Source organism: Odocoileus virginianus, chromosome 10, assembly GCF_023699985.2.
Source record: "Odocoileus virginianus isolate 20LAN1187 ecotype Illinois chromosome 10, Ovbor_1.2, whole genome shotgun sequence".
Lineage (NCBI taxonomy): Eukaryota > Metazoa > Chordata > Mammalia > Artiodactyla > Cervidae > Odocoileus > Odocoileus virginianus.
Window position 1 is genome coordinate 3,340,078 of NC_069683.1, and position 121,896 is coordinate 3,461,973.

Here is a 121,896-nt window from a genome sequence, read left to right on the forward strand (position 1 = left end):
CCTAGTCTAACACTATTTCTGTAACTGCCATGTATATAGATTAAAAGAAAAAAAACTATAATTAGTTTAAAAGACTTTTATATGTGCTTATTTTTTTAAAAAATGCCATGTATTTTTTGTTTCTTATATAGGTTACAAATGACCAATGGAAAATAAGAATCAGACAGCAGTGACTGAATTTCTTTTCTTGGGCCTCACAGGTCATCTCTATCAGCAGATTGCCCTATTTGTCATTCTTCTTTTGGTCTATCTTGTCACACTAGGGAGTAACCTGGGGATGATCACTCTCATAGGGATTGATCCCAGACTCCACACTCCTATGTACTTTTTTCTTAGTCACTTGTCCTTTGTAGACCTGTGTTCCTCGTCTTCTGTTGCCCCCAAGATGCTGTGTGATATCTTCGTGGAGAGAAAGGGCATCTCTTTCGTGGGTTGTGCTGCACAGATGTGGTTCCTTGGTTTTTTTGTGGCCACTGAATGTTTCCTGCTGGCTTCCATGGCCTATGATCGGTACACGGCCATCTGCAAGCCCTTGTTGTACACACTCATTATGTCCCAGAGGGTCTGTGTGCAGCTGGGTATAGGCCCTTACGCTGTGGCTCTTGTAAGCTCTATGACCCACACCACACTGACGTTTCGCTTACCCTTCTGTGGTCCAAATGTTATCAATCACTTTTTCTGTGACATTTCACCACTGCTTTCCCTAGCGTGCACAGACACCTCAGTGATTAAATGTATACTTTTCACCTTGGCTGGAGCGATAGGTGTACTCAGTGGCCTGATCATCATGATCTCCTATGTTTGCATTCTGGTGGCCATCCTGAGGATCCAGACTGCCGATGGGAGGAGGAAAGCTTTCTCTACTTGTTCTTCTCACCTGGCAGTTGTCTCCATCCTCTATGGGACTCTTTTCTTTGTTTATGTTCGACCTAGCTCAAGTTCCTCCCTAGGTATCAGTAAAGTGATTTCCCTCTTTTACACGGTGTTAACTCCCATGTTGAACCCTCTTATCTACAGCTTGAGGAACAAAGAGGTGAAGAATTCGTTCAGCAGGAGGTTTGAAAGGAAAACTATTTTTAAAGGTGATAAAATAGAATTCTAATTGTGCTGCACCAAAGACGTTGATTTGATTATGTGTGGTAAAAAGAATACTTGACTGAGAAATAGACTGTTTTTAATCCCTAGGTCTGACAGTTGTATATACTGAAACTACTGCTTATATTCTTTTTTCTTCAGTCTTCTCCTTTGTAAAATAATAGGGAATATATATATATATATATATATATATATATATATAAATAAATATATATGGTATAAATGTAACATAATCCAGAAGAACATTTATGCATTCTTATATGTGGGAAAAGAATCTAATCTTCCCCAGAAAATCAAATTGTATAAGGGAAAGTTCACCAGAGTTCATTAATAAAGGTTTCATGGACCTTGGTAAAAGCTGAGCAATGGAAAGCAAGTGAACAATTGTAGAACACGTGACAATGCAAATATGAACTTTGAATGGGATACAAAATATTATCTTAAATTTATCCAGATATAAAACTACCATCACTAATTGTCAGTCTTGTAAAAATTTTCAACATCATTTTACTAACCCTGGAAATTATCATAGTAAGTGTAGTCAGTCAAAGAGAGAAAGACAAATACCATAGGATATCACTTATATGCACAATGTAAAAAAAATGATACAAATAAACTTAATTACAAAATAAAAACATACTCACATTCTTAGAAAACAAACTTACGGTTACCAAAGAGGAAAGGTAGGTGGGGCAAGGAATAACTGGGGGTTTGGAATTGACCTATACACACTACTACATTTAAAATATAGTTTAAAAGGATTACCAGCAAAGACCTCTGTATAGCAGAGGGAACTCTGCTCAATATTCTGTAATAGCCTAAATGGGAAAAGAATTTGAAAAGGAATAGATATACATATGTGTATAACTGAATCACTTTGTAGTACACCTGAAATTAACAGAACACTGTTAATCAAACATACTCCAATATAAAACAAATATTAAAAAAAAGAATTGCTAAAACTTGGACTTAGGTGTGACAAGGGGAAACATACGTTCTTCCTGGTTTTATCAAGGAAGATCAACAGCTTCTTTTCCATCAAATTTTGCCTTAAATCCATCTGTTCTGTGTCTTTGTTATATAGCATATCACAAATCACATTACTTTTTGAGATTTCCATTTCCTAATATGACACCTGAAGTATTTCCTGTCTGTTTAATTTTTCTTAAATATTTATGATACAACATCTTTTGAAAGGGGATTGAGAGAAGAACAATAGGAAACAAATGATAATTATAAATTTTCTCAATGCCTCTGTGTTCCTTCCCCAAGTATATGCAAATATATTCAAAACCAACTGTCTTCTCTAGCTCTAGCTGTTGCTGTCCTGAAATCCTAATGTATTTTCTGTCTAGAATACTTTTTGTACCATATTTACATGGATAACTACTTTTTAAAAATACTGGCTAATGTGACTTTCATTCCGAGAATAACCCTAACTCTACAATCTCATTTGAGCCATTCTGTATTTTTCCCTTACAGCATCATATTCTTTCCCTTTAGACTTTATACATGTAACATGTTTCTTGTTAAGATCATTTTTATTTTGCTTTGCTTTTATTAGTGGGAAATGTTTGTAGCTGATTCTTCACATTAGGAAGTGACAGAAATTCAGTTGGAGCTGCATTTTTGTTCACACTATAAGTCTGTAAGTGGTTCTCCTTATTTTGTAAAAAAAAAAAAAAAGAGAGAGAGTGTGAGTCTCAACATCAGTAGCAGGGAAATTATATGTCAATTATGGCATCCACACACTGAAATCACCTGATTGGCAATGCTGATACCTGGGAGGAGGTGATTAATTTTCATAAGATATAGTTTCTCAGAAGAACTCTGATGTAATCCCTATATTTGTTTCTTTGTAGGTGATATTTTTTGCCCCTGGCTTCTTTCCAGATTTTTTCTTTACTATTGATTTTCATAGTTTGAAAATTTTAAGTATAGTTATTATTCATTTTTGCATTTATCCCACTTCGTGTTCTCTGAGTTCCCTGGATCTGTGGTTTGGTGTCTAACATTAGTGGGGAAATTCCTAGTCATTTTGTTTGAAATACTTCTCTCGATATTACCATTGTGCATATGTTACACCTTTTGAGTTATTCCACAGTCCTTAGACATTCTTTTTTTTTTCAGTCCTCATTTACTCTTGATTTCATTTTCTGAAGTTTCCACTGCATTCTCAAGTACACTGATTCTTTCCTCAGCCATATCCAGTCTACTAATCATCTCATCAAAGATTTTTTTTTTGTCACAGTGTTTTTGATCTCTAGCATTTTAATCAGAGCCGATTTAAATTCCTGGTCTTATCATTCCTATATCCCTGCCAGTTCTGGTTCTGACCTTTGCTCTGTCTTGTCCAGTTGTATTTTTTGCCTTTCTGTATGCCTTGTAATTTTTTCTTGATAGCCAGACATGATGTGCTGAGTAAAAGGAGTTGCTGCAAATGGGTCTCTAGTAACTGTGATGTGAGGTGTGAGGGGAAGAGACATGTTCTATGTCCTATGATTAGGTCTCAGTCTTTTAGGGAACTGAGGTATCTGAATTGTAAACTTCACAATTGTTTCACAGGGTCTCCTCAACCCCCATAAGTTGGCATAAGAAGGTTAGAGTGGGCTGGAGTTGGGTATTTCCCTTCCCTCATGTGGAAGTTCAGAGGAAGATAAAGTTGGCTCTCTCTCTTCCCACAGGTCAGTTAAACTCTAATAATACCCTGTCAGGTTAGGCTTTGATTAACTAGTTTCTCCTAGAAGTACCAAGTGTTGTGATGTATTTAAAAATAAGTTTTGACCCCTAACGGCTTCCCAGGTGGTGCTAGTAATAAAGAACCTGCCTGTCAACACAGGAGACACAAGAGATGCATGTTTGATCCTGGATTGGGAACATCCCCTGGGAGAGGGCATGGCTTCTTACTCCATTATTCTTGCCTGGAGAATCCCATGGACAGAGGAACCTGGTAGACTACAACTCCATAGTGTTGCAAAGAGTCAGACATGACTGAAGCAACTTAGCATGACTATATTATATACTTAAAAGCATATTGGCAAGTGGTCTCTGGGAGCCCATTCCTCAACTAGGGATTTTCCCTGTTGTTGTTCAGTCACTCAGTCATGTCTGACTCTTTGCGACCCCATGGACTGCAGCACGCCAGGCCTCCCTGTCCATCACCAACTCCCGGAGTTTACTCAAATTCATGTCCATCGAGTCGGTGATGCCATCAAGCCAGCTCATCCTCTGTCGTCCCCTTCTCCTCCCTCCTTCAACTTTTCCCAGCATCAGGGTCTTTTCCAATGAGTTAGCTCTTCACATCAGGTGGCCAAAGTATTGGAACTTCAGCATCTGTCCTTCCAATGAACACCCAGGACTGATCTCCTTTAGGATGGACTAGTTGGATCTCGTTGCAGTCCAAGGGACTCTCAAAAGTCTTCTCTGACACTACAGTTCAAAAGCATCAGTTCTTTGGTGCTCATCCTTTATGGTCCAACTCTCACATCCATACCTGACTACTGGATGGACTTTCCCTAGTTGGTCTAAATAAACCTAAAGTGAGATATTCCCAAGTGTTGTGTATAGTTAGTGTTATATATTTGATTTTCCTTCATTTATGTCCATCTCCCAAAGCAATCTGTATCTACTTTCAGAAATAGTTTTTTAACTGGGAGGGTTTATCTCAGCGTGCAGTGCTTCTTTTTCAGTAGAAATCTGCTTCACTTCTCAAAGATGGTCCCAAGATGAGAGTTTTTTTTTTTTCTTTAGAGATCTGTCTTTGAGAAAAAAGTCCCATTGTGAAGTAATATTGGGTCAAACTCTATATCTATTTCACTTTAATTTCTCTTCTATCGATGTAGACCCTTGAGTTTCAGGGTTCTTCGGGCATCAAGTGCAATTGACTCAAAACTTTCAAGGAAAATATGTGCATCGTACTGTGCCGTATGGGAGCCAGGAAAGGGCAAGGAATTACTTCATATGTGTGCGTTAGGAGACCCCAGGTGAATCAGGACAGAGGTCACCCACCTTGAAGGGAATACAATAAGAATTCATGGCGCTTAAAGAGCAGTATATTAGAGATAATTATTCTTGTCTGAGGCTGGAAGTCCACACATTTTGGTATCATTCTGAAGTAATTAAAATAGGTGAATAAAGGACTTTACCAAAGAGGTGAGTTTGCTGGTAAGACAGATTCATAAAATGATATGATGAGTATTTGGCCAAAATTAGTTTTTAAAACTCTCCAAATAGAACACTTAACTTAGATATTCTCTTGTATGCTTCACACTAAATAAGTGATTCTTAAACATGGATAGTGTGATAATTTGGCCTATTTGAGTAGTTAAAATATTCATAAATTGCTCCATTTTAATGAGGATCTAGGGATGTAACTTGACTGGTATTCCATTGCTGGTGGTTTTTTGACATATGCTTTGTCAAAACAGATTATTTCAAACCTGTATTTCATTATTTTTCCTATATTATATGAACTAATTTGTGAGCAAATACAAATACAATCTGAAATGGCTCATGCTTCTGTTGGAAGCTAAGACTTCTGTAAGAGCTATCAGTAAGTGGCAGTCACCATTTGACTACAGCAAGCACAATCGTATGGATCTCCCACAGATAATTTATGGCAGAGATGAAATATGCAACTGCAGATACTTTGGCCTACCACAATTATGCTATAAAGGGAATTCGATTTTGTATTTAACATTGTTCAATGTCATAAGACAATGACACTTCATAGTGCCCTTGTTTACACAGGTGATTCACTGGGAAGTTCACATGTAGGGAAATGCAAGTGATTATACTTGTGCTTAAATATTTAGTGTGTGTATGTATCATCTGGGGATCTTGTTAAAATGTAGGTTCAGTTAAACTGGAACGGGGCTTCAAATTCTGCATTTCTGATTCGCTTCCAAGTGATGCGGGTGAGGCTGACTCGCACGCTGAGTACTGAGGCTTTCGGAGCTCCGATGACTTCACGGTGTCCTCTGCTTTGACTTCCTGTTGGTCATTTGAAATCATCCCTCTTTTCCTTTTCCTCTTGGATGAGTCGAAAACACTGATTAGGGATTTATCCTTCTTAATAGGCTCTGTATCCATTATGTCTTGAATTGTGTTCAGATAGAATTGAGAAAATAAAATAATTCTGTTACTCTGAATTAGAATAACATACTTAATAAGATGACAGAAGCTCAAGTTCTGCTGATAAATTTCTCAAATCCTTTTCCTCATTTGTTCTGAAATATTGCTGTTAAATTGCCATCCAATCACTGCCTGAATGGGTCCCCTAAAATGTCGTGGATCTTTGTACCTCCAAAAAACAACTACTCTTGGAATTTTCTAAAGGTGGAAAATATCCTTACCTTCTTAGCTTAAGTCAATGATCTTATGGCTGAAATCCTCAGGGACACCATCTGCCTTTTGGGGCTGCTCAAAGAAAAAAGTGAAACCACTGTTGTTCATAACAGCCATTTGTCATAAGAGCTCTTTCAGTATTTGAAGACAAGATGGCATGTTTTTGAATCTTATCTCCAGCCCAAAGCTCATATTTCCAGTAAAATCACAGCATCATCTAAGATTGTGTTACTGACTTTATTGTTGTTTGTACTTTTGTTGGTACGCTTGCTCTCTCCATATTTCTTTGTTGAGAATCAGACATATATATTGTCTTCATAATTGCACAATGATACTGTCCAGGGATGATGTGTGATTGATGAAAGTATGGTTGAAATTATAATGTTAATTTTCTTTTCTTCTAATTTATTTATTCAAGTATCTAGCACATCTCCCCCTCCCACCAAGTACTCTGATAAACACTGGGGAAGCTCACATTGTTTTATGTTGGGAAATAATATTATGATTTGAAATTCTTGAATAAAGGTATGTTATGATGTCACAGAATCACAGTGAAGGAGAAGTGAATGGTGACCTCAGATTTGCGAAAAACCTACTAGAGGAAAGAATAAAAGCAGCAGTGAGTTTTAGTGAGCACTTAATATATTAATCCACTCTTTCAAAAACAGCTCTCTGAGTTAAGTATTCTTTATTACTTTTTAACATACATTAGTAATACAAAGCTATATCTGTATATAAAAAGAAGCAGTAAGTGAAAAGTGAAAGTGAAGTTGCTCCATTGTGTCCGAGTATAGTCCACCAGACTCCTTTATCCATGGGATTTTACAGGCAAGGGTACTGGAGTGAGTTGCCATTTCCTTCTCCAGGGGATCTTCCCATCCCAGGGATTGAACCTGGATCTCGCTCATTGCAGGCAGACGGTTTACTATCTGAGCCACCAGGGAAAACAGGGAAAGTAGAGCAGAGTCAGTACTTAATTCTAAGTCCCTTTGGTTCCAGCCTTGTGCTGATCCCCTCCACTATACTGTCTGCCACAGACAGTAACATTTGAACTGAGACTCCTTCTTTTTTTCATAACACTTCTTTCTCCCTTAGGTGGTATATGTTTAAATGTTGCAGTGACTGAATGTGTATGTGTGTGCTAAGTCACTCAGTCATGTCTGACTCTTTGAGACCCATGGACTGTAGCCCATCAGGCTTCTCCGTCCATGGGATTCTCCAGGCAAGAATACTGGAGTGGATTGCTAATCCCTTCTCCAGAGGATCTTCCCAACCCAGGGATCGAACCCTGGTCCCCTGTGTTACAGGCAGATTCTTTACAATTTGAGCTACAGGGAATGAGTGAAGTGTTTATTAAAAAGAAAACCCAAATTTGGCCTAAGAAGGTCACCAAATATTAAGAAGACTAAAAGCAGATAAATCCTATATCATCTCTGGTTCTTGATGTCTTAATTTGTAAAATGAGGATAATAGACTCAATGCCATCTAAATGATTGCCTTCTCTAAAGTTCTATGATTCTATATAATATATCAAAGTTTCTATGCATGCTATCTTTTTAAAATTTAGTATTATTGAAATATAGTTGATTTATAATGTTGCATTAATTTTTGTTGTACAGCAAAGTGAATCAGCTATACATATACATATATATGTATGTATATATACTCTTTTTTAGTTTTTTCCCCACATAGGCCATAGCAGAGTATTGAATTCCCTATGCTAGACAGTAGGTAGTGTATATTTGTCAACGCCATCTCAAAATTTATCCCTTCCCCCTTTACCCCTTGGGAACCTGAACGCTATCTTTTCATATACTGACCAAAAGAAAGAGCTTCCTAGAAATGATGTCCTTCAAGTTTTTAGTTTTTCCTTCTAGGGATATGATCTCCCTGTATAATCCTTCAGGCTATTACCTGGAAGGTTTTTCAACTTAGTGATTTATCATGGCAATACCAATCTGTTAAAAAAAGATTGATGATTAAAAGAAAGTGGGATGGCATTTTAGCCCTTTATAAGCAGTTCCCTGAAGACCTTGGTAGAAAATTGTGAGGAGAAAGCATCACGTGTGGTTTGCACAGAAACGAAGAGTACCTGGCACATGGTAACTTCTCAGGCGAAAGTGTTAAATGGGTGAGTGAATAAAACATATAGTTACTTTATGTCATAATTATAATCTCTTCTTAACAAGCTGGAAAGAGAGATGGCTTAGAAAAGCTTCTCTTCTAGTTCTTCCTGGATCAGTTTCATTCGTCATTCTGCTCATTGATGTCTTCTCACCCTAAGCTGATTTAAGATTCACGTCACTCCTCATTGGAATGCTCACTTGATTGGTCAGTGGATTATTGATCTTTATTCTATTTGCTTTTAGCTTCTAGTCTAGCTTCCCTGGTGTCTCAGACAGTAAAGAGTCTGCCTGCAACGTGGGAGACCCAGGTTCGATCCCTGGGTCAGGAAGATCCCTTGCAGAAGGAAACAGCAACCCGCATCCTTGCCTGGAAAATCCTACAGGTGGAGGAGCCTGACAGGCTACAGTCCACGGGGTCGCAAAGAGTTAGACAGGACTGAGCGACTTCACTTTCACTGCATATACTCCTGACAATTCTTTATTCTACTCCTTTAGCTATGAAAGTGAAGGTTGCTCACTCATGTCCGACTCTTTGTGACCCCACGGACTATACAGCCCATGGAATTCTCCAGGCTCGAACACTGAAGTGGGTAGCCTTTCCCTCCTCCAGGGGATCTTCCCAAGCCAGGGATCGAACCCAGGTCTCCCACATTGCAGGCGGATTCTTTACCAGCTGAGCCACCAGGACTGAGGCTGTTATAAGTTACCTACTCTGTTGTTACATGAGATTTCTGAAACTAAGAATGCTTTCTTTTACTTTTCAAAATATCAGCATGGCCATAGCCCTCCCCAAGTAACATTTTATTCCTTACTCCCTTTCCTTTGCTCCTTTCTGCTCCTCTCCCTTCCTTTTCCGTATTTTTCTTTCTCGTGAGATCATGTAGCACAGTATTGGAGACTGCCCTTCATTTTAGAGGAAATGTATTACATCTATTGAATCCTCAAATAGATGAAAACATTAACTCTATTTCCTTTTTTAATGTTTAGCTATCTAGCATTTTCTTATAGAGAATTTTTTTGTTGTTATTTTATTTCCACTGAGTGGGGTCCATGATGAGGGGATATTATAGCAGACACCTGAATAAAGTGAAGGAGAAAATTGTGCAGATATCAATTAGAGATACACTGTAAATGGAAGGACGAGAGTAAGTTTATGAGGGAGAATCTTGCTTTACTTGTTGCAAGAGTAGAAAGTATGTGAGGGTAGTGGTGATGGTTGGGAGAATCTAGGATTTTGTAGTAATCTACTTCATTGGGCTCTTATGAGATTACAGATGAGTTAATTACCTTAAAATCTCTTTGAAGGATGCCCAGTTCAGTTCAGTCACTCAATCGTGTCCAACACTTTGTGACCCCATGGACTGTAGCACACCAGGCCTCCCTGTCCATCACCAAGTCCTGGGGTTTACTCAAACTCATGTCCATTGAGTCAGTGATGCCATCCAACCATCTCATCCTCTGTTGTCCCCTTCTCCTCCTGACTTCAATCTTCCCAAGCATCACAGTCTTTTCAAATGAGTCAATTTTTTTTCACATCAGGTGGCCAAACGATTAGAGTTTCAGCTTCAGCAACAGTCCTTCCAAGGAACACTCAGGACTAGTTTCCTTTAGGATGGACTGGTTGGATATCCTTGCAGTCCAAGGGACTCTCAAGAGTCTTCTCCAACACCACAGTTCAAAAGCATCAGTTCTTCAGCACTCAGTTTTCTTTATAGTCCAACTCTCACATCCATACATTACTACTGGAAAAACCATAGCTTTGACTAGATGGATCTTTGTTGGCAAAGTAATGTCTCTGCTTTTTAATATGCTGTCTAGGTTGGTCAAAACTTTTCACCCAAGGAGCAACTGACTTTTAAGTTCATGGCTGCAGTCACCATCTGCAGTGAGTTTGGAGACCTCAGAAAGAAAGTCTATCACTGTTTATATTGTTTCTCCATCTATTTGCCATGAAGTGATGGGACCAGATGCTGTGATCTTAGTTTTCTGAATGTTGTGTTTCAAGCCAACGTTTTCACTTTGCTCTTTCACCTTCATCAAGAGGCTCTTTAGTTCTTCACTTTCTTCCGTAAGGGTGGAGTCATTTGCATTTTTGAGGTTATTGACATTTCTCCCAGCAATCTTGATTCCAGCTTGTGCTTCATCCAATCCAGCATTTCTCATGATTTGCTCTGCATATAAATTAAATAAGTGGGGTGACAATTTATAGCCTTGACAGACTCTTTCCTGATTTTGAACCGGTCTGTTGTTCCATGTCCAGTTCTAACTGTTGCTTCCTGACATGTATACTGGTTTCTCAGGAGCCAGGTCAGGTGGTCTGGTATTCTCATCTCTTTCAGAATTTTCCACAGTTTGTTGTGATCCACAAAGTCAAAGGCTTTGGCATAGTCAATAAAGCAGAAATAGATGTTTTCCTGGAACTCTCTTGCTTTCCTGATGATCCAAGAGATGTTAGCAATTTGAGCTCTGGTTCCTCTGCCTTTCTAAAACCAGCTTGAACATCTGGAACTTCACAGTTCACATATTGTTGAAGCCTGGCTTGGAGAATTTTGAGCATTACTTAACTAGCATGTGAGATGAGTGCAATTGTGCAGTATCTTGAGCATTCTTTGGCATTGCCTTTCTTTGGGGTTGGAATGAAACTGACCTTTTCCAGTCCTATAGCCCCTGCTGAGTTTTCCAAATTTGCTGGCATATTGAGTGCAATACTTTCACAGCATCATCTTTTAGGATTTGAAATAACTCAACTGGAATTCCATCATGTCCACTAGCTTTGTTTGTATTGATGCTTCCTAAGGTCCACTTAACTTCACATTTCAGGATGTCTGGCTCTAGGTGAGTGATCACACCATCGTGATTATCTGGGTCGTGAAGATCTTTTTTGTATAGTTCTTCTGTGTATTCTTGCCACCTCTTCTTGATATCTTATGCTTCTGTTAGGCCCATACAATTTCTGTCCTTTATTGAGCCCATCTTTGCATGAAATATTCCCTTGGTATCTCTAATTTTCTTGACGAGATCTCTAGTCTTCCCCATTGTAGTTTTTTCCTCTATTTCTTTCCGTTGATCACTGAAGAAAGCTTTCTTATCTCTCCTTGCTATTCTTTGGAGCTCTGCATTCAAATGGGAATATCTTTCCTTTTCTCCTTTGCCTTTCACTTCTCTTCTTTTCACAGCTATTTGTAAGGCCTCCTTAGACAGCCATTTTGCTTTTTTGCATTTCTTTTTCTTGGGGATGATCTTACTCCCTGTCTCCTGTATAGCGTCACGAACTTCTATCTATAGTTCTTCAGGCATCTGTCTATCAGATGTGGTCTTTTAAATCTATTTCTCACTTTCACTGTATAATCATAAGGGGTTTGATTTAAGTCATACCTGAATGGTCTAGTGTTTTCCTCTACTTTCTTCAATTTAAGTCTGTATTTGGCAATAATGAGTTCTTGATCTGAGCCACAGTCCCGGTCTTGTTTTTGCTGACTGTATAGAGCTTCTCCATCTTTGGCTGCAAAGAATATAATCAGTCTAATTTTGGTATTGACCATCTGGTGATGTCCATATGTAGAGTCTCTTCTTGTGTTGTTGGAAGAGGGTGTTTGCTACGACCAGTGCGTTCTCTTGAAGGATGCCTAGTATGCATCTCTTGTGACAAGATGAATGTTCTGGGGCAACGTTTATGTGAATAGATATTATCTGTTTTCTGTAATACCTTGAAAGATTCTTCATTGCTTAGAGTAAGAATTTTTTACCTAATGTTAAAATGTTTTGAAGTTTGAGTCCAATCCTATTTTTCTTATTTTTGAAATTTTCATATATATAGTGTGCACTAATTTTGTCTTTCAAAGATGTTGTCCAAATTTTAGCAGTCCATTGCTGCATAGATACCATCAGTCCACCTTATTTTTACTTACCTATACCTTAACCACCTTCTGAGATTGCTTATGTCCAAGAGACTATTTCCAAAACTTGAGTTACAATGATCCCACTCTTCTAGTTTACCTCACGAAACAGTTTTGGGGTCCCTAGTGCTGCTGTGGACGCAGACTCCCCTTCTGATTGTAATCTCTCTGAAGTAGGACTTTATCTTACATTCTCAAACTGCACAATGTCAAAGGCTGGTGATAATTATGTGATAGTTGAAGGTTCAGAACTGGAATTTCAAAGGGGGCAGATGGTTCCAAATGGAGATGTGGTTTTAATTTGTGCAAGTACCTTTGATTCAAAGTCCCAAAATTATTTTCTTATAAAATAACTTTAATTTCTTCTCTATAGGCCTCATCTGCTGAGCTTTCATTTCCTTGTGGGAGTTATTGCTAATTTACACAACAGCTCTTTAGAAAATGCTCTGGTGAGGGTTGTACAGAATTGAGTCAATGAATTCACTAAAGTACTGTTAAGAAGGTCCAAGTTTCAAGATAGTATCAGTATATTATCTATCCTCCTAGTCAACATGAAGAAGCTGAGAGAAAAATGGCATGTCTACATTTGTAGAGTAATTTTCATATGAGGGAATGTTAATTTCATAATTCATTTTGACATAACTAAATAGTTTTCATCATGTCTGTTTTAATTTATTTCTTTTTAATTGGTGGATAGTTGCTTTACAATGTTCTGTTGTTTTCTGTCATACATCAGCATGAATCAGCCATAGGTATACATATGTCCCCTCCCTTTTGAACCTTCCTCCCACCCCATTCCACCCCTCTAGGTTGTCACAGTAGGGCTTTTTTTTCTTTTCTTTTTTTTTTTTTAATGAAATTTGCCAAATTGCTATCAGGAAGCCAGACATGGAAGATGAGTTTAGAAGCACAGGAAAGCATTATCTTTAAGCTTATTATGAAGGATAATTTTGTAGAAATAGAATGTTTCATCTTTGTCTTTTGGTTTAAATGACCTAACTAGAATGTACATTTTGTTTGAATTTTGTATTTGGCATAGAGATGCTGAATGTGCTTTAAGACATATGGTCTCAAGAATATTAGAATGATAAGACCTTGGTCAGTTTTTCTGGGTCTTAATGTCTTCACATTACATACACTGGAATATTACATGTAGAAAACAAACCTCTGAATCAGCTAACTTGAATCTTATGCTACTCATGTCCAAAGATCATGAATTTTCTGAACTGGAATATTTTATTTGGGCAAGACTGGGAAAAATAAAGTGCTATGCATTTTGACAGTCAGAAACTGTTGTTTTCACATAGTAATTTGAGTTGGTTGAGATCATAGATGAGCATATTCTAGTTACATCTTCACAGAATTTTTTTGTGACCTTAATTTATTTTGACACTTAAAACGTTTTGTTTCTCTCTTTGAGTGAAAGCAAACATGAGTATAAATGACCTGAAATGAACTCTGTGTTTACAAAATACTGAATTCTTGAAACATTTCACTACTTAGGTATGATTTTTTTGACTAATCTGAAATCCCACCCCTCCAGGTCTTTTTTTACTGAGCTCCATTGCCTCTGAGACCACAGGAGGTCTGTTGCTTTTATTTCATTAATTTCCTGTTAAGCACAATCTTTTTCAAGATGTCTTATCAGGGAACAATGGCATTAGTTTTCTGTCAACACATGTCCTGCACACACTCTACTTAATATTTCTGTATGATTGTGTTGCTGGAATCACCATGATTATTTCCATGTCCAAGATGTGTACCTCCCTCCTTCAGTTTTTCTTTTTCTTTTTGGGGCTATACTCACTTCCCCTTCCTCTAACTTTCTATTCATTTTCTTCTAAAGCCTTTTTATTTTGAAATAAATGTTCATAGGAAGCTTCAAAGATAGCACAGAGAGGCGTCCTGTTGGCTTCCCTCAGTTTGACCCCGGGTCACCGCTCTAGACAATACAAAACAGCAGGAAATGGAAATTGGCGTGTTATGGAGTTCTGTATTGTTTTAGCACTCATGTAGATTTGTTTAACCACCAGCACAATCAGGATACAAAACTATTCCATCTCCACAAAGATCTCCTGTGTGTGATCCTTTTATAATAACGCCACCACCCTCCTTCCCAACGTTCTTAATCCCAGGCGACCTCTTCTCCATCTCTAAAATTCTGCCATCTGAGTATGTTTTATAAATGGAATCATAGAGTACGTGACCTTTTGAGATTGCCTTTTTTTTTAAAACAACTCCGCTCTTGACACTCAGCCAGATTGTTGCATGTATCATATTTTGCTCCTCTTTATTACTGAATAATATTCTGTGGTATGGATATACCACAGTTTGCTCAATTGTCTTTGTTATTTCAAGTGTTTGGCCATTATGAATAATGTTTCTATGGATACAGTTGACCAGGTTTTTCTGTCAACATCAGTTTTTAGGGGGATAAATGCCTAGGTGTGTCCTTTTCCTGCTTAAGATATTATTTTTCTCTCCCAGGTTCTGATCACTCATAATTGATTACAGCACCTATTGAATGTTTAAGAACTAGTTTCTTTTATAGGCTGAAAAGAGAATGGAGTTTGATAAAGTAATCAGTATGCACATTAATAATATGAGGAATATAGGTGTTTTGGAGAAGGCATCACCAAGTAGACACTGCCGAGGACTTTGAACTCTGTTCGAAAGCCAACTTCATTTGTCTGAGCTTGCATTCCTTCTTACACTTCAGAAGTTATCTTTTAGACAACACACTGAATTTTTTTTCCCCCAGAATCTGAAGCAATTAGCAAGGAAGTTATATTTCTTACAGCCCTTATCTAGGGTGAGAGTGAGAATTACCAGCCTGAATTCATCAAATGCACATGATACCTTATCTGTGAAATGTGTCTTAAAATATCCTTGGTTCAAAGGCAGGGATTTTTAGAAATGTAATCTGGCACAGTTAAAGGAATTGCTTTAGATAATCTCCAAAAGCTACTTCTATACCTAAAAATCTATGATTCTCTTCAAAAATTTCTGTTTTAATGAAGAAGAAACTGAGGTTTAGTGACTTAATATCATGCAAACAATAAGTGGATGGGTGAACATTCAGAGATAGAAGTCAGGAGTGTTGTCTGTCAATATACCCTGTAAATGTAAAAAAGGTAAAAGATTCATTCATTTTTAAAATAAGGAAACCCAATTATGAATTGACTCCAAAGAAAGATCTCTCTCTTTCTCATTACAGATTAGATCAGAGAAATGGATTATGGAAAATGAAACTCTGGTGACTGAGTTTGTTTCCGTGGGCTTGACAAATCGTTTACAGCTGCAGGTTGTTCTTTGTGTGATATTTCTCTTGGTCTCTGTTGCCACTTTTCTGGGAAACTTGGGTGTGATCACTCTCATTTGGATGGATTCTCGACTCCACAGCCCCATGACCTTTTTTCTCAGCCACTTGTCCCTTGTGGACGTCTGTTCCTCTTCTGTCATTGGTCCCAAGATGTTAACTGACATCTTTGTGGAGATGAAAGTCATCTCTTTCTTTGGTTGTGCGGCCCAGATCTGGTCTCTTGGTCAGTGTGCAGTGACTGAGTGTTTCCTCCTGGCTTCCATGGCATACGACTGGCATATGGCCTATTGTATACACTCATTATGTCTCAGTGAGTCTGTGGGCAGCTGGCGGTAACTCCTTACACCGTGGGCCTTATAAGCACCATGATGCATACAACTTTCACCTTTGACCTGCCTTACTGTGGTCCAAAAATCAATCACTTCTTCTGTAACCTCCTTCCTGTTCTCTCCCTGGCATGTGCAGACACACGGGTCAATGCAGTTTTACTTTCATCTTGGCTGGAGCTCCAGGAGTACCCAATAGTTGGATCATCTTGGTCTCATTTAATTGTCATCACTGTCCTGAGCATCCGCTCTGCTGACGGGAGGGGGAAGCCTTCTCCATCTGCTCTTCGCACCTAACTGCTGTCTCCAGCATTTATGGGACATTCTTCTTCATCTCTGTACTTCCAAGTTCCAGTTTCTCCCTGGATATTGATAAAGTGGTTTTTGTGTTCTACACAGCCCTGATTCCCATGTTGAACCCACTTATCTATAGCCCAAGAAACAAGGAAGTAAAATAATCATTCAGAAGGACGTTTGAAAGGAAGAAGTTTCTTACGGGTAAATAAACTGGAACACCATTTATACTACAGATAGATAGTAATTTGTATGCAAGATGTAACCACATGGGCTGGGTATAGAGAATCTTTATTTTATGTTGAGATTTTGGGTCATTGAAAAGTCATACAATGTCTTAGGTTATAATTTTCTCACTTTGCTTTTCTCATTTCTGACTTAGTAGGGATGGATTTTAGAACTTTAAACTCAAAAGAGTAGACTATTGAATCCCAAGACCTAAAAATATTCTTACTTATATAAAAAATTTTATGACTAGGATATCAGAAGTTCTTTGTTAAGTCCTGAGTAAATGTTGTAATCACAGCAGTGACTTAACAGTATTTTCGTTTTTCTTACAGTGTGTTGAGATCTCTCATTGTCTGTAATCTTGACCTTGACCCTTTAAACATAGAATATTAAAAAATGTATTAAGGTCAAAAGTTTAAAACTTTCAGTTATAAGATAAATATGTTCTGGGGCTGTAAAATATAGCATAGTTGCTATAGCTAACAATACTGTATTTTATATTTGCAAGATGCTGAGAGAGGAGATTTTAATCATTCACACCATGAATAATAAAATTCAGAACTCTGTTAGGTGACTGATAAGCTAATTGGGGTAATCATTTTGCAGTATAGATAAATATTGAGTCATTACGCTGTATACCTTGGACTAATACAATATTATGTTAATTATATATCAATAAACCTGAAAAAAGTGAGATATTCAGGAACTATGTAACCATAGCACTCTCTAATATTACCTTCATATTTGGCATAGATTTATTCCCAAGGCCTTTTATATCCTCTATACTCTTTAGTCATAGTAATAACTTATTGGGATTTTGTGTTGTAATCATATGCTTTGTGCATATGAAGTACAGAATGCCTCCATGTTCTTTAATAAAGTATGTAAATGTCCTGTAAATATTGCAAAATTGCTCAGTCTCACTAGAAATCAGCAAGATGACTGGTAAAGCTCCAATGCAGCACCAGGCTTACCTTTGTCAGTGAAACATCTCTCAATTTTTCATGAAAAAAACCCGTGTAAATATAGTAGAAATTCTTCACACATTTTGATTCTCAGTGATTTTTGGGGGGGGTCTGTATTGGAAAAAGACACTAATTAAAATGATCACAATGTCAAATAAGGTATCCTGTGGAAAATTCTCCATTATAATGAACTTTAGATAAACAGTTCCAGAAATTGTGTCATCATTACACTGAAGTTTTACTCTGTAAGTAGCTAAAGAAGGAGGTAAGGAAAGGAGTCAAACACAGAAAACAAATATTTTGATCCCAGAGGATTTTTAAAAGCATTTCGAGGCAGCAAGAACATTTTAATTTCCTCTTAATAAAATTCCCAAGACATGGCATACTTTAGGGAAACAAATTCTACCAGAAAAAAAAATGATATAACTACTTCTGAAAACCTTAATTCATGTGGAGATTTTCTTTTTCTTTTTTTCAGAGTGGAATCTTCCTACTTCTTTGGGGAAAACACTAAGAATAAAACCAAGTGACTGCTTGACAGTTGGACTTCTTCTCTGTGCAAAGGCACAGGTCGGGGTGGGAAGATTTGATGCATGCTGAAAAAAGAGCACGGTTTGCACTCCAGTTTTAATTCTCTAAAGAAGAAAGGAACTCACTGACATGTAAGTTTAATTCATTTTTTAAACCTATTTCTGCTTCTCTATCTATCTTCAAAAGTTCAAGATGAGTTAAATAGATTTATGGGAAAATAAGACTGACCAACATTTAAAATATTTTATAGGTTTTCTAACGTCAAACAAACTCTTAGTTAAACACTATTTTTCTCTCTAAAACATTTAAGCCATGTTGCTCTTTAGAACTGTATTTGATTTGCTGGCGTTTTATTCTAGCTTTTTTTATGCCAGTGTTCCTAATCTGAAAACCTGCAATTTCTTTTCTTATGGATAACGTTGTGCTTTTAAGTAATTTAAAGCTTTGTGCACTATCAATTTCTTGTTTTTTCTCACTCTAGAGGCCGAACTAACCAATGACTGGTGAAAACTATACAAGGATCACAGAGTTTATTTTCACAGGCTTAGAGTACCATCCGCATGGGCAAGGCTTCCTCTTCTTGCTCTTCCTTCTTTTTTACCTTGTTACCGTGACCGGAAACCTGGGCATGATTTTCCTCATCCGGGTGGATTCCCGCCTGCACACACCGATGTACTTTTTTCTCAGTCACCTGTCCTTTGTGGATGTCTGCTTTTCGTCCACGGTTGGCCCCAAGATGCTCAGAGACTTCTTCGCTGAAAGGAAGGCCATTTCTTTCCTAGGCTGCGCCTTGCAGCAGTGCTTCTTTGGGCTCTTGGTGGCCATCGAGTGCCTTCTCCTGGCATCCATGGCTCATGACTGCTACGTGGCCATCTGCAACCCATCGCTGTATGTAGTTGTTATGTCCCACAGACTCTGCAGACAGCTGGTGGTTGGACCCCACGCTGTTGGATTTCTGAACACCATGACCCACACAACAGCTGCCTTCCAACTTCCCTTCTGTGGTTCCAACATTATCAATCACTTCTTCTGTGACATGTCCCCGCTTCTGTCTCTGGTATGTGCTGACACATGGATCAATAAATTGCTAGTTTTCATCGTGGCTGGAGCTGTACTTGTGGTCAGCAGCCTGACTATATTAATCTCCTATTTTCACATCCTCATCTCTATCCTGAGCATCCGCTCTGCTCATGGGAGGCACAGAGCCTTCTCCAAGTGCTCTTCCCATCTCACAGCTGTCTCCATCTTGTATGGGACTCTCTTTATCTACGTGAGGCCAGGCGCAGTTTTCTCTTTGGATCTTAATAAAGGGGTGGCAGTGTTCTACACAGCAGTGATTCCCACGTTGAATCCTCTCATCTACAGTTTGAGAAATAAAGAAGTGAAAGCTGCTATGTGCAAGACCATCGCCAGGAGAAAGTTTTCCCTCAAAAGTTAAATTTCCATCTAAAACAGAAAATAGATTAAAAAGTAAACCTTCCAGACATGGCTAGACTATCTGACCATCATCCAAAGATGCTAAAAAATTTGCAGAATTTGGGGGGTGCTATCCTTCCATTCTTCTACATGATTTTTATTTTAGTACATTTTTTAAAAAGCTCCATTTCATCATGTCCCTATTAGTGATAAAAATTCCCAATCACCCAAACTCAGAGCAATTCTTTCTCCTCAAACATCTTCATTACTGAGAATATGATCAAATCTAATAAATGTTGAAGTAACCTAGCTACTAATACTCTCACACTAGTTGGACCAACAGAAATGTCCAGATGAGGTGAGATTCTTTGAAGCAGCAAACATGACTCCTATCCTTACATCAGAGTTGAAAATATCAAATAGAACATTTACTTCTCTTACATATGACTTTAAAAACTAAATAACCCTCCATACATTGTTTTTAATATCTATTATGCTTATTTTCTTAATTCTTATCTTCCAAAAATACAATATCATGATCACTGAAGATAAAAAGAAAATGCAGCTAAGCAAGTGAAGAAAAATGTTAACCAAAAAAAAAAAAAAAATTCAGTATTCTTATTCTTCCACCAAGTGACAAGTCCTAGCAATAGTTCCCATTTGCCTCGCTACATATACATTTACTCTTTAGTTTTCCAACTATTACTTTAGTATTAATATTCAGTTTTCCCTACTTCTTTCAAATAAACATAGCAATAGCTTATGGCAAAAAGTAGAAATAAATTGCAAAGAAATGAATGAAAAAAAATGAGAAAACTTCTAAAAAATCAGAAACAATGTGCTGAGAAGTTATTGGTAATTAAAATGCAGAAAATTTATTTCTTATTATCTTGTTAGTAGTTTTCTGTTATACGTTTCAAATTAAAAAAATACAATAGAATGACGATAAAAAGTATTTCAACAGCTTTCTGTTCCCCTCAACCTCAGAAGAATCTAAAGAAGAATTAAATGAATTGCAATCATTTTCATCGAAGTTAAGTGATTTTTGAAAAGTATCTGTTTGGTATAAACTAAATTCTAACAACATCTATTTTTAGCCCTGATAGCTATTGGTGATCTAAAAATGTGCAATTTATCTCTAGGTTATACAGAGACCCACATATGAGTAGGGGAAACAAAACAAAAAACAGACACGCTTGAGTAGTGATGTAGGAAAGAACTAGGGTGTAGAATATAGCTCAAACCCCTGCCCAGATAAATATCTTGATAGGGTTGTTGGATAAGCAAAAGATTTCTCACGCAGTATTGATGAAAAGATAGTGTCACAGTCCTTCTTCCTCACTCCAGAAGTTGTTGTACCTGCTTTAAACATTGCAACTATACTAAGATAGCACATTACAGGGACTGGACTGGTCATGAAGTGACTTGGGTTCAAGGGAAGTGAGCAGACTATGGAATCAACTGGATACCAAGATGTGGAGCCAGTGTACAGGCTAGGAATAATAGTACATTCAATGAAGCTGTTGTCTCTGCAGGAATGAAGCATGTGCTAAATAGTCAGAGAGACAGAAATAGTGCCAGTAGGATGCTATTAAAAGGATCAGGATGTTAGCTCAGAAATTTCATCCATTTAATTTCTATTATTTATTTATTGCAGAAAACAATTAGATGGAGGCTGGGATGAACCATTTCAGATGTGTATGTGTTTGCTGCTAATAGTGAGATGAGGTGACTTTTCTTTCTCTTGCTGGAAAGAAAATTATCACTGTTCTGATCTGTGCCTTAGAGCAGAGGTTCTTGGGGTTCTGGCAGATGGTAAGTGGGTCCTCTAATCATCTGTGGTATCTAAATATCTTCTGGAAACCGAACTCTATTTATTTGCTGAGTCACACAGATGATGTATTACAGTGGTGGAGAGGGTTTCTGTTCTTGGGTTTGTGAACACCATCATAGCTCATGACAGCTGTTGATTTCCAATTATTCTCCAGGTCATTTCTAAGACATCACCCTACTATTTGCCATCAAATGCTCTGACACTTCATCCAATGTATTTTTACTCAAAAATATTTTTATTATGGAATGTTTATATTTATAGAATAATGCAACATGATGAGACCCTCTGTTCCCAACATCCAGGTTGTTACTGTTTGTATCTGGAGTTATAGGTTTGATCTAGCCATCTGCATGTGAAAGAAAGTCAAAAAGGAGTTTCCCTGGTGGTTCAGATGGTAAAGAATTTGCCTGCAATGCAGGAGCCCCTGGTTCCAACCCTGGGTCCTAAAGATAGCCCAGGGAATGGAATAGCAACCCACTCCAGTATTCTTGCCTGGAGAATCCCATGGAGAGAGGAGCCTGGTGGGCTGCAGTCCATGTACTCTCTGTTTGCCTCCTTGTGGCCTTTGTGAGAATTCACTCAGCTGCTGGAGGGCACAGGATTTCACTCCTGCTTTTACTCTGGATGATCTCTACACTGGATGAGAATCACGACTCAATCTATGAGTTAGTCTTCCGAGTTTTCCTGACTTTCTCTAAAGGAGTGAAGCCTTTAGCCCTAAGGTCTCAACAACAAAAGGATATTTATAAAAAAGAAGACTTTTATTCTAAGACCTAAATTCATATCCAATACAGAATATGGGGGAGAAAAGAACTTCTATGAAAATCAAATGAACTGGGAATGTTCCTATTATTCTATACCATTTAGCAAGGCTTCTGAATGAATGGGAAAAGGAGAGGCCGCTTGATCAGAACCTATGTTCCTGTCATTTGGATGCCATGATTGCGTCTCACTTTCCCAGGAAAAGAATAAACTTCAAACCCAATGCTCGGTGCATCAAATCCTGCTGCCAAGAGATTGCTCTTAATCTTGACTTTGAACCACAAGCATCAGTGCTACATTGCTTCAATCTTATCTGACTGTTTGTGACCATATGGACTGTAACCCTCCAGGCTCCTCTGTCCATGGGATTCTCCAAGCAAGAACACTGGAGTGGGTTGCCATGCCCCCCTCCAGGGGATCTTCCCCACCCAGGGAAAGAACCCATATCTCTTATGTCTCCTGCATTGGCAGGTGGGTTCTTTACCACTAGCACCATCTGGGAAGCCCTTTGAACCACATACACAATTCTTTAAAATATCTTTATTAGATCTCTGCACCAAAGAAAATTTCTAGAGCATTCTATCATTTCTTCCTGCCCCAATCTCTAATGAGTTTTTTGACAGTAGTATTTCTAATACTAAATTTGATATTATAACATACAGTCACAAATCTGACCTAATTCACCTATGATTTTGGACTAGAAGAAATATACAGCAACATTAAAAAAGTCACCTAGAGACCAAAAACCACATCCAAGGTAAGAGAAACCTAAGTAAAATGGTAGGCACTGAGAAAGGGCATGAGAGGGCAGACAGACTGAAACCACAGTCACAGAAAACTAGTCAACCTGATCACACGGACCACAGCCTTGTCTAACTCAATGAAACTAAGCCATGCCATGTGGGACCACCCAAGACAGACGGGTCATGGTGGAGAGGTCTGACAGAATGTGACCCACTGGAGAAGGGAATGGCAAACCACTTCAGTATTCTTGCCTTGAGAACCCCATGAACAGTATGAAAAGACAAAAAGATAGGACACAGAAAGACGGACTCCCCAGCTCATTAGGTGCCAAATATGCTACTGGAGATCAGTGGAGAAATAACTCCAGAAAGAATGAAGGGATGGAGCCAAAGCAAAAACAACACCCAGTTGTGGATGCGACTGGTGATAGAAGCCAGGTCTGATGGTGTAAAGAGCAGTATTGCATAGGAACCTGGAATGTTAGGTCCATGAATCAAGGTGAATTGGAAGTGGTCAAACAGGAGATGGCAAAAGAGAACGTCGACATTTTAGGAATCAGTGAACTAAAATGGACAGGAATGGGTGAATTTAACTCAGATGACCATTATATCTACTACTGTGGGCAGGAATCCCTTATAAGAAATGGAGTAGCCATCATAGTCAACAAAAGAGTCCAAAATGCAGTACTTGGATGCAATCTCAAAAACAACAGAATGACCTTTGTTCGTTTCCAAGGCAAACCATTGAGTATCACGGTAATACAAGTCTATCCCCCGACCAGTAACGCTGAAGAAGCTGAAGTTAAATGGTTCTATGAAGACCTACAAGACCTTCTAGAATTAACACCCCAAAAAGATGTCCTTTTCATTACAGGGGGCTAGAATGCAAAAGTAGGAAGTCAAGAAACTCCTGGAGGAACAGGCAAATTTGGCCTTGGAGTACAGAATGAAGCAGGGCAAAGGCTAATAGAGTTCTGCCAAGAGAATGCACTTGTCATAGCAAACACCCTCTTCCAACAACACAAGAGAAGACTCTATGCATGGACATCACCAGATGGTCAACACTGAAATCAGATTGATTATATTACTTGCAACCAAAGGTGGAGAAGCTCTATACAATCAGCAAAAACAAGACTGGGAGCTGACGTGTGGCTCAGATTATGAACTCCTTATTACCAAATTCAGACTTAAATTGAAGAAAGTGGGGAAAACCACTAGACCATTTAGGGATGACCTAAACCAAATCCCTTATGATTATACAGCGGAAGTGAGAAATAGATTTAAGGCACTAGATCTGATAGGCAGAGTGCCCGATGAACTATGGACAGAGGTTCGTGACATTGTACGGGAGACAGGGAGCAAGACCACCCCCAAGAAAAAGAAATGCAAAAAAGGAAAATGACTGTCTGAGGAGGCCTTACAAATAGCTGTGAAAAGAAGAGAGTTGAAAGGCAAAGGAGAAAAGGAAAGAAATATCCATTTGAATACAGAGTTCCAAAGAATTGCATGGAGAGATAAGAAAGGCTTCCTTAATTTAGAAAGATGGTAACGACAACCCTATATGCAAAACAGAAAAAGAGACTCAGATGTATAGAACAGACTTGTGGACTCTGGGAGAAGGCGAGGGTGGGATGTTTCAAGAGAACAGCATCAAAACATGTATATTATCTAGGGTGAAACATCACCAGCCCAGGTTGGATGCATGAGACAAGTGCTCGGGCCTGGTGCACTGGGAAGACCCAGAGGGATCGGGTGGAGAGGGAGGTGGGAGGGGGGACTGGGATGGGGAATACATATAAATCCATGGCTAATTCATTTCAATGTATGACAAAAACCACTGCAATGTTGTAAGGTAATTAGCCTCCAACTAATAAAAATAAATGGAAAAAAAATAGTAATATTCAGAGAAGATAGTAAAGACATAGTTTCTATTTACTGTCTCTCTCTCCCTTCAAGAGAAACAAATGCTGATTTTGACAGAGCTCGTGCTTAGTAATCTGGTGGCTGTGTCCACAGCGTTGAGCTTTCCTCACTGATTTCCTCTGCTGGAGCAAGTACTTACCTCAGTGATTTGGGAGAGGCGGGGTCTCATGATTGACAGCCCTACCAGGTGTGGGATGGACAAGTTATTTACAATAAAAGAGTGACTCTGTTGCCAAAGAAGGGAAAAGGGAGATCTGGTCAGACAGACAAACACATTTGAAATGAAGCTTTGAGGAAAGAGAGAGGAAGGTTTAAAGAAGATATTTTGATGAGAGAAAGACACCATTTTCACAATTTCCCATGCCAGAGCAATGTGAGAAACACTCTGAAAAAAAAAAACAACACTCATTTTTAATGTGCTTAGATTTTGTGTGTGTGAGAGATACAGAGAGACAGAGACAGAGGCAGAAAGAGAGAAATTCAATGGGATTGTCCCAGTTAATTACACATTATGCAAGTGAGACTACATAATGCAAAATTTAAAATAAAAAGCAGTATTTAGTATTACAGATAATTTAAACAAAAGATTTATTTTGCTCATATATGAAATGGTGATAACATTATGTGAGGCACTGTATGAATATAAAAATAAGTAAGAGATCATAAAAAAGTACTCAGAAGATTGTAAGTGATATTTTATTATTTTTATTATCAATATTCTTTTTTTATATAAAAGCATATTTATAGCAGTATTGACTGTAGGTTTTGTTGATTTTTAAATTTGATTTGCAAAGTAAATGCAATAGCTTTCCTTTTTTATACTTCAGTAACATAATTTTTTAATTTTTAATTTTTGTAAATTAATTTATTTTAATTGGAGGCTAATTACTTTACAATGTTGTAGTGGCTTCTGCCATACATTCGCATGAATCAGCCATGGGTGTACAACATTCTTCAAGTTAATAAAAATTCCATATTATCATCTTTATAGGCATAAGACAATATCTGTTCCTAATTAAATTTTATAAAGTTTTAGTAGCCCAGGAAAAGAGGAATTCTTATTTATTGAATGTCCTGGAGAAATACTACTTCTTTATCATCAGTGTCTAGGAAAATATATGACTCTGAAGTAGTTTATTCACTAGAAATTTGTTAGCTCTATCTTAGGCTTCCCCAGTGGTTCAGCAGTAAAGAATCCACCTGCCAATGCAGGAGACATGGATTCGATCCAGGAGTCAGGAAGATCCCCTGAAGAAGGAAATGACAACCCACCCCAGAATTCTTACCTGGGAAATCCCACCGACAGAGGAGCCTGGCGGAATACAGTCCATGGAGTCGCAAAGAGTCTGACACGACTTAGCGACTAAACAACAACAGATCTATCTTAGGGTGTTTTGAAAGGAATGTGATAAAACATCAACTTCTAAGACTCATTCTAGCCCTGCTCCAGTATCACGTTAATAAAGATTCCCTCAAAATGACCTTATTTTCTAAACTGTTATATACCTGATTTTAAATATATAGTATAACCTGTAAACAAGAGGGTCAAAATTTGTTAAAATTTGTTGTACCTTCAGTACCATGAGATGCACTATTTCCATTCTTAATAAAGAGCCCCTCCACCTTTTTATTCATCTCCTATTTAACAGGGTCTCAGTGAATACAGTGAAGTGAAAGTGATAATCACTCAGTCGTGTCTCACCCTGTGACCCCATGGACTGTAGCCCACCAGACTCCTCTGTCCATGGGATTCTCCAGGCAAAAGTACTAGAGTGGGCTGCCGTTCCCTTCTCCAGGGGATCTTTCCAACCCAGGGTTGGGACCTGTGTCTCCTGCATTGCCCGCAGGTCGTTCACTGAGCGACCAGGGAAGCTTCAGTGAACACAGAGAGCGTTAGTCGGTCAGTCGTGTCTGACTCTTCGTGACCCGTGGACTGTAGCCCACCAGGCTCCTCTGTCCATGGGATTCTCCAGGCAAGAGTCCTGGAGTGGGTAGTCACTCCCTTCTCCAGAGGAACTTCCTGACCCAGAGATTGAATCCACATCTCCGGCATTGCAGGCAGATTCCTGGAAGCCCACTTTCTGCTATATTGCCCCTGTACTGAATATATTGAATATAGGCTGTGTTCAGATAGAGCGTAGGCAAGGTTCTTAGTGAAGTAATGTTACCGTTCCTTTTCAAGGTGGCATTAAATGTTTCCACGAGGTGGCAGCATCAGCTTATCAATCATAATAAAAGTGTGTTCACATTTCCTTCATTATTTTTTAAGGATTTTTTTTTTTTTTGGATGTGGATCAATTTTAAAGTCATTATTGAGTTTGTTACAATACTGCTTCTGTTTTATGTTATTTTGGTTGTTTGGCCACAAAGCACAAGGGACCTTAGCTCCCCGACCAGGGATTGAACCTGCACCTTCTGCATCGGAAGGCAAACTCTGGATGCCGGATACCGCTGGGTACCAGAGAAGTCCCCTCTGCTACTTGAATTTACAAAGGATTCCATACGGTTTCCTTGTGTAGCTTGGAACTAGAGAAAATGGAGAGCCTGTATCCAGTTAGAAACAAACAGAAAATTATCAGAAAATACATCTCATTGGACTGACTGAGGTTATAAAGCAAATTTTTAATTTCACTTTCCCTTAACTGTTCTTTCCGAAGGTACAGTACACTTTGGGGACAGGACATCTTCAATAAGAACAAAGAGAAAATGATGCAAGTAATTCAGGGGACTCTCAGCTAGTTGACTAAGACTCTGTAAGTGTCACAGTGGAGTCTTCCACACTTCCCTTTCGGAAGAAAGTAAAAAGTAAAATGAAATGACTATTGAAAATTTGGACCCATTCTATGTGTGAAGGTAAGGGAAGAGATGAAAGCTAAGAAACTTGATTCCTTTTTACTTTAGTTCTTCTTGCCATCTTTAAAGAAGAGGGACCCCATTGAAATGTAAGTTGAACTTCTAAATCATTATCTGTTCCTTTTCCTACCTGATTTTTAGCAAGTTCAGGAGAACATAAATGAAGTAAACTGAAAATAAATTTTATATTTGATTCATGGCCATGATGGCATGATCCCCATCTTTGCTGGATGGTTGAGCAAGGTCTAAGAAGAGATAACCTAGGGAGAGAAAAGTTTAGGTTCTGCAATTGGACCAAAATATTATAACATGAGTATAAAATGGATCAGAGATGCCTTAGCAGCAGGAAAAGGGGAAAATAAAAGCCCTGAATTCAATTCACATTCCAGTCTAAGTCATCTGGGTGATCTCCGTTCTCCTTGCTGAAAGAAGGTTATCGTGGGCTGTGCTGGTGTTATCCTAAGTGCTCTGAACCCCAGAGTGACTTGTGTTCCTCAGCCCGTGTGATCTCACCTGTTGGAGCACCGTAGTCTATTCTAGGCATCAAGCCACACCGAAAAACTGAGAAATTAAAACGTCGTGCAGAAGGCTTGGGCAGGGGCTTCCTTGGCTGCTCAATGGTGAAGAATCCGCCTGCCAATGCAGGAGACACGGGTTTGAGCTCTGACCTGGGAAGATCGAACAAGCTGTGGATCAGCCAGGCGGGTGTCCCGCAACTATTGAGCCCGTGCTGGAGTCCGCACACTGCAACCGCCGGGCCCAAGGGCTGCAACTACTGCGGCCCGAGCACCCTCCGGCCTGAGCTCCGCAACAGAAGGACCACGACGGAAAGCCCGAACACTGCAACTAGAGAGGCGCCTCCGCTCCCGCGCCCAGGGCGGGATCTGCTCAGCTCTGAAGTCCCAGCGCGGCCAAAAATAAACGCGCAAGTAAAAAAGGCTTGAGCAAGTCTAGAAACCAAGACTCAGGAGAGGAGTTGATGAGCTTTCGGCAAAGGGCAAGTGGAAGACTGAGATGAGGTACCTGAGTGATCCTGGAGAAGGTTTAAACAAGCGGTGAGTGTGACGGGTGGGTGGTTTGACAGCCCATCCTATCTTTCTCTTTAATTTCCCTGAAGTGAAGAATATCATGCAAGCTGTATTATTGGGTCTCAGAGATATAGCCTTGCTAAAGCTGAATAATAAATTTCAGAATAAAAAAGTGAAGAAGTGCTTAGCATACGTGTGATGCTAAACTCCAGTATTCCTGGGCTAATAAAAATTTAAAGTATGAGTAGTTTTCTGAGCACTTACACATCAACCCTCTCATTCTAAGTTAGTAAGAGTTCTGAGAGATCAAGTTACAGGGTTTCAGCCACGCTGAATGAGACTCAGGTTCAAGGAGATCAGCTGACTTAACCAAGGCCACTCTTAGGGTGCATGAGAAGAGAATACACAGAGGATATAGACTTGGGCTGATTTAGGCTCTTTTCATGGTTTCTTCCGTGTACTGTTTCCATAAAGTGATGCTTAAACTCAGCATTCTATTATCCTATGGGCCTCCCACTAATGACCATTGGCTGTAACCTCAAAAAAATAGGAAGACAAAATGCATTATTCTGTATTCCTATTGCAATGTACAACGTTTAATCTCTTGAAGATGAAAGGGTTTATGAAGACCCAGGAAACACTGTAACAGTGTGAAAAACGAGAGTACAGTCTGTTTTGATGGGTAATTACTCAAAGCCCACTTCTGCCAGTCACTAGTAGAGGGAACATGGATTAAACTTTTATTTTCCTCCTATGTAAAAGGAAATAATGATGTTTAGCTTGCAGGCTTGTTAAAGACAATATGTAAGGCAAAAATGCCAATAATTAGTGTGCACTTACTAGGAGCTCAATAAGACTCTGCTAAATGTTTGCATGCATTAACTCCTTTCATCCTCACAGCAGTTTACAAGGTAGGCATTAGTATCATTGCTGCTACTTCACAGGTGCAGAATGTAGCTTTCCTAGGGCCCGGGCACTTGCTGCAGATGCACTCAGGCTTGAGCTGCAGTCCCCACGTGCACAGCAGTGGCCTGAGACGGCCCCGCTGCTTTCTCCTCTGCTTGATTCAGTTCCCTCTCCTACATCCCTTCACGGATGTGCACCCACCTGGTGAACTCAGGACAAGTTTACTGAAGTCGCTACTGGATACTTATTCTGGAATTTTCTCTGCAATCGGTTATGGGACTTTGAATTTCTAGGCTGTGGATTTCTCACCCATATACTGATGGATTCCTATGGAGCCTTGCAATATTATAGGTTCAAATCTGATCGTTTGCCCTGGTCTCTATTTCACTTCGGTTTCCTTAGCCACAGCATGCAACTAAAAGTCGTATGCTCTCCTAGGGACTAGTTTATTTTTCCTGTGTCCCCTTTTTGGAGATGTGTTACCAAATTTCTCTGCTCTTCTCCAGGGGAATCCAGAGTCTGTCCCTGGCTAATGAAAGGGACACGAGGGTCACAGAGTTCATTTTCACGGGTTTGAATTTCAGTCCTCAATTGCAGGCCTGCCTTTTCCTGCTCTTTCTGAGTTTCTACCTCAGCAACCTAACAGGGAACTTGGGTATGATTATCCTGACACAGATGGATTCCCGCCTTCGTGGGCCCATGTACTTTTTCCCCCAGTCACTTGTCTTTCGTGGACATGTCGTGAGCCCCAGGATACCCTCCGACTTCTTTGTGAGGAGGGAAGCCATCTCTTTCCGGGGTTGTGCTTGGCAACAGGGGTGCTTTGGCTTCTTCACGGCCGCGGAGGGTTTCCTCTGGCGTCCGTGGCCCATGACCACTGTGTCGGCATCTGTAACGCCCTGCTGTATTCCGTCGCCGTGTCCCAGAGACTCTGAGTCCAGCTGGCGGTGAGTCCCTACGTCATCGGGTTCGTGAACCCCATGGCGCACACATGATGCTTTCGCCTTCCTTTCTGCAGCCCCAGCGTCACCCATCGCTTCCTCTGTGACTTGCCCCCTCTGCTTTCCCTGTGCATGCCGACACCAGTCTCAGCAAGTGGGCGGTTTTCCTCGTGGCTGGAGCTGCGGGCACCTTCAGTGGCCTGCCTGTCCTGGACTCCGGCCTGACAGCCTCATCGCCATCCTGAAGATCCGTTCTGCTGATGGGAGACACGAAGCCTCGTCTACCTGCTCTGCACATCCGAGAGCCGTGTCTATCCTGTATGACCCTCTTCTCTTTATTTATGTGTGGCCTAGTGCCCGTGTCCCCCTGGGTCCTGACAAAGTGGTGTCCGTGGTTTACACTGCAGTCATCCCCATGTTGAACCCACTTACCTATAGCTTGAGGAATACGGAGGTCAAAGATGTTATCCGCAGGGCCGTGTTGAAGAGGACATTTTCTAGGACATAAATTCTTATCTGGAAAGGAAGTTGGAGGAGAAAGCTAAAAGGATAGACTGTGTGGATACCTGTTTCCAGGCCTCTAGCAAGTATTTGGGAATGCAGTGGTACCCCTTTATCCATTCATCCATCCAATTATTCATTCATCTTGTCAATCAATGTGGATTCGTTAAGCCTTGTATGTGATCTTTTCTGTATACTAAGCCAAAGTTATAGTTCAAACCCACAGCCCATTTAATTTGGTTCCTTTCAGCCACCTCATAGTTCAATCATTTTCAGAAAAAGTTTATTATTTAATATCAGCTACTATTTTTAAAAAACACTCTGCATATATATTTTATTTTTCTGTGGACTGCTTGGAATTGGACTTTTAAAATGCTGTTGTTTGCACATTTAGCTCCCATCAATAGGAGTCAGTACAAGAAGTGATGTGGGGTTTTATGTTCAACCTCATAAATGGAATGAAATCCCTGGCTGTACACACCAGTTTTGGGAATGGACTTGATACAAGGAGCTATGTGTATCTCAGGAACTAAAGATCTATTTGTGTTCAACTCTGACAAATGGAGTGGTCCACAGAGCCTGTTTATAGTAACACAGGCCCTTGGGCTTATCTCTAATGCATTTCAAGCTTGAAAGACCTTCTGATGGAATGGAGTAAAATCATATATATATATATATATATATATATACATATATATGTGTGTGTGTGTGTATGTATATATGCATGTGTGTGTGAGAAAATGTACAGTATTTGTCTTTTTTCTATCTAATTTATCTCACTAAGCATCATACCCTCCAGGTCCACCATTCACATTGTTACAAATGGCAAATTTTCATTTTTTTATGGTTGAGTAAAACCTAGTGAGGTATCACCTCACACCTGTTCAAATGGCAAATTAAAAAAGACAAAAAATAATAAGTGTTGGTGAAATGTGAAGGAAAGGGAACCCTTTGTGCATGTGAGTAGGGATGTAAATTAAAGCAACCACTAGGAAAAATAATATAGAGGTTCCTCAAAAGATTAAAAATGCGACTACATACAATCTGGCAATTCCACTCATGGGTATCTATTCTAAGAAAACAAAAACACTTATTTGAAAAGACATTTGTGCCCTAATGTTCATATAAGTGTTATTTACATAGCCTAGATATGGAAGCAAACTAATTGTCCATAAATAGATGAATGAATAAAGAAGATGTGGTACATATATTTACCAGATATTTTGTGGGGGTTTGGTTTAAAAATCATGATGGGTAAATATAAGCATAACATAATACCAGTAAAGATACATGGGGGTAGTGGTGCATTTTTTAAGCTTAAAATAACTAGAGAAAACCTGATAGATTTGACTATATATGTGAAACTTTATTCCTGCTTTATTTTATTCTATTGCTTTAAACAATTCTATTCTATTCTGTCCTACCAAACCAATTTTATTAATATTCCCATTGTTTTTCAGTCACTAAGTCATGTCTGACTCTGTGACCCCATGGACTGCAGCATACTAGGCTTCCCTGTCCTTCACTATCTCCTGGAGTTTGCTCAAATTCATGTCCATTGAGTCAGTGATGCCATCCAACCATCTCATCCTCTGTCACCTCCTTGTCCCCCTGCCCTCAATCTTTCCCAGCATCAGGGTCTTTTCTTTTCTAATAAGTCAGTTCTTCGTATCAGGTGGCCAAAGTATTGGAGTTTCAGCTTCAGAATCAGTCCTTCCAATGAATATTTGGGGTTGATCTCCTTTAGGATTGACTGGTTTAATCTCCTTGCAGTCCAAGGGACTCTCAAGACTCTTCTCCAGCATCACAGTTCAAAAGCATCAATTCTTCAGTGCTCAGCCTACTTTATGGTCCAACTCTCACACCTGTACATGACTACTGGAGAAACCATAGCTTTGACTATATGGACATTTGCAGGCAAAGTGATGTTTCTGCTTTTTAATATGGTATCTAGGTTTGTCATAGCTTTTCTTCCAAGGAGCAAAGCCTCTTTTAATTTAATGGCTGCAGTCTCCATCCACAGTGATTTTACTCCCATTAATAGAACTAAATTGAAGCTTGAAAAATGCTATTCTTATTCAGATCTAGAGAAGAAGTATATTATTAGTACATATTAATTAAGATCATACACATTAAAACAGAATGTTGGGTTTATATTCTTACCTTTATACTCAATAGCTGTGTGGCAAGTTCAAATATCTCTGAGCTTCTGTAACCACGTATATAGAGTGAAAATGATAATAATAGTAGTTACAGTTAATTTTTGTGAAGAGACTGGAATAGTGTCTTGTTACATAAGGAGCACTAGTTGTTTGCTATTATCATTTGTGTTTGTATTAGTCAGGGTTCTCTGGAGAAACAGAACCAATAAGATGTGTGTGTATAAGTAGAATGACATTTATTTTAAGTAATCAACTCATGATATTATGGAGGCTGACAAGTACAAATTCTGCAGGGTGGAGTTTCAGGAAAGAGTTGATGTTATAGTTCAAGTCCAACCATCAGGCTGAAGACACAGGAAAAACCAATGATGGAATTTCAAGTCTGAAAGGAGTCTGCCACAGGATTCTCTCTTGTTCAGGAAAGATCAGTGTTCTATTCTAATCAGACCTTCAACTGATTAGATGAGGCCCACCCACATGCTGGAGGGCAATCTGATTCAAAATTCACTGATTTGAGTGTTACTATTATCCCAAAACACCTGCACAGGATCATCTAGAATAATGTTTGACCACAGATTGGCATTGTGACCCAGCCAAATTGACACATAAAATTAGTCATCATCGAGCTGAATAGATTTCATGTCATGGTAAAATAAAGAAACATGTTAATTGTTCAGTATACTGAAGACACTGGGAAGGATATTATATTATTTTCAACTATCATATTTTAATGAAGGAAATACAATTCAAAGTGATAAGAAAGGTGATTTGAATTTGTAAAAAAATGTAAATAATTTTTTTTTCCAAATTTTTGAATGGAAAATTTGAGTTGGCTTCCAACAGTTTACCTCAGCCTTTTCAGTTGAAGTGACTATGAAAAATTTCTAAAGACTAGAGTTTTAAATTTAAGAAGATTTTTTTAATTTAATTTTTTTAATTGGAATATAGTTGCTTTTCACTGTTGTGCCGGTTTCTGCTACACAGCAGAGTGAGTCAGCTCTCTATATGCATATCATCTCCTCTCTTTTGGATTTTCCTCCCATTTATTTCCCACAGGGCATGTGATAGAGTTTCCTGGGCTATGCAGTCAGTTATCATTAGTTATCTATTTTATTTGTTGGTGTTGTTTATTTGCTGTCATGTCAGACTCTTTGTGATCCCATGGTATGTAGCCTGCCAGGCTCCTCTGTTCATGGGATTTCCCAGGAGAGAATACTAGAGTGGTTTGCCATTTCCTTCTCCAGGGAATCTTCCCGACCCAAGCATCGAACCTGGGTCTCCTGCGTTGCAGGCAGATTCATTACCACCTGAGCCACCAGAGAAGCCCTATCAATTTTATCCACAATAATAATTTGAAATTTAATTTTTGCCTCTTTCAAATACTTAAAGGGTCTGACATTAAAGTTAAAGAAATGATGTTAAAGCTGTCCTTCCTTTTCTCCCTTTGAGAAACACAGTGTTGAGATTTCCTGTTACAATGCAAATGAATTTCAAATCCAATCTCATGTTCACATATAGCATATTCCAAAAGCTGATGCATCTCTAAACTGTGGAATGTTCATGCAGTGTTAGATAGTCATGTTGTAGCCTAGATGTCAGTAAAATGACAAGTCAGCTAAAGGTGCACATGTTTCTGATGAATGTGAAGACAGGTTTGGGAACCCAGGTGGAGCTGCATTTGCCAGGAAACTTCACCAGACACAATATTCACCCCTTCCTGCCTGACTGCCTCTCCACAGCCCTGTCCTGCTGTACCATGGCCCTTATCCACAGTGGGGCCGTGGAGACAGTTGTTCGGGTGCCTGGATTAACCAGATTAGCATATGATGGCAAAGCAGAGAACAGAGCAGAGGCTGTCAGGGTTAGTCTCCCTGGGGTCCCAGGGCCAGGCCATCACAGCATCTCTGCAAACTGCCTTCCGTATTGTACCTGAGGAGGCTGTCAGGTCTGCATGGCCAGCTCCCCGTCTTTGTCCCCTTATTTCTAGGCACCCTTGTACTTTGTACATTAATCGAAAAGCTCTTTTCATTCAGCACTGTCCCCCTAGCAGAATGTCTGCTACAGAGTAGGTGTTCAGTAATATTTGTTAAGTGAGTGTTCATAAACTAACTAATATTTTTTATTGTCATATTCATCCTAATTTCAGTAGAAAATCTTTGTTTTGTTCTTACATGGCTAGAAAGTTTCCTGACAATAGCTGGACTATTCATCATAGTCAAAAATGTGGAAAAAAGCCCCAAATATCCATTGACAAATAAATGGATAATCAAAGTGATATATCCATATAGTGAAAGTAAAATTTGCTCAGTCATATCTGACTCTTTGCGACCCCATGGACTATACAGTCCATGGAATTCTCCAGGCCAGAATACTAGAGTGGGTAGCCTTTCCCTTCTCCAGGGGATCTTCCCAACTCAGTGATTGAACCCAGGTCTCCCACATTGCAGGCAGTTTCTTTATCAGCTGAGAAACAAGGGAAGCCCAAGAATACTGGAGTGGGTAGCCTATCCCTTTTCCAACACATCTTTCCCACCCCGGAATCGAACCCAGGTCTCCTGGGTTGCAGGCAGATATCCATATTTTTGGATTGTGGAATTGTAGAATATAAAGAAATGGTATTCTGATACATGCTACAACATAAATGAAATTTAAAATATTCAGCTAAGTGAAATAAGCCAGACACAAAAGGACAAATATTGTATGATTCCACTTACGTGAGGTACTTGTGCTAAGTCACTTCAGTTGTGTATGACTCTGTGCGACGCTATGGACTGTCACCCATGACGTTCCCTGTCCGTGGACCTTCAAGGCAAGAATACTGGAGCGGGTTGCCATTTCCTTCTCCAGGGCATCTTGCCAACCCAGGGATCAAACCCCCGTCTCTTACATCTCCTTCATTGTCAGGCGAGTTCTTTACCACTAGGCCCACCTGGGAAGTGAACAGTAGTCAAACTCACAGGATGGAAAATAGAACAGTGGTCACCAGCAGGTAGGGGAGGGGACAGTATGGAGCTATTGTTTGATAGGTACGCGTTTTAGTTTCGAATGATGAAAAAATAATTCTGGAATTGGATGGCAGTAATGGTTGTATGACAGTGTTATTTACCTAGTGTCACTTATACATTGTCAATTACATCTAATGTCAATTATACATTGAATGGTTAAAATGACAAGTTTATATATGTTTATGTTATTTTACTATGATTTTTTAAAAAAAGTTGATAGACAGGATTTGTACAGAATAAGGTTGCATGTTCTGCTTTAAAGAAGTTTCCAGGTCTCTACCTTTTCTCTAAAAAAAAAAACTAAAACTAAAAAATTAGAACCTCAAAATGACTTTAAAATGGTTTCTATGAATTTCATCCTTAAAAGTGCAAGCTTTGGGCTCAGATGCACCTCGCTACAGATGGAATGACAAATTACTAAAATAATCATTTTTCTCTGTTGAATATTTAAGCCCAATGAACTGTAGCCTTACGTACTATATATCAAAATATTTTTCAGCTATTGCTAGTCTTAAACAAGTGTTTATAAACCATGAAGATATCATTCTCTGGCTAAATGTGTAGTAAAAATAGAATGTTATACAGATGTTTTCAAAACACAAAATAGGGGAGAAAGATTTAAAACAAGGAAGATCAAAAATGAACCACTTAACTTAATAGCGGTTGTTATTGTGTGATGAGATCATTGAAAAAATTTTTCTATGTTTCTGTGTTGTTTAAGCTTTTCACAATGAATATGTTTCTATAAAATCTACTTAAAAAGGACCCTAGGATACCCTTAAGAATGTCCACTTAATTCTTTATTGTCCTTTTCAAGGGTAGTAACTCTCCTTTTATTTATTTTTAATTGAGATTGGGACTTGAAAATAAGCCTGTTAAACACATTTATTATTCAGTATCAGTCAATAACAATGCTTTAAGTATTCCCTGTCCAATTTATAGACTTCCAATTTTTAATTTACTCTTTCTTGGTATAAAAGACACATTCACCATTCTCATTTCATACTTGGATTTACCTGGTTTTAAACTTGAGGCCCCTGTGTCATGGATTTTGCCCTTGATGAGGTACTTCTAAGGGCTTTTAGGAGATTCTGGGCTTGTGGACACTTTGGTGGGAAAAAAAAATGGGAATAGAAGATGGGTCTGGGGAAGTTAAATGACTATAATCTTTGCATAATTTTGCTTGTAAAACTGAGATGAAACTAATACTCTGGCAAATGTGTAAGTGTTTATGTGGGAAGCCTGAGAGCATATGGACTGTTGATAACGTTGACAGTACAGGACTGGTGATCTTGTCCAGGTAAGATTAAGAAGATATTCGTCTGGGAAGCTCACTGGAGAGGAGTCAAAGGGGAGAGTATCAGACTGAAGTTTGTCATTAATTTTTTCTTTAACCTCCAGAAGCTACCTTGCTCCCAGGAGGGTTTCACGTTTATAAAACAGAATTACAGCCATTTCTGAGCAACAAAATAGGGCTTATTTACTAAAGTCAAAATACTATCATTTGTTGGGCTTCATTGTTGCTATTAATAAAAATAACCAGAAAAATATAGTCTCTATCCTTAGGAATGCCCTAATCAAATAAAGCATGGCTAATGTATAATGACTAAAATTTACGACAGAATTGTTAATAGTCATAAGAAGGAAACACAGGGTTCGATGAAGACTCAAAGGAAGGAAGGAAAGAAGGAAGGAATATTCATTGTGTATTAGATTAGGCAGTAAATAATCATTGTGGAGGAGGTGCCCTTTGAGACGGGCACTGAAGGTGGGATTTGGGTGTCCAGCTGTGATGAGAGGAATAGCGGGGGAAGGGAATGACCCAAGGAGGGCCTGGTGATGTGACAAACAGGGGTCACGTTTAGCTGAGATTATGGGGATGGTACAGCCAAGTGGTAGGGGATAGGAATAGAAAACTAGGTGGAGTCATATTATGGTCTAATTGGTTTAGTGAGCTGGAATATTATTCTCTAGAAAGAGGCTAATTTTTATCATATTAGGGCTACCCTGTTGGAAAAGTGGCTTTGTGTAGGATGGTCAGAGTGTCCAGAGGTGATGCCACCTGGTAAGAGCTAGTGCAAAAGTCTGGGTGACAATAATAGTGATAATTAAGCAAGAATGAGAAGTAATATTTATTGAGCACTTACTATCTTCTAGGCACATTATAAAGTGTCTTATTTAATTCCTGACTGTGGGTACCACTAACTTGCAGCTATGCTTGAAGAAACAGAAAGTCAGGGGTTTTAAATAACTTGCTAAACATCAAGAGTTGCTGTTCCAACCTAAAAGTGTCCTCCTGAGGTACACACCCTCCTTTGTTTTTGCTTTTAATTAAGTTTTTATTTTGAGATAATTGTAGACACACATGCAACAGTAAGAAATGATACAGAGAAATCCCATGCACTTTCTACTTATTTTTTTCTCCTGTGCTTCACTACTTTACACTTTTCTCCTGTAACATCTCCTGTGCTTCACCTACTTTACACATCTACCCACCTCCAAACCCCTGACAATCACTGATCTTTTTCTGTCTATATATTTCTGCCCTTTCTATAACGTCATATAAAGGGAATAGCAAAATATGCAGCCTTTGAAGACTAGGACCCATGTTCTTCAACTAGCAAAGAGTTTGAATTACAGCCTTTCCTATAGCTTCTGATTTTTATAAAGCAATTTAATTTTATAGCTTTGCCAATTTTTGCTAAATGGGAATAAATTTTTCTGTTGTTTGTTTTGTAGGGCAAACAATCTAGCTTCAAGAAACCAGGGTAACAATCAATAAAATTACAATGCTAGAAAGAACTATCTCACACCTTACATTAATTTACAAAGGCACTGTGATTCCCCCAGGGTCAGTTCTTTGCCGCCTCACTCTATCAGGTCTCAAGAGCTACATTTCAGAGTTGAACAGCAATTATCACCCATGGTGTTTTATTTAAAAGGGCATTCATTACTTAGTTCCTCTGAAACTTGTTGAGGAGTGAGGCAAATAATTTCTTTCAAGGTCAGTAATCACCCATCTCTGAACACTCAATCAGTCTTAATAATGCCCAAAGCATCTTGTTAGAAAGAAGATCAGTAAAAATGTTGGGTCTTGGAGTCTAAGTCTCACACTGGCATGAAAAGCTCGTTAGTTTTTTGCTGTAATAGCTTCTCTGAATATTTAACTACTGATTGCTCAGGTTTGAAACTCAAAGTTTTTTTGAATTCCAGAAAGGTTAGAAGTGAAAACTACCTTAGCAATAATCTGGGCTGATCCTTCTGTTTGTGAGATGAGGGAACTAATAAATAAAAGTGATCGGCTTACGGTCATGGAGGTGGAAATGCAATATTAAGAACCTGGTCCTCCTGATGATTAGGGCGGTTACTCCTTGCAGGGTCCCATGATACTTATAAAAAACAGGAACGAAGCAAGGAGGGAAGGGAAGAAAACTCAAATAACTAATCACACTGAAAGAGAAGATGAAACATTTTATGATTAACTCATGACTATTCCCAAAGGACATTCTCTTAAAAAAGAGAATCATATTCTTGTGGAATTTTAGAAATATGTGGTAGAGAAGTAAAGGAGAATGTTTTAAAAAGAAAGTGAGAGCTTCCTGGTACTTTTTGATACAGGCAGTAAGGGGAAGGAAATAGTCTTGAGCACTCAGGGAAATAATGACCCTTGCTTTCAATTAAATCAACTTTGCTTTCCTTTCTGGCCAGCTTTTCTTTAAAAGAAATTGAATCTTTTCTCTGAGAGATAGTTGATTGGTATAATCTGCTGAATGAATATAGCAAATATATGCAAATATGCTTTATATATTTTCAATGCATGTAAACTTTGTATGTGTATATGCTTTATGCTGCTGCTGCTAAGTCGCTTCAGTCGTGTCTGACTCTGTGCGACCCCATAGATGGCAGCCCACCAGGCTCTCCCATCCCTGGGATTCTCCAGGCAAGAACACTGGAGTGGGTTGCCATTTCCTATATACACATCCATAAACACACTCTGAGCAAATATATGACAGAGCAAGCATTATACTAGCTTAGGGGGAGGTCCTGAATTGACGAAATAAGTTTAAATAGATATTACAAGGCATAACAATGCTAAGTTTTAAGGTAAAAGTGAGAGGGTTGCAATAAAAAGCCATGACTATGAAAAAGAGAAATATTGGTGGAACTCTTGCTGTTACAGCACATGCAATAGTCAACCAAAAATGGATTAAAGACTTAAATGTAATCCTTTATACTGTAAAAACTAGAAGAAAACATAGAGGGAAATATCCTTGACATTGACAATGATTTTTTGAATGTGACACCAAAAGCCTAGAAATCAAAAGCAAAAATATATAAGTGGACTGTATCAAAATGCTTCTTTACAGCAAAGAAAACTATCATCATAATGAAAAGACAACTTGTGTTTGGAAAAATATTTGCAAATCATAAACCTGATAAGGAGTTCATGTCCAAAACATGTAAGGATCTCAAACATCCTAGTAGTAAAAAATGTCAAAGAAGTTGATTTAAAAAATGGTCAAAAGACTTGAATAGACATTTTTTTTTTCCCAAGGAAGACATACAAATGACCAATAGGTATATAAAAATATACTCCACATCACTAGTCATCAAGAAAGTGCAAATTAAAACCATAATGAAGTATGGACTCACACTTGTTGGAATGACTATTGTCCTAATAGTGCTTTGCACATGTGTCTTTTTGAATCGTGGTTTTCTCAGCTATATGCTCAGTAGTGGTTTCTATTTTTAGTTGTTTTTTTTTTGTTTGAAGGAATCTCCATACTGTTCTCCAAGTGGCTGTATCAATTTATATTCCCATGAACAATGCAAGAGAACTCCCTTTTCTCCACACCCTTGCCAGCATTTATTGTTTGTAGGTTTTTTGATGATGGCCATTCTGATTGGTGTAGATTGGCACCTCACTGTAGCTTTGATTTGCATTTCTCATGTATGGATGTGAGAGTTGGACTATAAAGAAAGCTGAGCACCGAAGAATTGATGCTTTTGAACTGTGGTGTTGGAGAAGACTTTTGAGAGTCCTTTGGACTGCCAGGAAATCCAATCAGTCCATCCCAAAGGAGATTAGTCCTGAATATTCATTGGAAGGACTGATGCTGAAACTGAAACTCCACTACTTTGGCCACTGATTCGACGAGCTGACTCATTTGAAAAGAATCTGATGCTGGGAAAGATTGAAGGTGGGAGAAAAACTGGACGACAGACGATGAGATGGTTGGATGGCATCACCGACTCAATGGACCTGGGTTTGGGTAGACTCATGCAGTCTACGGGACAGGGAGGCCTGGCTTGCTGCAGTCCATGGGATCTCAAAGAGTCGGACACGACTGAGCGACTGAACTGAAGTGTTTTTGGTAATGTAAGATAGTCTTATTTTAATTTTTAAATTTCTTTAAATAAAAACATCTATTACTTTATATTCTGTAATTGGTAGTTCCAATATTCCAAACCCTATGTTATTCAATTCTGTTATCTGCTGTTTCTGCTTAGTTTTTTTGAGGATAATGCTTTTCTTTGTATATATATGTATGAATTATACTTTTTTTTTTTTTTTTTACTGATTTTACCTGCAGGAATCTTAAGGTAATCTGGAATATTGTTATATTCTTCCTCATAGTTTTACTTTGTTTCTGCCAGATAGCTAAGGTATTCACAACCAGCACAAAGTTCTGTTAATTTATTACCTATTATGCAAATTTCAACTCCAAATCCTTGTGAATTCAGGGTGGTTGTTAGAAATACTCATGGGAACTCTTTTTTTTTTTTTTTTAACCAAACAGAATGTCTTTTCCCATCAAGGTGATTTTTTCCTAAACCATTATTTACTAAAATTCCATTTTTGAGTCCATCCACACTGTGTATCCAAGACATAGTTTCCCATCCCCCACTGAAGTCTATAAACCAAAGATCTATGTTTACTGTAATGGCAGAAGTCCTTCCAACAACCTCAGCACCATGTCATGACCCCACTCTCATTGCAGGTTCGTTTTTAATCTTCAGTGCTAGGTATTTTCTTACTTGCATCTTACTGCATCTCTAAAGTCTCCTGGCAGGCAGGTTCAATCCCTGGGTCAGGAAGATAGAAGAGTATTACAGATTTTCCAAAAAATAATCATTGAAATGACAGTCTCAGTAGGTGAGTTAAACAACAGTTTAGAAATATTTGCAGGGAGAATTAGTGAGCTGGAAGACATGTATGAAGAATTCCTTAGATATGCGGCAGTGTGACAAGGAATGGAAATATGAGAAGGAAGTTAAATGTGGAAGTTGGAATAGAATGCATAAAATTATCATGTCAGAAAGAAAGAGAATGTTTTAGGAAATGATGATTTTGAGAACTGCCAAAAGATAAAAAATGTTTGGAAAGTATGAAGACTCTCAAGCATAATAAATAAAATTTGTCCACAGTTAGAAATACCATTGTGAAAAAAAACCTGAACAAAAGAAAACAGAAGATCATAAAAGCAGTCAGAGAGAAGGGAATGACAGATTCTGAAAAAGCAGACTTCCCGACAGTAAAAATAAAACACTAGGTGAGCAGAACAAAATCCTCAAAGTGTTGAGAGAAAATAATCACGGTCTAGAATTGTACATCCATGGATCAATTATACCAAGTGGGGCAATAGCATCATCTACATTGTTTTAATGCCAGAAATAGTTATCTTGAATCTAATCATGATTAAGCAACCTGAAAAAAAAAATCCAGATGAGGGGAACGTCTGAAAAGTTTTTTTTTTTTTGAAACCTAAAAAAGTCAATTTCAAAAAATACAGACAAGAAACAAAACTAAGAACTGTTTTAGATTTTAAAAAGACTAGAAAGATATTATAACTATCATAAACAATCCTTGATTGGATCCTTAATCTAAGAATAAAATATCTACAAACGATATTGTTGAGGCAAATAGGGAAATTTAAAGAAACTTAAGTAATGAGTACACAACTGCTACTGCTGCTAAGTCGTTTCTGTCGTGTCCGACTCTGTGCGACCCCATAGACGGCAGCCCACCAGGCTCCGCCATCCCTGGGATTCTCCAGGCAAGAACACTGGAGTGGGTTGCCATTTCCTCTCCAATGCATGAAAGTGAAAAGGGAAAGTGAAGTCGCTCAGTCGTGTCTGACTCTTTGTGACCCCATGGACTGCAGCCCACCAGGCTCCTCCATCCATGGGATTCTCCAGGCAAGAGTACTGGAGTGGGGTGCCATCGCCTTCTCTGGGGTACACAATAGATCATGTCATTTTGTGTGCTCAGTCTCTCAGTCATGTCCACTCTTTGTGACCCCACGGAGTGTAGCCCACTGTCCGTGGGATTCTCTAGGCTAGAACACTGGGGTGGGTTGCCATTTCCTTCTCCAGGGGACATTCAGGAATTGAACCTGCATTTTCTGTGTCTCTTGCATTGGCAGGCAGATTCTTTACCACTGAGACACCTGGGAGGAAACGTTAAATTCCTTTGGCAAGAAAGCTTGGTTATGATAGAGATTTTCTTTGTAGAAGATAAATGCTGAATAGCCCTTATCTATTTGTCAGTGTACAGATAAAGCTAAATGGAAAGAAAAAGAATAGGTTAATCTAGGTGAAGTTCATACCAGTGTTTCTTGTACTATCATTTTAACTGTTATGAAGGTTTTATTTTTAAAAATAAGAAATTAATAAAAATGGGTAAAATAAAACACTTTCATGCAAGAACAAATGCAGAGAGTTTAACCATTAATTGTTGTACACTAAAGATGCTTCTAAAGACTTGTTCAGAAGAGAGGAATATGATTTCTAAGCAAAGTCTTAGAAGAAAGATGAAACAGTGAGCCTAGAAACTGGGGAATATGGGAAATAACATATTGGCATAAACAGAGGTAGTTTTAAATATTAATAATATTGTCTATATTGTGTGTGTTAGTCGCTCAGTGGTGTCTGACTCTTTATGACCCCCTGGACTGTAGCCCACCAAGCTCCTCTGTCCCTGGGATTCTCCAGGCAAGATTACTGGAGTGACTTTTCATGTCCTCTTCCAGGGGATATTTCCGACCCAGGGATCGAACCCACATCTGTTATGTCTCCTGCATGGCAGGCAGGTTCTTTACCGCTAGCACCACCTGGGAAGCCCTTTGTCTATGGGGAAGTGAGATATTAAAAATATCAGCTAACACTAACACCTTATACTGAAGTATTCACTACATTTAGAGTACTCTAAAATTCTTATACTGTATTACTTAGATGTATGTATTTTCAAAGGAGAAGGCAATGGCACCCCACTCCAGGACTCTTGCCTGGAAAGTCCCATGGACAGAGGAGCCTGGTGGGCTGCAGTCCATGGGGTCGCGAAGAATTGGGCACGACTGAGTGACTTCACTTTCACTTTTGACTTTTATGCGTTGGAGAAGGAAATGGCAACCCACTCCAGTGTTCTTGCCTGGAGAATCCCAGGGATGGGGTCGCAGAGAGTCGGACACGGCTGAAGTGAGTTAGCTTAGCATGTATTTTCAAAAATTACAAAAGATAACAATGAAGTTTTTTTAGAGTTTAGGGGAATAAATGGACTTTTAAAATCAATCAATCTAAATAAGAATAAAGAAGGTAAAAAGAATAATAGGAAAAATCAAGACAAATAGAAATCCCCTGAGAAGGCATAAATAAGTCCAAATGAATTAGTAAGGAAAATAAAAATGGACTGAACTCATCATTAAAATTCAAAGATAGTGAATGTGGATTTTATAAATATAAATCAAGCCATTTGATATAATAGACAAAGATGAAAAAGAAATGAAACATGTAATAATTAAATAAATAATGGCATAGAGAAGAATGTCATGCAGAAATGAAAATGAATTGACATGAGCTAAACTTCTCAACCCAGATTAAAAATACACATAGTATTGAGGCAAAGAGCTTATAGATTAATTATAGCACAGTAAAATACTGAGGCTTTATTGTTACTGGTAACACTTTATATTTGGTGGATATATGTGTTGGTTGTATATTCTACATGCCTTTTGTAATATTAAATATTATTTATACACCTAAGTTGCCTTTAAAGCACAAGTTACAGACACACCACCTCTCTCAGCAAGTCAAAATGCTGCCAGTTTTACTAAATCAATGCCACATCTCCTTTGCTAGACATTAGAAGGCATTACCATTTTCAAGATTAAAAGACAAATTGGTACTAAAACATATTCGGGATTATATAAACTAGAGATGTGAACAACCAGTGATGGTAACTCCAAACAGGACGCGCAGGACTGCTGTCCCAAACTAAGGGCAAGAGGCACAGGCATGCACATACACAATTATGGAGTGATGCTCTAATTGGCAGCGGTTTCTATATTAATATACAGCAGATTTTTCTTGTGTCTCTTTCAATGATATTTTTTTCCCAGGTTTACTGATACATAACTGACATACAACATGTAAGTCTAAGGTGCATAATGTGATGATTTGATACCCAAATGCATTGTCAAATATTTATAGTAAGATTAGTTGACACATCTTTCACCTCACATAACTGCCACGCTATCTTTGTTATGGTGAGAACATGCAAAATCAATGTGTAGAGCACCTTTCAAGTACACGACAAGAAGTGGTAACTGTAGTCACCATGCTGTACATCAGACGCTCAGAGCTCATTCCCCTTACAACTGGAACTTTGTGCCCTGTGACCAGCATTTCCTCCAACCTCTGGTCCTTGGCAACCACCGTTCTACTCAAAGACATTCTTAAGTAAGGTAAGTTATGGTTCTAGACCTGACTTTCCCTTTCCCCAAAGTGTTAACTGGTAACTACAATGTATTATTTCAGCTGCAAATCTTTCACAGAGCATTGACAATATCCAAGGCATTGTTTTAAACACTGATGTTCAAAGTGTTCCCAACTCTCCTGGTCAGCAGATCCTGCTACTCATTCCCACTCCTGATTTTCTGGAAGAGGATTCTTCTGGAATCTGCAAAGAATCAAGAGATAAAATTCCTGGTGTATTTTTCTGACGTATAGGCTTGGATTTCCCTTCCAAGACACTATAGAAAAATTCAACAAGAGTTATTTTTTTAGACAGTCCCATTTATATTAGAATATCCTTTTCTGTGTGTCTGGCAAAGTGGTATTTTGCTTTTGCTACAAATGGGGGATTTATTTTTAAGGGCTGTTGGATTAAGGACCATTCTCATGGGAATCTTAAACACTGGCGACTAAGTTGAATGTACAGGTATTGAGCTTCCCAGTTGAGACCATTTAAATTTTTTTGTTCAGGTCTGTCCTTTAGGCACTTTACACTACTTCACTCCAAGAGTTTGGGGACCACCTGTTCCAACATGTAGCTGATCTTGGATTTTGAAAACTTGGCTCTGCATCCTCGATTTTCCATTTACTCTAAGTCTTAGTTTCTCCCCTTACACTTTAGACCTAATGACACCAGACACCGCTGCCTCGGTGTTGCTGAAAGAGTGAGTGTAGAATGCACATGCATCTGTACGTGTTTTGAACTGTGGAGGGTATTGCCATGAAAGGATTATCAGAATTATAATTCTGTTAGAAGACATCTCCAAATCTGGGTGCCCCTCTTTCTTCTTTCCCTGATGCAGCAGTTCTCATTCTCACCTACCTGAAAAGACTCTTGGGGCCTTACACAGCCAGGATTCTCAAGTTGAATGCTGTTCCCATCATGAGAGATCTTCACATGCCTCAGTTTATTAACATGATTAGCTCCCTGCCTCACTTTAAATGTTGCCAAAACTTTGGCACTGCTGCTGAATAGAAATATGGAGACAGGGTTTTGGAGAAAAGACAGAGTAACTTTATTTCTTTGGCAGGCAAAGAAGGAACATAAAAGGCTAGCACCTCAAGAACTGTGCCTTTCTCTCAGGGAAATAGGGAGAGGTTTTATAGTCAGGGTTCATGGTCTGGGGAAGGTGAAAAGGATCAGAGTGGTGAAAGTCTTGCATTCTTCTTCTCCTGCAAAACCTATGGTCAAAGCCAGCATCAGGTGGCTCAGTAACAGTTTAGTGCCTCTGAGGTTATCTGCCTGTGACCTTTTTGTTTTGAAACACAAGACTGATACAAGGGAGCATAGGGGGAGAAGAATGCCAGGTGCAGAGTATAATTCATATGGAGTCAGAGAGTAATTAGCTTTGTGAAAGCCATATCTACCTTCAAGTGTTTGTTAGTAGCAACAGCCAAAGAATAACACAGATTGTTTAACTCTTGCAGACCTGTTTGGCTGGTTTGCGCTTAAGGCCATTTATTCATTTCTATTTTTGCTGCAACATTAATCCTGCGGTGGTCTTTAGAAGGAAACGCACAAGCATTACCCTATGGTTTTAGATTCACTGAAGAGGATGAAGCATGGTAAATGATGCTGGTCACCACTCACAGTTTCAGTATATGTTATTTGTTAAGTACAGTGAGGATTTGGGCAGTCAAATTCCAACTACTACAATGTTTGCCTACTTGGTAGATATTCAGGCAACAGCTTCACCCTCTCTCACTGAATTTCTTCCATGACTCCTTATTCTTTTGGGATAAAATTAAAACTCATTTAGAGAGTTCTTTTTATGCTCTTGAGCTCAACTGCTGAGGGATTCTACAGAATTCAAATCCTTTCTCCTCCAGGCATTAGATGCCCTGGCAGGGACTCTGGCTGAACAACAAAAAGTTGTTATAAATTCATCTTTTATTGCCTCCTCTTCTTATATTTGGTAATCTCTATTATTAAATGGCTGTATTCATCCTTTACCTAGCTGGACGGGCAAGGTGGTAGGCTGTCTGTCACATTAATTTTTAAGGCATGAATTCTCAGAGACATTTGGCCTGTGCTCAAAGCCTGGCTCTGTTACCCATTAACCTAGTGAATGTGGGCAAGTTACTGAACTTCTTAGAGACTTTGGACTTTGGGGTTTGTGGGCCTAAGGATTCTATCATACATTAAATCATATAGTTCATGTTTACTGAAGCACTCAAGATATTTGAATCTGTTACCTGAATAACTACCAAGTATTCAGACACTGTAGTAGTCAGGATTTGATTGACCAAATCCTCATTGTACTTAATGAATAGTCTACACTGAACCTGCGAGTGGTGACAAGCATTACTTACCATGTTTTGCCCTCATCAGCTGTCCAACCACATCTTGATCACTGGCTGATATTGCACCAAGAGTCAGAACTTGCCAAGAGGGAATTATTGCTCTCAATCTGAATAGGAATGAAGTCTACTGTTCCCTTTCATTGGCCATACTTGGGCTTCTTGAAGTGGTCTTTTGTTTGAATGTCTCTTTTAAAGCCAAGTTAATTCTACTTCTCTTTCATAAGCTCCAAACTTTCCATCTTCATATCTATTGCCTTAGTTCATGCCTTTGCTCCTTTAGTTTAGGATCACAAGAATAACTTCCTAATTGACTTCCCATTAGCTACTCTCATCTTTCACAAATCCTCTTTCTTTCTTTCTTTTTTTTTTTTTTTTACTGGTTTGAATTTTTTTTTCATTTATTTTTATTAGTTGGAAGCTAATTACTTTACAATATTGTAGTGGATTTTGTCATACATCGACATGAATTAGCCATGGATTTACATGTATTCCCCATCCCGATCCCCCCTCCCACCTCCCTCTCTACCCAATCCCTCTGGGTCTTCCCAGGAGCCCATTATACAGAGTGAAGTAAGCCAGAAAGATAAAGACCATTACAGTATACTAACACATATATATGGAATTTAGCAAGATGGTAATGATAACCCTATATGCAAGACAGAAAAAGAGACACAGATGTACAGAACAGACTTTTGGACTCTGTGGGAGAAGGCGAGGGTGGGATGTTTCAAGAGAACAGCATCGAAACATGTATATTATCTATAGTGAAACAGATCACCAGCCCAGGTTGGATGCATGAGACAAGTGCTCGGACCTGGTGCACTGGGAAGACCCTATCTTTCTTAAAGACACTTCCGGTGATGCATTTCCTCTCACTGAATTTCTTCCATGACTAATTCTTTCAGGATAAAGTTCAAACTCCTTGGCTCAGCACACAAGACTCTTCACAATTTGCCCATAGACAAAAGCTCTAGCAGTGAATAAGAAGATAAGTTCTTGGCCCATAACAAGTGGACATTCTGGTAGGGGAGACAGATCAAATGCTACTGAAATTATTAATAAAAACTTTACGTGTATGCTAAAGAGTGCCCAGACCCACAAGTACAGGATAATCCACCTAGTCATGAAAACTCTTAGAATATCAGAGCTAGGTGAAAACTTAAATATCATCTTAAGTCCCTCATTTAATTTACTATATGTGAGGTTCAAGGCACGGAGGCCAAAGCCCAGTAGACATTATTGCCAGTGCTTTATTTTTCTAGAAGACTACACTGACTCCTTAGAGTCTTAATTATCACTATCTCTATTTTTCTTTTTTCTCAACATTTGAATGTTATTTCAGATGTAAAATTGGTATTTTTGCTGTTTTTTGGATAGAATTCTTATATTTTTATATATTTTGAAATATTTATGGATGAAATGATATAATATCTAGGAATTGATTGAAAATAATCAAGGGGAGGAAGGAACTAAGATGGTGGAGGAATAGGACGGGGAGACCACTTTCTCCCCTACAAATTCATCAAAAGAACATTTGAATGCTGAGCAAACTCCACAAAACAACATCTGATCGCTAGCAGAGGACATCAGACACCCAGAAAAGCAGCCCATTGTCTTCAAAAGGAGGTAGGACAAAATATAAGAAGATAAAAAGAGAGACAATAGAGTTAGGGACGGAGATCCATCCCGGGAAGGGAGTCTTAATAGAGGAAGTTTCCAAACACCAGGAAACCTTCTCACTGGCGGGTCTGGGGGAAGTTTTCGAATCTCGGAGGGCAACCTAACTGGGAGGAAAAATAAATAAAACCCACAGGTTACATGCCTAAAAGTAACTCCCGGCACATAAGTACCCCAGACGCTCACATCTACCACCAGCAAGTGGGGGCAGAAGGAGAGGAGTGGGAGGCAGTGCTTAGGATAAGGACCAGCCTGAATGCCCTGAGGGCAATCAGAGGGAGCTAGTGTGAGATAGCAACTTAAACCGTGGGATAGCAAGAAAGAGATAATTAAGTTGGGAAAAGCCCTAAACTTAGGCACTACCTGCCAGTTCCCAGAACGAAGGACTGAGCAAATACCAGAGAAGAGCTACCCTGCGGTGGACCGGCCCATCCCCTGCTGGACGCAGGAGGCAGGAGGCAGGAGGGAGGGGAAAGGGGCAAACTCGGCCCCAGAGATGGCATGCCCTACCAAACTGCAAACAGGCTTCCGGCTTCTAACCAAAGACTTCCTTGAGATTCTGGATAGTCGACATCCTCTGGGAGGGTCGCAGCTAGAGTCCAGCTCCCCAGAACTGACACAAGGCGCACCCGACCGGCTCAGGAAACTGAGGCTGGGACCGCGGCAGGGATAAGGCACCCCTCACCAGGAAGAGTGCACTCGTCAAGCTCCTGGTTGCCTGAGCTGCTCCGACTGGGGAAGGCACAAAACGCAGGCCCAACTGAGTCTGTGCTTTCGTGGAATACCCGAAAACCTGAATCTGAGCGGCTTAGGCTTGGTAAATCCACGCAACGCAGGGCCCGCTCCCTAGAAAGCAGCCTGGAGCCTGAGCAGTGTAGACGGGGAAAGCACACACCCGTGAGCGGGGGCAAACCCAGTGAGGCTGGAAAACCTGCGAGTGCTCCCCACACAGGCCAGTGACATTTGTCTGCAGCGCCCCCCCTTCCCCGCAGCATGACTGAACAAGCGAACCTAAACAAGAGACCACCTCCACCCGCGTGTGTTAGGGCGGAAATTAGACACTGAAGAGACCTGCAAACAGAAACCAAAGAAACAAAGGGAACCGCTTCAGAAGTGACCGGTGCAACAGATTAAAATCCCTGTAGGTAACACCGACTACACTGGAAGGGGCCTATAGATAGCGAGAAGTGTAAGCTGAAACAAGGAGCTATCTGAAACTGAACCAAACCCACATTGCCCACAACAGCTCCAGAGAAATTCCTAGATATTTTTTTACTACTATTTATTTTTATTTTTAATTAAAAAAATTTTTTTTCTCTTTCTTTTTTTACTTTTACTTTTTCTTTCTTTTTTTTAAGTCCTCTATTATTCCTCTATTGCTCCTTAATTTTCATTTTTATAACCACTATAAACTGGCAAAAAAAAAAAAAAAGGACCCTGTTTTTAAAGCGAATTCCATATATATTTCTTACATTTTTTTGTGTTTTTGTGGTTTTTTACTATTGTATTTTTGAGTCTAACCTCTACTCTAGATTTTTAATCTTTGTTTTTCAGTATTTGATATCAAATTTGGACATTTAAGAATCCAACCTTCAGTACCCATTTTTACTCAGGAGTGTGACTACTGGTTTGATCACTCTCTCCCCCTTTTGACTAGCCTTTTTCTCCCCCAGATCACCTTATTTCCTCCCTCCCCCTTCTCTTCTCAATCCAATTCTGTGAATCTCTGTGGGTATTCTGGGCTGCAGAGCACACTTAGGGAACAGAGTACAACCTAGATCTGTCTCTCCTGTCTTGAATCCCCCTTTTTCTCCTCCTGCTTACATCTATCTCCTTCCTCCCTCTCCTCTTCTTCATATAACTCTGTGAACCTCTCTGGGTGTCCCTCACTGTGGAGAATCCTTTCACCATTAACCTAGAAGTTTTATTATCAGTGCTGTATGGAGGGAAAAGTCTTGAGGCTACTGAAAGAATAAGACTGAAACCCAGAGGCAAGAGGCTTAAGCCCAAAACCTGAGAACACCAGAGAACTCCTGAACACAGGGAACATTAATTAATAAGAGATCATCCAAAAGCCTTATACTTACACTGAAACCAACCACCACCCAAGAGCCAATAAATTCCAGAGCAAGACATACGCAAATTCTCCAGCAATGCAGGAATATAGCCCTGAGCATCAATATATAGGCTGCCCAAAGTCACACCAAACCCATAGACCCATCTCAAAACTCACTACTGGACACTCCAGTGCACTCCAGAGAGAAGAACTCCAGCTCCACCCACCAGAACACCGACACAAGCTTCTCTAACCAGCAAACCTCGACAAGCCAAACACCCAGCCCCACCCACTGGGAGAAACCTCCACAATAAAAACGAACCACAGACTACCAGAATACAAAAAGGCCACCCCAAACCCAGCAATCTAAATAAGATGAAAAGGCAGAGAAATACCCAGCAGGTAAAGGAACATAAAAAATGTCCACCAAGCCAAACAAAAGAGGAGGAGATAGGGAATCTACATGAAGAAGAATTTAGAATAATGATAAGAAAAATGATCCAAAATCTTGAAAACAAAATGGAGTTACAGATAAATAACCTAGAGACAAGGATTGAGAAGATGCAAGAAATGTTTAACAAGGACCTAGAAGAAATAAAAAAAGAGTCAATTAAAAATGAATAATGCAATAAATGAGATCAAAAACACTCTGGAGGGAACCAACAGTAGAATAACAGAGGAAGAAGATAGGATAAGTGAGGTAGAAGATAAAATGGTGGAAATAAATGAAGCAGAGAGGAAAAAAGAAGAAAGAATTAAAAGAAATGAGGACAATCTCAGGGACCTCTGGGACAATGTGAAATGCCCCAACATGTGAATCACAGGAGTCCCAGAAGAGGAGACAAAAAGAAAGGCCATGAGAAGATACTCGAGGAGATAATAGCTGAAAACTTCCCCAAAATGGGGAAAGAAATAAACACCCAAGTCCAAGAAACCCAGAGAGTCCCAAACAGGATAAACCCAAGGTGAAACACCCCAAGACACATTAGTCAAATCAACAGAGATCAAACACAAAGAACAAATATTAAAAGCAGCAAGAGAGAAACAACAAATAACACACAAGGGTATTCCCATAAGGATAACAGCTGATCTTTCAATAGAAACTCTTCAGGCCAGAAGGGAATGTCAGGGCATACTTAAAGGTATGAAAGAGAATAACCTACAACCCAGATTACTGTACCCAGCAAGGATTTCATTCAGATATGAAGGAGAATTTAAAAGCTTTACAGACAAGCAAAAGCTGAGATAATTCTTCATCACCAAAACAGCTCTTCAACAAATGCTAAAGGATCTTCGCTAGACAGGAAACACAGAAAGGTTGTATGAACATGAACATGAACCCAAAACAACAAAGCAAATGGCAACAGGACCATTCTTATCAATAATTACCTTAAATGTAAATGGGTTGAATGCCCCAACCAAAAGACAAAGACTGGTTGAATGGATACAAAAGCAAACCCCTATATATGCTGTCTACAAGAGACCCACCTCAAAGCAAGGGACACATACAGACTGAAAGTGAAGGGCTGGAAAAAAATATTCCACGCAAACGGAGACCAAAAGAAAGCAGGAGTCACAAGACTTATATCAGATAAAATAGACTTCAAAATAAAGGCTGTGAAAAGAGACAAAGAAGGACACTACATAATGATCAAAGGATCAATCCAAGAAGAAGATATAACAATTATAAATATATATGCACCCAACATAGGAGCACTGCAATATGTAAGGCAAATGCTAACAAGAATGAAGGGGGAAATTAACAATAACACAATAATAGTGGGAGACTTTAATACCCCACTCACACCTATGGATAGATCAACTAAACAGAAAATTAACAAGGAAACACAAACTTTAAATGACACAATAGTCCAGCTAGACCTAATTGATATCTATAGGACATTTCACCCCAAAACAATCAACTTCACCTTTTTCTCAAGTGCACATGGAACCTTCTGCAGAATAGATCATATTCTGGGCCATAAATCTAGCCTTGGGAAATTAAAAAAAACTGAAATCATTCCAGTCATCTTTTCTGACCACAGTGCAGTAAGATTAGATCTCAATTACAGGAAAAAAAATTATTAAAAATTCAAACATATGGAGGCTAAATAACACGCTTCTAAATAACCAACAAATCATAGAATAAATCAAAAAGAAATCAAAATAAGCATAGAAATGAATGAAAATGAAAACACAACCCAAAACCTATGGGACACTGTAAAAGTAGTGCTAAGGGGAAGGTTCATAGCAATACAGGGTTACCTCAAGAAACAAGAAAAAAGCCAAATAAATAACCTAACTCTACACCTAAAGCAACTAGAGAAGGAAGAAATGAAGAACCCGAGGGTTAGTAGAAGGAAAGAAATCTTAAAAATTCGGGCAGAAATAAATGCAAAAGAAACAAAAGAGACCATAGCAAAAATCAACAAAGCTAAAAGTTGATTTTTTGAAAAGGTAAATAAAATTGACAAGCTGTTAGCCAGACTCATCAAGAAACAAAGGGATAAGAACCAAATCAACAAAATTAGAAATGAAAATGGAGAGATCACAACACACAACTCTGAAATACAAAGGATCATAAGAGACTACTACCAGCAGCTCTATGCCAATAAAACGGACAACTTGGAAGAAATGGACAAATTCATAGAAAAGTATAACTTTTCAAAACTGAACCAGGAAGAAATAGAAGATCTTAACAGACCCATACAAGCAAGGAAATCAAAACTGTAATCAGAAATCTTCCAGCAAACAAAAGCCAGGACCAGATGGCTTCACAGCTGAATTCTACCAAAAATTTAGAGAAGAGCTAACACCTATTTTACTCAAACTCTTCCAGAAAATTGGAGAAGAAGGCAAACTTCCAAACTCATTCTATGAGGCCACCATCACCCTAATTCCAAAACCAGACAAGGATGCCACAAAAAAAGAAAACTACAGGCCAATATCACTGATGAACATAGATACAAAAATCCTTAACAAAATTCTAGCAAACAGAATCCAACAACATATTAAAAAGATCATACATCATGACCAAGTGGGCTTTATCCCAGGAATGCAAGGGTTCTTCAATATCTGCAAATCAATCAATGTAATATACCACATTAACAAATTGAAAGATAAAAACCATATGATTATCTCAATATATTCAGAAAAAGCCTTTGACAAAATTCAATCTCCATTTATGATAAAAACTCTCCAGAAAGCAGGCATAGAAGGAACATACCTCAGCATAATAAAAGCTATATATGACAAACCCACAGCAAACATTATCCTCAATGGTGAAAAAGTGAAAGATTTCCCTTAAAGTCAGGAACAAGACAAGGGTGCCCACTCTCACCACTACTATTCAACATAGTTTTGGAAGTGTTGGCCACAGCAATCAGAGAAGAAAAAGAAATAAAAGGAATCCAGATAGGAAAAGAAGAAGTAAAACTCTCACTGTTTGCAGGCGACATGATCATCTACATAGAAAACCCTAAAGACTCTACCAGAAAATTACTACAGCTAATCAATGAATATAGTAATGTTGCAGGATATAAAATTAACACACAGAAATCCCTTGCATTCCTATACTCTAAAAATGAGAAAACAGAAAGAGAAATTAAGGAAACAATACCATTCACCATTGCAACAAAAAGAATAAAATACTTATGAGTATATCTACTTAAAGAATTGAAAGACCTATATATATATAAATCTATAAAACACTGATGAAAAGAAATCAAAGAGGACACAAATAGATGGAGAAATAGGCCGTGTTCATGGATTGGAAGAATCAATATTGTCAAAATGGCTATACTACCCAAAGCAATCTATAGATTCAATGCAATCCCTATCAAGCTACCAATGGTATTTTTCACAGAACTAGAACAAATAATTTCACAATTTGTATGGAAATACAAAAAACCTTGAATAGCCAAAGCAATCTTGAGAAAGAAGAATGGAACTTGAGGAATCAACCTGCCTGACTTCAGGCTCTACTACAAACCCACAGTCATCAAGACAGTACGGTACTGGCACAAAGACAGAAATATAGATCAATGGAACAGAATTGAAAGCCCAGAGATAAATCCACAAACCTATGGACACCTTATCTTCAACAAAGGAGGCAAAGATATACAATGGAAAAAAGACAACCCCTTTAACAAGTGGTGCTGGGAAAACTGGTCAACCACGTGTAAAAGAATGAAACTAGAACACCATACATAAAAGTAAACTCAAAATAGATTAAAGATCTAAATGTAAAACCAGAAACTATAAAACTCCTAGAGGAGAACATAGGCAAACCACTTTCCGACATAAATCACAGCAGGATCCTCTATGACCCCCCTCCCAGAATATTGGAAATAAAAGCAAAAATAAACAAATGGGACCTAATTAAACTTAAAGGCTTTTGCACAACAAAGGAAACTATAAGCAAGGTGAAAAGACTGCCCTCAGAATGGGAGAAAATAATAGCAAATGAAGCAACAGACAAAGGATTAATCTCAAAAATATGCAAGCAGCTCCTGCAGCTCAATTCCAGAAAAACAGACGACCCAATCAAAAAATGGGCCAAAGAACTAAATAGACATTTCTCCAAAGAAGACATACAGATGGCTAACAAACACATGAAAAGATGCTCAACATTACTTATTATCAGAGAAATGCCAATCAAAACCTCAATGAGGTACCATTACATGCCAGTCAAGATGGCTGCTATCCAAAAGTCTACAAGCAATAAATGTTGGAGAGGGTGTGGAGAAAAGGGAACCCTCTTATGCTGTTGGTGGGAATGCAAACTAGTACAGCCATTATGGAGAACAGTGTGGAGATTCCTTAAAAAAACTGGAAATAGAACTGCCATATGGCCCAGCAATCCCACTCCTGGGATTACACACCGAGGCATACACTCCTGGCATACACACTGAGGAAACTAGATCTGAAAGAGACACGTGCACCCCAATGTTCATCACAGCGCTGTTTATAATTGCCAGGGCATGGAAACAACCTAGATGCCCATCAGCAGATGAATGGATAAGGAAGCTGTGGTACATATACACAATGGAATATTACTCGGCCATTAAAAAGAATTCATTTGAATCAGTTCTAATGAGATGGATAAAACTGAAGCCCATTATACAGAGTGAAGTAAGCCAGAAAGATAAAGACCAATGCAGTATACTAATGCATATATATGGAATTTAAAAAGATGGTAACGATAATCCAATATGCAAAACAGAAAAAGACACACAGATGTACAGAACAGAATTTGGGACTCAGTGGGAGAAGGCGAGGGTGAGATGTTCTGAGAGAATAGCATTGAAACAAGTTTACTATCAAGGGTGAAACAGACCACCAGCCCAGGTTGGATGCATGAGACAAGTGCTCAGGGCTGGTGCACTGGGAAGACCCAGAGGGATGGGATGGGGAGGGAGGCGGGAGGGGGGATTGGGATGGGGAACACATTTAAATCCATGGCTGATTCATGTCAATGTATGGCAAAAACCACTACAATATTGTAAAATAATTAGCCTCCAACTAATAAAAATAAATGGAAAAAAAAAAAAAAAGAAAAAGAAAGAGAGTTCCAGGAAAAAAAAAAAAAAAGAAAATAATGAAGGCCGGGGAATGGAAACGGCTAGAGAAAACAAGACTGGTTATGAGTTAAGCATTATGGAAGCTGAGTGACAGTTAAATGGAAGTTAATTATGGAAGTCTTTTGCTTTTGCCAGTGGAAAGTTTTCCACAATGAAAATTTAAAAAAAAAATGAGTATGAGGATCCTTTGGTAAAAGTTCTCTGGGTTCCATACCAGTTCCTGGGATTCTTCCCAGGAGACATCACCCTGTATGTCTTTCAATGAGTCTACAGAAAGCTCTACAGACTCCCTTGAAAAGGAGGCCTTGTCTGTTCTTCTGGATTCATGTCCAAAAGGCATGGGAAAAATCAAACCAACCAACCCCTGGAGGTAAAAATGGAAAAGGACCAGAGGATGAAGGAGGAATCCCAAAGATGATGTTGGTCCTTGCTTTGCTGCTGGACTATCATTTTAGTGCCGGCGCCTAAGCAGTAAGTACTTGGCTAATCAGTACTCACGGGCGGTGGGGAGGCCCTTCTCCAGCAGACATTCTGGATGTAGTACTACCTCTGTTGCCTACTATCTGTGTGATCTTGAGCAAGTTACTTAACTTCTCTGTGCCTCTCTTTCCTCACCTATAAAATGGGGATAAAGTATCAATTTGGTGAGGATTTTGTGTTTATGCCTGGCATAAAGTAAGTGCTAAATAAATGTCAGCTGGCATTAATATTATTGCCTGAGCTTACCAATAACCGGAGTCAAAGTGCACGTGGGAGTAAAGAGCAGCCGTGAAAATGCAGCTCGCCGCCCTGTCCTGACCACCTGCAGCACAGTAACCTACATAAAGGCTCTGACTGCTGCTGCCGTGGCCGTGACATACGCTGGAGTCCCCAGGTTGGAGGGAAGGGCTGTGTTGCAGGGGCCCACTGTGGGCCCACCAGGACCTCTCCTCCAAACCCCCCGGGAGCCGGGCCTCACTGGGTGTGTGCTCACCAGCAGCCCACCATAGGCAGTGGGCTTCCTCATATGGGAGGTGTTCCTGCCCAAAGAACCAGCACCAACCTCGGCTGGACAGGTTTCTCAGGGCTGAAGAGGGTGATGGAGGAGCAGCGGGGACGCCCTGGAAGAGACTCCTTCCCTTCCAGCTCGGCCACGGGCAGCGACAGGTTCTCAGCCAGGTGGCTGCGGCCTGGGGGAGGCCCTTCTCGAGCAGGAACCCGTCCGGGGCCATGGACAGCGGGTGGAATGTCTCGCAGTCACCTGGCAATGTCTGCTTCCAGACTCGCCCTTATCTGTCTCAGCCTGTTCTTCTGCCAGCTTTTCCTTCTCTTTATCGCGGCGCGCCTCAGGCTGGGGCTTCTCCAGCAGCTTCTCCAGGACCAGTGAGAGGGAGCCAGGTTGGCCTCCGGTCCTGGCGGCGCAACGTGGCTTCAGGCGGCTTCTCTTCGCCCCGCCTCCTGGGGACGGAACCCCGAACCCTTCGATGTTGGCAAGTTTTGCGCAGGCGCTGCCTCCCGCCCCTCCCCTCGGTGTGTCCGACGTCACTCTGGTGTGTTAATTATCTTTATATTAAATCTATTTTAGTGTTGTTAGTAAAGCTGTCTGCTCTTCGAGGGCGGATCCACAGTCCACGTGCCTGCAGCGCACCGTGGCCGATACAAGGTTCTCCATGGTTGCACGTTGGCTTCTCTGAAGCGGGACTGGGAAGTCCTCCAGGTTCTACTCCCTCGGACAGGGCTGGGGCTAAGGAGCCCACGCTCGTTCTGCTTGTTGCTCCAGGCCAACGAATCCGGAGACGAGTTGTTGGAACAAGGCATAAAGGCTCTGGTCAGAAAGCTAGCTGACAGAGAAATGGCAGCCTCGCCTGTCAGAGAGCCAGCCTCCATTTGTCAGAATGTGGGCGCCTTTGTTTATAGAAGGGGGCGGGGCTTACTGTGGCAGAAACCAATGGCTGAGGGGGCCACTAACGGTCGCAGGTCGTCAGTTACTAACGGCCTCCTGCCTGGGGGAGGGGTTTACTGGCGCTGCCAACGGTGGAGCAGGGCTGCCCCAGCTTGTGCCCGCCTCCTGGCCTCCGCGCCCAGAGCAGAGAAGTGCCAGAGCAGAAAGCGGCCAGTCAGAAGTACCAGCCGATCCGGCAGTCGTCCTCCAGCTCTCAGTGGAGCAAGTCGCGCAGGCGGGAGAGGCGGCCCTGGCCGCGTAGAGACAGCGGAGGTGCCGTCAACTGGGATCAGCGTCTGAGGCGGCGGGCGCCAGGGGCTCACCCCACAGCCAGCCTGTGACCTCCAGGGTGGCCGCGGATGGGCAGCGGGGGCAGCTGGCCTGCCTGGTGGCAAGGGGGCGCTGCAGGCGGAGAGGTGCAGGGGAGCGGCCTCGGCCTCTGGAGAGGAGTAGGACGGTGCAATGGAGGCAAAGGCCCATCACGTCTCAGGTTCGGAATACGGCAGCCACCACTACACTGGTGGCTTTTTCCCTCAGAAATTCCAGCCAGGCCTGGACCTTGTACCCTCTGCAGGACCGCTCCGAGATGTGTTTGGTGGCTTGAAGAGATAAAGCAGCCCTTGAAAAACAGGTATTTACTGAACAGGCCCTCAGGGCAACTCTGGTGTTAGAGCTATAACAAAACCGCTGCTCCCAAGGAGCTGATGTTAAATTTTATGACGAGCAAGGATATATTTATTCATTTGCAAGGTTTCGATATTAAAACTTATATCCCAATGAGATGAGATAACAAATGATTTCGGATGGTGTTGAATACTGTGAAGGAAATAAAAGGTTACTGCTTAGGGAATGACAGACTCTGGTAGGAAGGGAACAGGGATTTCGTGTCTCAGTTCCATTAGATAGAAGGGGGCTGAGATAATAAATAGGTACCCATCATGCAAATATCTGGGAGATAGGGATAGCTAGGACAAGTTCAAAGCTGTTGGTGAGGGGAAGAAGAGGGTAAACAATGAGAACAATTATAAAGCTAATGCAGTAGTCCATGAAAGCTGACCAGTGTCAGGCAAAGTACTGAACTCTCTAACATATATTGCCTTTTTATAAGCCCAAATAATGCCTTGTATTTCAATCAATTACCTATGAATAAGAGGTAATCTACAAAGTAAAGAGCAAGCTCATGATTAGAGAGTAAGTGAGGACCAGATATATAACTATTAAGAGAATCCAAATCTAGGGCTGCAAACTCCACATTGTGATTTAGGGCAACCTTACTTTCTCATCTCTTCAGCTCTGCCTATTCCTTCCCCCCAAAAACATGTCAGAATGCAAATTCAGTTAGTGTGAGTCAGCATTTGAGTGTTCACTCAGTTTAGCACTGAGACATAGACCCAAGTCACTCTTGTGCATCCTTTTTCAATTGACTGAGGAAAGGGTTCCAAGTTGCAGGCTTTAACAATTCCTTTCATTCAGGAGTGTTATTATCACCGTTTTTTAATCTCCATATGGAACAGAGCATATCAGGACTACAGCTGGATTCTAGGCAGCAATTACAAGGAATTTTTGGAATGCTTGTCATGAGAAGAACAATTAATAATTATTCTTTAAAACACTTATTGAATACCTGGTCAATGCCAAACGTTGGGCTGGGCCTGGTTGTAAAATGGTAACAATACACAGGCTGGTCACTACCCTCAAGGTGTTTTCAGCTTTCAGAGGTTACACAGGCAGAAATAAATTGTATAATTGAGGCACACAGGACACAGAACTCATGAAGGGAGATTTAACCTAGTCAGTTAAATCTGGAAGGATTTCCCAGAGAAAACTATGCCTGTACAAATAATAGAAAATACTTTTATTATTTTTTATTGAAGTATCATTGATTCACAATATAATTTTTAGTTTCAGGTGTACATCATGATGCTCCAACATTTTTACAGTTTATACCCCACTAATATTATTACAAGATAATGGCTATAATTCCCTGTGCTCTAAAATTTGTCCTTGTTGCTTATCTAGAAAATTATTTTTGAATGCCTCTGAAAAGCCAAAGCAAAATACACTGAAGAAATGAAGTTGAAGTAAGATTAACAAAAATACTGGGACACTATTCCACTGGTATTCAGGCCTCCTGCTGTGTTCTTTGAACAGAAGCTCATTCCTGCCTTAGGGGCTTTGAACTTGACTGATGCCAGTGCTCCTTAGAATCTGATTGCAGGCTCCTTCATATTCTTCTTATGGTCACTTTTCCATGACCATCCTTATTTTGATTAGCCCCTGCTTATCACTCTCAAAAAACCCTTTTGCTTTCTTCAGATGTGATGATCTAGGTTTTTCTTCCATTTATTTATTTTTTATACTAGGTTGTAAGCTTCAAGAACCTGGGCTTCTGGATCTCTGGGTCAAGTACAACTGGTCCAAGTCTGACACATGGTAAGCACTCAATAAATATTGAAGTGCTCAATAAATAATGAAGGATAAACATTTGCACAAGAAGGTTTATACTGAGTTAATTTATTTTGCACAATGTTAACCATCTTATATTCCCTTCACATCGCAAAATTCCAATAAAACTCCCTTAAAAATGAAGCTGCTCCACAATTCTTTATTGAAGATGAGAAATGAACTTTATTGTTTGCATAATCTGAGGCTTAGTTTTATAAACAAGCCTCTGGAAATTTACTTTGAAGCACATAAAAAAGACTAATAATAGATAGGTAGATGGATAGATATAAAACAAGTTTACTAAAATGTAATTTCAAAATTTTGATTATGGCTAAACAGATTGATGTTCACTGTAAATTTCTTTCAACACGACTGTCTTTATGCAAATTTTCATAAATAAATGTGGGAAAGAAAAAGTACCTGAGTATATTCCTCCTCTGAGTAGAGTTTATGTTTAATCTATACTTTCTGTGTCCTTCAGGTGGATGATTAGTAGGGAAATAGTCAAGAAAATCCTTTACAACATATTGTTTAAGCAACAAGTGATAGATTTGGTATGGTTTCCACTAAAGAGTTGTGCACTCACATGGTTAATTGGAAGTTGGGAAAACTAGAGCCCATGGCTCACTATTCCTCTGGCTTGAGATCTGGCTGCTGGTTCCAGGGGACTGAGTAAAGTCAGAAGTGGAAGACGACTCCCAGGTGTTACCTGTTGTAATAGGAGAAATCATTATCTCACCTGTGATTCATTATCCTCTCATTGAAGGAAATGTGCCCTCTTCACCATTAAGATGATTCAGTGTCTTTCTGTCCTGTGAATCTATTTGACCTTGTACCTGCTCTTGGTTTTGATGGTCCAGGATGGGAGGAACCCTCATTACATTAATAATAACAACCAGCATCTGAATGAGTGTTCCTGGCTTATGAAAGTATTCTATGTACCTTACTTTATTTGTCCCAACAATGCATTGATGCAAATAGGCCAGGTAATATTATGCACTCACCTATCTTATAGATGGAGGCAATGTGTGAGAGCCATGGCCAATTTCACAGTAGGGTACTGAGGAGCTGAAATTTGGACTAAGGTTCCTGACTTCTAATCCAATCATTCACCCTTATTCAATCTTTATCTAATGCCTGACTGAAAATGTAGGCAATTATTTACTATCTGATTTTCTTGAAAGAAGGGAGGCTTTCAAGGAAATAGAGTATCAGAGAAAAGTCCTAGGGAAAGTGAACTTTTCCCAGGTTGAATTCATGCTACGTTATCCCCAAATCTTGAATCCATTTCTTGATTCTGCTGAACAATAGCAACATTTACACACAGCTTTTTCTTCCTGCCTCCTCCCTCCCTCCCTCCCTCCCTTCCTCCTGTAGACTGAAAGAAAGGTACAACATGAGAGCTGTGTTAAGTTTTGTTGGGGTAAAATGAGGACTTCAGCCTGGGAGACAGAATTTCTGATAGCTCTGAGAAACTGCTCCAAAGAGGAACTGTTGCCTGACTTACAGTTTTCTTTTATCTCTGAAAAAAATTTAGTGTCTTGTTAGGGGATAAGGTAAGCATCATATATGATTTTAGTGAAGGGGGAACCTGCAATCATGCACACATTTTGGCAGAGGTTTGATGCTAGTCATGAGGAGCAAATTTGCCATTGATGAGTTTAGTGCTTTTCTGGATATGAACAGATGTAATAACTGGGCTCATAAAATCTTCTCCTGAAAATATCTCACTATCTGAAGACTTTTCCTGCAAGTTTTTCCAAGAGCACAGAGTGCCTCATTCCTGTTCTTACTCTTAATTCCTTTCAAAGGGTATTGAATGTCAGCAGCTGCAGCAGCACTTGATGTATTCCTTGTAGAGGTAGCTTTCAAGTGCCAATTTGTAGTTGACAAATTCCTTCTTTCCCTCCTTCCTTTCTCCCTTCCAGCTCCCTCCCTCCCCCCTTCCTTTTTCAAGTCTTCATTGAGTGTCTCTATAATGTCTCTACTCTTATGGATATTGCAGGTTACAGTGGAAGACTAAGGAATCACACAAAAGGATGTAAAAATATAGCTCTAGTAATTACTACAGAGTGTATCACAAGGAGGCCTTGAATTAATGGGGAGGCTTCCCTGAAATCTTTACCAAGCAAAGGGCTCACGGCTTGAAGCACGTAGAAAGCAATACTACGGCACCAGCTTTTGAGAAGAGTGTTTTGAGGCCAACTGGCAATGAGACGCGGGAAGGGCTCGAACCTGTGTCTTTGATCTGAAGTTCAGTCAAACATTATGAGTTTGTGGAGGATGTATTAGTTGGCAGAAATGTTGGTGGAGCAGGTTTCAATTAGTGGGCTTTGGGACTTGTCCTTTTAGGATAAGATATGGTTGAAGCTTCAACATGGGATCTTCTAGGACGGAGAAGCCTTCACTTCTAAAAGGATTCTGGCATTCAAGTTCCAGACATGTCCTGATGCTTTGGTTCCCTGGAGGCGGTATGGAGACCTAGTTTTGGGTGTTGTTTGAGGTCAAACATTCTTCCCTGTGCCTACTTTGGCTGCCTGGCACTGCACCTGAGGGAGGGAGTGGTACAAAGTGGGGCAGGGTTCCTGGAGGAAGGCCAGTGCTGGTAGGCTGTTGGCAATCACCAGGTTGCAGATTGCAACTTTATTCCAAGGGCAATGGGAATCCATTGAAGAATTTCAGGTAGGACTGTAACATAACGCTCATGAGTCATTTAGTTTAAATGGAAGCCTGCCCAATTAAGCCCTCTTTATTCATGTGGCCAGTGAGCAGAGGGCAGAAATGATCCACAGGATTGATCATCTGAATTCTAACGCCATGCTCAGTGATCTGGGAAGTTGTGAAAGTAATAGGCTGTGGGTGTCCTCCTCTGGGAAGTTTATTGAACAAGCTGTTAAAAAAAAAATTTAATTGAGTAAATTTGAAGATTTTATTGGCTTTATTCAATGACTTCTGAATCAAGCAATATCCCAGTGAGTAAGCAGAAGGGAGTTCTGAGGGGTTTGCAAATGGAAGGTTTTTATAGGAAGAAAGGAGGGGCAAGGAAGCCATCAGCAAAGTATATTCAGGGCAGACACCTTTTCTTGGGGGGGGGGGATTACAAGGGTTTTATCATGCAGAGATATATATATATCTTCTTTCTCTGGGCCAGGAGCAGGAATGGGGCAGGAGTAAAACACAACAGATCACCACCACATTGCCTACCCAAAAATTCCAGACTAGTTGATTAAGATAACATTTCTGAGGAAGGCTGTAACTGCAATTATGTCAGGTATTGAAGAGGTTTGGTATCATGGACTTTAGCACAAGGGACACTTTTGGGGCCTGTGGTTTTCTCTTTAGCACCTGCACATCTGCATTATATTTCTGGATGCGTGCAGTAAGCCTCCTTCCAGAGGGCTCCGGACTTCTTCAGGGCCCTGCAAGAGGAGCAGACAAAAGCATGAGTAGGTGAGACTCAGGTCAAAGGAGCTACTTCAAGGAACATTCGCTCTTTTACTTAATACTTTATAACATTGTCATTTTCAGCTATATCTGAAAGACCTCTTTCTATCTTGCCCAGTTGAGGGAGTCAAATACTGACATGTTTTAGAAAGTGAGTTCACATTTTCTATATGGAGGAGATTGAGATTTTCTGTTGTTTTATGCTTTTCTATACTCCAAAGCATCACTTTCTCCAGTATTAAAAGAAAAAGCTCTGCTGAATCTCTATAAGATAAAACATATAACTATAAACCAACTCATCCTGTATCCACTGACCTCTCTTACTTTATAAAGTGAAACATTTTCTAGGCTCTGGTGATACAGAAGTGAAAGGGAGTGATAAGAGTCTTGTCCGTCTGGAGTTCCTGGTCTGCACTGGGAGACACATATTACCCAATATGCTATTTACTCATGATTGTGATAAAGGTCAGATATGAAGAGAAGCAAGTGTTATAAGAAGCAAATATGACAGGTTTAGTCTTGGGGGCAAGGGAGGACTGAGATGAAGAAAAGACCTTTCAGGTGAGCTTTGGAGAGTGAATGGAAATTGAGAAGGTGACATGAGGGGGAAGGCAGGTTGGAAGATTATCCTGGTAGAAGAAAACATGACCAAGGATGTGTCATGGGCAAGGGGCAGGGAGTTCTGTAGCAACTGAAGGGAGGTCAGATATCCGGAGGTCAGGAAAGGAGGAGGGCAGTGGTAGAAAGTGAAGATGGATCACTGTTCAGGGATCAGATCTGACCAGGTCTAGCCTTGACGGCTTATTTATTCATATTAATAAGATACTGTTTTTCTTTTTCCTAATCTTAAAATAAAAAAATAATTCAACCAAGTTTTTGGCTATTAATTTGACAAGCACAGGATTCTCCAGGGAACTGTGCATGGTTTAGGATGAGTATGGATTCTCAGTTCCTATAGAAAGAGTCACCCCTGCCTGTCCCATCAGACCCTGCAAGCATCTTAGTTTGCAACCCTGGACCAGATGATTTGAGAGTCCCTTCCACCGGTTAAGTTCTAAAGCATGCCAAGGCTCTGTGGGTGATGCAAAGACAAATAATACAGAACCCTGGTTTATAAGAAGCTTGAAATTTAGTAGGGCATCAAGGCACTAAGAAGTACCTAGAAGGCAGCAGGTAAATGGTAAGAATTATTGTTATAATTTCTGTGTTAGTGTTGCTCCTTATAGAGCCTCAGTCCTTATAGAGCCTCATGTCCATGGTGGGCATGTGGCTGTTCCTTAATAAATAGCTATTGGCTGAATGATTCATAAAGCAGTGAAGAGTCTGGGGACTAGCAGTGAAGCAAAACGAGAATTGTGGGTTACAGGACTGTTATTACCTGAAAATATCTCCAAATGCCTTCAACATGGGTTTATTCACATATGGCAGTCCATGCTTGGCACACAGTGACTTCACCAGAGGTGCCACCTTGTGATAATTATGGCGTGGCATTGTTGGAAATAGACTAGGGAAATAGAGAAGATATAAAACTTCTCAGACCTAAGGAGAAACCCAAAGTTCCCATTCCCCTTTTACAAATTAAAATGATATCAACCATGCAGATCCAACCTTGACCTTGCACAATACTTTTGTTTTGGGAAATTAAACTTGCTGGCAGACTCTTCTTATCCCTTAACCCACTACAAGCCTTGTGGGTGGCATATGTTTAGGAAGAACTAAGAGAATATGTTTTAGCTCCATCAGCTGTTTATTTTTGGCCTGATCAAATGAAAGTATACCATTTAGAACTTTTTACCATTTAGAACTACCCAGAGAACTGGAGATACTGAACAACCCACCCCGCCCCTGCTAATCTCTGTCTTATCTCTGTTTTTCTAACTTCCTTAGCAAGAATAGATGAATGTATATTCAGTTCAGTTCAGTCGCTCAATTGTGTCTGACTCTTTGCAACCCCATGAATCATAGCACTCCAGGCCTCCCTGTCCATCACCAACTCCTGGAGTTTACCCAAACTCATGCCCATCGAGTCAGTGATGCCATCCAGCCATCTCATCCTCTGTCGCCCCCTTCTCCTCCTGCTCCCAATCCCTCCCAGCATCAGGGTCTTTTCTAATGAGTCAGCTCTTCACATGAGGTGACCAAAGTACTGGAGTTTCAGCTTCAGCATCAGTCCTTCCAATGAACACCCAGGACTGATCTCCTTTAGGATGGACTGGTTGGATCTCCTTGCAGTCCAAGGGACTCTCAAGAGTCTTCTCCAGTACCACAGTTCAAAAGCATCAATTTTTCGGTTCTCAGCTTTCTTTATAGTCCAACTCTCACATCTATACATGACCACTGGAAAAATTATAGCCTTGACCAGACAGACCTTTGTTGGCAAAGTAATGTCTCTGCTTTTTAATATGCTATCTAGGTTGGCCATAACTTTCCTTCCAAGGAGTAAGCGTCTTTAATTTCATGGCTGCAGTCACCATCTGCAGTGACTTTGGAGCCCCCCAAAATAAAGTCTGACACTGTTTCCACTGTCTCCCCACCTATTTCCCATGAGGTGATGGGAGCAGATGCCATGATCTTAGTTTTCTGAATGTTGAGCTTTAAGCCAACTTTTTCACTCTCCTCTTTCACTTTCATCAAGAGGCTTTTTAGTTCCTCTTCACTCTCTGCCATAAGGGTGGTGTCATCTGCATATCTGAGGTTATTGATATTTCTCCCGGCAATCTTGATTCCAGCTTGTGCTTCTTCCAGCCCAGCATTTCTCATGATGTTACCTGCATATAAGTTAAATAAGCAGGGTGACAATATACAGTCTTGATGTACTCCTTTTCCTATTTGGAACCAGTCTGTTTTTCCATGTCCAGTTCTAACTGTTGCTTCCTGACCTGCATACAGGTTTCTCAAGAGGCAGATCAGGTGGTCTGGTATTCCCATGTCTTTCAGAATTTTCCACAGTTTATTGTGATCTACATAGTCAAAGGCTTTGGTGTAGTCAATAAAGCAGAAATAGTTGTTTTTCTGGAACTCTCTTGCTTTTTCGATGATTCAGCAGATATTGGCAATTTGATCTCTGGTTCCTCTACCTTTTCTAAAACCAGCTTGAACATCTGGAAGTTTTTGTTTCACATTATTGCTAAAGCCTGGCTTGGAGAATTTTTAACATTACTTTACTAGTGTGTGAGATGAGTGCAATTGTGCAGTAGTTGGAGCATTCTTTGGCATTGCCTTTCTTTGGGATTGGAATGAAAACTGACCTTTTCCAGTCTTGTGACCACTGCTGAGTTTTCAAAATTTGCTGGCATATTGAGTTCTTCTGTGTATTCTTGCCACCTCTTTTTAATATCTTCTGCTTTATATTAAGTCATGGTAAATAACTAAAAGTCCCAGGAAAGAAATAAGAAGTGAAGAAAGATGGATTTTTAATCCCAAGTTTTCACTAGCCAGATGACCATCTTGGATGTAAACCTCTTCTTTAATAAAATTATGAATAATAATCCTTCCTTTGTTTTGCTGAAATTTTCAAGCACTAATATGGGAAATATAATGAAAAAATCCATTGAACCAATAAAGATCTTGTTCCTCCTTTGACTACCATAGACACACATGGCTTAGACAAAGAGAATGTGGAAAGCCTCTCTCTGAGATTCTGGAGAAACTGACTGTCATGTATTATCTGTCATCAAGGCATGAACTACCCATTTCCTCTCCCTAACTGACCCATTGGTAAAGTATTTCAAGATACCATTATGAAATTGCAGCAGGGACTCTATTATTCATTATATTCTAAACTGGGCTGTAAAGACACAGATAAGCACATGTTTGAATTATAGTGAAGTTAATTTTGAACACAAGTTGCTTACCCAAGTGTCCTGAGTTTTCTTGGATTTTGCCGACAAAGCAAATGCAAAGAGAACAATCACCAATTCCTAAGCCTATAGGAATCTGGAAACTGAGTCACTGATACTTTTCCAAGATTTCACTCCATTTACTCACAGTTGTGACACCTTCGTTTCTCTCTTCCCTTATCATTGATGTTAATAGAAAAATAACATTCATTAGAGAATCCTGGTTCATTCTGTTCCCTTTAAGATATCAAGCCTAGTGCTCTACTTTGGACTATATGTAGAGCAGTTATTAGTGACAGCCCTTGCCCTTTATCATAAATTTTATTCTCTTACTCACTGGTGCTCAATTTGGAAGTTCAAGTGCCCAGTGAACCAGTCATTGAAAAAGGACTGTTCAACATTACAGGTGGCCAAGACCTGCAAAGAAAAAACTTACGTTAGATGTAAATGAGCCATGTGTCAAAATATTTATTTTATTCAGTCATTCAACAGGTGCTCATTGAGTACCTATTTTGTGTAAGAAACCATGAAGTATTAAAAATGAAATACAGTTTTATATAAATATCATATAAAGGCAATAAGGTATTTTGCTCAGAAGTACAGGTTAGGCAGGCCTCCCCAGTGGCTCAGTAGGTAAAGAATCCACCTGTAAGGCAGGAGACACAGGAGATGTGAGTTCAATCCCTGAGTTGAGAAGATAGATATGATAAAGTATGTAGGGTTTGAGGGGAGTACATCACTATCAACCCTCAAATTGACTAAGTTGTCATGAATAAGAACTTTGGTAGATGTACTTGGGATTGTAGGGCTTTGGTAGAAATTGTAGGGGTCTTTGAATACCATTTCCAAGGGGTAGGCTTAAAGGACTTCTAACCTTTGGACTGCAGTGAGATCCAACTGAAGGAGATCAGTCCTGAGTGTTCATTAGAAGGACTGATGTTGAAGCTGAAACTCCAATAGTTTGGCCACCTGATGCAAAGAGCTGACTCATTTGAAAAGACCCTGATGCTGGGAAAGATTGAGGGCAGGAGGAGAAGGGGATGACAGAGGATGAGATGGTTGGATGGCATCACCGACGCCATGCACATGGGTTTGGGTGGACTCCGGGAGTTGGTGATGGACAGGGAGGCCTGGTGTGCTTTGGTTCATGGGGTCTCAAAGAGTCGGACATGAATGAGCGATTAAACTGAACTGAATAAATGGGGAGTATTGTATTCAAGGCCTTTAATTAAGGGTTATGTGAATAGAAATGCATTTGTATACAAGTAGTTCCTTGTGGGAGAAGGCAATGGCACCCCACTCCAGTACTCTTGCCTGGAAAATCCCATGGACGGAGGAGTCTGGTAGGCTGCAGTCCATTGGGTCGCTACGAGTCAGACACGACTGAGCGACTTCACTTTCTCTTTTCACTTTCACACATTGGAGAAGGAAATGGCAACCCACTCCAGTGTTCTTGCCTTGAGAATCCCAGGGACAGGGGAGCCTGGTGGGCTGCCGTCTATGGGGTTGCACAAGGTTGGACATGACTGAGGTGACTTAGCAGCAGCAGCAGCATCAGTTCCTTTTGTAATCTATTTTATACATTTTGAAACTGAGCCTGAGAAGAAGTTCATAGGCTTCTCAGACTACCTTAAACTCTTAGTACTGTACTATGCATGTGTGCTCAGTTGTGTCCTACTGTTTGTGACCCCATGGACTATAGCCTATCAGACTCCTGTGTCCATGGAATTTTCCAGGTGAGCCTACTAGTGTGAGTTGCCATTTTCTCCTCCAGGTGATCACCCAACCCAGGGATGGAACCTGCATCTATTACATGGGCAGGTGTATTCTTTATGACTGATCCACATGGGGAGCCCAGAACCCTTATGAATGTCATTTTATTCAGTACCTTCCTAAGGCTTAATTCTTATTGTTGCTGCCATTTCGAATGTTATTTTTGAAGTTACTCTATATCAAGGTAGATCAAAGTATACTTTAGAGTACCTTGGAGTTCCCCAGAACACTTTCAGGGGATCCTCAAGCTCAAAACGATTCCAATAATACTTCTGAGATGGTATTTGCATTTTTCATTCTTCCTAACATGCCCATAGCATGGGTTTTTCCAGAGGTTACTAAACATGTGCTGACTTCATCACTCTGATGGTAACATGTATTGGCCTTATTCTTGTTTTAAAATCCTCAGTTTTAATTTCAAATACAGTAAATATAAATGTATATAACCTCCACAGACAGAAGTTGTTTGAAGTTCTCAATAAAATTTAAGAGTGGAAAGTGGGTCCATGATCAGAAAATCCACTGAATTTGGGAATGAACTTTAAGAAGCAATATGATGACTGGATTCTCCAGTTAAACATGGCATAACTGGTAGAAGGCTTGGGAGGAAGTGGAATTCTGCATAGGTCACAGTTCTGCTAATCGTTAACAGTGTGCTTGGAGAGAATGCCAGGTTTCCTCTCTGGGTCTTTTTGTCTATACACTGAGATGAGGGGGATTCCAGGGTTCTTCCAGATGCAAATTCATTCTGTAATTCTAGGAGTCTCAGATTCATTGAAAAACTGTGTCATGTTGGAGCAGGAGTCCTTTTTTATAAAGTACCAGACAGTAAATATTTTAATTCTCTACCACAGCTACCCAGTTCTGTTGTTTTGGCAAGAAAGCTGTCATAGAGGATATGTAAATGTATGAGTGTGGCTGTGTACCAATAAAACTTTATTTACAAAACCAGAGAGCTGGGCTGGATTGGGCTCTTGGTGTGTAGTTTACTAAAACCTGGTTTAGAGCAAAGACTCTAAAATCAAACTGCTCAGTTTTAAAACATACTTCTACGGAATTCACAGGTGGTTCAGTGGTTAATACTCTGTGCTTCCACTGCATGGAGTACAGGTTTGATCCCTGGTTGTTGAACTAAGATTCCACATGCCATACAGTACAGCCAAATAAATAAATACATAAATACATAAAAAGACTGTTTCTACCACTTATTAGCTGTGTGATATTATGCAAGTTACTCAACTTCATGCCTCAAATTTGTCATGTATGAAGTGGAAATAATGGCACATATATTATGTAGTTACATGTAAAGCAGTTGACAGTACTTGGCCCCTGGCAAGCCTTCAATAAATATGAATTATTATTTAAGGTAAGCAAATTCTAAATCAGGATGTTTTGTTAGATGCTTCCCAGGAAATGCCTTATTACCTGAGTGCTGAGCCAGTCCTGGTTCTCCTCTCTGCTGATTTTCATTGGTATGTGGCTCATCTGGCTAACATATGCAAACCAGAGACTTTCAAGAAGCCTTTTAGAGAATAAAAGGAAGATATGATCAGCTGGGGAGTTTCAATTCTAATTGCTGGACTTGCATTACCACTGGCAGAGCTCGCTGGGCATTGGAGGAAATGGCAGTCACTCAAAGTTTCCAATAATATGGTGGTTATTTGTTTTCTTCTTTGGAGGCCTTTATATCTAGAGATGACACATTACATATCCAGTCACATGGCCTGCATTGTAGTCTAATGTACAGAAGCTATGCTCCTGAAGTTTTCTCTGGCATTGGTGAAAGACTCAAAAGATACCTAGGTAACTTAAGGGCAAGCTTCCTAGGTGGATCAGTGGAAAAGAATACACCTGTTAAGGTAGGAGATGTGAGTTTGATCCTTGGGTTGGGAAGATCCCCTGGAGAAAGAAATGGCAACCCACTCCAGTATTCTTGCCTGTGAAAGCCCAAGAACAGAAGAGTCTGGCAGGCTACAGTCCATGGGGTCCCAAAAGAGTTGGATGTGACTTAGTGACAAAAACAACTTAAGGATATATGCAATGTGATCAATAGCTTGGGTGTTGTCATCAGATAGAGCTGGGTTCAAGCTCTAATTTTTCACTGCCACTGGCCCTTATTTGCTCTATAACCTTGAGTAGGCTATTTAATTCTCTGAACTTTAGTTCTCTTATCAGAAAAATGAAGCTAATACTATCTACACTACAGAGTTGTGCATGGATTTATTACATCGAATAAGAATGCATGTAAAGCATTTAGCAAAAATGCTTTAGCTAAAGCATTTAGCTTGAGACACAGTAGCTATACCGTTATTGTTATGGAGCATTTAGAATAATAATGCAAATGAATGAAGGAGGAATAAATTGGGAAGTTGAAGAAGGTTATTCAGTCTGAAGTCATTTAGGTGTTGGGAAAAATCTCTAGTCAAAAATAACTTTAAAAAATCCTGTACTTCCATTATCATTGGCAAGAATTATGTCCCACTGGATTGCAGTTTTAAGGGCTTGGTGATCAGGAAGACTACAGTTGACCTTTGAGCAACACACTGGTTCACTTAAATATGGATATTTTTTTCAGGAAATATGTACAATATTATAAGATCCATGGTTGGTTGAATCTACTGGTGTGGAAACACAGATAGGGATAGCTGACAATGGGACCTGAATCTCTCTGAAGTTTGGTAACCAAGGCGGGTCTAAGGATCAATCCCCAACAGTTGCTGAGGGAATATTGTACTGCAATTGGTAATTAAGCAAGTGGGGGAAAAAAAAGGCAAGATTGGGCAAATTCATTTTCCAAGGAACTCATTCAACTATTTGAACTTTTCTCCCCCTGCATTTTCTTGGAAATGTTTCAGTTACAAGAATGCAGCCAGCTGTCATAATCTGCTGATCATTGCTAATCATTAATAAATCAGATAAGAAAGGTAAGAGGACAATCCAGGTAACTAAGAATATTCTTGTTTTCTTACTTGATTAAATATATGAGCACCATGGTTCCAAAGATTCCATAGAAAGGACCAAATGTGATGAAATAGCGTATGTAAAAGCTGCTGACCCAGGCAATGTCCTGCAGAAAGAAGTGTTTGAAAGTTAAGCTAGTGGAAATAAAACTGGCTAAATCTTATATCCTGGTACTCAAGGAAGCTGCATCTGGAAAGGACTAAGTGTTTACATTTTCCCTTTTCTACCAGCCTGATCTAGCTTTAGAGAAGGAATCGAGTTACTCACCTCCCAGTACCTTCTGCGGTACATCTCTAGAATGGATTCCAGGTTCAGATATACTGGCATGAAAAGGGGGGCCGCAACTGAAAAACAGACAAACAAACAAACAAACAAAACAAAAACAGAAGATGGTGAACAGATGAGCAGATATGATTCCTGTGGAAGCTAGTGGGAGTTGATCTCCTTAACATGCTCCCCCTGGAATATTGCCCCTGAGAAGGGATACAAGGTGGAGATCCACAACCACATCCTAGATGCTGCTGGGTTTTAGAGTCTCTGAGGCTCAACCAGGACTTTGGTTCAAGCTCCCTTAAGGAGACTAGGGAAGCTTTGAAGATCTGAGTCATTCCTGATGAAGGTATCCTGGAAAGGCTTCTGCTATGAGCTTTCAAGTTTTCTCAAGATCCCTGGAATCCTTCAATCCTTCACAATCCTTCGCATTGGACCCTGTCACAGTATGTTGAGGTGGCAGATACAGAGCAGGTATACTGAGTCTGGCCAGATAGTTATTTACCTGCTTCTCCCCAAGGACTAGTGAAGTTGCCTGGAGCACGTAGGAGTCATATGGAGACCCTTCAGATTTTGACAACTCTCTCCTTGAGCAAACTTTAGTCAGATGCTCTGAGTCCCCTTCCTGACTAGGCTTCAAACTTGACCTGTAAACTTTCAAAGTCTGTGAACTGTCAGCATAAATGATTTTGTCCACCCTACATACTAAGAGACTTGAACCAATAGTAGCAAAGTTTCTAAGAACAGCTCATGGCATGTCCTCGGGATGGCCCTGACATCCTTAAAGTTCCTGCCTGAGAAAGTTCAAAACTGTCCAAAGAACTTACTGTTTGTTTAAGCCAAAACCTGACTGTAGGCTTCTGACCTCTGTTTTCTTAGATCATTTGTTAGAAAACTTAAAATTGTAAAGTTCTTTCTCTGTCCTTCTGAGATGGATCTTGCCCAACCTAGAAATGTCTTTCTCAAGGATTGGGAGTCATCCCTTTGAAATGTAATCACTAAGAATTCAGCTCTTTACCCTCCTTTATCAAGGAGCTGGACTTGATAAGCATGGGTTACAAGAAGCTGATGGCTTAATCACAAGACCAGTTCCACCTCCCTTTAACCTCTTTCAGTAATTTCCTTTATCATACCCCTATGTTCTTTTTTTTTTTCATTTATTTTTATTAGTTGGAGGCTAATTACTTTACAATATTGTAGTGGGTTTTGTCACACATTGACATGAATCAGCCATAGATTTACATGTATCCCCCATCCCGATCCCCCCTCGCATCTCCCTCTCTACCCAATCCCTCTGGGTTTTCCCAGTGCACCAGGCCCGAGCACTTGTCTCATGCATCCAACCTGGGCTAGCATACCCCTATGTTTTTTTAAAAAAAGTCTCCCACCTTTTTTTTCACCAGAGTTGACCTCAGTTTATACTGATGTTCCTTTTCCCAACTACAGATGGTTGAAACAAAGCTGTCTTGCTTCCTTTTCCAAATGTCCAGCCCTGTTTCACTTTGAGAGACTGAGTATGATTCATTTATACCTGAGATCCTAAGTTGAAGATATTTGAAGGGAAAGGACAAAATGAAATAGCTCCTGAAGATCGTGTGTTTTGTGAACTGGGCATTCTGCTGTGAGTCTGCATTCTGCTGTGAATATATCATTCATTCATTCCTCCTAAGTTAAGGTTGTATTGTTGAGCTATACATAGGAGGAGAGTTCAGACAAGAGACTCCAACGGATTTTTCTTATGTGAACACACATATCTCTAGGCTGAGGATCAGTTACCTTTCAAATTGGGGTACCAGTGTCCTCATTACTCTTTTTGGTCATGCAAGAGAAGGACTACATTAAGATGGGTATGCAGAATTCTAGCAGTGGAAGAGGTAGCAGTGGGTGTTGGTTCCCATGTTGCATGAAAATGGGCCCATAGGCCATCCTGGTCAGACATGTGACAGACGACCTCTGCTGAGCAACATTTGGGCAAATCAGATCATCTGCAACAGTTTTCAGCCTTAGCCCTAATGCAATTTTCAGACCAAATAATTCTTTGTCGTTCAGGGTTGTCCTGTGTATTGTAAGATAGTAGCATCCTTGGCTTCTGCCACCCAGATGTCAGTACTGTCCCTCCCTCCTTATCATGCTAACCAAAAAGTATCTAGAGTGTGTCAACTGTCCCACTGGGGCAACAGTGCTCCTAGCTGAGAACCATTGATTTATAGGAAATGTTTGGAATCTGCCCTAATTTAGGCTTATTTTCCAAATATGTAGGCATATTTTAGGTGAACAATTTTGGGGTTCCACTAAGCCTATCTTTGTGAACTATCATGAACTTGACTTGGCTAAAAGCAAAGTGTTTTTGCTTCTGACTCTTCTTTTTTAATTGGTATTAGCATTATCCAGCTGTCCTATTTTCTCTCAAGCCTACACTAACATTCAGTCCTATTTTATTTGTAAAATGTATGTGTGTCTCTGTCCACTAAAGTATCTTCTACAGCTGTATGTAAGCCATGGGGAACAGTTAACTTTCTTCCACACAGAAACTCTATAGGTAACTTTTATTTTTGAGACTACTTTTTCTGGCATCTACTGTCAGTATTTTCCTATTTTTCCACCCTAACAAATATCATTATTCTTTTCTTCTTGATAGTATTTAGTTTATCCAGGATGAGAATCACAGATATCAGGCCCCTTGATCGGCATCCTGCCTCCCATCCTTCTTGGAAGATCTCCATCCCTGCCTAGTAGCCAGAGTGATGAGATGCCTGTTAAGAATGCCTAATTGCTTTTCTATTTTCTTTTTCATATTTCAAATAGTAAAAGGAGTAAGGCAAGGCTGTATATTGTCACCCTGACTATTTAACTTATATGCAGAGTACATCATGAGAAATGCTGGGCTGGAAGAACCACAAGCTAGAATCAAGATTGCTGGGAGAAATATCAATAACCTCAGATATGCAGATGACACCACCTTTATGGCAGAAAGTGAAGAACTAAAGAGCCTCTTGATGAAAGTGAAAGAGGAGAGTGAAAAACTTGGCTTAAAGGTCAACATTCAGAAAGCTAAGATCATGGCATCTGGTCCCATCACTTCATGGCAAGTAGATGGGGAAACAGTGGAAAGAGTGGCAGATTTTATTTTTCTGGGCTCCAAAATCACTGCAGATGGTGATTGCAGCCATGAAGTTAAAAGCCACCTACTCCTTGGAAGGAAAGTTATGACCAACCTAGAGAGCATATTAAAAAGCAGAGACATTACTTTGCCAACAAAAGTCCATCTAGTCAAGGCTATGGTTTTTCCAGTAGTCATGTATGTATGTGAGAGTTGGACTATAAGGAAAGCTGAGCGCTGAAGAATTGATGCTTTTGAACTGTGGTGTTGGAGAAGACTTGAGAGTCCCTTGGACTGCAAGGAGATACAACCAGTTCATCCTAAAAGAGGTCAGTCCTGAATTTTCATTGGAAGGACTGATGTTGAAGCTGAAACTCCAATACTTTGGATACCTGATGCAAAGAACTGACTCGCTTGAAAAGACCCTGATGCTGGGAAAGATTGAAGGCGGGAGAAGAAGGGGACAACAGAGAATGAGATGGTTGGATGGCATTGCTGACTCAATGGACATGAATTTTAGTAAACTCCAGGAGTTGGACAGAGAGGCCTGTCATGCTTCAGTCCATGGGGTTGCAAAGAGTTGGACATGACTGAGTGACTGAAGTAACTTTCATATATCACCCCCCCCAAGTAAAAAATAAAACCTGCTGCCTTTCTCAGGTACAGTAAGATGTTGACTGGCCTCTATGGAAGGATTCCATCCTTCTGGCTGACAACTGTTTGCTTCAGGGAAATGGGATGATAAGGACTGTGGCTCCCTGGGACTCACCCATGCAGAAGTACAGATGCTGCTTCTCGTAGTCAATGTATTTGATTTTGTTCTTGCCATGCTGAATGAAGAGAGAATAAAACTAAAGTAAGAGACAATATCTGCTTCTGGTCATTATATTCAAGGTTGTGTGTATTTGTGTAAATTCTCTATAGAAAGTGCAATCTAGTCAGAGTTCACTGTCAAAATTAAAGTGCTAGAAAACCAGAACTGAAGACTGTGGTGTCTTTTCCTTTATTTAAAGTGGGCAGTTCTTGCATGGATGCTTTATTCTATTTGACTACAGGGATTGTGGTCTTCTATTTTTATTATTCCCTTGGAAGCCATTTTGAAAATTTTGTCCTTATGTGAAATAGTGATAGAAAAGAAACATTTATGATAAGTTTCCAAGCTCTTCTTCAACCAATGTACATAGAATTCTGCTTGCATCTCAGTCTGCATCTCCATTCATCCATTCAATATATATTTATTGAATGGTCATATGAAAAAAGACAAAGGCATGACCCCTAGTGTATGCATCATCATTCATCCTCTGTGTTTCCACTGTGGATCTTATGCTGTGATTTCCTCATTTTAAGGCATGGTATATATATATATATATATATATATATATATATATATAAAATCATATATTGGGAATTTGAGTCATTTTCTAGAGGCCTTCTTAAATAATTAGGCTGTGCCCAATGCACAAAGACAGCAAATATTTTGAGAGGAACCATGTATGAGTCTATTTCCCTTACCTAGAAGATACTTAGTAAGCATTTAATGAAAAGAATAGATGAATGAATGATAATTCACACCTCTTCTATAGTTTTAATATATGTACATGCAGTAACAACACTATGAACAGTGTTCAATTTTTACTTGCCCTATTCTTCCCTTTACATATAGATTTCTTCTTTTATTCGTATATTAGACTTGATTCTTCTTTTCCTTACTGTGATAAATGAAAAGAAATGTCATGGTGATAAGGTAATAGCAGTTGTTTGCGGCTTCTCCCAAGCTTCTGGACAGTTACGTAGTAGGAAACATGGAGGAGGCAGTGGGTGAGAAGCTTTGCAGAGTTAACAAACATAGGTGAAGGCTTGATTTTTCAGTGTCACCCCAAAGGAGAAGTCTAGCTCTCCCAGAATGTGAGCATAGAACTTTGCACCTAGAAGATTTAATTAATTGTTGTTGAAGGAATGAATGTTTGAAGAAAGTAGTAGAAAGATTGACAGTAAAATGGGAAGAATAGAAACATTTAGGGCTTATCAGAACAATTTTGTTGTGAAACAGCTGAATTATACAGTTTAAATATTTCTAAGTGATATAGAGTCACTTCGAAACTTTAATACACAGAAAGCTAAGGCTCTAGGGATATGTCTCTAGATTTATGGAGAGGTGATGTCTCTAGAATGATGTCTCCATTATCTGTGAAGAAGCAGCATGTGAACTGGATACAGTTCTACAGAAGGCACTTCTGGAGGGGGTCAGTGGTCATGAACTCCAATGAGACAAATCTCCATTGCTGTAAGGGAATGAGGAGAGAAGTCAAAATGTCATAAGTTTAGTGATCAGCCTATGAATTCACAAATATCAGAGAGTTCTGACTTGTTTGTGGAGTCATTGTGAAGAACAACTGACTGAAGACTACAGTCATGTTTTTGTTTTTGTTTTTCCTTTAAATCTATGCAAGAAACTTTTTTCCTAATTGGAAGAAGGCTGTCTTCCAAAACTGTGAAAACCTATTTTCAGAAAGTTGCACCATTCTGGTTACCACAAAGTCTAGGCAGCAACTGACTAAGCTACACTCTTTTGTTTTATGAAAACTAAATTCTTCCAGAAGGAGATAGAGCTTCTTCCTAAGCACCTGACTCTCGGGATCCATCATTTCCCCTTGAGGAAAGATATACCTTACTATGGTTATCCTTATACTTCCTATGTTGAAAGAAGACTCTTTTCTAAAAAAACATGGTAATCTTATATGCTGATTTTTAAGTTGAAGTTAAAAAAAAATTCAATAGCTGAGACATTCTGGAGTTTGCCTTTCTTTGCTTAAGGAGTCTGAATTAAGAAGTCTGAATTAGAAGCGAGGTCACTAAGTGTCTTGTGAGGCATGTGAGCCTGAGTTTCATGTATAAATGAACCAAAATGAACCTAAACTAAAAATAACAGGTTTCTTCTAGCAGCTAGAATTAGTTGATGTAATTAGACATTTAGATATTTGTGACTTAGCACTTGTTGAAGCTACTGCCGTGTCTTCTGTGAATGAGTTGGACTGAATGATCTTTAAGGTCACAGAGTCATTTATTCTGCATCTTCTTCTATTCTTAGAACCCCAGATTCAGTTATTTCAAATCTATATCCTGGACTTAAAAGAAGAAGAGGTGCTCTGAAAGCATGCTTGAAGCCAGAACCTTCAGCCTGTTCTCCCCAAGACAAGGGTGTAGACCTTTCCAAGAACCACTTTCTGGAACATTTTTCTAGAGCTCAGGATTTCTAAACGTACCTCGACAGGTGTCAAATCTCCAACAATAAAAAGTGGGCCTACGTCAACATCTGGGTCTTTGGTGTCGATGTTTGTTTTGACATGGTGTTGGAAGTGCCGGTTATTCCACCATTTTGTAGATAGGCCCTGAGGAGAAGAGAACATTCATTAGCTGAAAGATTTCTCATCTGAAATATCACTCACTATCAGAGTCTTCTGCCTGCATCTCAAAAGCCAAAATAAGATATTGACTCCTTGAAATTGCCAGCCCCGCCCCCACCACCACTGGGTCACAGAATGACTCATTGGATATAGGCTCTAAGAGTCTATGAACAAAAAATTATCTGATCCAGGAAAACAAATTTAGGCTAAAACAACTCCTGATAATGAAGAATAAAAATCTGTTGAAATGAAATGTTATTTCATTCTCACTTAAAAAAGATATATGAACATAAGTAGGGAAGAAATCATTCTTATTTTACAAATAAAGAAACATCAGTTCCAAGACTTTAATTATGGCAAAAAAAAAAAATGGCTCCAGGAATCCTACTTCAATGAATATTTTAAAGAATCATAGATCTGAAATCATCTCCTAGGTGGGCTTGCCTCAGATCATTGCATGTTCAAGGCTCTCATAAAGCATAAATGAGAATAAAGATATTCATATCTAAAGCCATACTAATCTGATTAGGCTGTTTGAGGTTTTTCTCTCTTTCAGTGAAAACCTGAAGGTTTTAATAGAGCAAAGAATTTGGAAACATATCAACCTAGTTTCATCCACTGGAGGTACAAATACTGCTGTGTGTTTGGGCAAATTATCCAACCTATGAGGCTCAATTTCATCTTTAGTGAATATAATACAATGAAATTTACATCTATGGGTTATTTGAGGAGACATGAAATGCTGCAGGTAGAATGCTGTAATGTTGACATACTCCGTTTCTCCTCTCTTCCCCTATTACATTAATCATTTATGGAAGAATAAGCAGTAATTAGAGTTTTTATTGCATATTTGATACCTCTCAATAACTGGTGTTTTAGATCTGCACTATTCAATATAGTAGCCATTAACCACATGTGGCTACTGATTTAAAATGTGACCAGTTAAATTAAGATGGACTTTGTAAGTGTATAATGTATAATACATACTGGATTCAAAGCCTCAGAATAAAAAAAGGAAGTGTAAAATATATTAATAATTTTTGTATTGATTACATGTTGAAATGAAAATATTTTGAATATATGTGGGCATCATAATGTTACCTTTTAAAATGTGGCTATTAGAAAATTTAAAATGACTCATGCCATTTTAATGTAATTGCATTACATTACTGTTGGACTCTGCTGGTTTAGACCCTGTGTATCTATTGGGAAACTAAACTAAACATGAGGGAAGGGGGTTGAGTTTGTTTGAAAACCTGTAGATATTAGCACTGTCTCTCCATAGTCTTTGTTGCAGAGACCTCTCTTAGCAAACCCCTCTGACCCCATCCATCAGGAGGGATATTACTTTCTTACCTTGCATACTCCCTAACATCCTTACTGTGGAATCTCTCCCACCACCTCAGATTTCTCTTCTGAATCTCAATCTTTCAAGAGCAATCACTTTCCATACATTTCATTTTGGGTATCATAAACTCAACATGTACTCATCAAAGTTCTGGGATTCCACTGCTCTCTATAATTCTCTCATCAAATTGCATACCACTGACTCACTCTTACAGTTGGACACTCATTTATTCACCCATTCATTATTTGTTTTAAAGTATGTCTATGTGTCAGATACCAAGCCAGGAATTTGGAACAGAAAGGTAGCTATGATAAAATGGCATTCCCACACTGTGAAATATACAGTCTAATAGGAGCAGTAGACAGTTACACAAGGACACTGTGATAAGAAATTGTTCTCTTTTTCAATGTAAATGTTTTAGTCAATGACCATCTATGGAAACTGGTAATATGAAAGATAAGTTTTGATTCATGATAGACCAGGTGGCATATCTTTATAGCTCAAGGTCCTGGAACTTAGAACAATGGTCAGGGTAACAACTATCAGTATGCTGTAAAAGTAGCTAGTTTCACCCTGGCCTGTCTTTCGGGAAGCTGCAATTACCAGAGACAAGGGAGAGAACAATCAGTGGGGAAGTGAGGATTATTAGCTGCATGCAAAATAGGTTTCCTCTGCACAAATTCTGACATAGGAACCATCCTAAATCACTCCTCATTGCCAAGTTACATCCTTTCTTGGTGCAATACAAAGTATCCAGGCTTTGTACTGAAACTATCCTGAATTTAAATTCATTCTACTAGGTGTTGCCTTGGACAGTTTCCTCGTCTATAAAATGGACAACATTATGGAAAGGATTGTTGTAAATAACATGCTTGACACTTCCCCCATTAAAAACATTTTGGGATTTAGTCATAGAAATAGCAAGGAAATTCTTGACTTCAAATATTTCTGCCTCTTTATCTCTATAATAATACTTGCTCCTCATAGTTTTCAAAGTATGCATACTGGGGTTGGGTTAAAAATATGCTCTGAGGAGTTCTTTCTGATTTTAGAACTGCACAGAAGTCTAAAACATATGCAGATATTTTGTGGGCTCTTTTATTGTGCAAACACTGCAAAGACCAGAACATGTATATTTTTGCACAGCAAGTGAATGAAAATTCCAGAGTATCTCACTATCTGTGCCTTTTCCAGGGAAAAAGTATATTGACATAAAATCAAGTTTTGAAATTAATAATTGTGATACATGTATAAAGTGAGGATGTTGCTGTTTATGTTATACTTTTGTTACCTCCTTCCTGGCCACAGGTAATTTTCTCTCCTGAACAAAGTTGAACCCTATATTCAGTTTGCTTGTAAATCCTTGGTTTTGCCTGCAAAAAGGCTGAGTACACATGATTTTCTTTTTGAACTATTTTCCCTTTACTGATTCTGTTCATGAATTATCAAGGTTATATTTATTTCAACTAGTACAAATTGTTTCTGAAGACACAGTTTATAGAAAGCTATGTACAGATTTCCCCTTCATGGATTACAGCCTTGTTGTGGCGAAGGGGCTTGCAAAACTCAATGGATCTATGAGCCATACTGTGCAGGGCCATCCAAGATAGATGGGTTATAGAGAAGAGTTTTGACAAAACATGGTCCAGTGGAGGAGGGGTGGCACACCACTCCAGTATTCTTTCCTTGAAAACTCCATGAACAGTATGAAAAGGCAAAAAGCTATGACACTGTAGGATGAGGCCCCCAGGTTGGAAGTTGTCCAATGTGCTACTGAGGAGGAGCAGAGGAATTGCTCCAGGAGAATTAGCAGGCTTGATGAACGCGGAAGCAAGGCTCAGCTGTGGGTGTGTCTGGTGTGCATGTAAAGACCAATGCTGTAAAGAACACTGCGACTCCATGAACTGTATCCTGCAGGCTCCTCTGTCCATGGAATTCTCCGGGCAAGAATACTGAAGTAAGTTGCCATGCCCTTCTCCAGGGGATCTTCCCAGGTTCAGTCTCAAGGATCGAACCTGGGTCTCCTGCAATGCAGACAGATTCATTACTATGAGCCACTTGGGAAGCCTACAATATTGTGTAGGAACCTGGACTGTTAGATCCATGAATGAATCAAAGTAAATTGGATGTGGTCAAGCAAGAGATGGCAAGAGTGAATATGAACATCTTAGGAATCAGTGAACTAAAGTGTACTGGAATGAGTGAATTTAATTCAGATGACCAATATATCTATTACTGAGGGCAAGGATTGCTTTGAAGAAATGGAGTAGCCCTCACATTCAACAAAACAGTCTGAAATGCAGTACTTAGGTGCAATCTCAAAAACAATAGAATGATCTTGGCTCATTTCCAAGGCAAATCATTCAATATTACAGTAATCCAAGTCTATGCCCCAACCACTAATGCTGAAGAAGCTGAAGTCGAATGGTTCTCTAATAAAACCTACAAGACTTTTTAGAACTAACACCAAACAAAGATGTTCTTTTTATCATAGAGGATTGGAATACAAAAGTAGGATGTCAAGAGATACCTGAATAACAGGCAAGTTTAACCTAGGAATACCAAATGAAGCAGGCCAAAGGCAAACAGAGGTTTGCCAAGAGAACACACTGGTCATAGAAAACACAAGAGATGACTCTACATATGGATATCACCTAGATGGTCAATACCGAAATCAGATTGATTATATTATTTGCACCCAAAGATGGAGAAGCTCTATACAGTCAGCAAAAACAAGACCTGGAACTGCCTGTGGCTCAGATCATGAGCCCCTTATTATAGAATTCAGGCTTAAGTTGAAGAGAGGAGGGAAAACCACTAGGCCAGTCAGGCATGACCTAAATCAAATCACTTATTATTGTACAGTGCAAGTGACCAATAGATTCAAGGGATTATATATGGTAGACACAGTGCCTGAAGGAGTATGAACAGAGGTGTGTAATATTGTACAGGAGGCAGTGACCAAAACCATCCCAGTGAAAAAGAAATGCAAGAAGGCGGAGTGGTTGTCATAGGGAGATTTACAAATAGCTGAGGAAAGAAGAAAAGGAAAAGGCAAGGGAGAAAGGAATAGATATACCCAACTGAATGTAGAGTTCCAGAGAATAGCAAGGAGAGATAAAAAGATTCTCTTAAATGAACAATGCAAAGAAATTGAGAGAGAGAAAAAAAGAATAGGAAAGATTAGAAATTTCTTCAAGAAACTTGGACACATCAAGGGAACATTTTATGCAAGGATGGGTGTGATAAAGGACAGAATTGCTAAGGACCTAACAGAAGCAGAAAAGATTAAGGAGAGGTGGCAAACTGTACAGAAAGATCTTAATGACTTGAATAACCAGGATGATGTTGTCACTTACCTAGAGCCAGACGTCTTGAAGTGTGAAGTCAAGTGGGCCTTTGAAATTGTTACTATGAACAAAGCTAGTGGAGGTGATGGAATTCTAGCTGAGTTATTGAAAATCCTAAAAGATTATGCTGTTAAAATACTACCCTCAATATGTCATCAAACTTGGAAAACTTAACAGTGGCTGCAGGACTGGAAAATTTCAGTTTTCATTCCAATCCCAAAGGAGAGCGATGTGAAACGGTGTTCAAACTACTGTACAATAGTCTGATTTCACATACTCACAAGGTAATTGTCAAAATACTTCAAGCTAGGCTTCAACAGTATGTGAATAGAGAACTTCTAGATGTACAAGCTGTGTTTTCGATAAGGCTGAAGAACCAGAGATCAAATTGCCAACATCCATTGGATCACAGAGAGGGCAATGTGGTTCCAGAAAATATCTACTTCTGCTTCGTTGATTATGCTAAAGCCTTTGACTATGTGGATCACAACAAACTGTGGAAATTTCTTAAAGAGATGGAAATATGAGACCACCTTACTTGTTTCCTGAGCAGCCTGTATTTGGGTCAAGAAGCTACAATTAGAACCAAACATGGAACAATGGAATGGCTCAAAATTGGGAAGAGAGTATATCAAGACTGTATATTGCCTTATTTAACTTTGTTATAAAATTTATTATAAATAAATAACTTTATTTAACTGTAACTTGCTTTATTTAACTTATATGCAAAGTACATCCATGCTGGATAAATCACAAGCTGGAATCAAGATTCTGGGGAAGATATCAACAATCTCAGATATGCAGATGATACCACTGTAATGGCAGAAAACAAAGAGGATCTAAAGAGCCTCTTGATGACTGTAAAAAGAACAGATTGAAAAAGCTGTCTGAAAACTCAACATTCAAAAAACTAAGATCATGGCATCCAGCCCAATCACTTCATGGCAAATAGATGGGGGAAAAGTTGAAAGAGTGACAGAATTTATTTTCTTGGGCTCCAAAATCACTATGGATGGTGACTGCAGTCATGAAATTAAAAGATCCTTGCTCCTTGGAAGGAAAGCCGTGACAAACCTAGACAGCATGTTAAAAAGCAGAGACAACACTTTGTTGACAAAGGTTTGCAGAGTCAAAGCTATGGTTTTTCCAGTAGTCATCTATAGATGTGAGAGTTGGAACATAAAGAAGGCTGAGCATGGAAAAATTGATGCTTTCAAATTGTGGTGGTGAAGAAGACTCTTGAAAATCCCTTGGACTGTAAGGAGATCAAACCTGTCAATCCTAAAGGAAATAAACCCTGTCTATTTGTTGAAATGACTGACACTGAAGCGCCAATACTTTGGCCACCTGATGTGAAGAGATGACTCATTGGAAAAGACCCTGATTCTGGGAATCATTGAAGGCAAGAGGAGAAGAGGGTGACAGAGGATGAAATGTTTGGATGGCATCACTGACTCACTGGACATGAGTTTGAGCAAACTCTGGCAGATAGTTAAGGGTAGGGAAGCCTGGCATGCTGCATACCATGGGGTCACAAAGAGTTAGATACTACTTAGGGATTGAACAACTACAACAATGTAGAAATTTAAGCCAATGTAAAGCAGTGATTTTTTTTAAAAAGCACCACCAAGTGTGGAACTGATTTGGAATATTGCATTTACTGGCACCACATCAACTGCATCTGCAGGGCAACTGAGTCTCACATTTCCTCTTATTACTCAGAACAGGGGTGAGAAACTGCAGGCATCCATAAACTGAGACTCACAGCAACATAATCATCTCAGCTTTTATTCTGTGGTAAAGATTTCCAAGTGAATCCAAAACACTTCATAAATCTAAGACTCATGGAGAGATGGCAGAATAGTGTGCCTGCAAGTATTTTCTGGTTAAATGTAACATGTCATATAAAATGACAATATTATTATTCACTCAAACCATTTTGAAGACAGGCCTAGTTCTCATATGAATCCAGATCCAATTCTGTATGATTCAGTCTACTTAAGCTTCAATTTTCTCAACTGGAAACTGTGTAGATAAGATGATGGTTCTAAGTATGTTCCAATTCAATATAAACTGTCTATGTTAAAGGAAAACAGTCTCTGAATCATGACTTATGAGTTTTTTCTAAAACAACCTGGCTTGTGTACAAAGATTTGACTTATTGGAAGGCTGAAGGGCATTTCCCCCTTTCTGGGCCAGAGAATATAGTCACCTAAATCTAGAATGTCATAGAAAAGCTGAGATCCAGTTTAACTCCTAATATTAGAGGTGAGAACACCGAGAGCCAGAGATAGAATTTGACTTAATTCATGGCTGCACAGTGAGCATTATCAGCACCAGGGCTAAAACCTACTCTCATCAGTCGTTGAACTGTTACCTAGGTTTATTCATCAATCGGTCCATCCATTCATCATTCCATTCCTTCCTTCCTTCCTTCAACAAATGCTTATTAAAGGTCTACTGTGTGCCAGGCATTCTGCTAAGTGCTGCATTGCAGGGGTGTGTAGGGTGGTGTGCCTGTCCTCCTGGAGCAGATGTGAGGGGGATAAGACCAACTGCCCTAATTGCCATGTGCTTTTTCTAGCAGACTGAGTTTGCAACCCTCAACTCTTAAACAGAGTCTTCTGACCTTTCTTGGTTACTCTTTCTCCTTATTTTTATCTATTCCTCTGCATCTTTTCCTTTAATTCTTCATAACCCTTCCTGGACTAATCAGGATTGCTGGATTCACCTAGCTTCCCATTAGTACATATGCAGACTGTTTCTAAGAATATTCCTACTTATGACTTTACAGGGCACATCTTTTCCTGAAAGGTGGCTCCTTAATGAGAGTCAGGGATTGGGCCAAATACTTGTTGGTTAGAAGCAACCCTAGAACTTCTTAAATTAAAATAAACCTTTCCTCCTAAACATTTAAAATTTAATTTTAGCATATATGCTATAGTGTTTGTGTGTGTGTGTGTGTGTGTGTGTGTGTGTGTGTGTGTGTGTGTGTACATCTAGTACCTACATTGTTAGGATATTTACACTTATTTATGAGGTGTGAACAAACATTTTTGCTGTTATAAGTGCACAGCCAGACACACTTGGAAACCACTGCTTACAAAAATGGCTTTCACAAATCTCATCATGCTCCTGGAACGTTCTGTACCTTGAAATGACTCATCACAAATTTTTGTATCAGGTGGTTCCACTTGGACTTCTTAAATACGGAAAGGTGTCCCATGTCATGTTGCAGAAACATACTCTGAGCCTAGAAGAGACAGGGTTGCTGTCAGAGATAGTGACAAGGTAAGAAGAAAGTAGTAAGTGAGCCTGCTGGTAGATTTGGGAATCCATGAGAACAGTGGGAGATCTCATCTGACCTCAAGCCAAGTGTGTATCTATCACACTTGCTGAGTTCTTTCCCATCTCTGCCTAGAATGCTCTTCTCTCCACTGTCAGAATCGTCCAGGGTGGATTGGAAGGAGGATGCCTTTGGAGTCAGTCTGACTAGGGCTCTGGACTGTCCTTCGCCACTTTACAAGTTATAAAACTCTTGGCAAGTTACTCATTAGCTCTAAACTCAGTTCGTCATCCAATGTGCTGTGCTGTGTTTAGTCGCTCAGTTGTGTCCACCTCTTTGTGACCCCATGGGCTATAGCCCACCAGGCTCCTCTGTCCATGGGTATTCTCCAGGTGAGAATACTGGGTTGCCATGCCCTCCTCCAGGGGATCTTCCCAACTCAGGGATCGAATCCAGGTCTCTCCCATTGCGGGTGGATTCCTTACCATCTGAGCCACCAGGGAAGCCCATGAGTAAGGATTATAATACTGTGCTCACTGGGGTGTCATGGAGGTAAAACACATGTAAAGTTACTGCTAATACTAAGAACCCAAACAAATGTTTGTTTCCTCTCTTGTTTCCAAAAGCAGCTTTTCAAGCAATAAAGCAGGTTGGCTTTTCAAGAAAAAGAAATTGACACATAAAATTTTGGAATTAACATTGATGTCAGTTCTCTATGAAATCATCCCCAATTGCCCCAGTTAGAATTAATGCCTGTTTCTGCTTAAACAGCACATGCTTGTTTCTTTCCCTTCTGCCTTGTATCCAGTCTAGATGTTTAAATGACCAGCTCCCCCACTGGATGACGGTTTCCCAAGGGCAACGTCAGGTGCATTTCCTTTTCTGTCCACAATACAGTATTGGGCTTATCTTCAGAGACTTGAAGTAGATATGTACTTCATTCAACAAGGATTTATCAACTGCCCTGCTACACACCAGTTGCTGATTGCCATTTCTGGCAGGATCTACATGATTCTATTATCATGTAATAAGATGTAGTCTCTGCTCTTCATAGTCTGGTGTATTAATAAATGTTGGTGGGAATGTGGCTTTTGGTTAGGCTCTCAGGGAATTTTTTAAAAAACACATCTAGCTTCTTTTTAAAAGAATTTTTACTGTGAAATACAGCATGTATAAATAGTGAATAAATATAAAGATAAAAATATGTTGTGTATGCATATAGTCTTTAATAAAATCATAGAACAATCATAAAAAATGTTGGTTGGTAAATAAATGAAAAGTAAAGATGAGTGTTACATGTCTGGGAACAGAACTTCAGTTACTGACATTTTGTGGATAAAACTGGGCAAAGAGTAGTAACTGACATGAATATTTACCACATGCCAGTCTCTGTGCTAGGTACACTACAGAGTAACTTGCTTAGTCCTTCTCAGAATATTTCCATAAGAAAATTGTTACCCCATGTTACAGAAAACAGAACTGGGGCCCAGAGTGGTTTGCTAGCTTGCTGGTGTCAAACACTGATGAGTAGCTTGCCAAGAAGTGACAGCAGTGTAAAGAGAAGAAAAAATTCTGAGGCTTCCCATGAAGTAACAGCCCAGGCTTATGATACCGACTTACCTGAGCAGCTGTGAGAAGACAGGAAATGAATATTGTGACAAGCCAGCCACTGCCAAAATGCCACACTATTACCCAAGCCAGGGCTTCCAAAATCAAGACCTGGGCGAGGTGAAGGAAGAAGAACCCCAGGTTGGCATTGAACAAATTCATGGCCTCTAATGTCCTCCGCAGTTCTTGGAAATCTTCCACCAACCGGGACTGTGAGATAAACATGCAAGAAAGGAATTAGTTCCTTCAGCGGAGAGGGAGCACAGATGAACATAATCATTAATCCATTTTATCAATGTATCATACCTTAATTTTAAAAACAGACATTTATTTAATAAATATAATTAGGCATAATTTAAACAAAAAAATGGAACCTTAAAAAATTAACAAAAAGCTAAATGCTTAAAACAAGTTATGATAATTTTTTTTTTTTTTTTCTGGAGAAGAGACAGATGAGTAGTGATTTGTAAACTGTCCTCAAATGGTTATAGGACATATAATTTACCTTTTTTTGTGGATGGGGGAAATTCAGTGAACAGATGCATAACTCTAACAATTCTCTTTTTAACTGATTAATTAAAAAAATTTCTTGATGCACAATATTTCTTTTGAAGTCTTTATTGAATTTGTGGCAATATTGCTTTTATTTAATTAATTTATTTTTTTATTGCTGTGAGGCATGTGAGATCTTGGTTCCCTGATGAGGGATCAAACCTGCATCCCCTGCATTGAAAGAAGAAGTCTTAATGACTGGGCTGCCAGGGAAACCCCCCAAAAGTAGTTTTCTACTTTTCAAAACAAAAGGTTTTATTGAAGTGTAATGTTGTATTGGTTTCAGGTGTACAGCAAATGATGTATATACATATATTGCTTCTTCAGAGTCTATTGCAACTGTCGACCATTATAAGATACTGAATATAGATCCCTGCCAAACAGTAGGTCCTTGGTGTTTGTCTGTTTTATATGTAGAAGTGTGTATCTATTAATAATAGTTGCCTATTTAAAAAAATTTTTTTTCATTAATTTTTATTAGTTGGAGGCTAATTACTTTACAATATTGAAGTGGGTTTTGTCATACATTGACATGAATCAGCCATGGAGTTAATAGTTGCCTTTTTAAATCAATGTGTTGTTTGATCTCTGATTATACTTTGGGGATCTTTGCTATCTATACGGATCTCTGTTACTTTCTATGTTATCAGCTATTTAGTGTGTGCAAAAGACTCCTTTATGAAAGATAGAGTTCACTTAGATTAGCTCAAAGGATGAATTTCCTGTGAGATGCTCAGAAGCGCTACAGGAATGAGACAGGGTCTCCTGTGGTATTAGCGTGTGTGTCCATTGGTTGAAGGAGTCCCGATTCTGTGTACAAGTACTGTGCTTATGTATGTACATCACGTACTAGCACTGATTTACGAACTTGCACGTACTAGAGAGTCAGTGAAAGGCCTGGGAAGAAATATCTCCTTAGCTTAATAACTTTAATGCGCTCGAAACTCAGACTGTTGAGAAAGTGACCAGGGTATAAGAATGAAAACTTGATTATTCAGATGTAAAAGAGAAGAGAAATTTGAAATAATAATAAAAAAAGAGCTATGAACATAATCCTAGAAGCAAGAAAATTCATTTCAAAATTCACTGATAAAACTTTTAAATGATCCAATGCCTGGGAAAGGTCTGGATGTGCTCATCTCTAGAGGCCCAATGAACATCAGATTCTTGCAGCCGTAGATAACTTTAATAGATCACACAAATGTGCTAGCCCACAAGAGTCTGAAATAGAGTACTTGGGTGCAAAATAAAAAATGAAAGATGCTCTCTGTTCATTTCCAAGGGAAACCATTCAATAGCAGAGTAATCTAAGTCTGTGCTCTGATCACTAATGCTGAAGAAGCTGAAGTTGGATGGTTCTCTGAAGACCTACAAGACCTTCTAGAACTAACACCAAAAAAAGATGTCCTTTTCATCATCAGTTCAGTTCAGTCACTCAGTCGTGTCCAACACTTTGCAACCAAATAGACTGCTGCATGCTAGGCTTCCCTGTCCATCACCAACTCCCGGAGCTTACTCAAACTCATGTCCATTTAGGTGGTGATGCCATCCAACCATCTCATCCTCTGTCATCCCCTTCTTCTCCCACATTCAATCTATCCCAGCATCAGAGTCTTTGCAAATGAGTCAGTTCTATGCATCAGGTGGCCAAAGTATTGCAGTTTCAGCTTCAGCATCAGTCCTTCCAATGAATATTCAGGAATGATCTCCTTTAGGATGGACTGGTTGGATCTCCTTGCAGTCCAAGGGACTCTCAAGAGTCTTCTCCAACACCACAGTTCAAAAGCATCAATTCTTCAGTGCTTAGTGTTCTTTCATCATAAGGGATTAAAATGCAAAAGTAGGAAGTCAAAAGGAACCTGGAGTAACAGGCAAGCATGGCCTTGGAGTACAAAATGAAGCTGGGCAGATGCTAACAGAGTTTTGTGAAGAGAACACACTGGTCATGACAAACACCCTCTTCCAACAACATAATAGATGACTCTACACATGGACATCACCAGATCTTCAATACCAAAATCAGATTGATTATATTATTTGTAACCAAAGATAGAGAAGCTCTATACATCAGCAAAAACAAGACCAGGAGCTGATTATGGCTCAGATCATGAACTCCTTATTGCCAAATTCAGACTTAAATTGAAGAAAGTAGGGGAAGCCACTAGGCCATTCAGATGTGAACTTGCAGTTATACAGTGGAAGTGAGAAATAGATTCAAGGGATAAGATCTGATAGAGTGACTGAAGAACTATGGACAGAGGTTCATAACATTGTACTGAAGGTGGTAATCAAAATCATCCCCAAGGAAAAAAATGCAAAATGGCAAAGTGAAGCCTGAGGAGGTCTTACAAATAGCTGAGAAAAGAAGAGAAGTGAAAGGCAAAAGAGAAAAAGAAAGATATACCTACCTGAATGCAGAGTCCCAGAGAATAGCAAGGAGAGATAAGAAAGCCTTCCTCAGCAATCAATGCAAAGAAATAGAGGAAAACAATAGAATGGGAAAGGCTGGAGATCTCTTTGAGAAAATTAGAGATACCAAGGGAAAATTTCATACAAAGATGGGCTCAATAAAGGACAGAAATGATATGGACCTAACAGAAGCAGAAGATATCAAGAAGAGGTGGCAAGAATACACAGAAGAACTGTACAAAAAAGATCTTAATTGGTCCAGATAACCACGATGGTGTTGTGATCACTCACTACAGCCAGACATGCAGGAGTGTGCAGTCAAGTGGGCCTTAGGAAGCATCACTACCAACAAAGGTAGCAGAAGTGATGGAATTCCAGCTGAGCTATTTCAAATCCTAAAAGATGATGCTGTTAAAATGCTGCATTTAATATGCCAGCAAATTTGGGAAACTCGGCAGTGGCCACAGGACTTGAAAAATCAATTTTCATTCCAATCCCAAAAAAAGGCAATACGAAAGGATGTTCAGACTTCTGCACAATTGCAATCATTCCACACACTAGCAAAGTAATGCTTAAAATTCTCCAAGATAGGCTTCAACAGTACATGAACTGAGAACATCCAGATATTCAAGTTGGGTTTAGAAGAGGCAGAGGAAGCAGAAATCAAATTGCTAACATCTGTTGGATCATAGAGAAAGCAAAGGAATACCAAAAGACATCTACTTCTGCTTCACTGACTATGCTAAAGCCTTTGACCATGTGGATCACAAAAAATGAAAATTCTTCAATAGCTGGGAATACCAGAGTGCCTTACCTACCTCCTGTGCAACCTGTATGCAGGCCAAGAAGCAACAGTTAGAACTGGACATGGAACAATGGAGTGGTTCCAAATTGGGAAAGGAGTACATCAAGGCTGTATGTTGTCACCCTGCTTATTTAAATTCTATGCAGAGTATATAATGAGAAATGTTGGGCTGGATGATGCAGAAGCTGGAATCAAGATTGCCACGAGAAATATCAATAACCTCAGATATGCAGATGACACCACCCTTATGGCAGAAAGTGAAGAGGAACTAAAGAGCCTCTTGATGAAGGTGAAAATGAGAGTGAAAAAGCTGGTTTAAAATGCAACATTCAAAAAAATGAAGAATGGCACCCGGTCCCAAGGTTTCATGACAAACAGATGGGGTAAACAATTAAAATAATGACAGATTTTACTTTCTTGGGCTCCAAAATCATTGCAGATTGTGACTGCAGCCATGGAACTAAACTTTGCTTGCTCCTTGGAAGAAAAGCAGTGATAAACCTAGACAACAAATTAAAAAGAGACATTACTTTGCCAACAAATGTCTGTTTAGTCAAAGCTATGGTTTTTCCTGTAGTCATGTATGGATGTGAGAATTGGACTATAAAGAAGTCTGAGCACCGAAGAATTGATGCTTTTGAACTGTGGTGTTGGAGAAGACTCTTGAGAGTCCCTTGGACTGCAAGGAGATCAAACCAGTCAATCCTAAAGGAAATCAGTCCTGAATATCCATTGGAAGGGCTGATGTTGAAGCTGAAGTTCCAAATTTGGCCACCTAATAGGAAGAGCTGACTCATTGGAAAAGACCCTGATGCTGGGAAAGATTGAAGGTACAAGGAGAAGGGGATGGCAGAGCATGAGACGGCTGGATGGGCATCACTGACTCAATGGATATGAGTTTGAACAAGCTCCAGGAAATGGTGAAGGACAGGGAAGCCTGCTGTGTTGCAGTCCATGAGGTTACAAAGAGTCAGACACAACCTACCGACTGAACAACAGCAACAGGGCATTTCCCTGATTTTACCATCACTTTCACTGTACCGTTGGGGTTACTAAATCCCAGAAGAGTGGTTAATGTGAAGTCCTCCACAAGTGTTGGAAGCTGGACTTAAGCCTGTACTTCCTGACTTTCAGTTCTGTGCTCAAACACTAATTGTCTACATACATATCTTTGGGTAATCACAGATGCACAAAGAAAATTCATATCAGATCTTTACTCTCAGGGATCAGCACTGTTTTAGATAATGAATAATTGTAGCTCACAGCCATGAATGGGATTTTCTTTTCCTTAGAGAGAAAATATTTAGGAAAAACAACTAAGCTCTGCAACATTTCCTCTTTTTAATCTAGGGCATCCTGCCCTAAATGATCCTGTAAATTTAAAGATTTGTAAATTACTTGTGTGACTGTTGAGTCTGTGATAATTATAGTATCTAAAGTTTATTGAACATTTGCTATATTCCAGACACTGTTCTAAGCATTTTAAATGCCTTTAACTCTTTCAGTAATCTCCCAATATCACTTAATGTGGTTTGTTCTATTGTTGCTATTTTACAGAGAGAGAAACTGAACCACAGACACATTTGGTAACTGGCCTAGACTCATATCCCACAGTCTCAAGCCCTTCAAAGTCAGGGTCCCAAGACGGATGGGCCATGGTGGAAAGTTGTGACCAAACGTGGTCAGAAGGGAGTGGCAAACCACTTCAGTATTCTTGCCTCAAGAATCCCATGAACAGTATGAAAAGGCTAAAGCAATGACACTGAAAGATGAGCCCCCCTGGTAAGTATATGTCCAATATGCTACTGGGGAAGAGTGGAGAAATAGCTCCAGAAAAAATATGAGACTAGGCCATGGCAGAAATGACGCCCAGTTATGCATATGTTTAATGGCAAAAGTAAAGTCCAATGATGAAAACAACAATATTGCATAGGGACCTGAAAGTTAGGTCCATGAATTAAGATAAATTGGACGTGGTCAAGCAGTAGATGGCAAGAGTGAACATCAACATTTTAGGAATCAGTGAACTACAATGTATGGGAATGGGTGAATTTAATTCACATGACCATTATATTTACTACTGTTAGCAAGAATCCCTTATAAGAAATGGAGTAGCCATCATAGTCAACAAAAGAGTCTAAAATGCAGTACTTGGGTGCAGTCTCAAAAATGAGAGTATGATCTCTGTTCGATTCCAAGGCAAACCATTCAGTATCACAGTAATCCAAATCTATACCCCGACCACTAATGCTGAAGAAGCTGAAGTTGAATGGTTCTCTGAAGACCTACCAGACTTTCTAGAACTAACACCAAAAAAAGATGTTCTTTTCATCATAGGGAATTGGAATGCAAAAGTAGGAAGTCAAGAGATACCTGGAGTAATAGGCAAGCTTGGCCTTGGAGTACGGAATGAAGCCAGGCAAAGGCTAACAAATTTTTGCCAAGAGAATACACTGGTCATAGCAAACACCCTCTTCCAACAACACAGGAAACAACTCTACACATGGCTATCACCAGATCATCAATACTGAAATCAGATTGATTATATTCTTTGCAGTCAAAGATGGAGAAGTTCTACACATCAGCAAAAACAAGACCAGCAAAAACAAGACCATGGCTCTGATCATGAACTCCTTATTGCCAAATTCAGACTTAAATTGAAGAAAGTAGGGAAAATCAGTAGGCCATTCAGGTATGAAGTTGCAGTTATACAGTGGAAGTGACAAATAAATTCAAGGGATAAGATCTGATAGACAGATTGTCTGAAGAACTATGGACAGAGGTTCATAACACTGTACTGGAGGCGATGATCAAAATCATCCCCAAGGAAAAGAAATGCAAAAAGGCAAAATGGTGTCTGAGGAGGTCTTACAGATAGCTGAGAAAAGAAGAGAAGTGAAAGACAAGGAGAAAAAGAAAGATATATCCAACTGAATGCAGGTTTCCAGAGAATAGCAAGTAGCAATGAGAAAGCATTCTTATGTGAACAAAGCAAGAAGCAGAGGAAAATAATAGAATGGAAAACACTAGAGATCTCTTCAACAGAATTGGAAATGTCAAGGGAACATTTCATGCAAGATGGGCACAATAAAGGACAGAAATGGTAAAGACCTAACAGAAAAGAAGATATTAAGATGAGGCAAGAATAAACAGAATTATACAAAAAAGCTCTAATGATCCAGATAACCACGATGGTATGGTCATTCACCTAGAGCCAGACATTTTGGAGTGTCAAGTCAAGTGGGCCTTAGAAAACATTGATATAAACAGTGCTTTTGGAGGTGATTTAATGCTAATGGAGGTGGTGGAATTCCAGCTGAACTACTTCAAATCCCCAAAGAAAATGCTATCATAGTGTTACACTCGATATGCCAGGAAATTTGAAAAACTCAGCAGTAGCCACAGGACTTGAAAAATCAATTGTCGTTCCAATTCCAAAGAAAGGCAATGCCAAAGAACATTCAAAGTACCACATAATTGCTCTCACTTCACATGCTAGCAAGGTAATGCTCAAAATCCTTCAAACTAGGCTTCAACAGTACATGAACTGAGAACTTCTAGATATACAAGCTGGATTTAGAAAAGGCAGAGGAACCAAAGATCAAATTACCAATATCTGCTGGATCATAGAAGAAGCAAGAGAATTCCAAAAAATAAAAATTAAAAAAAAAGTCTGCTTCACTGACTACACTAATATTCCTCTGGGTTTACTGTTTCTTCTGATCCTTTGTGGATCACAACAAGCCATGGAAAGTTCTTAACGAGATGGGAGTACTAGACCATCTTACCAGCCTCCTGAGAAACCTGTATGCACGCCAAGAAGCAACAGTTTGAACGAGACTTGGAACAATGGACTGGTTCAAAATTGGGAAAGAAGTACATCAAGGCTGTATATTGTCACCCTGCTTATTTAATTTATATGCAGAGTACATCATGTGATATGCTGTGCTGAATGAAGCAGAAGCTGAATAAGATTGCTGGGAGAAATATCAACAACTTCAGATAAGATCATACCACTCTGATGGCAGAAAGAGAAGAGGAACTAAAGAGTCTGTTGATGAAGGTGAAAGAGGAAGGTAAAAAAGCTGGCTTCAAACTCAGCATTCAAAAAATGAAGGTCATGACATTCAGTCCAATCACTTCATTCAAATAGATGGGGATAAAGTAGAAATAGTGACAGACTTTATTTTCTTGGTCTCCAAAATTCACTGCAGCTGGTGACTTCAGCCATGAAATTAAAAGATGCTTGCTCCTTAGAAGAAAAGCAGTGAGAAACCTAGATAGCATATTAAAAAGCAGAGACGTTACTTTGCCAACAAAGGTCCATATAGTCAAATATATGGGTTTTCCAGTAGTCATGTATGAATGTGAGAGTTGGACATGAAAGAAGGCTGAGCCTCAAAGAATTATTGCTTTTGAACTGTGGTGTTGGAGAAAACTCTTGAGAGTCTCTTGGACAGCAGGGAGATCAAACCTGTCAATCCTACAGGAAATCAACCCAGGATATTCATTGAAATGATTGATGGTTAAGTTGAAGCTCCAATACCCTGGCCACCTGATGGAAGAACAGACTCATTGGAAAAGACCCTTGTGCCAGGAAAGGTTGAGGGCAGGAAGAGAAGAGGGATAGAGGATGAGATGGTTGGATGGCATCATGCTCTATGGACATAAGTTCGAGCAAAGTCTGGGAGATAGTGAGGGAACATGGAGGCCTGGCATGCTGCAGTTCACAGGGTCTCAGAGTCAGACATGACTTACTGACCAAACAACAGCATCTCGGCTCCTACACCTCGTCACAGGAACCGGGTTCTGTGTCCAGGCTGTCTGCCTGAGGGCCCCCTCATCTCAATACAGTGAGTTATTTTCTGACACACAGCCTTGAGGGATGCACATGGGCCTAAGGTGTCAGCCTAAGTATTCCTCTTCGTCCTGTACATAACCAGTCCTCTTTCCTCAGATTCCTCCTATCCCCTTGTGAGTTTGTTTCTTCATTTCTTTTGTTTGTTTGTTTCTTTCTTCATTTCTTAAAGTGGCAATATAATTCTTTTTCTTTCTGACTCACAGTGATATCTGGATCACCACTTTGTACAAAGTATTTCGAAAGAATGGTACAATTGTAAGCTGTTTTAAAACATGAAGTGCAAAAAAAAAAAAATGCAGTGCTTAATATTAGCTAAAATCCCTTTAAGCTTTATGTGCAACCATTCTAGTGAATTCTAGTTTTATGGAGGCCCTGCCCTCTGAAGACAGTTTTTCAGTCAATCAAATTCTTGGCGAAAGAAAAGTGGTGCTTTTCGTGGGGAATACCCAAAGGTTTGGAGCCAGAAAGAGGTGAGCTGGAGTTCCTGTTCTTTGCTTTTCAAAAGATAGTTTATTCTCCTGGAACTGTAATTTCTCCAATTGTAAAAAGAACTATAGTTAGGCTATAGTTACATCATTGATTCAAAAGCTATTTATGGAATTCCTACCACAAGTTCAGTCCTGTGCCGGTAGGTACTGAGGACATGTAGTCTCTGCTCTCATGGAAACTGGTTTAACAGGGAACATCAAACAGTTATGAGCAGTCATGGAAAAAGAAAAGCTATGTGTAAGTTCGAGGCAAGAAGTAGGTAGTTCAGTTCAGTCACTCAGTTGTGTCTGACTGTTTGCGACCCCATGAATCGTAGGTAGTTAGACACATGGAATTACTGTTTGGCACAGGGCCAAGCACTCCATTCCTTTGTTTCTCACAGGTTTAACAATTCTGAGGATCTCAGGAGGATTATTATGAAATATTTGGAATCCTCTCATTTATGCTATTGCAGGCCCTTCCAGACATGATGGCTGGTTTCCCACATAAAATGATAAATTGGCCCTGAAATATACCCCACCCCCATCCCTCTGCATACTCTTGAGTCCTGAGACTTCACTCACGTTTTTGTTTCTCTCCTGATTGGGCTCTTCTGGAGCAAGCTCTCCAATGAGCAGTGGTTTAAGGTATAATCGCACAATGTCAGGGTCTGGATGTATGGCTCTGAAGACATCCTGTGAATCAGAGAGAACTGTTAGAGGCTTAAAAAAGACATGCTTACACACAGATATCTCCCCTTTCTTACTTCGTTCTGGACCGACCTTAGCAATCAGCATAGGCTATGTTATGGAGCATTTACTTCTAACTCTAGGTTGACACTTCAAGTTCATTGATCAGAATTGCCCTTGAAATTCCTCTATGAAAGCCTCACAGTGGTGATCCACCCACTGAGTGCATGGCTTACTAGGCAAGTACTGGGTAGAAAGTTGATCCCCAAGCATTAGAAGAGATCATTGTTTATTTTATTGAGCACCAGGAGAAGTAGTTGGCTTTGAGATTTATCATGGGCCATGGTGAATCTTTAGAGTCAAACCTCAGGCATGGTGTGGAAGTTGCCCACATTATTTGGGGCATGCAGCAACCAAGACTGGCTATGCAAATCACATCTATCAGCATTTCCCTTTTAGTTCTTGACTAAGGACCAGGGGACAGAGGATCTTGTATTAAGTTATTTCCAAGGAAAGACAAGTTAAAGTTGATGATGATAGCAAGTGTCTAAGAGACCATGGGAGCAAAGCCCTCAAATCCTTAGTTGTCTAAAGTGGCACTTTCTTGGCTAAGTTTATCACTGAAGAAGCCTTAGCACTCTTTAAAACAAAACAAAACAAAAAAACCCATAGCATTCTCTGTAGGGGCTTGAAACAGGCACAAAATAGAGTTGACCCACTATATTTTTCCAAATCCATTCCCATGTTAAGTAGTAACTCCAAGTGGCTATGAGAAGCAGTGTTGATTCTCATTTCCTGCTTAAGTTTGGAAATAAGAGATAGAGGTTTATTATTATTTTTTTTCTCCAGGGATTTAAACTGCTTTGGGGGAAAGAAGGCTTCTCCAAGAGTAAGATACTGGACTTCTTGCTCTTATGACTTTGAGAATAGGAATGGTTTAGTATGAAGAAAAATAACCAAGGTATTAATTTGAATGTGTGGAATCCATACACAATACTTTGGAGTGGTGGCGTTGCATAGTGCTGATTAAGAAACTGGATCCCCGAGCAGCCTTCCTACACCTAAGTTCATTACTTGCTGTGTAATTGTGGACAAGTCTCTTGACCTGTCCATGCTCCTATTTTCTCTTCTCTAACAGGGGAGTGACCATAATAGCTACTCAATATATAAAGTTATTGTAAAAATTAAGTGAATTGATTAGAATCTGAGTGGCTTGTAGTAAATTCTCAGACATTTTGGTTCTCTTTCCTGTGTGTATACCTCTGGGCTTCCTTGGTGGCTCAGATGGTAATGAATCTGCCTGCAATGCAGGAGAGCCCGGTTAGGTCCCTGGGTTGGGAAGATCCCCTGGAAAAGGGAAAGGCTACCCATTCCAATATTCTTGCCTGCAGAATTCCATGGACAGAGGAGCCTGGTGGACTACAGTTCATGGCGTTGCAGAGTTGTACATGACTGAACGACTAAGACACACAGGGATAAGAGCTACCTGCCTTCCTTCTCTTCAATAAAATATAACAGTTCAGAGATTTTCTTTCCATACTCCACTCAGAGTGAGCTCTGAATTGTTTCAGTGAATACAATGAACCCTCCATCTTCAAAATCTAAAGCAACTTTATATATATATATCTAGAACTACATGCAAGCCTACACATAAAGCATTTTCATATGTGTAGGCTTGTAGGTTATTCAGAGGGGTGCAATATCAACTCTTTAGACTCACTTTTTTAGATTCACTGATGTAAGAAGGGATTTGCATCTGCTAGAACCAGTCCAGGCTCTACTGTTCATTCTGCCTTTGTACACTTTCTCTGACCCCCTTGGGAAACGCTGCTTTCAAAGATGTGTTTTTGTGTCACATTCAATGACTCTGAAGTTAGTTTACCTAACAGGATGAGAATCATTCAGTGATTACCAATGTGACTAAACGTTTCAGGGTGGCCTATACTGAAAAATCATGTTCTGCCTGTTGTTAAGGAACAGATGAAGGTGAGAAACACTCTGAGGGATCAAGATCAGTGTGTAGAGGAGGGTGAGGCCCTGGATTTGCATCTTACTCTGAGCAGCCATACAGAGCCCTGGAACAGTGTGCTGATGCTAATGTTCCTCTGGGTTCACTGTTTCTTCTGATCTTCAGCAAGATTCACAGGTCAATACTGTGACAACAGAGACTGAAGACCCACAGACTTTTCCAGAAGAGTAAGAACTACCCTGCTGTGTGGAACTCTTTTCATTGTATTAATGGGCAGCACAAAAGTGGCTTAGGTGGTCTTAGAATATTCAATTTGAAGGAATTGCCTATTAGAGTCTAGATACAGAGTAAGTTGTGAAATTTCCTTCTCAAAAGACCTTCATAATAGTTTTTTTTTTTTTTTAATTAACATTATTTGTCAAGTATGCTCCTCCTGAAGAGAGTCTGGGCTAAATGAAGGGGAGACGGAGTAACACCATTTTTTTGGGTATATCCTATATACAAGGTACTCTACGGGCCAACTCATCGTCATCAACTTAGTTCTGTGAATTTCCATCATTTTTGTTATACATATAAACACTCCAAATCTCAGGACATTTCCACAGTCAGTGGGAGAGCCAGGATTTGAACTCAAGTCTATGTGGCTTTAAAGCCATGAAGCCATAATGTCCATTCCAGCCTTCACATGAACAGTTCTTTTCCTGAAATAAGGATGACACGAGATTGTTTTGGGAGGATATTAAGACCAGTACATGCATGCTAGGCAGCTAGTAAAGGTGTTTCCCATCTTAGGTTTTAATCACGTGCATCACTTTGTCTGTGGCCCCAACCTACTTCTCCAGGTTTGCCTCTCACCATACGCTTCAGCCCTCATCCTGTCCATGTAAGTCTCCCTGTTTGATAAACATTCCATGACCCTGTGTAGTTCTGAAGTTTTGTGATACATACGGCTCCCTTTGCCTTGACTGCTTTCCTCCATTTTTTCAACTTAAAAGTTCCTTCTCATTCTTGAACATCCAGATGAAATATGCCTTCCTAACACAGTCAGGAAAGTTATTTATGATCTCTTCTGGGTTCCCATGATACTGTGTTCCTAAAGCTTTTCAAATGATGTTGCAGTGAAACTGTGTATTCACAAAGGCCTTCTTAGTGGCTTTTGACTTTTTTGAAGATTGAGACCATGCACTATTGATTAAATTATACCTGATGTTTGTTGCTGTGCCTGGAATGTGACATGTGATCAAGAGATGTCTCATGAATAAGGGAAAGGGTGAATGAATAGAGCAGTATATGATTTCTCTAACAAGGAGAAAGTTGAGAAGTATTGATTTCAAGGATATGGGTCTAAACACTGCAGTCTCTTCCCCACTCTCAGGGTCTCTATTTTCTGACCTTTTAATTACTTTATCATCTCTCATTTTCATCTGTTATCTTTTGATTCACTTCTCAACCATCCTCTCTATTTCCTAACCTATTCATAAATTTACATTGTAGCTCCTCTTAAGACTGATTATTTCCCAAACAGTATCAACACAGAGGAAATGTGTGATTATCTTTGCTTTCACAAGTGACTTTGGAAATCCTGCTGATTTTTTGCTGTTATTTAATGGAGGATGGAAAGCTGTCCTTTATTGGAAGAGCAGTATGATCCCTAGTGGGAGAGACAAGTATGTAAAGTGAGAAGGCCTGAGAAGGATCACATCCTTACAATTTACCTACTGTATACAGGCTGTGCCCTGCATCAAGGCACTTGGCCTAGAGGGCACGTGTGGGTTGAAATCCAGGAGACACTCCCTTTGCCAAATCTTGTTCTTCAATCAACCAAAGTGTGTGTCTATAAAATTTACACCAAAATACAGCATAGGGAGCAGTGCAGTGTGTTGTTTATATTGGGAAAATGCTTAATCTGTCAAGATTTGATCTGTTTTCTAACTGTGGATACTACTTATTTTCCCACATGGGCTCACTTATTCCTTCATTCATTTATTCAGTCATTACAAAACCTTGCTGAAGACTTAGCTTAGCATCAAAGAGCTTAAGCTTTGGAATCAGATGCCATTAAGTGATGATATTTTTATATAATTATTATTTGGTTCATCTGAAGTAGGTTGAAATTTCCACAAATTCAGAAAAAAGAAAAGCATAGTGAATATATGTATATAGTCACAAAATCAATATAACTAGAAGATAGATTTTGATTTACTTATCTCAAAAAGCTCACCAGGGGACTTCCCTGTCAGTCTGGTGATTAAGACTCCATGCTTCCATGGAGGGATGAGAGGTCCATCCCTGTTGGGCAACTAAGGTCCCCCATGCCTTGCAGCACAGCCAAAAACCAGAAACTCCCCAGAATATTCAATACCCAACCGCGGACACCCATTCCTACATCTTTGGGTAATTTCTCTTCTGCTTCCTTCTCAGACCTCACCTGTTTCAAGGCAAATGCTAAATCAAGGTCCCTAGTATTTCTGGGAGATCACAAGTTTTGAGTAGGCTGATTTATGGGGAGAATACAGTCTGTGCCTTCGTTCTGGAAAAGAGCCACTTTGAAGTGGAGAATGTTTACGTGAAGTCACCAAGATTCCCCTCCACCCACAGGGATAAACAGAGGGCTGTTTTTTGCCATAACTCAATCTATTATTTGAGAACTTTCATTATTTGAGATTTTTTCCTGTGATATATTTAACTGAGCTCCAGGCCAGACTCTGTCTCTCTCCACTGTCCCCACCAAACCTTCATCTTCCTGGCTTCATTACCTCATAATGGCAACTGCCACCCACCTACCTACACGAGTCATCCATCAGACAGTGTAGACTCCTTACTTCTGCTTACTCACCCAGCCACTTACCCCCTGTTATAAATGATGTCTCCCGGTTATCCATCCCCTCGTCCTCATTCCTGTGGTCAGTGTCTTATTCAGGACTTCAGCCTGTTCCCTGGACTCCTTCCTTCATTTTGACTCTTTAATTTTTTTTTTTTAACATGGGACCATAGCCTATTAACAATGTTGTGATAATTTCAGGTGGACAGCAAAGGGATTCAGCCATTCAGATACTTGTATCCATTCTGCCTTGATTAACTTTTCTTGATCTTCAACCTTTACTTAACCACCAGGCTGGCATTTGAAAAAGAGTCCCTCTTCATGGGCATTATCACCCATTACCACTTTAACTGCACTTGTCTCTTTACTCTTGTACCTATTTTTCAGCTTGAACCATCATTCAAATGAGAATCAAATTAAAGTTTAATTTTGAAATTAAAAAAAATGTTCACAGCCTACAAAAGATGCAGTTATTACTGATGACAACTTTCCTTTTACAAGCAGCTCAAAATCCTGGCTGGTTTCCTTGTAGGACTGGGTGTAAGGAGGGATGCTGGGCTAGAGAAGTGTCATTACTGCAGTGGGAGGGGAGGAAGACCTACAGTGATGGTAAAATCCAGGGTCCTTCGCTCAGAACTCAAGACCCTTTCTCCCCCTCCTCCTTCTCTTGTCTCTTTCTTTACCTCCCACACCCTTCATCCTCTCTTCCTCCTTCTCCTCTTCTCATCCTCAAGCCATCATGTTGACCAGGACTGTGCTAAGCAAAGGATGTGGCCAAGCCGGGACACCTATTCTGCTGGTGCTTCCTTACGATGTGAACCTGATCTGTATCCCACCGCTGTATACATCCTCTCTTCCCCTGCCCCAGCCTTGCCTCTGTTGATTCCACATGGCCGACTCTTTTGGACTTTCACACAGCTCTATCCTCTTCCACCTTGCAGTCTTCCAAGCAGTTGAAACACATTTTGCTATATTTCCTCTAGGCTTTTGTCATATTTTTCCTGTCATATTGGATTTTTACTCTGATGAAGAGTTTGAGTTCCTCAGTGTCCCTCTCAGGGTGTGATGTTCAGACACAAGGAGGTGGCTGACCATGCACATTGGGTGATAACCCTGACTTCTTTGTTCTGAACATGCTGCTCTTGTCCACACCTCACAAGATTGTGTTTACATCTTTTGTGGAGCCCAGAAATATTGTCGACTTACTTATATAAAACTTGGGACTTTCCAGGTGGCACTAGCAGAAAAGAACCCACCTGCCAGTGCAGGAGACATAAGAGATGCAGGTTCCATCCCTGGGTAGGGAAGATTCCCCAGGAGGAGGGCAGGACAATTGACTCCAGTATTGTTGCCTGGAGAATCTCCAAGGACAGAGGAGCCTAGTGGTCTATCGTCCATAGGGTTGCCCAGAGTCAGACATGACTGAAGCAACTCAGCACAACTTAGGATGCAGCATGCTTCATATGGACATGTTGTAATCCATATAATTAATTCCTCTTGTTGGACTTATAGGTTGTTTCTGGCTTTTCATAGGTAAGCTTTTCCAGGTGAGAAGATCTAAGCCTTGATTTTATATATTAGCATTGTGCATTAATTTCAAATCATACAATTTGAAAAATATCAGGTAAACAATACATGCAATAACAGGAATTCATGTTCCTGTGCCTAGTATAATAGACTTACCCTCTTCCAACAACACAAGAGAGGACTCTACAGATGGACATCACCAGATCATCAACATCGAAATCAGATATATTATATTCTTTGCAGCCAAAGTTTGAGAACCTCTACAGAGTCAGCAAAAGCAAGACCGGGATCTGACTGTGGCTCAGATCATGAACTCCTTATTACCAAATTCAGACTTAAATTGAGGAAAGTGGGGAAAACCACTAGATCTTTCTGGCATGACCTAAATATAATCCCTTACAATTATACAGTGGAAGTGAGAAATAGATTTAAGGGACTAGATTTGACAGACAGAGTGCCTAATGAACTATGGATGGAGGTTTGTGACATTGTACATGAGACAGGAATCGAGACCATCCCCAAGAAAAAGAAATGCTAAAAAGCAAACTGGCTCTCTGAGAAGGCCTTAGAAATAGCTGTGAAAAGAAGGGAAGTGAAAAGCAAAGGAGAAAAGGAGAGATATACCAAATGAATGCAGAGTTCCAAAGAATAGCAAGGAGAGATAAGAAAGCCTTCCTTGGTGATCAGTGCAAAGAAATAGAGGAAAACAATAGACTGGGAAAGATGAGAAAGTTAGAGATACCAAGGGAATATTTCAGGCAAAGATGTTCTCAATAAAGGACAGAAATGGTATGAACCTAACAGAAGCAAAAAATAAGAATAAAACATGGCAAGGATACATAGACATACTATACAAAAAAGATCTTCACAACCCAGATAATCATGGTGGTGTTGCCACTCACTTAGAGCCAGACATCCTGGAATGTGAAGTCAAGTGGGTCTTAGGAAGCATCACTACAAACAAAGCTAGTGGAGGTGATGGAATTCCAGTTGAGCTACTTCAAATCCTAAAAGATGATGCTATGAAAGTGCTGCACTCATTTCCTAGCAAATTTGGAAAACACAGCAGTGGCCACAGGACTGGAAAAGGTGAGTTTTCATTCCTATCCCAAAGAAAGACAATGCCAAAGAATGCTCAAACTACTGCACAATGCACTCGTCTCACATGCTAGTAAAGTAATGCTCAAAATTCTCCAAGTCAGGCTTCAATATTGCATGAACTGTGAAATTCCAGATGTTCAAGCTGGATTTATAAAAGGTATAGGGACTGGAGGCAAACATCTGCTGGGTTATTGAAAAAGTAAGGGAGTTCCAGAAAAACATCTATTTCTGCTTTATTGACTATGCCAAAGCCTTTGACTGTGTGGATCACAACAAACTGTGGAAAATTCTGAAAGAGTTGGGAATACTAGATCACCAGACCTGCCTCTTGAGAAACCTTTATGAAGGTCAGGAAGCAGCAGTTAGAATTGGACAAGGAACAACAGACTGGTTCGAAATAGGAAAAGGAGTTCGTCAAGACTGTATATTATCACCCTGCTTATTTAACTTAAATGCAGAATACATCATGAAAAACTCTGGGCTGGATGAAGCAGAAGCTGGAATCAAGATTGCTGGGAGAAATATCAATAACCTCAGATATGAAGATGACACCACCTTTATGGCAGAAAGTGAAGAAGAACTAAAGAGCATCTTGATGAAATTGAAAAAGGAGAGTGAAAAAGTTGGCTTAAAGTTCAACATTCAGAAAACTAAGATCATGGCATCCGGTCCTATCACTTCATGGCAAATAGATGGGGAAACATTGGAAACAGTGGCTGACTTTATTTTTTGGGGGCTCCAAAATCACTGCAGATGGTGACTGCAGCCATGAAATTAAAAGACACTTACTCCTTGGGAGAAAAGTTATGACCAACCTAGAGATCATGTTAGAAAGCAGAGATGTTACTTTGCCAACAAGGTCCATCTACTCAAGGTTATGGTTTTTTCCCAGGAGTCATGTATGGATGTGAGAGTTGGACTATAAAGAAAGCTGAATGCTGAGGTATTGATGCTTTTGAACAGTGGTGTTGGAGAAGACTCTTTAGAGTCTCTTGGACTGCAAGGAGATCCAACCAGTCCATCCTAAAGGAAATAAGTCCTGAATATTCATTGGGAAGACTGATATTGAAACTGAAACTTCAATGGTTTTGCCACCTGATGCAAAGAGTTGACTCATTTGATAAGACCCTGATGCTAAGAAAGATTGTAGGCAGGAGGAGAAGAGGATGACAGAGGATGGGATGGTTGGATGGCATCACTGACTCAATGGACATGAGTTTAAGTGAACTCTGGGAGTTGGTGATGGACAGGCAGGCCTGTTGTGCTGCATTCCATGGGGTCACAAAGAGTTGGACACAAATGAGTGACTGAACTAACTAACTCTAGTAAAATTCCTTGGAAAAAATGACAACTTATCTCAGAAAAATTAACTAATAATAAATGTCATTTTTGAGTGTTTAATCTGTGCCAGGTATAAGAAAACCTTTATTTTATCTCCGCTGACTTTGACACCATACTAAGATAGAAATATCATTATCCCACTTTCTAGATAAAGGAGCTGAGGTTCCAAGAGCTTCAGCAAGCTTCTCAAGACATTCCTGGTAAGTGGTGGAGCCACATGCAAACCACACCTCTTTCATCTCCAAATTTGTACTCTTAATCATTAGAGTGGACACCACAAAAAGTTTTAGAATGATTCACCACATGAATGAATGAATGCATGAGTGACCCTATGGAACAAACTACCTTGGCATCATTATGTACTTTTCATGAGAAGGATGGAGGCTTGGGGAAGAGTTTCTATGTAAATAAGGAAAGATGCCCCCCTCTGGGCAGGTGCAGCTATGGTCCAGGGCTTGTGCACAGAGATCATATTTGGTGCACATTTGCCTTTCAGGGCACAGCCTGCAAACACTTTTTAGGCTGTAGAGAGACAGCATTTGACCTCAGGTTCTCTGACTTAATGTCCTCCTCTCCTTCCCTAGAGAACATGCCATTTCTCCACAAAGTATTCCTCTGTTCCCAGTTGGCAACAATCAGGATTTCTAAGCAGGTGGTAAACAGGAAATGTGAATCACATCTCTGAGGCTATGGATGCTGTGATATGAATAACAATAGCTAGGGTTTAATGAAAGGTGCATCTGGTATTATGCTAAACACTATACAAGCTTTAGTCTCATTTGCCAGTTAGATGCGTAAGATCGTTCCCATTATGCAGATGATGAAGCTGAGTTCCAGAGCATTTCAGGGAGTTTCCCAGGGTTATATAACCAGTATACCACACCTCAGGCTCCATATACTCTGAGTGGCCATGGAATACCATTGTTGTCAGAATTCTCCTGGCACCCTTCCATTCTTCTCTAGCCATCATCCTCTGGAGACTCTTCTCTGAACATTCTGGATCTGCCTTCTAAAATCTAGGGTACATGACTGTCAGGGAATGTTTGATGGGAGGATTCCTACGTGCTGTCTCTCATGAGTCCTTCGTCCCTCTTCAAGCGGAACAGCACGCTGCTCCCAGGGACTGAGGTCATTGTGTGAGGCAGGCTTGGGTCTCCTTTAGTAAACATTCTCTTTAGGACAAAACTGCTTAGTCTCGTTCCCCTTTAAGATATGGATTGTCTCCTGACCTTGTGACTAACATTACCCCTTGTTCCCTTGGTAACGGTTGCTGTACGTTTGGTTTTCTGATCTCTATCATTCCCAAAAGAAGTTTCTTGTACCACAGCCTATATATACTCATAGGAAAATCATTAAAGCACCTTTGCTTCCATTAGAGCTTAGGTCCCTGGGTCTTTTTTGTCTCTCTCTCTCTTTTCTCTCTCTCTCTCTTTTTCTGGCTGACTCTCTGGAGCGTGGAGACCGGTCATGCTCACTTTTCTGCCCGGGCTTCTAAGACCCCCTCGAGAGGGCGCCTGGTACCTTGGTGAGGGATGCACGCCCTCTGTCAAGGACAATATTGGTCCTCTGTGTAAACCAAGGGATATCAGCCTCCTTCTCTCTTTTATTTCTGATCGTGAACTCCATACCACAAGGTTCCGGTCCATTAAAGGACCCCAGCAAATGTGGCCAAAGAACAGGGACACTGGTATACGTGGTATATCGGGTGGAGTGACTCATGGACCTATTGAGGTCTGTAAATACTAAGGCTTGGGTTAAAAGGCTGGCCAGCCCCATTATTTTTCTACTTTACTTCACCACTTCTTTACATTTCAGGGACTTCTGGTTTCACGCCAATGATTAGAGGCTTGCCTTCAAACAGTATTTGAACATAATCCTTAGTTTCCTCATAAATGCAGTTTTGACTTATAAATATGGGTCCGGGTCAAAGAAAATGTTAAATGAGCAGCCAAACAAGGAAAAACTATTCCAATTGATCTCTAGCCCCTATGCGCTCTTATTAAAGCTGTAATTCTGCCATTTCAAGGTATATTCTAGCCCTTCCAATATTCAGCAACAGACAAAACACTTATTATAAACATGTAAATTAAATGATTAAACTTTACAAAAGGCTCAATTAAAACATTACAAAATATCTCAAAATTTTCTTGCTAGCCCTGCCCTGGCTGCTCCAAATGCTTCTCCTCTGCCAACAGTTGCAACACCAAAAGTCTCTTTGTTGGAACCTAATGAAAAGTTACATTAATTTTTAAGCTAGACTAGAAGCTGCTATTTCCCGTACTGTAATTGGAGAAGAAACTTAAAAAACAGCTAGAAAAATTACTTGCTTATGAGAATGCATATCAGAAATGTCAAAGAGCTATAGCTGCAATTTGTCAGACTAGGATTATTATTGATTATATAAAGGCTTGTCACAATCTAGGATCAAAAACTTAAAAGATGCAAATACTAGTTGAAACAATGCTACAACCTTTTAAAAAGAGAAATGAAGGATGCTTTACATGTGGAGATAAAAACCGTTTAAAAAGGGTACTGCCCTAAGAAGGCTAATAAAAAACCTCCAAAATTTGTGCTTTCTGCCACAGAGGAATGCACTGGGCCAAAGACAGTAAATTTAAATTTGATATTGAAGGAAAACCTATTTCACGAAAATCGAAAGAGGGGACTTCCCAGGACCCTACATCAAAAAAGAGAGGCAAATTCTATCTTGTCCCTCAAACCCTCAACGTCCAGCAGTGCTGCCATTAATATACCAGCCCTAAATGATTTTTTCCTTTACCCTTAAGCAGTCCCTTCTAGAGTACCTACTGGAGTTTTTGGACCCCTACCCCCACAAACCTTCAGGCTTTTACAGGGCTGATCTAATTTGGCTTCTAAAGGAATTACTGTTCAGCGTGGAATAATTGATTCAAATTGTAAAGGAGAAATTCAAATTATGATGTCAGCTCAGATTCTATGGCAATTCAAATGGGGGGACAAAATTGCTCAATTACTTCTTTTGCCTTACACTTCTATTAACTTCTCTAATAAGGTATGGACAGGCAGATTTGCAATACAGATCAAAAACAATCCTTATGGACATATTTGTTATTTAAATATGTCTGACCAAATATAAATATCAAAATTAATGGTAAAAGATTTTCTGGTCTCCTTGGCACTGGATCTAATATTATTATTATTTCCAAACACTTGTGGCCCAAATCCTGACCTATACAAAAAGTCTCTTGCCAAATTGCAGGAATTTCTCAAGCCAAAGTACAAGAAATTTATTAATATTCAAATCTGCCCATATAATAGACCAAAAGGCCAACCTACAACATTAAGACCTTATGTGATAGATGCACCCCTTAATCTAATAGGAAGGGACTTACTTATGCAATGGCAAACTCAGATATACATTCCACATTTTTCCTAGGGGCCACTGCTCATTTTACAAACAAAACAGTTATTAAAATAACTGAGAAAATTTATGAGCCTATTTAGACAAAGCAATGGCCCCTTATGAAAGAAAAATTACAAGCTACTAAAGAACTTATAAACACACAATTAAAAAGGAAACATATTGAAGAATCTTGCTCTTTTTGGAACTCTCTTATTTTTGTTATACAAAGGAAATATAACAAATGGTGTCTCTTAACAGAGTTTAAAAAGTTAATTCTTTTTTGAAACCTATGGGTACATTGCAACCAGAGATCCCATCACCTATTACTATTCCTCAAAATTGGCACATTATTATTACTGATTCACAAGATTGATTTTTTAATATGCCTTTACACCCTTTAGACTGGGAGAGACTAACTTTCTCTCTCCCTTATCCTAATCATATCGGGCCTCATAAAAGATTTCAGTAGACTATGTTACCTCAAGGTATGCTTAAAAGTCCTGCTACTGCTGCTGCTAAGTCACTTCAGTCGTGTCCTACTCTATGCGACCCCATAGATGTCAGCCCACCAGGCTCCCCTATCCCTGAGATTCTCCAGACAAGAGTACTGAAATAGGGTTCCATTGCCATCTCCATAATAGTCTTAGCAGTTGTCAAATTTTGTAGCCAGGGCTTTACGTCCTATGTGAAAAAATTCCGTCATGCATATGTCATTAATAATATACTATAGCTACAAAAAGAGAAATGGATATTTTTGACACTGAATGGCTATGATATTCTTTAGACTCTGGTGAAAACTGATGAAAATAAAATCTTTATTGAAATTGCAAAACCGGTACTTGATGCACGTGTAGTAAAGGGAAAGGTTAACTTGTTAATATATATATATATATTTGGAACTCCAGTTCTGCCTGGGAAACAAAAATAGGCCTAAGAAAAAACCTTAAGTTAACTCTTATCATGTCCTTGGGCATACACAGCCCACTCTATCTAGGACTCCAGCAATGAGCAAATTGGTGGAGCTCAAAATAAATAAATAAAACAAAAAGATATTTTAAATTTCATAAGGGGAACTATGTCTATGTATCTAAAATTATCTATGTCTCAATGTATGTTTTTGTTTTTAGATAGTGTGAAGTTAATGGGCTCTATTTGGATTCAGCTTTTACATGAACTGAAGGGTGTTCAAAGTTGGTATAATGTTTATTTAATTGTGAATGTGATTTCAATATAATTATTTGTTAATCTAGTAGAGACTTTTCTTGAGTCATCAACATTATATAATACTTTTGTTATGCCTTGGTTTGGGGTAAGATACGATTGTCAAAAAAAAGGTAACTCTTTATATATATATATATAAATTTATAGATGAGATGAAAACTTTTAGATAAGCTCTATTAAAAAGAATTGTATTTTTGATAAAATGATCTATTCTCTATAATCTGGAGTGGTCTCTTGGGATTAGAGTGACTTAGGTTGCTGGAGTTGTGCTGAACTAAGTAGTAGAAGTTTGTTGAATGGCTGGGTCATTTCCAAATGAATTAGGATTTTAAAGTGTTAATTGCTGAACATTGGCTTACTCTTACAAGGGGATTTTCTTGCAGAAGAGCTGAAGAGATTTTGAGCTGTTAATGAATATAAATATATATTTGTACTGGAATGGATGTATATACAATATAATATGATTTGATAAATATGTTCAATGATCTATAAAATGCTAACATACAAGATATTTCATGGTTGCTATAGAAAAGTAAAATATATGCTTTTAATAGAAAGATATAAGAGATGGCAAATAAGATGATGAATACAAAAATATTTTTTTAATTGTTGAAACATTTATTATAGAATAAAGTAGTATTTGCATAGGCTTTGCTAGGCTAGTTTTTCATTGTCGTTCTAGCTACAGCAAATGTTCTTTCTCCAAATTAGGCCAAATTAGAAACAAAAGAAAAATTCTGGAGAAACATTTAACAGAATTAACTTTGGTCAGCAGATACATTCAGACTGCAAATATATTGGAAAATGCAGTTGAAATGCTTGGGTGGATCACAATGAAAACCACAAAGTATGATGTGTTTATTTGAAATAAACATTGCATTTGTTTATTGTGCTATCATATTTTGTTTTGGCCTTTTAACTTTTAGGGATGTTTAGTGCTGGAATTTTAGAAGGGCTTATGACAAATGAAGGAAAATTTTATGGCAAATAGATGTAACTCATTGTCCTGAACTTTCTTCCTCTTCCTTCTTACATGTCTCGATCAATACAAATTCTTCTTTTCTAGGGGCAACACCTCTCTAAGGTAAGACTACACAACATGTTATAACCCACCTATCAACTTACTTCACGATAATGAGAACACTTAATTCTATAAAAACAGACAATGACTCTCCCTATATTTCTAAGCAGTTCAAACAATTTTTACATTCATTCTCTATTAAACAGATTGCAGACATTCCTTATAGTCCACAAACACAAGACATGATTGGACAAACACATTACACACTGTAACTGCAAATAAAAAAGTAAATAAGAGGAAATACACAGGAACACTTTTGTCTTCCTTGTCCAGAGCAATCTTTACTAGATTCTGGTGTAATGTAGTCTTTAATCCTATAACTCTTATTGGTGTGACTTTATTTCTGTTTCCAATCTGTAGGACTCTTAAAGCAGAGCGAGAATGGCATAAAAAAATAAAAGACACCATTTCCCGGATGGATTATTTGTTCCTAAGAATATAAAAAATGTGGAATGTTCGCCTTCTTTTCAGGTCTGTCTTGAAAGTGTAGGCATCCTCTTAAACACACTGAACAGTGAGATTCAACAGTTGCTAAGCTGCATTTCTTTTTCAAGGACAAGGTCAAATATATTTGGATGTGATTAACATTTCATTTGTCAAGTTGTTCCGCATCACCTTTTCAATAATTTCACTTAGGAAAAAAATATTTGAATGGTTACTCCTAATACTTTGCCCCAAATAACACAAACCACAGCCTAATACCAGTCCCAAACAGATTTCTGAATGATTTTTTTTCTTTTTGGACTGAAATATTTCCTAAGAATGTTTTCATCATTATCGCATTCCTTTCTTTTTATAGCTATTGTTAATATCGCCTTATTTGTTTTAAACTTTTTAAACTTACCACAAAGAGATGTTTTGACAAAAGTAAACAACAACAACAACAACAACAAAAAAGAAGTTTTGAAACATTAAAGGACACCTCCTTTCCTTTGCCCATTTGATATCAAGATGGGCTAACTAATCAATGGAAATCTAAGAAACTAATCTTACAGGGAAAGGATATGCTTCTATTTCTCCAGATGGATCCAACGAGCTCACATGACTTCCTCTTCAGAAGATTCAACCTAAGGGGGCCCCCAGCATTCAGATTAGAGATGAAACAGCAAAAAAACCCAGGAAGAAAAAATTCCAATACAAGCCATGGCAACATTAAAAATTTCCAAAAAACACCGCACTTCGACCTTATGATCTCCCTACTTGGGGACAGATAAAAACCCTTACTAATTAAACTGAAAATCTGATTTCTCAACAGAGAATGCCTCGGAATCCTGAAAATATTTTTCTTCGCTATGCTTACTTTGCTTGCTTTTGCTTCCCCCGCTCAGGCTGACTTGATTGATCACACTTACTGGGCTTATATACCTAAACCCTCTTTTTTATTGTAGGTTGTAAAATGGACAGATATAGGACCAATCATATCCACTAATGAGTCAACACATATGCCCCCTCCTTGGAACTTGGAGGGGCCCTCTCATCCTGAAGAAAAAGAAAAACTAATTAATATCTTTCTAGGTTATGAAATCCTTCCTTTGTGTATGGACATAATAGAATTATGCATAAACGTTAGCTGACAAACTTAGGCCTTCCCCTGCTTCCAAAAGAGGACTTTCTGATGCTTCTTGGATTACTTACTGCCCTTTCTTTGTCCATGAATCATGTTTATACTACTAAAACTTTAGGAAAAGAATTAAAGAAAAAACAAAGAACATTATGCAAAGCGTTTACCAATAAGAACTTTAAATATATTTCTGTTCATTGGGACAAATGTCAGGCCAAACCAGGAAAATTAATGTTTACAGCTAATCATACAATTGTCAATTGGGGACCCCATAGTATGTAGTTATTCAACTGCTCAGATGATATTAACAATACTATGTATGATTATATTACTCAAGTAACATGGAAGGTTACTAATACTACAATGAAACATTATCATGACAAAGGACTTCTTGGCTAGCTTGACGATGGAATGGCCCCCACCTCGTCCTCGAATCATCCTTGGTAAACAGATTGGGCCTAAACAATGGGACATCTGAAAACTTGCTGCAAACACCGAAGAACTTGGGACTTGGACCAGACATTTCACAGGGACCAATCATAGCTATAGCAATTATTTCTTTCACTATAATCAATCATATTTTATACAAGCCTATGTTCCACTTCCTTTTGTTGTAGCTATAGGAAATTTACAATTCAATAAGACTTTATGTTCTGTAGCTTGCATAAATTGTAAATTATATACTTCTCTTAACTCCTCTATTTCCTTAAAAAATGACTCCCTTTTGATTCTTCAATCTCGACATAATCTATGGTTACCAATAAATCTCCAATGGCCCTGGGAAGAAGGTCCCAAGGCTAGACTTGCTTCCCAGTTATTTACTAAATTGCTCTAGTGATCTAAACGATTCATTGGATGGCTGATTTTTGGCATTATAGGATTAATAACTATTTGCACCATTGCTGCCATCACTAGCATTACTTTACAAACCTCAATTCAAACACATAATTTTATCCAAAATTGGACTAAAGATGCTCATATTATGTGGGCCACTCAGGCTCAAATAGATGAGGATATTCAAAAAGAAATACAGGAACTGAGAACAACCATCAAATGGGTTGGAGATCAATGAACAGATGTACAAAAACAGATGATGCTAAAATATGATTGAAATTCTACTCAATTTCATGTTACTCCTGTTCATTCTATAATAGTGGTTACAACTGGAAACAAATCAAGTTTCATTTTTAAAACATATATGATAATACCTTTCTGAATGTACAGTTATTACAAAAAAGAAATATGTGAAACCTTTTCTAATAATCTGCCCTCTTCCACTAGTATGAGAACTTTAGCTAAACAATTGGCTGATCAATTGTCTGGGCTAGACCCACATGGATGGTTTCAAAGCCTTACTCATAGCATTGGGTTTAGAACTATAATTTTGGTGATTGTCTTAACAATTATATTTGTTGTCTACTATTGCCTTCATGCAAAGATTGTCAAAACTGAATAAACTCTGATGGTCAGAACTCTTCTTACAAATATTATAAATAAATAAGGGGTAATTGTCGGGGAATGTTTGATGGGAGGATTCCTACGTGCTGTCTCTCATGAGTCCTTCGTCCCTCTTCAAGCGGAACAGCACGCTGCTCCCAGGAACTGAGGTCATTGTGTGAGGCAGGCTTGGGTCTCCTTTAGTAAACATTCTCTTTAGGAAAAAACTGTTTAGTCCCCTTCCCCTTTCTTGAGATATGGATTGCCTCCTGACCTTGTGACTAACATTACTCCTTGTTCCCTTGGTAACGGTTGCTGTACGTTTGGTTTTCTGATCTCTATCATTCCCGAAAGAAGTTTCTTGTACCACAGCCTATATATACTCATAGGAAAATCATTGAAGCACCTTTGCTTCATCAAGCTTAGGTCCCGGGTTTTTTTTTGTCTCTCTCTCTCTTTCTCTCTCTCTCTCTATCTTTTTCTGGCTGACTTTCTGGAGCGTGGAGACCCGTCGTGCTCACTTTTCTGCCCAGGCTTGTAAGACCCACCCAAGAGGGTGCCTGGTACCTTGGTGAGTGATGCAAGCCCTGTGTCAAGGACAATATTGGTCCTTTGTGTAAACCAAGGGATATCAGCCTCCTTCTCTCTTTTATTTCTTATCGTCGACTCCATGCCACCAGGTTCTGGTCCATTAAAGGACCCCAACACATGACTGACCATGCTCAGGGTGTTCATCCTCAAGACACAAATCCTAAGGTGTCATGGGTATTTTCCCATAAGGTTCTGATCATTTCTATTTTATTAATCAATTCTTCCCTGTTCACTAGAATTGAATGCAGAATCATGGTCTTTCTCTAACTTCTGGGAGATAAAAACTCACCAGCAAATGACAAATTCATCAGCTGAGCTGCTTCCTGCAAGCTACGTCTACCAGTTATATCCAAGGTGGTTGAAGACATATATTTTCTAACACATCCTCTGAGCTGATTCTGTGACTTGTGTTAGAAAAGCATCGTCCATACATTCTTTGTGTTGTGGAGATGAGATCTGTGGTATTTTTTCCTCTTTTTCTGCCACATTATTTTTTTAAGTTGTTTTAAGTGAAGTATAATTGCTTTACAGAATTTTGTGGTTTTCTGTCATACATCAACAGGCATTTTTTCCCTTTATTTTTGTTAATCTTTCCCCTGATTCTTTCACAAATGCCTGTCACTTGGCTTCTTCTATCCTCAGCTCTCTGGCTTCCTAGGGTCTCCCTGACACATGTGAGACTCCCATCATGGGCCACAAGCTCATGCGCACTTTCCCAGGAAAAGATGGAGTTTTGTTTTAAAAATATCAGATCAGACCAGAGTGGTGGAATATGGAAGGGTCTGCTCAAGAAAGGCATTCCTCTGACTGGAGAATCAAGATGAGGAGATGGTAGAAGACCCTGATTAGACAGAGAAGTTGCGAAATTGGAGGGAAATGAGAATTGTGGAAAGAAGATGTTGCTATTGTCAAAAAACCAAAATATTTCTTTTTTTGCAAACTTGCCATATGCTTGTGTATTCTGTTTTTATCAGTCAGGTGACACTCACAGAGCAGAGCTTCATGAATCAATATTTTTAACCCTATGCTTTGAAGCCAGTTGGAAAAATTATATACTAATGTGAAAACAACAAGGAAAACATAAAAAAAAAAAATCTGTTTAAATTTCTACTCTATAGATCTTGAATTAGTTTATTTAACACCTTTTATTCTCCATTTCTTCATGTGTATAATGTGGAGAAAAAGTTTCTAATTGGGCTAAAATCAACTTTCTTATAGAATATTTTAGAATGGATTCCCAAATGCATTTAAGAATTGAGAAACTTCCCTCTTCAATATTAAATGGAAATTGTATTTTTAAGATCAGCTATAAAGGGCTTTATGGTAAAAAACCTACCTGATTTAAAAATTTGTCACTGTTATTTGTGTGCTCTGAGAATCATTATTTTAATGTTTTAGTATCAGTTTTTCCATCTTTAATATGGGAATACCGTTCACTTTCCTTATGATGAGGTTTAAGTGAGGTCATGCATTTGAATATGTCTCTCAGTCCTGGATGTTCATTGGAAGTACTGATGCTGAAGCTGAAACTCAAATACTTTGCCCACCTCTTGTGAAGAGATGACTCATCGGAAAATATCCTGATTCTGGAAGGGATTGAGGGCGGGGGATAAGGGGACGACAGAAGATGAGATGGCTGGTTGGCATCACTGACTCAATGGACATGAGTTTGAGTAAACTCCGGGAGTTGGTAATGGACAGGGAGGCCTGGCATGCTCTGATTCATGGGGTCTCAAAGAGTCAGACACGACTGAGTGAGTGAACTGAACTGATGGTGTCTTTGGGCTTCACAAATGGTGCTAATGGTAAAGAGTGCTCCTGCCATTGCTGGAGAGGTAAGAGATACAGTTTCCTGATCCCTGGTTCAGGAAGATCCCCTGGAAAAGAGCACGGCAACCCTCTCCAGTATTCACACCTGGAGAATACCGAGGACAGAGGCGCCTGGCTGGATGTGGGCCATAGGGTCGCAAAGAGTTTGATGCAGCTGAAGCGACTTAACACACACGACACGTTGTATTTTAGGTATCCCTTGAAAGTCTATTTTTTCAGCTATTTTGTTGGATGCGAGTTATGAGGAAAAACAGTGAAGGAAAGTGATTAAGACTGAAAGTTAAGAAAGATAAGTGTTTTGAATCTGAGATCTGCAGGCTGGGTGAACTTTGGTCAGTCACTTAACCACTCTGATTTCAGTTACTTCTTCCATAAAAGTGGTTGTATTACGTGTATCACACTGAATGAACTACACGACCAAAAAGAACTCTACAAAGTTGAAAAGCCTGTGTCACTGTACGCTTTCAACATCCTTCAACATTTTGATGCTCACCTGATGAAATGCTTTCTGTTTCAGGCACTCTAGTTGTAGGAGTCTGAGAAATTTCTACTTGAGTGAAAACCTTTTTTTCCAGATTTTACTCACCTATTTGTAGCTTTCTTCTTATAAGACAATGGCTCCATTTCAAAACAAAACAAAACAAAAAAACATAATGCCAAGAACAAAAACCAAAACCTGAAATACACATAGTACCTACTGTCAGCATCTGAGCCAACCCCAAACCTAGTGTAAATAATAGCTAGACCTTCAGGCTCAATTAGCTTTCAAGTTTTGCTAGATAGGAATCCTGAAAAATTGGTTTGGGAGGAGATAAGTGATCATGGAGCTTGAACACATACTTGAAATGCTTTTGGAAAGATGGCTAAGGTCCCAGCCACCCAGCCGCTGGAACAGAGAGAGAGGGCAGACTTCAAGTTCCTTACCGTGGCGTCTTCCCCAGCGTAGTGGTTGAGGACCTGGCGCCCACCAGGATGCCTGTCCGCCCAGCCAGTAACATCGTAGACCTTGCGATTGATCACCAGCCACTGGTCAGTCTCCTGACTGTGTCTCTGGATCTCCTGCCAGGTGTACGTGTTGAGGCTTTTTCTGGGCAAGTCGCACTTGTCGTTTGCCTCCTGCTTTGCAGAGAGCCTGGCATTCCCACTTGCTCCTGGTTTCCTGTTAGCCTGATGCCTCGCACCTAGGTACTGCTGGCTCTCATCTACAAGGCTCTCATTGCCCTCAGGCTTTTCTTCAAACGTCATCGTCCTGGTACTTTTAGAATCTCTGGCTTGACACCTGGAATTTCTAATTCTCACCTGATTGAACTACAGAATGACCTTTCCCTCTCCTTTTATTCCATGAAGAAGCCTACACAGAAAACTTTTTAGCCAACTTGACTCTTGGCAAAGCTGAGTGAGCTCCTTCCCAGCGTTTCACTTCTCTGTCCTGAGTCTTTTTTTGTCCTGATGAAGACCGTACTACCTTTCCCCACACCCAAGAAGATTAGTCTACCTTTCTCTCTTCTCTCTCTCTGCTGGCTGATCATTTCGCAGCGTTCTTATTCATCATTAAAAGTCCCTTAGTCAAGAGCTGGAGCCAATCACAAACCAGAGGATGGTGTGGCCTGACCCCTGGGAGGAGGGGCTGGGCTCCTTCTCTAGGTGGATATGAACTCCTCCTGGAATTGGGAAATGTTCTTTTGTTCTCTTGTTGTTGTTAAGATTGGAAATTTTCCTTTTATTTTGGTTTTCTCCAATTACTGTTCTTTTTTTTTTTTAAAACTAATTGAGAAACCGTATGCAGGTCAGGAAGCAACAGTTATAACTGGACATGGAACAACAGACTGGTTCCAAATAGGAAAAGGAGTATGTCAAGGCTGTATATTGTCACCTGGCTTATTTAAC

The 121,896-nt window shown here is 39.5% G+C and overlaps 3 protein-coding genes, 2 long non-coding RNA genes and 1 pseudogene across 5 annotated transcripts; 4 read left to right on the forward strand and 2 right to left on the reverse strand.

The window, feature by feature from the left end:
• The first annotated feature begins 145 nt into the window (after window positions 1-145).
• On the forward strand, window positions 146-1,102 carry LOC110149751 (olfactory receptor 5G3-like). The gene has a single exon (XM_020912336.2). It carries the CDS (start codon window positions 146-148, stop codon window positions 1,100-1,102), a length of 957 nt encoding a protein of 318 aa, XP_020767995.1.
• Window positions 1,103-15,701: 14,599 nt separating this feature from the next.
• On the forward strand, window positions 15,702-16,569 carry LOC110149752 (olfactory receptor 5G25-like; annotated as a pseudogene).
• A 2,056-nt stretch (window positions 16,570-18,625) lies between these two features.
• On the forward strand, window positions 18,626-19,567 carry LOC110149753 (olfactory receptor 5G9-like). The gene has a single exon (XM_020912337.2). The coding sequence runs from the start codon at window positions 18,626-18,628 to the stop codon at window positions 19,565-19,567; it is 942 nt and encodes a 313-aa protein (XP_020767996.2).
• A 25,115-nt stretch (window positions 19,568-44,682) lies between these two features.
• Window positions 44,683-59,496, reverse strand: LOC139037060 (uncharacterized). The gene is made up of 2 exons (XR_011489846.1): window positions 58,588-59,496; window positions 44,683-46,161 (listed from the first exon to the last, which is right to left on the reverse strand). It is a non-coding gene; the product is annotated as an uncharacterized lncRNA (long non-coding RNA).
• A 71-nt stretch (window positions 59,497-59,567) lies between these two features.
• LOC139037059 (uncharacterized) lies at window positions 59,568-80,977 on the forward strand. Its single transcript, XR_011489845.1, has 4 exons — window positions 59,568-60,166; window positions 61,899-61,968; window positions 73,892-73,960; window positions 80,456-80,977. It is a non-coding gene; the product is annotated as an uncharacterized lncRNA (long non-coding RNA).
• LOC110149748 (fatty acid desaturase 2-like protein FADS2B) lies at window positions 65,069-121,508 on the reverse strand. Its single transcript, XM_020912331.2, has 12 exons — window positions 120,934-121,508; window positions 100,043-100,153; window positions 90,376-90,573; window positions 88,621-88,722; window positions 80,631-80,756; window positions 78,137-78,197; window positions 74,265-74,341; window positions 74,006-74,103; window positions 72,462-72,558; window positions 69,601-69,680; window positions 66,803-66,928; window positions 65,069-65,399 (listed from the first exon to the last, which is right to left on the reverse strand). The coding sequence occupies exons 1-12, from the start codon at window positions 121,252-121,254 to the stop codon at window positions 65,339-65,341; spliced, it is 1,458 nt and encodes a 485-aa protein (XP_020767990.2). The 5' UTR covers window positions 121,255-121,508; the 3' UTR covers window positions 65,069-65,338.
• Window positions 121,509-121,896: the final 388 nt, after the last annotated feature.

Coding starts and splice junctions, on each gene's coding strand:
- LOC110149748 (XM_020912331.2), bottom strand. CDS start 121,254: ATGACGTTTGAAGAAAAGCCTGAGGGCAATGAGAGCCTTGTAGATGAG. Junction 74,342..78,136: donor GCATCTGTACTTCTGCATGG/GTGAGTCCCAGG, acceptor TCTGTTTTTCAG/TTGCGGCCCCCCTTTTCATG. Junction 66,929..69,600: donor AACTTCCAAATTGAGCACCA/GTGAGTAAGAGA, acceptor CTATTTCCCTAG/TCTATTTCCAACAATGCCAC.
- LOC110149753 (XM_020912337.2), top strand. CDS start 18,626: ATGACTGGTGAAAACTATACAAGGATCACAGAGTTTATTTTCACAGGC.
- LOC110149751 (XM_020912336.2), top strand. CDS start 146: ATGGAAAATAAGAATCAGACAGCAGTGACTGAATTTCTTTTCTTGGGC.